Below are 144,179 nucleotides of genomic sequence, written 5' to 3' on the forward strand. Positions count from 1 at the left end.
CCGTCGAAATCGCGGCCCGCGCCCTTCCTCCCGGAACTTCACGACGAAGTTACGAAATCGTGGAACGCCCCCTTCTCCGCCAGGCTTCGTACCTCTGCTTCTGCTGCTTTCTCCTCTGTGGATGGCGCGAAGGAAAGAGGATACCTTTCTGTTCCTCCTGTGGAACCAGCTGTAGCGTCTCATCTCTGCCCGCCCTCCGCTGGACGGCGCGCGCACACGACGCTTCCATCTAAAGCCTGCCGGGTGACGTCATCCATGCACGGTCGCGCTTACACCGCCGCCGGGCAAGCAGTTTCAGCGCTGCACACTATGGCCATCCTGCAGATTTTCCAGGCCGACCTTCTCCTTAAACTGGACGAGGAAGGACCCGGAGCGATCTGCGTCGCGGACCTGAGAAGCGCTACAGACCTCGCTCTTCGCGCTACTAAAGCCGCTGCACAGGCCATAGGACGAAACATGGCCTCTCTCACCGTGGCTGAGAGACATTTGTGGTTGACGCTGTCCGAGATGACGGAAGCCGAGCGCTCTGTGTTCCTCGACGCGCCCATTTCTCAAGCGGGCCTTTTCGGATCTGCCGTCACAGACTTTGCGGATAGATTCATGGAGGTGCAAAAGACTTCGCAGGCCATGAAGCACTTCCTCCCGAAGCGCTCGAGCTCCGCTGCAGGTCGCTCTAAACCGCCGCCTGCTCGCAGCTCTCAGCCGCAGCCTGCACCGCCCGCCGCCGCCGCTTCACAGCGCCGCCACGCCCGAGACCAAAGACCGCACTCTCGCTCTGCTGGACGCCGCCCCCCTCAGCGCGGGCCCCGGCCGAGGATTGAGATCAAGCCCGAGGCCTCAAAATCTTCCTAGCCATTCTAGGAAAACGACGGTGTTCAGATCCCGCTGCGGCCGGTTTTTCACCAAAACTTCTCGCTCGGTCAGTTCCAAACATCGCGACTGTCCCAGTGTATTTCGCAGAGAGTCAGCCGGTGTCACAGCCCGTTTGCCTGCGCACAAAAGCCGTTTTTACGGCTACCCAGATAAATCCAATAAAGAGTGCATTTTCTGGTGTTCCGGCCACGGCCGAAGGTGTTATGAGTGTTGTAAGAATGCCCACCCAGTGCCCATTCCCACACACAAACACAGCCCGCCACGGTGCAGGGCTAGCACAAATAAAATCGACTCCGGTCGATTGTGCAAACAATGTAGTGCAAGTGCCCATGTCATCATGCCCGCTCACACTACATGCTGCGTGTCCCATGGTTTCTGTAAAAACGAAACCAACACACATTCAGTCGGCCATGAACGACAGTGTTTTCAGTGTATTAAATGTGCCCCCTAGCCCCGCGCCCACATTTTCTCACAGACACGCCGATTCCCACGGGATCTCCCCCGCTCGCTTTTTCTGCACAATCTGCCATAAAAAAGCTGAGCGCGGCCAGGTCGCCCGCTGTGATCAGCGCGCCCCCCGCCTCGAACGCTGTAAACACGGTGTTGTGTTCCCAGTATGCCCAGGCTCTCGAGCTGCCGTTTTGTCGCGGCCAGAGCCCGGATTTCATTCTGCCTCTAGCTATTCACGCAGATGCGTGGTCAAAGCTTCCCGGGGTTTCAGAATGGGTGCTGAACACTATAAAGAGAGGCTATTCGCTACAATTCGCTCGACGCCCGCGCCGTTATACGGCGCGCGTCGAAACCACGGTGAAAAACGAAGTATCTCATCTACTTCGTGCCGAAATAGCGAAACTACTGAGCAAAGGGGCTATAGAACCTTTATCTCAGGCTCAGAGCGAAGGGGGCCTATACAGCAGATATTTTCTGGTACCGAAAAAGGATGGGGGTCTCAGACCCATTTTAGATCTGCGGCAGCTGAACAGAGTGCTTGTGAAGCGCCAGTTCAGAATGCTTACGACCAGGAAAATCCTCGCGCAGGTGCGCTTCGGGGACTGGTTTATGTCGATAGATCTGAAAGACGCCTATTTCCAAATACAAATAGCGTCCCATCACAGGCGATTTTTGAGATTCGCCTTCGAGGGCCAGGCATATCAATACACAGTCCTGCCGTTCGGCCTGTCCCTAGCGCCTCGTACATTTACGAAGTGCATGGACGCGGCGCTCGCGCCCCTGAAACTTCAGGGCATGCGAGTTCTGAACTACTTGGACGATTGGCTGATTCTAGCTCGATCACGATCGGAGCTCATAGAACACAGGGCCGCATTGCTCGAGCACCTCGAGAAGCTGGGCCTCACAGTCAATTGGGCGAAGAGCTCACTGTCTCCCAGTCAGAAAATTTCCTTTCTGGGAACCGTGTTGGACTCGCTGTCCATGACAGCACGCCTGTCACCAGAGCGCGTGCTAAATATTCAGCGCGGCGTGAAATCCTTCCGCCACGGCGCGATAGTCCTGCTCAAAAGGTTTCAGAAAATGCTGGGGCTGATGGCCTCAGCAGCCTCTGTACTCCAGTTGGGCCTGCTCCGCATGCGCCCACTGCAGATGTGGCTGAAGACGCGGGTTCCACCCAGGGCATGGACAGCGGGTCTGTTTCGCCTCTGGGTCGACCTTCAGTGCGTTTCAGCTCTGAAACCTTGGAGAGAAACCGACTGGTATCAGTCAGGTGTAAGTCTGGGGACCGCTTCGAGCGTGAAGGTGGTGTCTACGGACGCCTCCACCTCGGGGTGGGGAGCGCTGCTCGAGGGCAGACCGCTAGCTGGCCTGTGGTCAGAACGGGAAAAGCTCCTTCACATAAACTGCTTGGAGATGATAGCAGTCGACAAAGCGCTACGGCGTTTTTGTCCCCAGATAACAGGCCACCACGTCTTGGTCCGGTCGGACAACATGTCGGTGGTGGCATACATAAATCGCCAGGGCGGCGTCAGGTCACGAAACCTTCACAGGTTGACGGAACGCCTCCTGGTTTGGGCTCAGCACAACCTGCTCTCACTGAGAGCGGCGCACGTGCCTGGTCACCTGAACGTGGGACCAGACAGACTGTCCAGGAACAACGTTCCAGCAGGGGAATGGTCGCTGCACCCGCAGACGGTCCAGTTGCTGTGGAAAACGTTCGGCAGAGCTCAGGTGGACCTATTCGCGTCCCAAGAAAACGCTCATTGCCCGGAGTTTTTCTCGAAAAGCAAGGACGCGCTGGCTCATGTTTGGCCCCGCTGCCCCCTGTATGCTTTTCCTCCTGTCTCGCTCCTGCCTCAGGTGTTGGAACGAATCAGGGAAAACGGATGCCCAGTGCTGCTTGTAGCCCCGCTCTGGACGAACCAGACGTGGTTCCCTGCCCTGATGCAGCTGACCAGCACTGCCCCATGGCCTGTACCATTGAGGAGAGACCTCCTCTCTCAGGCGGAGGGCTCAATCTGGCACCCTCGCCCGGAGTTATGGTCCCTGCACGCATGGGCCATCAACGGGTACCCGCTAGCCTCCCAGAGGGAGTGTTAAACACGATCGCGCAGGCTAGAGCTCCGTCTACCAGGCGGCTCTACTCCTCGAAATGGTCTGTTTTCTCTACATGGTGTCAGGCCCAGAGCCTTTCACCTGTGGAGTGCGGGGTTGCGGAAGTGCTTTCCTTCCTTCAAGAGCTACTGGATAAGGGCAGGACCCCATCCACGCTCAAAGTATATGTGGCGGCCATAGCAACGTTTGCAAAACCGGTGTCTGGCCAGTCGCTTGGGAAAAACGACTTAGTCGTGCGTTTCCTTAGGGGAGCTCGGAGGCTGAACCCTCCAAGGCCCCCTTCAGTCCCGACGTGGGACCTTTCCACGGTCTTGGAGGCCATGAAAGGCGCCCCGTTCGAGCCAATCCAGCTGGTGGACATGAAACACCTGTCGTTCAAGACAGTGTTTCTCATGGCTCTCGCTTCAGTGAAGCGCATAGGGGACCTACAGGCGCTTTCAGTAAGCGCGTCGTGTATGGAGTTTGGGCCTAATGACTCAAAGGTCATTCTCAAACCGAAACACGGGTATGTCCCGAAATCCCTCAACACGCCGTTCAGGGCCCAGGTCATTTCCCTGTCTGCCCTTCCGGTTCTCAGTGAGGAGGAGGATGCAAGTCTCCTCTGCCCCGTCAGGGCATTGAGAGCTTATGTGGCACGCTCGTCTGTTTTCAGACAGACGGAGCAGCTTTTTGTTTTGTTCGGCGGGCGTTCCAAGGGACTCGCCGCCTCAAAACAGAGCCTATCCAGATGGATAGTGGATGCCATCGCGCTCGCTTACTCTGCGAAGGGCTTACAGTGCCCCTTGGGTGTCAGGGCGCATTCCACGAGAGGCGTGGCCTCTTCGTGGGCATGGTCTAGCGGGGTTTCCCTGCAAGATATCTGTATGGCCGCGGGCTGGGCCTCGCCGTCTACATTTATAAAATACTATAACCTGGAGGTACCCGCCTTACAAGCTAAGCTTTTGGCGGTCTAAATTCAGTGCTATCTGCCCCGCTCTGCGGCCCAGATGCTGAGTTTACTGCAGCCCCATGAGTGTTGACTCACGTATGGCCGCCCAGATCAGGCTGAATGCTTTCACCCTGGCTGCGCGTTGATGGTCATATAATAGCCCCGCTGGGTGCTTTTGTATAGGGAATGACGCTTCCAGCCTCTCTTCCTTTACTCTATGTGAGTTTATGGTGATTATGCACTACATGAGCCCTGGGCTTCGGCCCCTGGGACTTTGGTGTTGGATCCCTTTACGCACGGCGTGTTGCATTGTGTTCCCCTAGCGTAAAGCTATTACGCAGTACGAGAGATACTCTCGTAAGAGAACGTACTCGGTTACTAACGTAACCTCGGTTCTCTCTAGAGAGGGAACGAGTACTGCGTATCTTGCCGTGCGTGGAATACGCTCTGGTTCGCTTCAGCGATAAAAACCAGCTTGTATCAGCCTAACGAGCATATTTATAGGGCGAGACCACGCCCCTTCTGGCGGGACGTGACGATATGGGCGCGAATTGCCCCCATTGGTCATTACGTCACGCAGAGTCTCTCTCGATAGGCTGCTGCATTTGCTGCAGAGCAACCAATAGGCGCGCGAGCTGTTTCGCCTATGTTTGCTTGCTGCTGCAAAGCGTTTTGCATTAATAAAAAATTAAAGGATAATTTTTGGCTTCAATATCTCGCGGAAAAGAGTTTTTCCCCTAGCGTAAAGCTATTACGCAGTACTCGTTCCCTCTCTAGAGAGAACCGAGGTTACGTTAGTAACCGAGTACGTTATTCTGGTTCTAAACAGTAGTCGCCAACTGGACTGGCCTTTAAAATTAACAAAGAATAATGGCTGTCTCGTTTAGACTGTGGACTGCTTACCTGTCTCCAGCAATATTCTCCTGTGAAATATCCAGCATCTGTTCTCCATTGTGTCTACCTGTTGTTCCTTTGTGTATCTCCATACTTATCAGTCAGTGAGGTGTGTGTGCTTCAACCATCTGTCTGTTCCCTTTCGAGAGGTTCCTCCTATTGCGTAAATAGCTTACGCTATGGGAAAACTCCTTTTCTCGAGAAATATTGAAGTCTTTATGTAAAACGCATTGCAGCTGCACAGCATACAGCAATGAGCGAGGCAGCTCGGTCATTGGCTGTGCTGCGGCAACTGCACGAACCTATGACGGGGCCACTCTGAACCCGCTTCCAATGAGCGTGCTTCGCGCCCGCGCGCCTCAAAGTATATGTGGCTGCCATAGCGGCATCACACGACCCTGTAGAAAGACGCACACTAGGGAAAAACGACCTAGTTGTTCGTTTCCTGAGGGGCGCCAGGAGGATAAATCCCCCACGCCCCCCCTCAGTGCCAATCAGGGACCTGGCCACGGTCCTGGACGCACTCAAAAGTGCCCCGTTCTAACCCCTCCGAACTGTGCACCTTAAACAGCTCTCGCTCAAAACTGCTCTCTTGCTGGCTCTCGCCTCGGTCAAGAGAGTGGGCGGCCTGCACGCGCTGTCATCAAGCGCTGCCTGCCTGGAGTTTGGACCTAACGACAGCAGGGTTGTCCTCAGGCCAAAACACGGGTATATTCCTAAGGTGCTCTCTACTCCTTTCAGAGCACAGGTGATATCTTTGGCTGCGCTATCTTCTCCAGCAGACGAAAGCAACGCTAATTTACTCTGCCCGGTCAGGGCGCTCAGAGTATATTTGGAACGTTCTGCCCTGTTCAGACAGACAGAGCAATTGTTCGTATGCTTTGGCGGCCGCACCAAAGGTCTCGCTGTTTCAAAGCAGAGAATATCGCGCTGGATAGTTGATGCTATAGCGCTGGCTTATGAAGCCAAGGGCCTTCAGTGCCCCTTGGGCATCAGAGCTCACTCTACGAGAGGGATGGCCTCCTCGTGGGCGTGGTCGAGTGGGATACCCATTCAAGATATTTGTGCGGCAGCAGGCTGGGCCTCGCCGTCAACATTTATCAGGTTTTATAACCTACAGGTCCCCTCATTGCACTCCAACATACTGTCGGTCTAGCTATGCATAGGCTGGAGTGTGTACATGCTGAGCATTATCTCCTCCCTTATAGGGTCCGTCTCTGACTGACTTAGAGGATTTTTCATGCATATCAGTACATAAAAATGTGCTTGTGTGTTTCTCTGGACGCCCATTGGGCCGTTCCACATTATCCCTTATAAAGCCCGCCTTCGGCCGGCTCGTTGGATAATTACTTTGCTTAAAAGGCTCAGGCATCTGCCTCCGGCTTAATAGAGCGAAGTCAGCACGCACAGCGTTTTACATGGTGTTCCCATAGCGTAAGCTACTTACGCAATAGGAGGAACCTCTCGAAAGGGAACGACTCGGTTACTAACGTAACCTCGGTTCCCTGAGAGGAGGGAACGAGTATTGCGTAATCTGCCGTGCTTGTGCTTGGTCAGTTCGCTTCAGTCGATTGAACCTAAAGAACTCAGACGACGGGGCGCCCAATATATAGCCCTTGGCCACGCCCATCTTGGCGGGCTCTGACGCACGCGGGCGCGAAGCACGCTCATTGGAAGCGGGTTCAGAGTCGCCCGGTCATAGGTTCGTGCAGTTGCCGCAGCACAGCCAATGACCGAGCTGCCTCGCTCATTGCTGTATGCTGTGCAGCTGCAATGCGTTTTACATAAAGACTTCAATATTTCTCGAGAAAAGGAGTTTTCCCATAGCGTAAGCTACTTACGCAATACTCGTTCCCTCCTCTCAGGGAACCGAGGTTACGTTAGTAACCGAGTCGTTCAGCCATCCATGATCCCCGCATCTGTAAGAAAAGACATTTCAGTGAATTTCCATCTCCAGTATCATTGCTCTGTCTACTCGCCTGATTTCTGCCATTACGCTCAGTGCTGTCAATAAGACCTCATTACTCTGTCTCCGAGTCCGAGTGCTGTAACAACACAGTTGCACACTAGGGGAGGCTTAATATAGATCTACATAAAGATCTTGGAAATATTTTCCAACTTTGAAAGTTTTAACTGCTTTTTGCTACATTGAACTTTATATTGACTCAGTCTGATTTTCTATTTCTTTCTTGGATGATATAAAACAGGGTTGTTGTTTTTTTGCAGGAAAACTTACATTTTGTAAATATGGAATTTTTCCATTAACCCTCTGATGCTCTTCAAAAAAAAGTCACACTCATGGTCTTCGGGGTCTATTGGACCCCAGACAACAACATTTAATTTTGTAACCGAACAATATTTTTTTTTTTAACAAATATAATTTTACTCTGTTTATTAATGTTTTTACTCAACATTTGTGCAGTTTTTGGAGAATTTATGATTTTTTTAAAATTATTATAAATAAATAAATAAATATTTAATTAAATAGGATTTTTACAAAAAAACAGCATTTTATGTTAAATAAATTTTATAAAAGACCCAGATTTCTAACTTTCATTCCTGGGGATACCATGGATAATTTTACAAGGTTTAATGTAAGATTTTTGCCCATTTTTTGGAAAATACAGGTTAAAATTTGTAATAAATCACTTTAACCACTAGATGGCTATAGAGCTCCATTATATGCTATTTGCTATTTGAATTACTGAAAGATTTAGTTTCTAAAGTTGGATTCAGTTGGATTCATATCTAAATATTATAAAATCACAATTATAACAAAAATAAAATATTTTTTGTCAAAATTTAGCATTTTTTGTACTGAAAAAACACTATGCATGGTAAACCGCATGACTTCTGCAGACAGGGTTGGAGCAGGTTTGGCACTTCACTGTTGTTGTTGTTGTTGTGTGTGTGTGTGTACATTTTATTTTTATTTTTATGTGTACAGTGTCACCAATTTATTTTTGTGGTGGTTCTTCATTTTGTATGATTTTATTTGACAAATTATAAGACTTTTTATAGCCTTACAAATGTATTCCTGTGTGTGTGTGTTTGTGTGTCTGTGTGTGTGTGTGTTTGTGTGTGTATGTGTGTGTGTGCACATTTTCAATGCGTCTAAGTGTTACCAATTTATTTTTCTGGTGGTTCTGCATTTTAGATTATTTTATTTTACAAATGATAAGAGAACAGTTTTTATAGTCTGTATATATTCCTGTATAAATGTATTCCTGTTTATGTGTGTGTTTGTGTGTGTGTGTGCGCCTGTGGTGAGCATGATAATTTTGGATTGTGGATGTTTTTTGCATTGTTGGAAGTGTGCCACTTTATTTCTGTCATTTCTGTCTATGTGTTCTACGTTGTTTCTGATTTTGATGATGTTATTTTGTCTATTTTGATAGCGGGGTCCAATAGACCCCGAAGACCACGAGTGTGACTATTTTTGTCACGCCAACATAAAAACAGATATCATGATTTTTTTTTTTTTTTTTTTTGTAGATCTAGAAAGTGTTGAGAGCCGTAGAAAGTTTCAAACCATTTGGACAAAGAGAACATTTTTTTTAATTTGAGCAAAAGTCATTTGGGGTCCAATAGACCCCGAAGACCATCAGAGGGTTAAAAGAAAGTGTTAAACCTGACTGCGTGTCTACAGTTCTCCAGAAGACCATTTAATAAATTTTCATAAAACAAATTGGCCATCAATATTCTTTGTGATAGAAATCACAAACATTTTGCCAAAACAGTCTAAAGGCTCGTACACACCGGGACGAATATCGGGAATATTAGGAGAATGAAAATATTCTTGTTGCAAATTGATAAATTATGGCTCCTCTGTAATTTATTTTGAAAACACCACATATGGAAACTAGAGATTGTAAGCTTTCAAATGATATATAGTTTGTCAATATTAGTTTAGGTTTAGTATAGGATATTACTGTTTTAAAAATGTAATGGATTTGGGCCCACCGGTGGGCCGCAAAATATTCAAAAAGGTATAAAGCACCAAGTCCATCATAATTAGCCTACAGGTTATAATATGTCTACTTCCACGTCACCCAATTTTTCAAACCATTTAATATCTATCTAAATGTAGGCTATATGAAACATGAGTAAAAGAGTCCCATACTTGGCTGTACAAGGCTGTTTAGCGCCATCTAGTGTTCGAGATATTACAGTGCATTGGCATTGTTTTGGTTCAGACTTCAGACTGACGTCGCTTCCTGTATTTTAAATATGGCGGAGAAACGCATGAAAATGTCGCGCTGGTTTTGGAGCTTATAAAAGTTATTTTTGGACATTTATTTGCTGCTGACAAGAACACATCCCAAAGCAAAACAAAGGTACATTTCGACTGCTGATGAAGCGGTATACTGATATTCAGTATTCTGCAGCGTTTGACTGAATGAATGGAATAACGTTATATCATTTCAGTTCATTTCAATACACTGACGTCCTACGGAATTCTGTTTAATTTACTTTGTAAAAAAAAATCATGGATTTGTTTCATTTACCAAGTAACTGGATTAGTGCAGTAACGTCAGCATGTTACCACAATAGTTGTGTGCAGAATTAAATAGAATTAAAGCTGCAGTCTGACATATTGCAGTGTAATATAGTGCAGAATACGTGATTCTGTAAAGGAGAGCATGTGTGTAGTTTTGTAACCGTAAGAGATTTTGTTTGAACATCTGTACATTTGTGTACTTATTTGCACTATGTATCTTAACAACTGATACAATACTCCCATACTGTTTCAAATTGAAGTGGTGTATAATTCTGCTCATGCTTGCTGTTACATTTAGTCTCATTTGATTTGAAGCATTTTAATTCAAAATGGTAAATAAATAGGATAATTCAACTTTGTATCATCGTTTCTCTGCAGGTTTCCACTATGAGCAGCCGGAGGAAACGTGCGCCGCCGGTGCGCATGGACGAAGAGGCCAAGAGGAGACTGGAGTGGGATATGCTTGAAGATCGGAAAAATGAAGGAGATTATGAAGACATGCAGGAGTCAATCCCAGCACCGTCGGACAGCTGTCAGCCTGGACCAGTGCTTGAGAGCAGCCAGGAAGAGGAGAGCCCGTGTTTTATATCTTCTGCAGGCACAGAAGAAAGACCATCAGAAGAGCGTCCAAGCTGCTCCTTACAGGATTCTCTTCCAGATACCATAGAACTGAATGTGATCCCCCTTTCTGCTCTCGAACAGGGGTGGAACGCTCTGATTGGAGAGTTTGACCTGTATCCAAAGATTCCTTTTGTGCTTGGAGACGATTCCTTCTGCCTGCAGAAAACAGGTGACAATCTAAGTCTGAGTCTGGATAGTCATGAATTAGAGGTTGAGACGGGCAGAAGTGATCCTCTCTGCCCTGTGCCGATTGAATGTTGCTTTGGTGGAAAATTGTTGGAGGATCTGGATTGGCTACAGAAGAGAAAGGTCATTAAATTGTGCCATGCTTCAGGAGATGAATCAGTAAAGGTGTGTATTTCAAAATCATCAGGATTGAGTGGTTTTGTGACTGTGGATTCAATACTCCCATCATTAAAACGCAACATTAACGAATCACTTAACGTGTTTTCTCTCCATTTGCTTTTTTTGAACAGCTGAAAATCGTTCTTCTCGAATCAGGATTGGGCAGACCAGAATTCCTTAGTGAAGGAAATGGGCGAATTAAAAAAGCCAATCAGCTTCTGCAGAAATTAATGGAATTCTTCTATGACTTCATCATCCCCGGTAATCTTAAATATAATTTTAATATGCCACCATTTAGATTCCCAGCAAAAAGTGAGGGGGTCACATCAAAAGTACATTATTTGTTATTTTTGTAAAAGCAAACAGGAAACATAATTACAGTAATACACTTGAGCCTGGAGGTGGAGCTGCACTCCAAGGCCCACTAAGAAAAAAATTGAATTCGAACAAACAATAAATAAAAAATTGATTAAAATAAATAAGTAAATACAACACTATAAATTAGTACAGTACTATAATGAGTTAAAAAAATTAATAATGTAGCATTTTTCAAGTACTATTTTAGACACATTTATAATATGTCTTTATGCAGGATGAAACTATATAGATGCCTTTTAAACCTGTGAGATTCATGGTGCTAAAATGTATTTTTAATTTTTATAAACTGTAGGATAAGCTGAAATTATGCATATTCTGTGCATAGACATTAGTTCCTGTAATATTCTTATACTTTATTCCAATATGATTGTTATTTTTTAGAGGTGATGGACAACGAAGAGGAGGAGTGTGACACTGATCTGGAGCGCCAGAACGTCGAGGAGCTGTACGATCACGTCAGACACCTCCACCTGACAGAAGCAGCGGAGCAGAGCTTCGACGTCCAGCACCCGGGCCTCATACCTGTGCTGAGACCCTATCAGAGTCAGGCGGTCAGCTGGATGCTGAGGAGAGAGAAGTGCAAAAGCAGCAGCTCTCAAGGTTTTTCAAAGCTTTATCATCATCTTTGCTGTATGTCAGTGCATGAGAACAGTTCAGTGCTAATATACAGTCTTTGTATTCCTTGCACAGAGCAACGGTTGCATTTTCTTTGGAGGGAAATTATCACGATTTGTGGCAAAAAACTCTTTTACAATCCTTACTCTGGATGGTATGATTCTTTTTCTACTTTGAGCAGTAAATACCGAAACTGTAGTTAAAACAGATGTGCATGAACTATCCAATAATATCAATATTTAGTTTTGGAGATCAGTCATGCTAGTCATTGTTCAAATCACCTTGACCTCAATCACAGCTTGATCCGAGAGTTTCCTCTGGCTGGAGTGGACTGGCCTGGTGGGATCCTTGCTGATGAGATGGGGCTTGGGAAAACCGTGGAAGTACTGGCCCTTATTCTGTGCAACACCAGGCAAAACCTGGAGCACGGGGTTCTCACTTTACCTGTGGTAAGTTTACAATTACATGTGCCCTTAAATGCTTGTAAATTATTTGACAGAAAAAGCTTCCATTAGTTTATGTATTACCTAAAAATGCAATACATTTGTTAACGCATTTATTCATCTTTGTTAAAGGGTTAGTTCACCCAAAAATGAAAATTATGTCATTAATGACTCGCCCTCATGTCGTTCCAAGCCCGTAAGACCTCCGTTCATCTTCGGAACACAGTTTAAAATATTTTAGATTTAGTCCGAGAGCTTTCTGTCCCTCCATTGAAAATGTATGTACGGTATACTGTCCTTGTCCAGAAAGGAAATAAAGATATCATCAAAGAAGTCCATGTGACATCAGTGGGTTAGTTAGAATGTTTTGAAGCATCGAAAATAAATTTTGGTCCAAAAATAACAAAAACTACGACTTTATTCAGCATTGTATTGTCTTCCGGTTCTGTTGTCAATCCGCGTTCAGTGATGCTGCTGACGTAGACGCTGCTGACGTATAATCTGGTGCGCCCAAACTTCGTTTACAGTCTGAGGGAGACGCACGCTCTAAACAAAACAATCTTCGCAAACATGTCTAAGGATTTCGACACAGAGGAAGACTTGCATTTTTTTGCCCAGCCAAATTTATTTGAACCCGAATACATGGGCGCACCAGATACACGTCAGCAGCGTCTTACGTCAGCAGCGTCAGTGCGGACTTGTGAACGCGGCTTGACAAAAGAACTGGAAGACAATACAATGCTGAATAAAGTCGTAGTTTTTGTTATTTTTGGACCAAAATTTATTTTCGATGCTTCAAAAATTCTAACTAACCCACTGATGTCACATGGACTACTTTTATGACGTCTTTATTTCCTTTCTGGACAAGGACAGTATACCATAGATACATTTTCAATGGAGGGACAGAAAGCTCTCGGACTAAATCTCTAAATATACTGTGTTCCGAAGATGAACGGAGGTCTTACGGGCTTGGAACGACATGAGGGTGAGTCATTAATGACATAATTTTCATTTTTGGGTGAACTAGCCCTTTAACGATAAACAAATACAACTGTTCTTTGTTAGCTCATGTCCATTAAATAATATTATCATATACAGCTTTTTATTTTAATAATGTATTACTAAATGTTGAAAATAACAATAAATAAAATTAATAAATGCTTTGGAAGTATTTTTTTATTGGTAATTCATGTAATTAATATAGGGGGCGCATAGGTCCTGCAGGGGGGCATGGAAAATCAGCAGAAAAAAAGTACATTTGTCCGTCCATTGACAGCTACGCAACTACCACTTTGACGCTTTAAAAAGTTCATAAAGAGATTGTAAAACTAATCCATTTGAATTGAGTGGTTCAGTCCAAATTGTCTGAAGAGACTCGATCGCTTTATATAAGCAGATTTAATTTAGGCTTTTTTTCACATTGTAACATTGATCAGCGAACATAAACAGAAGCTCAGAACCTGCTTGACATGGGAGAACAAACCTCATTGGTTCTTGCGTGTCCAAAAAAGTTTGAGAACCACTGACTTGTGTTCACAAATGTAACCTTATTGTAAAGTGTTACTGGAATTTGCTAATTAAATGGCAAGGGACAATGAAACATATATTTGGTTTTCCAGAAATTAGTTTAAAAAAAAAATGGTTTGTTTTACTGTCGTGTCTCTGTCCTCCCCAGGGACAATCTGTGAATTACTTTGTCCCTCCTCCACCATTAGAGAAACAACGAACCATTAAACATGAGGTGAGACCCAAGGAGAAGATCATTTATCCAGGTAAAAAGTTTTTTAACAGTTTTCATTTGATCAAATGTGATGTAACCAAACAGGACATGTTCCTGGATCAACATCCTGATTGGTCCTAGAGCAGCATTCAAATGCTATTTTTGGGGTAGGGAAAAATATCTTCATTAACATGGTCACAGGTTAGATAATGTTACAGCTAAGGTTGTTGATCCAAGAACATCTCCAATGTGAATAAATAATCTATAATAAATAAGTTATTGCATTCACTTCCTCTCTCTTTTCAGCTGTTCGTGAGATGCTGTTGACTGCGATCAAGGAAATGAAGGTTGGGAAAGGAGCGTCAATCAATGCCATTTTTGCTTATCTAAGGACCATGTACAAGTACGACACCCTGAAGAACCGTAACCATATTAAGAAGATCTTGACCAAACTCATTAGTGAGAACATTGTGGAACAGATCAAAGGACGAGGGCTAGCAGGATCCTTCAAACTGGGGAAGAACTACAAGGAAAAGAAGAGGAAGCCCGCCGATCATCGAACTGTATGTAAATTTCACTTTTTCTATAGAGATTTTTACCCTTTTTTTTGGTTGTGTATTATAAATATCGATTTTTTTTATTATGCATTAGAATTTATTATTGTTTTTTAACCAGGAAAAAATTTATTTTGAAGGATTGGCCAAGATAGGAGCCAAAAAGAACACAAAACCAATACAAATAAGATTGTAAAAAGATTGTAGAACAACATTAAAAACATTTACAATTCTTCCAGTGTTTCAGAGATACCAGATTGTGTAGCTTCATATAGCTTAAATTATTATAATTATAAGATTAAATATATATTTAATTATACATGTATAGTAGAATAAAACGAATAGTTATGTCTTTAAAATCTGTTTGAAAAAGTTGATTTCTGCTACTAATCTTATTGTGCATTTAAGGAACTATATTTTCTAGCATAAGGATGTTACATAAAGGGATAGTTTACCCAAAACGTTTTTTTTTTTTAAGAATAATAGTGACAATTTTATCAAATAAATAAGACACTATTGAAATGTGAAATGAAACGCACTTTTTTCATGTTTTGTACTATTTTTGCAGAAATCATTTGACAAGGCCACTCCCAGGAGAACATCTCGTCGAGTTTCTGCTCTGGATAAAGAGGCATCGCTGACCTCTTATACCACAGCATCAGATTCTGAAGACAGTGTGGCACCTCCTCTCCTCACAGAAGAACTGAAGGGTGAGTCAGGTTCCCTTCTGGACGCAGAGAATCAACAGCAGAAGACGTCAGTAGACATCACAGATGAAGATGATAAAGAAACAGCAGACAAACCCCAACATCAAATGACAAAAAACATCCATATTGAGAGTACTGAAGCAGATCTTACTCAAAACCTAAAGCCTGAACCTGAAACCCCAACTAGAGCGTCTGTGATCCCGTTTAACACTTCAGATTACCGCTTTGAGTGCATCTGTGGAGAGCTCGGGTTGGTGGACTATAAGCCTCGGGTTCAGTGCCTCAATTGTCTGCTGTGGCAGCACGCGGAGTGTGTCAACTATAAAGAGGAGAACCTAGAAACAACCCCGTTTTATTGCCCTCATTGCCTGGTGGCCATGACGCCTGTGTCTACTGGAGCCACTCTTATCATCTCACCCAGCTCCATCTGTCACCAGTGGGTGGATGAAATTAACCGGCACATTCACACCTCCTCCCTTAGAGTGCTGGTAAGGACCAACTAGAGAGCTACTACTACTATTTAGTTAGTTTAACCTGTAGTGGGTACCTTGATTATTTTTTGATTGCATTGTTTATTTAAAAGACTTAAAGGAATAGTTGACCCAAAAATGAAAAATCGGTCATTATTTACTCACCCTCAAGTTGTTCCAAACCTGTATGAATTCCTTCCTTCTGCTGAACACAAAAGAAGATATTTTGAAGAATGTCAGTAACAGTTGATGGGCTCCATTGACTTCTAAATTAAAAATAATAATAATGATGTACACGCATAAATCACTTATGATTAATACTGCAGTATTCCATTAAAATTATTTATTTATTTTTTTACTTGAAACTTGTTTTTAGGTGTATCAGGGCGTGAAGAGACATGGTTTCATCCAACCCCACATTCTGGCTGAGCAGGATGTGGTCATCACCACTTACGACGTGCTGCGCACTGAACTCAATTACGTCGACATCCCACACAGCAACAGCAAAGACGGCCGTCGATTCCGCAACCAGAAGCGCTACATGGCCATACCGAGCCCTCTAGTGGCCGTGGAGTGGTGGCGTGTCTGCTTGGATGAGGCTCAGATGGTGGAGTGCACCACAGCTAAGGTCATCCCATCAGTCACATTCATATTACTGATATTTATCCTGTTCATTTTTTATCTCAGAGACAGCACAATCATTTTATATGAAATAGTTTTTTATCTGTACAGGCAGCAGAGATGGCTTTGCGTCTCACATCTGTTAATCGTTGGTGTGTCAGTGGAACACCTGTGCAGAGAGGTTTGGAAGGTGAGCAGAATTAATATTTCATTCAAAAAAATATCTTGCTGTGTATATATACTGTACATAGACATAGGGCTGGTCCGAAAACCATTTTTTGAGCTTCGAAGCTTCGGTAGTAATGAACATCGAATATTTGAAGCTTCGGAATCTCTATAGCCTATGTCTGTCTGTCCGTTTGTATTTTGATTATTTCGAGAACCGTTCATTCAAACGACTTCACAAGGGAGTGCAGTGTCATATTTGGTGCAATATAGATAGACAGGCGAGACGCGACACGTTCAGAATTAATAAACTTTTAATAAACTACAGAACAGCACGAGCGGGATGCGCGCGCGCCTCACGCGAGCAGAGCTTATATGCTCCGAGAATGGACACTGCACTAGTGATATAAAACACACACACACACACACATGTCTTTTAACTTAAGCAATATTTTTAATAAGGTAGTCTAATATTTTTCTTACTAACAAATTACTGACAAAGTAGGGTAGATTTAAATAAAGAAGCGGCACGCCTCACTCAAGCAGCTGCTGGGCTTATGCTCCGAGAACGGACACTGCGCTAGTGATATAAAACACACACACACGTCTTTTAACTTAAGCAATATTTTTAATAAGGTAGTCTAATATTTTTCTCACTAACAAATTACTGACAAAGTAGGGTAGATTTAAATAAAGAAGCGGCGCGCCTCATGCAAGCAGGGCTTATATGCTCTGAGAACGGACACTGCGCTTGTGATATAAAACACACAAACGTCAAAGCAATATTTTTAATAAGGTAGTCTTATAATATTTTTCTCACTGACAAAGTAGGGTAGATTTAAATAAATAATAAATAATAAAGAAAAACGAAATTTAAATAAAGAAAAACGAAAAATAAACGTGACGTCCCAGTAAAATCTCAAAGTCTCCTATATTTAGCTGTAGATTAATTTAGATTGATAAGGGTAAAAAGGATAATACATTTTGTTTCTATTATTATATGTTCCACAATGTCAAAGCAGCAGCTTAACCCAAAATACAAGCATGCACTTCTGTCCATACAAACTCCGCTGTTCTGCGCTCTAGCCAGTAGCCAGAGAATACTCCCGTTGCAGGAACACGAAGTAGTAGTCCAAGAAGAAGCAAATATATTTATTAAGTAGATATAACGAAGTTATATGTTAAGTATTATATTTCACCAGATTTTATAGTGTAAAACATATTCAAGCGCGAATGAAAACCGTTTCGAGGGGGATGCCAGGTGTGCAAAAAAAAAAAAAAGAAGAATATTCGAATGTCACATTTTCAAATCGAATACCAACACACCGAACGAATATTCGAATATTCGAATATCCGTGTCCAGCCCTACATACACACTACTGTTCAGAAAAACATTTGTTCTGCTTAATATTTTCGTGGAATATTTTTGTATGTCCAAGTTGTACTGTTGGGTGTTTATATATACCAAGTTCTGTCATGAAACTCTAGATTTGCGCAGGCTGGGATGTCCTTAACTCAATTTGTGGCGATCACATTGTTATCTACATAGCGCAGCTGATTGGGTGCTGTTGCATCAGCGGCCAATAAGCTGCGGCTCAACATTCAAATTACTGTTAGCAGTCTGCAGTGTGCTTTTAGAAACCCTCCACCTTCCCCAGCTCCACCTGTGTGTGTGTGTGTGTTTTATGTATACATTTAAAATAAACATCTATTTTTAAATAACCAAACAATCTTTGATTCAAAATTTACGATGCAAGACCACAATGCAGTAAATTATAGAAGTAAAAAATAACCAAGGGATGTTTTGCTCATTTAACAAATGGAAGAATTATATTTTAAAACGATGTATTTATATGTGTAACAATATATTGCAATAAATAGCAATATTTACCAACGTATAATTTTGACTAACACATTTTATTGTATGTGTATAAATATTTATAGTAAAATAACTGGCTGTACTGTAGAAGTGTTTTTCAGAGAAACGAGTATGTGAACTCAGCATGTTTCCTATATATCTGCAAACATATTATGCTTATTATTTTTAGGCTTTAGTAGAGTGATAAAGTTACATACAGCACCTTTAAAAGAACTTCCCAGTCCATTTGACATTTTTGCTACTGTGGTCACAAATAAAATATTTTGGCATTAACGTCAGCAATGAATCAGCCTAATGTAATCAGAAGACCGTTTTATTATGTGATGATAATCGTTTTTGGTTTATATGTTATCTTTTAGACTTGTATGGTCTTGTCCTGTTCTTGGGAGTTGATCCCTATTGGGTGAAGTACTGGTGGGACCAGTTACTCTATCGCCCGTATCGCCACGGCAATACAGGACCACTCTACAATGTCATTGGTCAATTACTGTGGCGATCTGCCAAAAAAGATGTCATTGATCAGGTTAGCAGGTTAAATCTTTGACTTTAATTGTCTAATCTTAACCAACATTGCATCTGTGCTTTAATTTGGTGTCATATACTTAATTTCCAGATCCAAATCCCCCCTCAAACAGAAGAGACCCATTGGCTCAACTTCTCCCCAGTGGAAGGACACTTTTACCACCGTCAGCATGAGGTTTGCTCCCAGGATGCTCTTGTCAAGCTAAGGAAGATCTCTGACTGGTCACTAAAGCTGGGTAGTTTGGACCGACGTACCGTCACTACCATATTATACCCTCTTCTGCGTCTACGCCAGGCCTGCTGCCACCCGCAAGCTGTCAGAGGAGAATTTCTGCCCTTCCAGAAGAGGTTCTTAGAAAAAGATTTTAGATGTAGTTGATCAGTTTTTTGGGGGTGAAGTGTTTCGGTTCATTTCATCCACATTGATTTGTTTGTTTCCTGTTCCAGCACAATGACAATGGAGGAATTGCTGAAGTCGTTGCAGAAGAAATGTCGGGTGGAGTGTGAAGAAGCCCACAGGCAGCTGGTGTGTGCTCTGAATGGTCTGGCTGGAATCCACATCATTAGAGGTGTTGTGAGCCTTGTTTCTGAACACCTACAGTATTTCTGTACCTGTACCTGTACCTGTACCTGTACCTGCCTCGACTGCTGTAGACATTAATGAACGGTTTCCTGTCCTTGCCAGGAGAGTTTGCAGATGCAGCGGAGATGTACAGGGATGTGTTACGATCATCTGAAGAACATAAAGCAAGACTGAAAACTGATTCCCTTCAGGTAAATCATTCCAAATCATTCATTTCTGTCTGTCTGTCGTTCTGTTCTCTCTATCCATCGTTTTTTCTTCGTTCTATCTGCTCTATCTATCGTTTTGTCTGTCTGTCTGTCGTTCTATTCGCTCTATCTATGTTCTGTCTGTCTGTCATTCTGTTTTATCTATCGTTCTATTCGCTCTATGGTTCTATTCGCTCCATCTAACGTTCTGTTCGCTCTATCTATCGTTCTTTAGTCTGTTTCTCTATCTATCTACTGTATCATTCTATTCTCTCTCTATCTATTTATCTATTTATCGCTCTATTCGCTCCATCTAACGTTCTGTTCGCTCTATCGTTCTTTTCTCTCTATTTATTACGGTATTCTGTTTCTCTATCTCTACTGTATCGTTCTATTCTCTCTATCTATCTATCTATCTATCTCTCTATCTATTTATCTATTTATCGCTCTATTCGCTCCATCTAACGTTCTGTTCGCTCTATCGTTCTTTTCTCTCTATTTATTACGGTATTCTGTTTCTCTATCTCTACTGTATCGTTCTATTCTCTCTATCTATCTATCTATCTATCTCTCTATCTATTTATCTATTTATCGCTCTATTCGCTCCATCTAACGTTCTGTTCGCTCTATCGTTCTTTTCTCTCTATTTATTACGGTATTCTGTTTCTCTATCTCTACTGTATCGTTCTATTCTCTCTATCTATCTATCTATCTGTCTATCTATCTATCTATCTATCTATCTATCTATCTATCTATCTATCTATCTATCTATCTATCTATCTATCTATCTATCGCTCTATCTATCGTTCTATCTATTGTTCTATTCTCTCTATCTATCGTTCTGTCTGACGTTCTATTCGCTTTATCTAATCGTTCTGTTCGTTCTATCGTTCTATTCACTTTATCCATTCATCCAGTTCCAAATCCTTTTTTTTTTTTTTACTTATTTCAATTCATCGTTCCAAATTTATCTTTATTATTGTTTTGTCACCTCCTGTTAAAAAGATGTTGAAAATTGTTCCAGAGTTTTTATTTTGGTGTGCAATTTATTGTTGCTTCTCGATTTTTTTTTTGTCTGAAATTATAGAGGCTTCATGCAACTCATAATCTGATGGAGCTTCTAAATGCAAAGCATCCTGGGATTCCACCAACCCTGAGAGATGACAGTCTCAAAGAAGAGGTTGGCTTACATATAATACATTTTTTAATAAGAAAATGAGTTCAGTCTGCTATCATTTCTAGTTCCATGTGTTTTTATCCTAGGCTGAGCAGCTGAAGCAGCATTACATGGCGAAGGTGAATTCAGAGGTTTCAGAAGCACAGCAGAACCTGCAACCTGTTCTTCAGCACATCAAAGAGCTAAAACGCAAGGTAAAAGCTCATTTATCATAGAGCTTATTTTTCATCTTAGTGTTTTAGTTGAGGTTTTTTTGTATTCAGTTTAATAATTGATAATTGTATGCTTTGCCCTAGGTGAACGTTCGCTCTCCCTGGTGGCTGGATGTCATACAGCAGGCCATTCAGTACTCTATGGATGATGACCTTGTGGGCCGCATCCAAAATGAGCTCACTTGCAGTTATAAACAACAAGCCAACAAGCTCTCTTTGGCAGACAAGTAATCTTTCACCATTCACTTTAATCCTTTTTAACAGACAAATATTTTTAATGCATAAATTACCATTTAACAAAAACGTCTCATTCATAGGTTTCGAGATGCTCGTGGTCTTCAGTTTCTGCTCAGCACTCAAATGGATGATTTGATGAAATCACAGAAAACGGTCCAAGATGCTGTAAAGAAGCTGGAGGGGCCGCCATCTCCGCAAGTCATAGAGGAAACAACACTTTGCCACCTACGACCTGTTCGACTGCCACTGAACAAGTAAAATCTTTTCAATGTTTTATAGGTGAAGTGCATACTTTATATTACAGTAGCAGCAGGACCAAACTGAATTGGAAAAATAATGACTGTTTCCAAACAGTGTGATTCAGAAATCAAGGGCCCCTAGTGAAAATGGATGAATTTAAAATGTACTACATTTTTCATTGCACATTATAACAATAATGCATTGCCTCTTTATGTTCCATATGTTTTGTAACTCTCATTGTTTTTGCTTTTTTTTGCTTTGGAGTTTCTAGCGTTACGTCATACTTGTAAATTGTTGTAATTGTTCACCTCATTTGAATTTAAAATGTGTTCTTTTAATATTTCTTCCATAGCTGTGTGTTTTGCAAAGCTGATGAACTTTTTACGGACTATGAATCAAAACTTTTCTCTCACACGTAAGTTATAAAATAACATTAAATCAATTAGTCATTAGATACTGTGCAATTTATGATATTTCATCAAGAAATTAAAGTTCTGATAAAACTCACCCTCATGTCGTTCCAAACCCGCATGACTTTTCTTTCTTCTGTAAAACACAAATGAGATTTTTAGCAGAATGCTAAGCTGCTTTCATCCATAAAATATAGTATCATAAAGAAAAGTATCATAAAAGTTGTCAAAATAACTGAATGCATTATAGTCCAAGTAAACCAATAAAAGAAAGTCATGGGTTTCTAAAGACATTTGGGTAAACTATTCTTTATAAAACACTATATGCAGAAAGTAAAGTCAGTAAACTTTATTTTTTGGTGACACTTTACAGTAAGGTTTCATTTGTAAACATTAACTACATTAGTTAAGATGAACTAACAATGAACAATACTAATTTCTACTGTCATTGTGAACTAACTTGAACAAACAACTAACAGTTGTTTTTAACATTAACAAAGGTTAACAAATGCTGTAAAGATATATTGCTCATAGTTAGTTCATGTGAAATAATGCATTAACTAATGTTAACAAGTCAGACCTTATTATAAAGTGGGGGTTTTTTATGCGTTTTGGGCAGAGTAAAGGGGCAGACGGCCATCTTTGAGGAAATGATTGAAGATGAGGAAGGTCTGGTGGACGACAGACTCCCCACCACCAGTCGAGGATTGTGGGCGGCCAGTGAGACAGAACGAGCCCTTAAAGCCACCCTGTCCTTCGCCAAGGTCCGCCGCTTGGAGTCTGGCCTCATAGAGGAGGGAAACTCTTTCATGGAGCTCTTTGAGTCCTGGAAGAAAGAATATAAGGTTTGTGATCGATTTCTCATTGAGTGATGAAGTGCTTTAATGTATTCATCACAACGCCTGTCTCACGACCATCTGGTGCTCTTTCAGCTGCTGCACGAGTACTGGATGTCACTGCGGGATCACGTGTCGGCCATAGATGAGCTGGGCATGGCCACCGAGAGGCTGCGTGTGCGGTTACCTGATGAGCCCAAACCCAAAGTGCTGCATATCATAGAACCTCACGAGGTGATGATGACAAAAACAATCCCATCTGTCATCCTTAATGTGACTTAAGAGAAGTAAGAGCCTTTAGTTTGTCTCTTTTTACATGTGAACAGGTGGAGCAGAATAGGATAAAGCTGCTCAATGACAGGGCAGTGGCCAAATCACAACTGCAAAAAAAGCTTGGGCAGTTTCTCTATCTCAATAACCTGGAGAAGGTAAAACATGATGTCTTTCTCACTTTAAAGGAACTTTATTTAACATTTAGTAACGTTTTTGCACAAAAGTCTACCCGTTTTCATCCTCTCTCTGAACCTTGGAGCTAAGTATTTTTTGCTACTATACCTTTAAGAGTTCTATCTTAAAGGGATAGTTCCCCCAAAAATGAAAATTAGCCCATGTTTGACTCACCCTCAAATGTATATGAGATTCTTCGGTAACACTTTATTTTGATGGTCCCTTTTGAACATCCTGTTGACTATAAGTAACTTTGCAACTACATGTCAACTTATTCTACCCCTAACCCTACCAGTCTACTAATACTCTACTATCACTCTAATGAGAGTTAGTAGAGATGTAGGTTTAACGTTACTTATAGTCAACTGAATGTATTAAAGGGACCACCATCCAAATAAAGTGAAACCGATTCTTCTTTCAGACGAATACAATCAGAGTTATATTAAAAAATCTCCTGGCTTTTCAAAGTTTTATAATGGCAGTGAATGACTGTTTCTGTTTTGAAGTCCATAAAAGTGCATCTATCCATCATAAAAGAGCTCCACACGGCTCCGGGGGGTTAATAAAGGCCTTCTGAAGCGATGCATTTGAGCCGTGTGGAGCACTTTTATGATTGATAGATGCACTTTTATGGACTTCAAAACAGAACCAGCTAAAAGAAGAATATCATATACACCTAGGGTGACCTGAGGGTGAGTAAATCATGGGCTAATTTTCATTTTTGGGTGAACTAACCCTTTATGGCAAGATGCAACAGGCAAAACCATATTTTTTTCATGCACTGTTCCGTAACATGTCTTCTTTCAAACTAGTAGAATGAAAACATCAAAAATACACATTTAAGTGTTTATTTTATTACACTTTATCTAATTGCATTTGTAGATTTAAATTATAAAACATATATTTAAAGGCTGTTTTCTCAACAACAGCATAAAAGACTTTATGCACTGACCAGAAATCTCCATTTTATTAGTTCTTACTTGCACCAAACTGTCTATATTCTGAAGGTTTTTAAAAGGGGGTTTGTTCATATAACATTTACCTGAACTAAATACAACATTTTATTCCTAAAAACATGGTGAATGTTTTTGATTTATGGAGTTATAAACTGAGATATATCCAAAATCCCCCCTGTAAATTCTTTAGCTCTGTCAACAAAATGAAAAAAAAATAGCTTTATCTAATTTTCAGATTTCTGTTGTAAAAATGTATGCAAATGAGAAATTAGTGCATATTTAATAAGATGGATGATGCATATAATTGCGTATTTAAACAACATTTCAGATCATTTGTAATACAAAACAATTCTCTCTATGTACTGTGATTAATCAACTAGTGATAGTCTGGTGAAATCTATCAGTTAAATTGTTTACCTTATTCACCTGTAGTGTCTTGTCTTAAAGATACATTACGCAACTTCTGTCATGACTGGCTGAACTGTCTTCATGTGAAACGAGTAGAAAAGTCTCTAGTTTAGCTTCTACAAAAGTTCTGGGTGGATTAGGGATGGTATTTTACTTTACGATGTAAAATTGAGCCTGTATACATAGTATATTCAAACTTTTAAAACGGCAAGAAAAATCCTGTTTTGCATGATATGTCTTTAAGACACTGTGTACTTGTAGTACATGTGTAGATAAACTGTTGCATTTGATGTAGTAATTCATGTATGGATTGATTCAGTCTCAGGATAAGTCCACTGGCGGTCTGAATCCAGAACCATGCCCAATCTGTGCTCGACCACTGGGTCAGGAGGTAAAATAAAAACAAAAATGAGTTTGGCAAGTGTATTTGTATGTATATACTCTGAAGGTGTTTTGTTTTTGACTGATAGTGGGCCGTACTGACCTGTGGACACTGTTTCTGTAACGAGTGCATCGCCATCATCGTGGAGCAGTACAGCGTCGGCAATCGTCGTAGAGCCATAAAGTGCGCCATATGCCGGCAAACCACTTCACATTCAGAGATCTCGTATGTGTTCACCACTGAGAGCGCCCACCAGGGGCAGGACATCCCTGTGAAGGTCAGAGGCAATTCCTGCTTTTTTTTTTGGCTTTTGATGTTTTTTATAATGCAATTGTTCTTACTGGGATGAAATACTAATGTGATATTTTCAGGCAGGTCAGATATGATTGTGGCATCTCTGTAATCTCTTTAGGGTAGCCACTCCACGAAGGTCGAAGCTGTGGTTCGAGTCCTAAAGAAAATCCAGATGACCGACCCGGGAGCCAAGTCTCTTGTGTTCTCCACGGTAACGCTCTCATTAAATGAGTTACTACATCAAACAGCAGACTACAGCTCTTAACCTTTGACCTTACATTTACGCCTCATCTGTCAGTGGCAGGGCGTCCTGGACATCATTGCGAAAGCCCTTTTCGACAATAACATGGAGTTTGCACAGATCAACGGAATTCACAAATTTCAGGTTTGTGTTGAATATGATGACATATGATGACATATGATGGATTTTTTCCCTTTGCTTTCTGTAATTAATATAAAGTATCTCATTAGAAAACAAGTAGAGACACTAAAATGAGCCATGTTTCATAAATGTAATTATTTCTGTTACCTTTAATTACCCATACCCACAGTATTTTTAAAATATATATACTTTTTTTTTTTTTTTTTTTTGCTTATAAATGAGATGCAAAACTCTGGGAATTAAATAAAATCCATTTTAATCCAATCCTGTTTTTTGTTTTATTTTTTAATGTATAATATGAATTTATTAATTTCAAATGAGACACAAAACTGGACATTAAATTAATCAACTTTAAAACATTTTTTTGAAGATTTTTTTATTTATTTAAATGTACTATTTATTTAATTTAATTTATTTATTTTAAATGTGACAAACAAACCTCTGGAAATTAAATAGATTTTGGAACTGTTTATTTATGTATTATTATTTTGGTTTATTTATCTATTTATTTTTTGTAATTATTTAGTTAATTTTTTTAGATAAGCCAAACTATGAAAACTACGCTTTCTGTTATTCAGATAGTTGAGTTCAGTTAGCGGTTCATGACATCTTAAAATGGCCAAATTTTATCCAAATAATTGGACTGTTTGATTATCCCCCACTGCATTTCTTTAACCACAAAGCTGTCTCCCCATAATACATATAAAATGTGAAATGATGATTGGTGCATTAATTTTTTTAGGAGAACCTGAGTGCTTTTAAATACGAGGATAAGATCAACATCTTGCTGATGCCGCTGCACACGGGCTCAAACGGGCTGAACATCATCGAGGCGACGCATGTGCTGCTGGTGGAGCCCATCCTAAACCCCGCCCACGAGCTGCAAGCCATCGGAAGAGTGCACCGGATTGGCCAGACCAAGTAGGCATCAACCCATTCACAAACTGTTCAGCATGCTCTCAACACATGTTGCTCACATGAGTTTGAATCTGGCTTGCAGCATATTTCTTTTATCAATAAAATCGCACAAATTCCAAAAAGGTTTTTGCATATTTAAACACAAAAAACAATGACAGGCCTCATGTTATCAGATTATTCAATGTTTTTCATCAATTTTCCAGACCCACATTTGTACATCGGTTTCTGATCAAGTCCACCATTGAGGAGCGAATGCAAGCCATGCTAAAAACAGTAGAAAAGAGGTGAGTCCTTTACACACAAGGAGGGCATTTTAAATAAATAGTCCTTGAAATCAAAATTATACTGACTTTTAGTCTATTTATGTTAAACCCTATATAACCATCCTCATACAAGAAGTGCACTGCTAGAAGTTCCCCTTTTTTAAAATATCTCCCACCCTAATTTCCTGGTCAACACAGGAAAGAAAACCTCATTTGTCAAGTCACTTAATGGGATCAGAGTAATTGCACTCTTAAAGGGATAATTCACCCTAAAATGAAAATTAAGAATAATTTATGCCCTTTAGTTTATGGACCACAAAAGGAGAATAAAGAAAAAAAATGTCCAGCTCTCGCTCATCCATTTTATGGCAGTGAATAGCGACCAGCATCAAGCTTTTTTTTTAAAAAGAAGCAAAAGTATCACAGAATGAACCCATGTTGTATATTCCAAGTGTTCTGGGCATATACGATATGGTTTGGTGAAAAACAAATCTAAATTTAATGAATCATTAAACAAAATTCTTGACCTTGGCCTTTGGTCTGCTCTGCATGCCTGCATGACTTTATAAGCGCCGCAGTTCACCCTGTCTCACCCAGAAAAAATTGTGAGAAATCAAAATAAATTAAATAAAAACGCGAAATGAAATACAACCCATGTACCCTTTTCTCTGAGGTGTATATAACCGTGGGGTCCCTTCATCAGATAAACGGAGTTCCTGTCCGGTGATATCTGACTCGGTGAAGAAAGAACACAGATAACTTTGGGGGGTTTCATGTCATGTTTTTGTTAATCTTGATTTCTCACAACTTGTTTGCTTTTTCTGGGTGAGGAGCTAATAGAGGGACACTAATACGCACATCGTCAAACCCTATTGTATACCCCGGAACACTTGGAGGTAACACTTTATTTTAAGGTGATGTATTTACACGTTACTACATGTGCTTACTAGTAATAACAGTAAATTATGCATAATAACAAGTAACTAACCCTAAACCAAACCCTAACTTTAACTCTATAGTAAGTACATTTAGTTAATATCACTAAGTACTCATTTGAGTACGTACAATGTAACTACGTCACCTTAAAATAAAGCGTAACCCACTTGGAATATACGACACGATTCACTTGGAAATATATCTTTGATCATTTTGCGTCTTTTTTTAAAAACTTGACGCTGATCGCAATTTACTGCCATTATGTGTACGAGCATGAGCGGAACTTTTTTTTACAATTATTTGTATTAAATTAAATTAAATTAAATTAAAAAGGCTGTATGCCATTTGAACAACACCAGGGTGAGTAAATTATGACTTGATGTTCATTTTAAGGTGAACTATAATTCTTCTTATAAATATAATTTATAAGCATATTTATATTGTTTTTTTGCTTTGTTTACTTAAAAAATGACCTTGACTAATCTGTCTCAAATCAACATCTTCTTCAGTCATAGTTCCACGTCCATGAAGCATTCGGAGGCCTCCGTATTTACAGTGGCAGATCTGGCCGAGCTGTTCACAGAGGATAGCGAGGCTCTTGAGTAAATGTCTCTGTCCAGAGGCCAGTAATGTGAACACAACACCAACACCAGCCAGGAGACGAGCTGACCGCTGCTCTCCAGCACGCCAATATGTTTGCTTTGCACATTCCCCTTTCTATACGATCTGTCCCGTGGTGTAATTTATTCATTATACTCGATGTGGAAAAGAAAATAATTGAATGTATAAGTCTTGTATTTTCTAGATTGATTTTTTCTAGATCGATTGATAGTAGGTGCGATTTTTATTAATGCCTTGTGCATAAACAAATGTTTTTTTAATAATGATTTAAAGATCTGTATTTAAATTAGAATACATTTCTAATATTAAACATGCTGTACAGTGGATTCGTTTTATCATTAGCACTCGTGTATTTGTGATTAATCGAACAAACGTTTTATAAGAAGCCCACTGTAATCACAGTCTGTCAATCTGTGCTGTAAAGTTGATCATTCCAATAATATGTCACACATCGTGTTATGCGCTTGTCTTGTTTTATTTTTTAATCTAAATGCGTTTTATGATCTTTTTCATTATGTTTAGGAAGGAAATCGTTTGACTTTACTGCACTGATCTCTGGGGGAGTGTCTTCCGTTCAGACGCTCCATTCAGTGGATTGTCTGCGGAAAGTTGTAGCAGACCATGTAGGAACATTTATCTGGTGCTATTTGCAAGACAAAAGATCCGTGATTCAATGTCTGTAAAACTCTTCCAATAAAGACCACTTGTAAAAAGTAAAACCAGAAAGTAAAAGGAAAAAAGAGACTTTCTTTGTCTTGGAATTACCATGTACAAAGACATAGAAACTGTATTCTTTCTGTTAAGCTGTATTGGAAAACATTCTAATATCTTTTTATTATAATATCATTTTGTGATAACCAAAATACAGTCTTGCACATTTTCAAATGGAACAAAATTAACCAATAAATTGATGACATAAAGAGAAGCATTTTTATTGTATATTTCCATTGTGCAGTTTGCCATGTACGGTAAATTGGAATGTGATTTTCTCTCTCAGGGAAACATGCTTAGCAGACTGATCATTTTATTGAATATCCTCTGAAAATTCAATTCAGGCATTGATTTAGGGTTTCTGCGGGTCCTAAAAAGTCTTAAATTCATGAAGTTATGGCATTAAATGTTGCATACATTGCAAAAAATGCTTGTCTACCTCAGTGTTTTTGTCCTGTTTTCCCAATACAAATATCAAAACATTTTTGATACGTTTCCTTGATATCCAATTGAAGTCTTGAAAATGTATATCTCCAGTAAATGCATCTTGATTTAAGAATCTTTAGACAATTGCACTGGAAAATACTGAGGAAGAGCATCCCTTTTTTGCCGCGTGATCAGAAGATACAGTAAAAGTTATGTCCATATTCTAGTGGTTTAGAGCAGAGGTATTCAACGTATTTTTTTTTTATTTTTTTTTTGGTAAATGATTTAATAAGTAATGGATATATTTTGGAAATTGTTTTCAGACTCTGAAGTGTTGCTAATGCAACTCGTGTTTGTCCCTAGACATTTACATTTCGAGAACATATTGACGTATTGTGTTCCCTTCAATTTATTACTTCAATTTTCTTTACTTGGTCTTAAAAAGTCTTTAATTTACATTCTTAAAACCTGCAGAATCCCCGTTGACTCCAATGCCATCATTTTGCATTTTACCATCTAACATTTGAAAATCTCCCTCACAAGGTTGAACGACTGACCTCTTTCTCTGTCCAAACAGTCTTAAACACATCAACTCCACTGCAAAGGTGTCACTGAACTGCCCTTGACTCAGTCTGATGGGATTTCTTTTCAAGCGAGTCGTTGGGGTTCCCGAAACAGTAAAGCGTTTGCCATGCCCTTTAAAAACCTATACAGACAAAAGAGTGAGATAAAACAAGACACTGCCCCTGTACCTCTGTTCCCTTTGCATGACAAACAAAACTCCTTGTCGACATGTAGTGCGGTGTCTGCTAAGTGGGTTGTTAGTAGTATTTTTTCTGCTTTTGCCTGAAATCTAGTTGGTCGGTGTTACCTTGGACTCCCCCCAGCTTGTCCTATTCATGTGTGGAATCTCATTGTTGGTGTGGACATCATTCAAGCCGGTGTTCCAAAGCAACTGGAGGTTCCCACTTCATTAGAGCTGTGATTCGAACGTCTGGAGAGAGCGCAAGCACTACGTCTGGCTCTGACAGCTATCGCCGAGAAGATTTGGTGGAAAGGGCCGAAGACGGAACTAAATTTCAGGGGAGAAGAAGCCAGAAAGAATCTGCTTCAAGGATGACACCTGTTACTCTGGCGCTCACATGGTCTTTGCTCTCAATATGGACAGTAACTTCTGCTGTGCAGTTTGAAGAAAAAGGTAAGTCTAGTCAAACACCTACATAGAGAAATATTCAAATGCATAGTTTTATTATTACATGCATATTAAACCAGTTTGGATTTGGGATATACATGTTGGCAAATTTTAGTAAAAGAAACCTTAAAAGAGCTAAAAATGCACTATTTTATATATATTTATATTTTTAAATGTTATTTCAAAGTGTTTCTATATATATACACTTTGAAATAACATTTTACATTTATATATCAGAAAATAATATTTGGATAGTAATATTAGTTTTGTTTTAGTATTTTTTTCTTTTGCAGCACTTAAGCATGTACCATTGCCATTATTATGCATTATACATATTATAAAATCTACTAATATTTAAACATTCCTTTCTATTTTGTCCTAGAACTCAACGAGACCGTCATTTGCAACAATGATCAGATGCAAGTTATCATCCCTAGTGTGTTTTTTCTCAACAAAGAGCCGCCCGTTTACGTACGTTCATGCCACATGCCATTTATTTCACAAATAATTCAATCAATCGCAATAAGTCATGCTTGAACTTGAATTAAACTTTCCACTGTCATTTCGGCTCAGGTTTGGGATTTGCAACTGAATGATCCTGACTGTCGAGGTGTTGAGGTTGGGAACGACTATGTCTTCAGCATCAAGGCGAACCTCACAGACTGTGGCACTATTATGGTAATCCTCATTAGTGTTGTCAAGGCATTGTGTATAATCATAAAACAGCTTCAGACAATCCCGAGGACTGGGGAACGTCCTCAGCCAATTACAAATTTATGTCAGAACATTAAAGCCTCTTAAAAAGGTTGTAAACACTTGTTGCTTTAAGACAAACTACAAATTGGGCCTCTGTTGGGCTGTTAAATCTAAAAATACAAACAGTAAATTTCCTTATTTTACAATCCCTTCATAGGCTGAAAGGTGTGCTTTATTCATAGAATAGACCTTCTAAAAAAATTCTAATAATCAAATGTTATACGTCTCAAGCGTGTTCATAATTATGTGCATTGTAATAAGTGACAACCATGAGGGTTTGATTTCCTTTTTTAGGAATAATTTAATTTATTTCAATAAATTTTTTTTTTTCAATATGCAAATGCAAAGTGTTGTTCGTTTCCCTCCAATTTGGCTGGCTAGTCCTTTCAGAGAGCTCGGAGGGGAGGGCAAACAGCCATGCGGCTCTAAATTATCCTGATTTATATGGAAATGATTACTGTGTTTTCAGCCGTGGTGAATAAGCCGGCCATAATTCAGTGTCGTACTTTATAGTCGTCCTTTTATTCTGCCCTATACAGCCAGCCTCAAACAGCGCTACAACAACCCCAGAGGACAAGCTTCGCTCTGGCAAGGCATAAATCTGTACTTGAGACCACGAGTATCGTTGAGAACCTCTCTCAGAATTCACCAGTCTTTTTCTTGTAAAGCCAGTAAAAGGTTAACGCGGCTTTGAGAGGGGACAAATTCCCTCCTTCTCCCCCTTTAGTAGTTTTACAGGCTTTTTTCAAACTTGCTGCTCAAAGAAGGGCGTTTTTGGATTAGAAAAATAAAATCATTGGTTATTGAAATCAGCTGCTTTTGAGAATTTGATCTGGGGGCAGTTTTCTGCTCCGAGTGCATGCATGATTGATTTAAACTAAAAGATGTGAAGAAAATAACACAAGCATTTGATGATAGATGGTGTCATGACGATGATTGTTTTACTGAATCAGGAGGTGTGTTTGTAATGGTCAGGGAAATAAAAGGGCAATAAACTTTGTTTTACCGGATGTGGTAGGGGGCAGTTTGGCCCCTTCAATAGCACGTTGTTTCCTTGTGTCGCCATTTAACTTCTCACATTTTATTGGCTTGTGAATGTCACTCAGACGTTATTAAACTCAAGAGTTGTTTTGCAATTGTTTCAAAAGAATGCCAACGTAAACTACAACGTTCCCTCTATTCAAATGAAGGAACATTCATTTGAATATTAGTTAGCCTAGTCTGTCATTTTACAGCCGTATGAAGATTAGTTTGACGTCTAATGGTTATTTAGGCCATATGTAGTTTGAATACTTTGAATAAACTTGAAGTTCGAAGCTTATTTCGACTCTGAAAAGTTAATATATTACTTGTTATGGTTGGTTGGTTGGATGGATGGATGGATGGATGGATGGATGGATGGATGGATGGATGGATGGATGGTTGGTTGGTTGGTTGGTTGGTTGGTTGGATGGATGGATGGATGGATGGATGGATGGATGGATGGATGGATGGATGGATGGATGGATGGATGGATGGATGGATGGATGGATGGATGGATGGTTGGTTGGTTGGTTGGTTGGTTGGTTGGTTGGTTGGTTGGTTGGTTGGTTGGTTGGTTGGTTGGTTGGTTGGTTGGTTGGTTGGATATAGATAGATAGATAGATAGATAGATAGATAGATAGATAGATAGATAGATAGATAGATAGATAGATAGATAGATAGATAGATAGATAGATAGATAGATAGATAGATAGATAGATAGGACAGACAGGTGGACGGACGGACAGATGTTCATATTTACTCCATCATTAAAAGTATTTTTTTTCCCAGGCATCGGATGATACTCACATCATGTTCACCAACACGATCCGTAACAACGAAACGGATGTCATCACCAGAAGCTACATCAACATCACATTTGGGTGCCGATACCCCATAAACTACATGGTCCAGCAGCAAAACGGGGAAAATCTGATCAGAGTGGATGTCAGGTGAGCTTCTCCAAGTCATGACATCACCAGTTAATTAAGTCTGCAACTTTAATTTCGTAGCTCGGTCTGTCTGAGACTCCAGCACTCTATAAGTAGTAATGGCTTTAATTATCACTGTTTTTCCAAGCTTAAAAAAGGCTGAGCCCCTCACTAATTGTTTGTTTGTATGTAAACACAATAAAGGAAGCTAATGGTAACAAAAGACTGCCCTGGGGTCCAACTCAAGAGTTTCCTTCAATATTCATTAAGCGAACCTTTCAGCCTGTTCAATGAGCCTTTTAACATTCTCTGCCCCGCAGGACAATCACTCTAAACACTGAGGATGGAAATTTCTCGGTCTCTATGCTGCTCTATAAAGATGAAGAGTTTCAGGATAAATGGACCACTGTTCCTTCCCTCACACTTGAGGACAACATCTATGTCAAAGTTTACATGGTGTGTGTCGAGAAGAATAGGTGACATTACAAACTACAAGCTACCGAGGGCTTTCATGATAGACGCCGTGCGTTTTCTTTATGCTGCAGTTGAGAACTATAGTTCTTTGTTTTCAGATGAACAGAGCTTTGCTTTCATTAGTTATTTTGTTTGCAATAGTTATTTTGTTTGGGTTAAAATACCTGTCTGTCTGTCTATCTATCTGTCTGTCTGCCTGCCTGTCTGTCTTTCCATTTATCTATCTATCTATCTATCTATCTATCTATCTATCTATCTATCTATCTATCTATCTATCTATCTATCTATCTGTCTGTCTATTGTTATCCATCCATCCATCCATCCATCCATCCATCCATCCATCCATCCATCCATCCATCCATCCATCCATCCATCCATCCATCCATCCATCCATCCATCCATCCATCCATCCATCCATCCATCCATCCATCCATCCATCCATCCATCCATCCATCCATCCATCCATCCATCCATCCATCCATCCATCCATCCATCCATCCATCCATCCATCCATCCATCCATCCATCCATCCATCCATCCATCCATCCATCCATCCACACACACACACACACACACACACACACACACACACACACACACACACACACACACACACACACACACACACACACACACTTTTCAGAGTCTAAATAATCTTCAAACTTCAGGTTCTATCTATCATTCTACCTATTATCAAATGTATAAAGAAAAGATGTAATGTGGAAAAACACGCAAACTACTTTGAATCACAAATTAAACATGCCAACCAAAATTCCCTCATTAAAAAATGTACCATTAATGTACCGTCTTTGTTCTTGTAAGACGCGGGCACATATTCTGTATATCTGATTACAAGCAGACAATGGAGTTAAATGTGCTAATGAAGCTTTCTGGACTTTTTTCTTGCAGGTTCCAGCAAATCTGTTTCTGAGAGTGGAGAGATGTTGGGCCACACCAACCAAAGACCCTTACAGCAACATTCAATACACCTTTATCAGGGACAGGTCTGTGACATAATCAGTTCAATCAACATTTTCTAATGCAGCCATTCATTTTTAATATATTTTTTTTTTAACCAGGCATTTAACTTAAGTGATTTAAAAACAAATTGTGTTTATTAACTCCCTTCTATTGTCTGTTGTGTAAAATGCCCTCCTTCACAGCTTCATTACTCCTTTGCTCGTGTCGTAAGTGCTTCATTCAGTCATATAACCAGTGGTGTGAAAGGGTGTTGTTGAGACACGCGGCACGCCGTTGAAACCGTTGCTAAAGGAGTGGATGACTAAACAAAGTATGTGACTTCAGTCATGTGACGACAGTCTGTGGCCGTGTGCATTTCAGTTTAACAGCTGTGCTTATCCTTGACTACCCAGAGAGATTGTCCACCAGGGAAAAGCTATGAAGCATGTCATTTCTAGGAACAATAGAGAAAACAGGTCCAATTTAAATATCATTCCTTGAGTACAAATATCATACTGCCAACATTTCTCTCCACATCAGCTGTCCAGTGTTATGGAATGACCAGACATTAGCCGTGATGAAGAACGGTCGAGGACCGGAAGCTCTGTTCAGGATACAAATGTTCAAGTTTGTTGGCAGCTCCTACACAGATGTTTTCCTGCACTGCAATGTCCAGATCTGTCATAACACAGAAGGAGTGTGCCAGCCTGTGAGTCCTCACTGACACCTATTTACCATTCAGTGCGATTCAGTCTCCTTACCAAGGCAGCACTCATCTGATTAAAAGTACAGTAAAAACTGTAATATTTTGAAATATTATGTTACAATTTAAAATCACCATTTTCTACTGCAATATTTTTTTGATGCAAAGCTGAATTTCCAGCATCATTACTCCAGTCTTCAGTGTCACATGATCCTTCAGAAATCATTCTATTATGCTGATTTGCTGCACAAGAAACATGTCGTCGTATTATTATTATTATCATCAATTTTGTTAACAGTTGTTATGCTTAATATTTTTGTGGAAACGGACACATTTTTTTTGTAACAATGTAAAGATATTTACTGTCCCTTTTGATTAATTATTCAGTGGCATTATGATTATAGTACTTTAATGGTGGTTTTGTGCATTTTATAAAGTATAAGTAGTCCATATGATTTGTGTACATATATACCAAGTCTTCTAAAGTCTGAAATCCTGCACTTGATATCCTTTTTGGTCCTTGTCAATTTGAACCGCCAACCTAAACATCTTTTATTTTCCACTGAAATAAGAAAAAAAAAATATGCACATGGGTGAAAAAATAATAATAGTTTTCTTGTTTTGGTAAAAATGTATCTTACATTACTTAGTAACTTTAAACCCTTGGATTACAGAACTGCTCTGCTGAAGATGTATCAGTACGGACACGCAGGGATGTTGCATCGTCTCACACGGTCTCGTACGGACCAATCAGGAGGCTCAAAGCTAACATGGACAATACTAGTCTGAGTAAGTCTAATAAACCACCATACTTATTGATGTGCTAAGACCTATTTTTAATGCCTATTTGAACATATCCTCTTCCAGGTTCAGGTATGCCCTCTGTCGAAACCTTTGTTTTGGCCGGTCTGCTGTTCGTCCTGATTGTCATCACAGGAGTTTTTGGGAAACTCTGGCTGCAGAGCAGAAACTCGTATCCGACCCGAGAGGCCCAACTCACCCTCTCCAACATCCACCATATCTCAGAGGTGGCCAGCTAACCTAGGATCTCATATCCGCACAGTGCTGGATGAAATGTGTTACATTTCAAAGTGTTGTCTGCTAACATGTAGTGCATTTTATCGTAGTTGTTCTTTTTGTCTTTTATTGTGAAATAAATGAACAAATAAATATAATGCTTTTTGAATTTCTAACAGCTTACTTACTACAAATGATGTACTGTATTGAGGCACTTTATGGTTTTGAAACATCAGTGAATGAGAACAAAGAATGATTCAAAGATGCTGAGCAAAAATGATGAAGAAAATTTAGTGAAAAGAAATTCTCTAGATCTTAGGCTGCGTCCGAAATAACATACTCTCTTGAGCAGGTACTTATTTTTTAATAAAATAAGACAGCTAAAAAAGGATGTTCTATATAGTATGAGTGTGTGTAGTATGAATATAATCTGGATGTACTATATTGGCCATGTTGTCATTATCATGTGACCTGTGTCAGTTACTTCATTTCACTGTCATTCACAAATCCTCTCCCGTGGCCTCATGGGATGGTAAAGTGTCCATGGTTTGCACACTTCAGAATCTCAGCAGAAGTAATAGGTCATTCGGGTACTTTTTGCCAACTCTTTTATGAGTACTTTGAATTCGGACGTGCTTCTTTTGTCACATACTGTTTTTTTTTAATTATCTATATAGTATAGGAAAGTATGCTATTTCGGGTGCATATTTAGTTATCTAATGCAATGACATTTGTTTCATTTTAAGTGTGATTTAAGTGAAATACTTTTTTGAGGATGACTACAACATTAAGTATTTTTTTACTATAGTTCTTGTTTAGAAACCAAAAGTTTAAGCTGAAATTTGTTTAGGTTTTAAACATGCATGACTTTGCATTAATATTGGTAATGAATTAGTTCATTAGTTAGATCAATCTAATGGTTTTAACAAAGCAAACAATTGTATGTTACAAAGAAAATAATATCCTAAACACATTTAAAAACTGCCATGGCCTTATTTGCATGTATGAATGACCAGGGCAGTTTTTAAAATGTCTCCCCAACATTTAACAATGATAACACTCAGTTAAGAGCATAAGTGAAAAGATACAGTGGGAAAGGTGTTCATTTCAAAAAATTTAATCAGCCAAATCACATTTTGTCTTAAATCTACTGATGTCAACAGGTGTCTGTGGGGGCTAGGGTAAAGTACACATAAATAATTATTTCAAATAAGTATGAAAAACATGTTTATGATAACAGCTTCAGACGTGAAGGGACTGAATAAAACAATAAAAGCAATATAGGACATTGGTACAGTTAATGGTATAATATGGGACTGGGGTTGGGTGCTTTGATATAGGCCTATGATGATGCCATTTAAATGGTAGCCTACTCCAATATACTGAAAACTATGGTAGTATCTTAACAGGAGTGCGTTTCCCTAAGCCAACTATGGTTGAAGTTCCGTTGTTAGACTTCAATGGAAATTGCGATAGTTGGCCAACGACGATATGCTTGGAAAACTAACATACACCAGCATAGGGTCATCTTGATTTTGCCAAGTGCAACATGTTCCTGGGACTGGTCAACATATTTTGTTGATTCTGGAACAACATTCCTGTCCAAAAATGTATTCCTCCTAGTCCTAACCCTATCCATACCCCTAATCCTACCCATAACTTAAAATCAGATGGAAATTATAAGTGAAAAACACTGATGTAGGAGCATAACCCTGATTGTAAGCCTAAACTTGACAAACAGTAAACTTGTCCCTCGAATCTGATTGGTTGATTGGAATGTTGTTCCAGGATCAACAAAGATGTTGATACAGGAACATGTTGCACTTGGTGAAATCACGTTCACCCCAGCGTGGCATTATCATGGTTGTTAGTGTCTGTTTAGTCTCCGCCCATCTAGGGCCTCACTTCACTTTAGTATATCAGTACAGGGAGACACAGATTTCAACAGAAAAACATACAGACTGCAGTGAAAACATCGTCTCTGTCATTATACTCGATGAAATATTAATAATAATTAATTAAACACGTCACTGTCCACTGTCAAACTACTGAAGACTCGCCACAGATTGACGGTAAGACACTTTCATGTCTGTTTACTTTGACTAGTTTCCTCACCGGCTCCGGTCGTTGTTAAAATAGCTACACTTAAACATGTATATTTCCCTCGGTTTAACATGATATATCTTTGTTTGTCTACGACGTTTATTAATTACGTAACGTCATGTTTGTCGTTTATTATATTATCCTGCAGTTCGCGGCTAGCCAGCTAATGCTAAAGGCTTTGTGTTTGTCAGTTTAACAAATTAAAACATTGACCTGTCATGATACTATAAACATAAAGATGTATGAGGATGGTTCATTTGCGTGTAATCGTTGATTATTGATCTATAGTTGATCATGGTAATGTCAGGTTCATGTTGTCAGGCGTTATACTCCAGTTTAGGAACAACAACAACAACAAAAGCTGCATCAGGTTTCATCAGGAGTTTGACTGGGTTGAGTTAAAGGCATCTGTAAAACATGTTTGGTATCATGTCATATTTGGGAAACATTTCGTGTTTTCATATTTAGGATCATGTCTGTATAGGATAACTGGAGTCATGTCATATTAATTTGTGGTTACCATGGTTTAACTAGATGTTCATTTTTGTTTTATTTGTAGAAAATCCATGGTTAATTTTCCTTAGGGTAGGAGGATTAAGAGCCACAGGTTCTAGACCCTTTATGGTTTAGGAGAGGATTAACTCTGCTGTCAGCTATCACTTGTGGCAAATGAGTGGTTTTAATAAAAATAATGAGATTTAACTATTCAATGATCTGTTTTTCCATGTAATTTACAGTATAGCTCAAAACATAGCCTACACCTCAAGCAGAGGCAGGGTAGAATGAAATTAATAATATAATTCTAAATATTTTAGTAATTATTAAAATATTTAGAATTTTTAAAAACATGTCTCCTTTCTCCAATTTGGTTGTGAAAAGGTTCTCTATCATTATCTTGTTTCGTGGAATGCACCCCATCCGAATTTTTTAAGAGCATGTATTATTATTATTATTATGTAACTATATTGTTACATAATAATAGTATATATTTTATATATAGTTATATATAAATATTTCTGTCATATTTTATTTTAATGCAGTAAGGTGATTAATTTAAGCATCAGTCTTTTTTGTTGGAAGACATTAATGTTTCTGTGTGTAGCTCATCATGAATTGTCACATTACTTGAATGTCATTCGAAAATGTATTATATTTCTATGTGCACTTTACTTGACAATTACTTTTTTTGTTTATTATTAGCTACATGCTTAAAAAACCTATTACAATTACAATTGGATTGAATTTATTTAGGGCTAGTGAATTAATGGAATAGATACTATCATCTGCTTTCTGTTACAGCACAAAATAAAATGCAACCAAACAAGCCTTTTTCTAATATGCATCAATATCTGTGGACTATCAGATTGAACTGTGATAGTTTTTTTTTTTTTTTACATATGTCTACTAATAAACAAAAATGGCTAATAATTGTGAGTTGTGCAAGTTTCAACAGACCATTAAGTTATTGCATAAAAAATGTAGCCTACATCTGTACGTGTAGCTTTGAGCCCCACTAAGACTGAAATCCTCAAGTCATGTCATGTTTGGGATAATTTTGACATTCTGAAAGCTTGTTGTCTGTTGTAAGTACCACTGCTTGTGCAAGTTGCAACTATGCTATATTCCACATGAGCACTAGATACCAAACACCTAAGCGTCAAAAAACATCCTCAGAAGTGTTTTCCTGTTTCAAAAGAAGCCATCACAAGACATGTGGCAGGCTGACACGCCGGCATTGTACACAAACATTTCGCAATGCCTATGCCCAGCTGGAATTACGAGGACTATGTGGAAAGTCAGCTCGTTAATTCAAAGCTTACACCACATTATGACCAGTAACCCCCCCCCTGACTCAGACAGTTTTCATGTAGGTCATGCCGGCTAAGTCTAACTGCAAATGTCCAGTCAAGCCCTGTCATGTTGGAAAGAGAGAAGCTTCTTAAATGACATTGCAAGATCTTTATAGAAAGTGTTTCTTTTGAGTTGAGGCCATGTCTGATTCCTGTAACATACCGTTCAGAAACAAGGGGTCGTGTTCCATCTCAGTCCTCGAAGAACCGGCCTGACTATGCAACATTAGGAGAGTTGTGAAATGGCAATGCAATGGTTTAGTAATTTGGTAAACACACTGCGAGAGGTCAACTGATTCTGATTTACACTTATCCCTTTTAGGAGAAGGTGAAACTTTCCACATGAATGGCATGCATAGATGTTAAGCCATGTGATGTTGTATACAAAGACACCCCACATGGGTATCCAAAATAAGATCAGGTCTAACGGTCTGTTTTCTTTTCTTCCACAGTGTTTGCCGTAGCCTCTCTGTGTCAAGAGACTCACTAATATTTTCAATGGAGGAGCTTCATATCCATTGCCTGAAATGTGTCAACCGCCGATGTATGATAAGACCGGAGGCCAGCATTTCCTGTGACCTTATGGGTTGCCCTCTTGTGTGTGGGGCGGTATTCCACTCATGCAAACTGAATGAACACCGCTTACTGTGTCCGTACGAAAGAGTCCCGTGTTTGAACCGTGGATTCGGATGTCCGTTTACCCTTGCCAGGGCCAAAATGGCACAGCACCTTGAAACATGCCCAGCCAGTGTTGTGTGTTGCACAATGGAATGGAATCGATGGCCAGTGAGTTACACAGATCGCAAGTCCTACGAGAACTTGAGTAAGGAGGTTTTTGACGTGGAGCAGCTGGACATGGCTCTGGCCCTCCAGGATCAGCGAATGTTGCTGGAGTCACTTAAAATGGTGACCACTGTGACAAAAGCTCTAAAAGAGCAAAATCAGGACAATTCCAGTCCCCAGGAATTGGACCCGGAAAATGAGTTGATTGAAATGGAGGAGGAACCATATGGTGAACCTTACACACCTTCAGTGGAAAACAGTAGAAGCTTTGCTGCCACTTTGGACATTCTCCGTAGTGCAAAGAATATTGACTCAATTGTGAACAATCCCAATGGTGAACAGAACGGAGCTTGCAACGGTGTCAGAAATGGCGATGGAGCCATTAGGAACGACGCAACGAAAGAAAGTGACACTGATTCAGATTCAGATCTGGGAGCGGTAGGTGGAGCTGACTGTCCTTTTCCAGTAGACCCTGAAGACGAAGGAGATGATTGGTTGGAGACCAGTGGATGCGGTGAATCTTCCGAAGAAGAAGGTGAAGTGAATGGTGGAATAGAACTCAATGGACTTAGTAATGAAGGGGATGGTGATAACCAGGTCAGACTTGAAAGAGTCAATGGTTCTTCAAACATTAGGCAGGTTTTACCTGATCATTCCATACCTGTTTTAGCACAAGATCCAGAAATGGCCCACTTGCCCCAACTACCTCTTCCTATGCCCATCCCTCTACCTAACCTGATGCGCAACAATGTTCTGCACCATTTGCCTTTCAGAATTGAGGACCGATGGCTGGAGCGCAAGTTGGACAATCTCCAGGTTCTTAGGGGCATGAACTTGTTTACAATCAACGGTCGAAGGACTCTGTTATCCGACCACTATTTATTCAAAGCCAAGATGGAGGACAAGGCGGTGGATACGTCAGACCTTGAGGTGGCGGATGATCCAATGGGTCTCCACGGCGTTGACCTCATCACTGCTGCCTTGCTCTTTTGTTTGGGGGACTCGCCCGGAGGTAGGAGCATCTCGGACAGCCGCTTTGTAGACGGGTATCGCATTGACTTTGGCACACAGACCTTCTCCTTCCCTTCTGCAATACTGGCTACCAGCACCATGGTAGGTGACATCGCCTCAGCATCTGCCTGTGACCACGCCAGTCCACAACTCTCCAACCCCAGTCCATTCCACACCCTCAGATTAGACCTTGTTCTGGAATGTGTTGCTCGCTATCAGACCAAACAGCGCTCAATGTTCACCTTTGTATGCGGACAGTTGTTTCGCAGGGATGAGTTTTCTTCCCATTTTAAGAACGTCCATGGGGACATCCATGCTGGACTTAATGGTTGGATGGAGCAAAGGTGCCCGTTGGCGTACTATGGATGCACCTACTCGCAAAGAAGGTTCTGCCCTTCGGTACAAGGTTTCAGAATAATCCATGACCGACACCTGGGCTCATTTGGAGTGCTACCTGGGCTAACAGCTTGTCCCAATGAGCCTCTATCCAGAACTGACACCTGCCAGTTTAGGTCCCACTGTGACCACCTTAGTGACCTGCCCTTTGAGCTACTGCAGCACATTGCGAGCTTCCTGGACGGCTTTAGCCTGTGCCAACTCTCCAGAGTGTCTTGCACTATGAGGGACGTGTGTGCCAGTCTTCTTCAATCCCGTGGCATGGTGGTCCTGCTCTGGGATAAGACAAAACGAGCTGATGGAACCTCATCCTGGCAGATTACAGACAAGGTAATCAAAGAGTAGGGATGGGAATTGATAAGATTTTATCAATATCAATGCCACTAACGATTCTGCACATCGATCCGATTCTTTAACGATTCTCTTATCGATTCCTGATAGCACTGTGTGGAAAAAAGTAGTCATATGCTTTTTCGGGCAAAAAAAAACAAGTGGTTTTATTTGTTTTAAAGCTTACACTTGAGTAAGCAAACTGTACAAAAAAAGTTTTTTATGTAATAAATGGAACCTTATTGTAAAGTGTTACCGATTAGTTATACACCGATTAAACGTCCCGTGAGTTCAGTGTTAGAAAGATCAGTTGTTTTAACCATTCATTAAAACGAATCAGTTCAACTGAGTCATTAGTTCGCGAATTGGACGTGTCATTATCGGACGTGTGCGCGTTGTGTGATTATCCCGGCGGTTGGGACATCCCACAAGATGTGTGTGTCATAACAGAAAACATTTCATCACTGGATAGTTTTTTTCGTTTATTTAAAGTGTGGATTATGTCAGCTGAATGTGCAGAACGCTTTTCAGAGAATATAAGGCAACGTATTTTAGTACAATTCACACACAGCGGTAATTCAGGAAAAACAAATCTCCGAATGCTCCACATGAAACTTTAGTCTCCCGACCTTACCATCGTGTCGTTTATTTTGATTAATATGTACGAGGGAGAGAGAGCAAGACAGCGCTTAGTTTTGAGACGATGAAGCCTTGCTCCGAAGAGAGAGAGTGCGCGCGCGACCGGGGCTCTCTCTCTCTCTCTCTCTCTCTCTCTCTCTGCTCGTTCAGTTAAACATGCGCCCTGTCACAAGCGCAGCAGTTCATCTACATTACTTACCGATCAAATAAGACTTTGGCGGTACAAAAATTCGCTTTGGATGCCGTGCTATGGTGCTTGATAAAGGACAAAAGGGACAGTTGTGAGTTCACGGTCTGTAGCCTACATACTATGGCTGACTCAGAGCAGGAGCATCGATAAGAGGACTCGTTAACGTCGAGGGCATACAATATCGATGGATCGTAAAACTTAGAACCGGTTCTCGAGTGTAACCGGTTTTCAATTCCCATCCCTATCAAAGAGTATTCGTCTTTTCATTGTCTTAAAACACCAAGCATAAAAAGCTTTTCTCTCTGTCTTTTTTTTTTACAATCTAAGTTGTTGATGTTTTTTTGGTTTTAGGTGTGGCGGTTTAGTACAGCGTTTGACACTGTGAACGAGTGGAAGTTTGCTAACATTTCCAGCATGGCCGACCACCTCAAGACGTGCAAGTTTAACATGATAACAAGGAGGGAAGAAGCAATCCCACTCCCATGCATGAGTTTCACAAGAGAACTTACGAAAGAGGGACGCTCACTACGTTCAGTGCTTAAACCAGTGATATAGACTGTAGTCAAATGCAGAAGATTTCATTTTATAATACGACATGCCTTATGTGTTTTGGTGAACAGCAACATAATCGTTAAAACGAGCCTCAACTTAATAAACCACTTTTCAAAGTGATGAAACAATATCTACCTGTTGTATTGATAATGGTTGTGCTGTCTTGTGTTTTTGATACATTATATTCAGTCTTTTTTTTTACAAATTCATTGCTTTTGTTGAGATATGTAGCTTCAAACCAGAAACACTGAATTGTTAAATGGTGATGACCAAATGGAAAACCATTGTCTGCATTTTTGTAAATCAAGAATACAGGATGCAAGTGTTTCTATAATGTAGATCAGTGATTCTCAACTGGTTTTATTTTGGACCCAAATTTACATTGTACGTGAAATGGTGACTGCACACAATATCGGGTATATAACCCATATTTACTGTTGCCTTGTTCATGTTTTCTTTTACCTTGCATAGTTTTTATCCTTGAGGATTAATATCAAGCAAACAGTCTTTTTTGGCATTTAATTTGACCGATGAATTTGATCCAAAATACAGTTTGATTGGATATAAAGCATAAAATATGGGAACCATTCCACCTTTTATAAGTCTATTTTTCCCCCTGCTGTCGCAAAACAGATCTGCAAACCACCAGTTGAGAACCACTGATGTAGATTTTAATCTCCTGATTTCTCTCTCGTAGATTTAAAAGTCTATAAAGACAGTCTTAGACATTTTTCCTTTTTATCAGTCTATCAGAACTAACACATAACAGTCATTTCTCTAAGAAGCATTTATGGAGTTTTTAGCTGTGTAGTATATAGTACTTGACACTTGACACTTCCAGTGGTCATCCTTTGTCTTTTAAAGCGTAAACAGAAACACATGTATATGTGCTTGATCTATGTTGATGGCATGTGCTGATTGACAAATTACATTTTACAATCTTCCTGATTGTGAGTCGCTGCACAAAACCTGCAGGACAGGTACAAGACTGCAGTTGTAGCCTGTCATGATTCTTTGGTTGCACACGGTGCATGTGCAGATGTACTTTTTTGTCTCAGGGGTTTAACATGAAGCACATGCCATTATAGACAGTTTATCTGTGAGAAACTTGATTTGAGCTTGTGATTCTTCCACTTTTATTTGTTAAAGTCAAGACAGAGTTTACTGGTCAGTTTTACTGTGTCTTTTCAGGTGTGCAGTTACAATGTTTCAGTTCATTAACCTTTTTTTTTTTAGGTTAATCTGAGATTTTTTTAAGGAATTTGTTGTGTGATGTGCTTTACTCCATGTGCTTTCTACAGATATTGAGTATGAGTTTCCTTATATTTGTGTTGAGTGATGAAAATAGAGCATCATTCTGAAACATTGGAGTTTCTGAATAATCTACTTCTAGCATCTTGGAAAACTGAAGAGTCATAAAATGCTTATTTTTAAAGACTTTATCAAAGTTGACATCAGTTGATGTGCACCATGTTGTTTTTTTCTGGAATTATTTTTTTCCCAAAGGAACAAAATGCAGTGTGGAAGCCATTTTTTGGTTTTGAAGAATTGTTTGAATTAATTTACATATATTCACTCTAGGTTTTCCAGCCATATATCATTGAATGAGGGGACTCAGGTATTTAAAGAAGAGTTGTGGAAAAGGTTCTGTTGGTTTATTTGATTACTCTGTGGTTTCCATTGTATTTTTAATTTTGAAAGTTAGTGTACAGTCAATTCACTCTCATCTCCAAACCCTGACACTTTTGTAATTCAGTTTTCATATTTGTGGTTTCACATGAACTCATGCATGTCTCAACCCCCCTTTTTCTATTGTAAAAAATCAAAAACTTTGTCCATCTTGGTTATTTACAGTTGTTTCACATGTTTCATCGTTTGTATTTTTTAAATATTATTTAAATAAAGTTTGAAGAAATCCAAGTTGCCGGTGTGTTGTTTCATTAAGCTTCAGATATGCAGCCAACCAAGTGTCAAAGATTTCAAATAAAGTCGTTAAACAAAGCTGGCAGAAAACTCAATTTTCCCGTTTTACATCTATCATGTAATGGATGGATAATCCTTTGCTTCACTACTTGGCAGTTTTGTAAGTAACCATTGAAATATTAAAAGTAATCTAATAAGTAATGTATCCACATTTATCGATTAAGTGCATGATGTGGCTCTAATTTTATAATAAAATTTCTCAAATGTGTGTTTTTTTTTTTTTTGTAAAGTGTTTCACCGCTAGGTAGTGCTGCTGCAATTGAGAATAAAAAAACGCAGTTCTTTTTCACGGCATATTTCCTGAGAGAAACTCACAATTTGTAAACTTAATAGGCTAATACTACATGCTCATTAAAGTTGCTTCTGAATAGCCTATATATCACCATTCACGAGGCCATACCTCTATAAAATACTTTGCTTCTCCTTTTCAGACTCTTTTTCAGTCATTTCGTCTCTGCGCCGAAACACACATAGCCGGTGAAAAAAACATGATGAATGTCCTGAACGGATCCAGGTCTGAGGGGGCTCATCTGCTTCAGTAACCGAATGGAAATGGGATTTTACAGCAAAAATCTCAGGAGGGTTTCAGACAGACAGATAATACACAACCGTCACCAGGTTTCTTTAGCTAAATAAAGATGTTAACATTTTGGAAGCAGCAATGTGATGTAGCCTACATCTTAGAGAGTAGCCTATTCATATATTTGTTAAAACTCCGGTTTTTGAGCTTTTGAAGCTGTTTAATCCTGAAAGAAGTGCTCTTTTTTGTTGGCAACATCTGTTTTGCATTATAATTTGCCTGTTATGTAATAGGTTACTACAGTAATTACCAATTACATGATGAATGAGGGTTCCTCAAACCATTAGCCCATTAAACAGGCATTACAAATCATCTGTCTCCTAAAAGTAAAACAAAACAGAATATTAAATGTTATCTTTAGATATGGAGCAGCTTTAATAGAATCCTGGTTTGCAGAATTGCAGCAGTCTAATCAAAATCATCCCATTCAAAACATCCCCAAATAATCATGTATTATTGATATTCAGTTGAGTTTGAGAAATATTTTAATTAAATGATGCCTAAATATGATTTAAATGATCAAAATTTGATTGAAAACACAGAAGGAATGTCTGAGACAACTATATTTATTTATTACAATGCAGATTTTCCAGTCAAATCCAATTTAGTTTAATGGTGACAGAAGATTTTCACAACAGGACCAATAGCAAACCAGTCCATTTCCAATATAATCGTAAAGATTTGTTGCAACACCGAAACGCACAAGATGCATAGAAATATAGCATCATATGTAAGTAAACAAATATTGTTTCAGTCATCATATTACAGAACAAAGTTGGGAAACATCTATTACATATCCAATATCAATGGAATTGTAAGAGACACTCCACTTGGTGGTTCTTTTTCTAATTCTTGTTGCTTTTGCCCTAGATGGAAAAACAGTGCAAAGTCAAACACAGCAAGAAAGAAATATCTTTTTTTTTGTTGTAATTAATGCAAGCAAAAATCTTTTAGAATCCTTCCACGGTACACACGGTACAAAGCAGACTTTGCAATGCTCAGAACTGATTGTCATGTTTGTGTAAATTTTTATCAGTGCTGTAAAGCATGACGGCAGTCTCTGTGGGGGGGAATGGCGTGGGGTCTGATCTGTACGGTCATCCTCTAACGAACAGCTCATGGATAAACAAACGCATCTGCACTGCGGTCGACTCCAGCTCTTATCATTTTGAGAAGCAGAAGACAGCGATGATGAAAGTCCTGTCACACAGTCATCTTGGTGTGGGGTGTGAGATGAAATCGTATAAAAAGAACTCAAATTTCAGATCCCAGGCCTCCACTATTTCATCTGATTGAAGGCCAAGTCTCATGTGTAGTCAAGTAAAACATCCTCAGACCTACAGTAAAGGAAAGAGGGTAGATACTAGATTTAATCTTAAGTTTGAACACTTAAAAAAAACAGCATTGCATGCAAACATTTGACACACAGACTGCATCCTAAATCGCATTCTCTCGGAATATGTACTTCTTTTAATAAGTAATTAATTTGCAACCATTAAAAGCATGTTCTACTCTGAAAAAATATTTGGTGTTGAAACAATTTTCATTTAGAAACTGCAAGTAAAATTCACAAACAAATTACAAAGAAATGGCAAGTAACACTGAATTAATTGAAATATTTTCTTGTAAAAAAATAAATAATTTTTTTTTACAGTGTATATAGCCGACTATAAAATGAATGTGTTTAGTATGAATGCAATCCAGATGCACCACATACTTCATGTTTTAATTTGCTGCATCCGAAATCGCATACTTTATAGTTAGATGTGCAAAAATAAAAGGAATTTTAAAAAAAGTATGGGGAGAAATTTTACAGCAGTCTAAAGATGACCTTACTTTATTGTTTGTTCAGACACTTGGAAAAACCAAACACGCATGCTAGACTACTATTATGATTTTTCTTTGGCCTTTAATACAATATGGCTCCATTTGTTGGCAGAGAAACTTATTTCTCTTTTTAACTTGGATCTCAATATTGTTTGGTGGATTTGGGGTTTTCTATTAGAACGCCCTTAGTGTGTCAGAGTCAATGGTGTTCATTCAGACCTTCAGTAATGTTCCACTGGTTCACCTCAAGGCTGCTGTCTTTCACCTCTTTTGTTTATCGTGTACACCAATGATTGTCGGAGTAAGTATGGGAACGGTATAAAGTACGTGGATGATTGCGTGATTGTGAGTCTTCTCCACGAACAGGATCTGAGGCACTGTCTGTGGCACAGGATCTGTGGACTTTGTGTCGTGCTGCGATCGATTTTCTCTTCAGCTCAATGTTAATGAAACAAAGGACAAGTCCTCTGATGACAACAATTCATTTATAGGTTTTAATTTAACCTATTTAAAGGTTTGGACATTGAAATTGTTGACACTCACAAATACTTGGGGGTGGTCATTGACAATAAGTTGAGCCTCCAACCTAGCCTGAGAAAACCTAGACAACTTCCGGCAAATTTAGATTTGCTCTGAAAGTTAGTCTGGCAAAGAGCTCATTCAAGCCCATTTCCAATCCGCCGAAATCGCGGCACCAATCAGAAACGTTGGGGCGGGCTTTACACGATGACGACAGCGCTGGGATTTTTGAAGCAGATTTTGTAGCCTACATTACAAAGATGGATGCCGCCGTCGAACATCACTTGTTCGAATCACCTATCGCGTGTGTTTTAAGCGATTTGAACGTTTCCTTTTTGTTAAAAACCGAGCAAACAACACACGGAGAAGTTTCTCCGCCGCTCTGCATACGTCATCTCCTTCATCGCTCTGATTGGTTTTAGGTCTATCCGCGACGTCCGTTGGTGACGCCCCTCTGGAAATGATTTGTCTATGACGCTTTGCCAGACCATAACCCAATAAGAGAATGGTCTGGTTTTAACCAGGCTACCTCCAACCCAATGTTCTGACTGTTTGTAAAAGGTTCCAACAAAGGTTGTATTTTTTGAGGAAATTAAAATCTTTTAGAGCTTGTCCTTCTATGATGATACTGTTTTACAAACAATTGATTGAATCTGTCCTTTCCTTTTGTATTGTGGCATGGTATGGTAAGTTTGTCTAACAAAAACAGGCTAAGTGGTCTTTGTAAAGGTAGCAGGGAAGAACATTGGTATTGATCTGGGGTGCGTTTCCCAAAAGCATCGTTATCCAACTATGATTGCAATTTCCATTGAACTCAATTGGTAACGACGGAACTTGCGACCATAGTTGGCTTTGGGAAACGCACCCCAGATTGGTCCTTCTGACATTTTTCAAGAAGACTCAGGTTATTCTTTGTACTGTTGACCATCCACTTCGAACTGAGTTCCAGGCGTTGCAATCAGGCTATCGTTTTAGAGCGCCTGCAAGCCGGACACAAAGAACTAAAGATTCATTTGTGACTGTGGCCATTAAGCTACTGAACTGTTCAGGCCTGGAGGAGAGGGTACTTAGTATACATAATGTATGAATTAAGAATAGAGTATGGTATGTTAATGTGTGTTTTGGGGCAATTTATTTTTTTATGGATACAATAGTCTATTTGATATGTACATTGACATGGTTAGTGCTCAGGCACCTTGCTGCAATCATAGTTTCCCTAAATGGGACAATAAAGCTGAGTCTGAGTCTGACTCTAAATAAAAGTCCATACAGTAATCCACAACGGGCTCAGAATTAAAGCAACTTTCACAGATGCTGACGCAAACGAGACCGGACACCAAACACAGGAAAAGGAAGAGCTTAAGTAGTAACTCAAACGAGGTAAATTAACGATACACAACTGAAAACAACGAACTAATCATTTTAGTAACCATAGAGACTAAGACGAGGTGGAAATTCAAACAAAGGAACATGTGACTGATGAAAATAAACTAAAAGTCCATGAAAACGAAACTACGAACATACTAACTGTAACAGATTTTGATTGAAAATGTTTGGATTCTTTATTATTGTTCGGTAGCACTTTACAATATGGCTCCATTAGTTAACATTAGTTTATTCATTAATGAAAAACACTTCTAAAGTCAATGTTAATTTCAAAGTTTCATACTACATTATTAAAATCAAAAGTTGTAACTGTATGGACCTGAGATAGATAACATGAAATAAAAATGAACGTTGACAAACAATAATGACTTCTGTAAAAAAAAATAGATATCATTGAAGAATCCATGTGTTAACTAATGAGACCTTATTGTAAAAAGTTACCTATTGTTCTTTATAATTCTTTTGCACATAAATCTGTTTGAAACATGTTTACTTTATATATATATATTTGTATTGTTTTATTGTATTTAAATGTTTAGAGAAAAAGCTATTAAACCTGTTGTAGTTTTACAACACATTTTTGCACAACTTATTTCAATATCGTGATAATACCGTATACCGTGTTAAAAGCTTCAGCAATCATCGCAATGAATATTTGATACCGTCACTTATAGTAGGTACTAAATTTGGTTTCAAACTGTGCGACTGTTAAAAAGTATGTTCTATATAGCATGAGTGTGTGTAGTATGAATGGAATTGGAACGTACTACATCCGCCATGTTATCATTATCATGTGACCTACATCAGTTGCATCGCTTCACTTCCATTCATAAATCCTCTCCCGTGGCCTCATGGGAAAGTAAAGTTGTCCATCAAATTTGTACTTCAGAACCTCGCCGGAAGTAGTAAGTCATCCGGGTTACTTTTCGGGTACTTGTCATGTGATCTATCGGTGTCAGTTATTCACAAATCTACTGCCATGGCCTGTGATTGTAAAGTGTCAATTGGATGCACACTTCAGAATCTTCTTTCCGACGAATACAATCGGAGATATATTTAAAAAATATCCTGGCTCTTCCAAGCTTTATAATGGGAGTGAATGGAGGGCGAGATTTTGAAGCCCCAAAAAATGCTACCATCCATCATAAAAGTAATCCATACGGATCCAAGGGGTTACTAAAGCCCTTCTGGAGTAAAGCAATGCGTTTGTGTAAGAAAAAAAATGGACGCCTCTCGTAGTTTAAACAAACAGGGCTGTGCAACAAACTCAAGCTCTTCTCTTATATCGAAATCCACCGACATTTCTCTTTCAAATTTCTCGTTTTAGACTTTAATTCGTGACCGGTGTTTTGTTTTGCTCTATCCTCTGCGCTTCCGCGTTCGTCATTGCGTCATGTGTCAGGTCAAGGGTTACTCTTTCGCTGTAAAACGCTGCGTACGGCCGTCTGCCGTGAGCTATAGTTATTAGAGCTAAAAAAGTTTTAAATATGGATAATTTTCTTACAAAAACCTATTGCTTTGCTTCAGAAGGCATTTTTATTAACCCTGGAGCCATATGGGTTAAATTTTTATATGATGCATTTTTGGGGGGCTTTAAAGCTGCTGTAGGTAACTTTTGTAAAAAAAATATTTTTTTACATATTTGTCAAAACTGTCATTATGTCCTGACAGTAGAATATGAGACAGATAATCTGTGAAAAAATCAAGCTCTTCTGGCTCCTCCCAGTGGTCCAAATGCCACTTGCAGAAATACACGCTCCCGGTCAGAAACAACCAATCAGAGCCAAGAGGAATGTCTTAGCAGTGTCAATCACGCTCGTGTACGCGCTGATCACACCCCTCTCTTGCACAGCGCGAGCCGTCGTTCAAACTCAAGATTGCCGGCGTGCTGCAGCTGTGCTTATGACGGAGAAACAACCTAAACTGCCAATTCTCGAGTGACACCTGCTCATAAAACAAAGAGGTAAAAGGAAAAAGACTGATGACGATAAACAAGCGAAAAAGAAAGAACACAGAGCCCATTGACTCGGTGTCAAAACTCTAGCTGCATAACATGTAGATAAAATGTCACGCACTCTGCTAAGCAACAATTGAAACCTGCTAATTCACTGGCTTGTCATGTTGCTGAAATAATGTACTAGCACACCTTATCTAGCATTATATATCGCTAGAATAATTACTTGCATACTGTAACGTTAGTTACCGTTATATTATATATGTAACGTTAGTTAGTTACCGTTATATTATATATGTAACGTTAGTTACCGTTATATACCGTTATCTTACTAGCTATTTATAACTTATAGAAAGAGTGCAACGTTATAAAGTTACATGTATTGCAAAATACATAATGATTTGAGGACCAAGTTTGTAGTCAAAGTATGGGCAGGCCATAGTCAATGTAAAGCATATTGTTGACGTTTAGTCCCTATTAGTGACTGTGCCATATAACTTTTTATCCGCCGTTATCGGTGGCCCTGTTTACTAGCCTGCGCGTTCACGACAGGCTCCGCTGTGGAGGACGAGCTGTGGAGGGAGGGCTGTAGCGCAGCAGAGAGCAAGGGGTGGGACCTGTAAGTTGTGCTTGTTCAAATTTTCAGGCTAAGTCAACGTTTTCTCAAAACTCCCTACTGCAGCTTTAAAATCTCACCCATCCCCCCATTAACTACCATTATAAAGCTTGGAAGAGCCAGGATATTTTTAAATATTACTCCGATTGTGTCCGTCTGAACGAAGATAGTCATATACACCTTGGATGACTGAGTAAATAATGGTATAATTGTCCTTTTTGGATGAACTATCCCTTTAAACCTTGTCTGTGAAACCAGGGGATGAAGTTGTTTTGCTAGCATTCATAAGGCATCAGGCCACCAGAGGCATCAGAAACACATCAGTGGTACCTGTCCGCCTCCACACTGCAGAGAACGGCCCAGCTCGTTCATCATGATCTGAGTGTCGGCCGCGCTCTGATGAGCACATGTAGCTGGTCCATCGGGAATCTGAGTGTGGATGCGCTCTTCACTCCTGCCATTAAAGATGACCACGACGACACAGATCATTTTTCCAATAATATTGCATTTTGCATCACAGTTTATGTGTAATTAATTATCTGTGTTCTCAAAGGAAAGCTTTGATTTTTTTCCCCCTCATATTTATGGATAAGGATTCCAAGAAACCTTTATTGCCTAAAAATAGATTAGCTTTATAAATTGAGACACATTTTTAAAATGGTTTAGCCAAATGGTTTAGCCCATTCTTCTGTAATTTTAAATTTATAGAGATTAAGTTTAAGGGAACATATTTATTTATTAAACATTTATGCAGAAAAAAAAAGACTTGTATGGGGATTAATCAGTGCCATGGTGACAGACAAAAAATGTAAAAAAAAAAAAATTGTGTATAATAAAGCCAAATTAATAGAAGGTCAACGATCAAATAATTGCTTAAAATCTATCCATGTAATTAAGTCATTATGGCAAAGCAGGGATATTGTAGTTAACTAAAACCAAAACTAAATTCATAAAACAACTTTAGTTACTTGAAATAAACTTTAACTGAAATAAAATAAAATATTAAAACCTTAAACTTCTTTTATTTCAGCTAGCTGCCAAGACAGCATTTCTCATATTCATTCAGTTGAACTTGATGTACTAAAATATCTAAAACTTAAATAATAATTATCAAAAGACTATGGACATTTTTTTCTTAAAAATAATAAAAATAACTAAAATTACTAAAACTTATCAAAATGAAAACAGAAAATAGTTAATAGTTTGACTCACATACATACTGAAATACAAAATTAATAAAAACAAAATATATTTAGACCCCAAAACTAATAAAAATGACAACCATGCAACAAAAACAGAACAAAAAATATAAAGAAAAAACTATTTTATCACTGATACTAAAATAACAGTGCTGCAGAGATCTATGACAATGCGTATACACATTTTGCATAATCATTCTCAGGATCACTATGATTAAACACTGCCATTATGTGCTTGTATTGAATTAGTCCTGATGGATGAAACTGATTTATTTGTGCTGGTCACAGTGAGGTCAAATCAAATGATCACTCATCCGTCTGTTAGTTCAGGTGTCACAGTGAGCGACAGAATGACAAACTGTTGTGCACATGAGCGAAACTATCAGGTGCGACTCACATTTTTCCTGTTGACAGGTGAGCTTCTGGCACAGGGAAGATGGCACTAGATTCTCCATCTCTCTGTGTCGACCTGAAAGTGGACAGATGTGTGAAAGAAAGTTCCGTGTGATGCAGGTATCCAACTGTAAAATAATGGGGAAATATCGGAGGAATAGTTTTTTCTTTGCGGCTGTCAAACAGTCAGCAAAACAGCTTGTTAAGGAAACAGGCAAAACATGTCGGCTTAAAGCACAACGTTTTAAGCTGTCCTTGGACACTTGTAATAGGATGAGAAAAGGAGACGCTTTCTTTTAAAAGCCTGTTCATTAGAGGATGCAGACAGCAATGGAAACCTTTTCAATGTTGCCAATTAAGAAAACCTTTCCTGCTGTGTGAATACTGTTTTTCAGCATCTATAATGTGTCGACATGAATCCAGACACACACTTAAAACGTCTGAATGCCATTGCATTAGTTCAACTGTTATTTATTTTAAAGAAAAATAGTATAAACACACCTTTTTAAGCTTGAACTTTATGCATCCACTAAAAATCACTCTGACAAATTGGGGGGGAAATGAGAAAAGCTTTTGAGCGTTTCAGCAAAATCAGTGCAGCATTTGAGTGAAGCTGCAAAGTGGTTTGGTATTTTGTATGTAATAAAAAAAACATTTCTACATTTTAATTGTGGCCACTGCATACTAAGAGCAAATGCACAGCTTGAATTCCCTGAGGTCATTTATGGTTCTGAAGTGGATGAAGGGTGGATGAAGGAGTAGAAGAGATTCAAACAAGATCACAGAATGAGAGGAGAGGTTGTATACTCACTCATACTCCTCTGGACATATGCTTAGAAATGCAACTGGGCTGCAATAAAACACAGACAGCAGAGTAAGCAAATATCATAGCTGTCAACAAAGACCAGTGGTGAGCATTAATCACACACTGGCATTTGTGAACTTTTAAAAATAAACACCCTCAAAACACACTTGCACTATAAAAGAGTCCACTTAAAAGGGTCCAACAGTGTATATCCGTCACAAGAAATAAATCTAATTTTGTTTGAATAAATTAATTAATTATAAATTAATAAATTAATTAATAAACAAGTACGCTAATTTTTAAAAACTTTATTAATGGCAAAGTTAAGTGGAAATTATACCTCAACTGAGGGATAGTGATCATTTTCTAAATAAAATAAAATAAATCACACAAGAAATATTGGTTTATAATTATTTCAGTATGTTTAGATCATAGTTTATATATATATATATATATATGTATATATATATATATGTGTGTGTGTGTGTGTGTGTGATATATATACACTCACCGGCCACTTTATTAGGTACCCCATGCTAGTAACGGGTTGGACCCCCTTTTGCCTTCAGAACTGCCTCAATTCTTCGTGGCATAGATTCAACAAGGTGCTGGAAGCATTCCTCAGGGAGTTTGGTCCATATTGACATGATGGCATCACACAGTTGCCGCAGATTTGTCGGCTGCACATCCATGATGCGAATCTCCCGTTCCACCACATCCCAAAGATGCTCTATTGGGTTGAGATCTGGTGACTGTGGAGGCCATTTTAGTACAGTGAACTCATTGTCATGTTCAAGAAACCAATTTGAAATGATTAGAGCTTTGTGACATGGTGGAAGTAGCCATCAGAGGATGGGTACATGGTGGCCATAAAGGGATGGACATGGTCAGAAACAATGCTCAGGTAGGCCGTGGCATTTAAACGATGCCCAGTTGGCACTAAGGGGCCTAAAGTGTGCCAGGAAAACATCCCCCACACCATTACACCACCACCACCAGCCTGCACAGTGGTAACAAGGCATGATGGTTCCATGTTCTCATTCTGTTTACGCCAAATTCTGACTCTAACATCTGAATGTCTCAACAGAAATCGAGACTCATCAGACCAGGCAACATTTTTCCAGTCTTCAACTGTTCAATTTTGGTGAGCTCTTGCAAATTGTAGCCTCTTTTTCCTATTTGTAGTGGAGATGAGTGGTACCCGGTGGAGTCTTCTGCTGTTGTAGCCCATCCGCCTCAAGGTTGTGCGTGTTGTGGCTTCACAAATGCTTTGCTGCATACCTCGGTTGTAACGAGTGGTTATTTCAGTCACTGTTGCCCTTCTATCAGCTCGAACCAGTCTGGCCATTCTCCTCTGACCTCTGGCATCAACAAGGCATTTCCGCCCACAGAACTGCCGCTCACTGGATGTTTTTTCTTTTTCGGACCATTCTCTGTAAACCCTAGAGATGGTTGTGCGTGAAAATCCCAGTAGATTAGCAGTTTCTGAAATACTCAGACCAGCCCTTCTGGCACCAACAATAATGCCACGTTCAAAGTCACTCAAATCACCTTTCTTCCCCATACTGATGCTCGGTTTGAACTGCAGGAGATTGTCTTGACCATGTCTACATGCCTAAATGCACTGAGTTGCCGCCATGTGATTGGCTGCTTAGAAATTAAGTGTTAACGAGCAGTTGGACAGGTGTACCTAATAAAGTGGCCGGTGAGTGTATATATATATATAATATCTAAAACTGAAATAATAATTAACAAAAACCTATAAAACTAAAAAACGATTTAATTTTTTTATAAAAAATGACTAAAAACGTATCAAAATGAAAACAGAAAATATTTTTAAAAAACTATTTTATTTCACTTATTTGTCAAGGCAACATTTCTCATTTTCCTTTACTTTGACTTGATATACTAAAATATCTAAACTGAAATACAAAATTAATTTAAAAAAACTATTTAGATATTTATCTATATATATACAGTATAGTATCTCACAAAAGTGAGTGCACCCCTCACATTTCAGCAAACATTGTAGTATATCTTCTCAAGGGACAATACTATAGAAATGAAACTTTGATATATTTTAGAGTAGTCGATGTGCTGCTTGTATAACAGTATAGACTTACTGTCCTCTGAAAATAACTCAACATACAGACATTATTGTCAAAATAGCTGGCAACAAAAGTGAGTACACCCTAAGAGATAATAGCTGTTCGTCGTTTAACCATGCAAAACCACATGTCCTATTCATCATGTTAATGTGTTTGTTTACTTGACAGGACCATACAAATTTGTTTATCTTGTATTAGAGCAGTTAAAATTTGTGGGTTTTTGAAAAAACACCCAAATACAGTCACTCAGTATATCATATAATGAATAAGGACACCTAATAATAACAATGAACTTAAACCTGATAAGATCGTCTGTGGTCTGACATTACAACAGCCAATGTGAACAGCTGGTTTACCTCAATATTAAAGACTGCCGTGCACATGATAAATGTCCCGTCTCTTCATTTCCCCCACGATCACACTAAACAGACATCTGATTGCTTTTCTAATTAAATTCACATCCAGGAGAGGGAAGCAGCATTTTTGTGCTGATGTTAAAGTGGCAGCTTTGGAATTACATTCATGAACGGCCTTTAATTTGTTCCAGCACAAAAATAGCACATAAATAGACCTTTAGTAATCCAGGAACTCAGAAAAACAAGCATGTTTCCCATGAGGCTGAGTGATGACAGGAAGTCATTACTTCAATAGACAGAGATATGGCATATTCTAGTCAAATTACCAGGAAGGATGATATTGCTACACTGTTTAAACAAGAATCACAAACTGATTAAAAATCTGGAGATCTCAATAAGGTCTCATCTGGAAAGATGCATCTTGAATATTTCCAGTAGGAAAACTCACGTCTCCGAATGCTCTTCCTCGAGGATGGTCTGCACGGGCAGGTAGCCAAGCCGAGGGTGTTTGGTGAAGTACTTCTTTGAGCGGAACTTGTTTTTCAGCACTTTGGTGAAGTCACGCACATCTTCTCCAGAGGTCGTCTGTAACAGAGAGGCTGTAGGGAAATGTTCTGTTGTGCATTAAGAATTAATTACAGTGACAGGGTCTGGATGGAGTGTGTTCAGGTTTTGGAAAAATCAGAAAGAAAAAAAAATATATAAAAAATAAGAATAATTTTTTTTTTTTTTTTATTATAATAATTTATAAATATGTTTTCCCCTCCGTCTCTCTTGCTTTCTCCTGTTTCAGACATTTGCTCATTTTCTCCCCATGGTTTTGTGTACCACGTAATAAGTTGTGTGTGAGATTATTGTAGGGGAGGTTCTGGTGCACTGATTGTTAATGGATTTTTGTACTTGTATTCCCTTAGTGCAGGGCAGGTTGTATTTTACAATGTGTTTCATTATTTATTTAATGGTTATATAATATATTAATTTAAGGAAGCTGTAGGGAGGTGGGCACCATTTATTTTGTACATCTTTTTCTCCTGTTTATATTGAGTCATAGAGGAAGTTAGGTTTAGTTCTATGCCTTTGGTTTGCATCTTTATTTTATGTTTAGATTGTATAGTTTACTGTAGTTATACTTTCTGTTAAGTTAAGTTAAATTCTTTAATTTACAACTGTTCCTTCTCCTCTACCCTAGACAGGGGAGGCCGTACAGAAGGAATTTACACTCACCTAAAGGATTATTAGGAACACCTGTTCAATTTCTCATTAATGCAATTATCTAATCAACCAATCACATGGCAGTTGCTTCAATGCATTTAGGGGTGTGGTCCTGGTCAAGACAATCTCCAAAACTGAACTCCAAACTGAATGTCAGAATGGGAAAGAAAGGTGATTTAAGCATTTTTGAGCGTGGCATGGTTGTTGGTGCCAGACGGGCCGGTCTGAGTATTTCACAATCTGCTCAGTTACTGGGATTTTCACGCACAACCATTTCTAGGGTTTACAAAGAATGGTGTGAAAAGGGAAAAAAATCCAGTATGCGGCAGTCCTGTGGGCGAAAATGCCTTGTTGATGCTAGAGGTCAGAGGAGAATGGGCCGACTGATTCAAGCTGATAGAAGAGCAACTTTGACTGAAATAACCACTCGTTACAACCGAGGTATGCAGCAAAACATTTGTGAAGCCACAACACGCACAACCTTGAGGCGGATGGGCTACAACAGCAGAAGACCCCACCGGGTACCACTCATCTCCACTACAAATAGGAAAAAGAGGCTACAATTTGCAAGAGCTCACCAAAATTGGACAGTTGAAGACTGGAAAAATGTTGCCTGGTCTGATGAGTCTCGATTTCTGTTGAGACATTCAGATGGTAGAGTCAGAATTTGGCGTAAACAGAATGAGAACATGGATCCATCATGCCTTGTTACCACTGTGCAGGCTGGTGGTGGTGGTGTAATGGTGTGGGGGATGTTTTCTTGGCACACTTTAGGCCCCTTAGTGCCAATTGGGCATCATTTAAATGCCACGGCCACCTGAGCATTGTTTCTGACGATCCATGTCCATCCCTTTATGGCCACCATGTACCCATCCTCTGATGGCTACTTCCAGCAGGATAATGCACCATGTCACAAAGCTTGAATCATTTCAAATTGGTTTCTTGAACATGACAATGAGTTCACTGTACTAAAATGGCCCCCACAGTCACCAGATCTCAACCCAATAGAGCATCTTTGGGATGTGGTGGAACGGGAGCTTCGTGCCCTGGATGTGCATCCCACAAATCTCCATCAACTGCAAGATGCTATCCTATCAATATGGGCCAACATTTCTAAAGAATGCTTTCAGCACCTTGTTGAATCAATGCCACGTAGAATTAAGGCAGTTCTGAAGGCGAAAGGGGGTCAAACACACTATTAGTATGGTGTTCCTAATAATCCTTTAGATGAGTGTATTTACTGTACAACTGTTATTTATATATTTATTTTTTTATGAGAAAATAACAATAAAAACGCATTTAGAACTACATATTTTTAATTTAAAAAAAAAAAAGGGTTGTGCAACACCCACCCTTTTACCGCCCCTCATTTTTTGTCCACAGTGACCCATTTAAAAACACAACCATCGTTTTATCTTTTTTTGTTGAAATAAAAGCAGAAAGAGATGGAGGTGCTCACAGGGGTGCAGTACTCCACCATGGGATAGCTGAGATGATGGTCCTTGGTAATCCTTCCCGAGAAAAAACACATCTGACACACGTTGTAGTTGAAATGCTTTAGACTTCGATACCTAAAGGACAAACAGATGTTCCACACTGTAACAGGCCAGCTAATATGATATTGCCAGGGGCGGTTCGAGGATCTCATCCTCAGGGAGGTTTAGCCCTCAGGGACACTGTGTAGCAAGAGACCATTGTGTTGCCTCTTTAAATTAGGCACCACTATATAGTAAGTCAAAATAGCTTAAGTTGGTACCATGGTATCATTGATATAATGATACCAGTCTTTCTGCAGTACACTTCAAATTGGTAAACAGTTTGCAGCATTTTTACGTTTGAATGGCTTAAAATATCTTGAATGTTTAAACTGACAAGACTTAAAAAAACCTTGAAAATGATCAAATTTCTTGAGGACGCAGCACTGGCCCAATCATTCAGATGGGAGATTAGTTTTAGGGGGGTTGAGACAACAGATATGGGGGATGAATCCCCCCTAAAAAAGGTCTAGAACCGCCCCTGGTTATTGCAATGTTTTGTTAAGAATATTCAGATATGCCATCAGTGCTTCTTGACTGACACTATAAGACGAGAACAAAACTTGAACTGAAGTGACTTGGATTATAACAGTCTTACTGAAATGAATCAACAGCTGAATAATGACCGTATTGTCTTCTGTAGAGCTGCTTTAGAGAGAGAATTGAGTTTGTTTCATAACTGATTAACTTTGCAACATTGCCACTGTTATTAAAATAAACCGAATCAACAATGAACTAAATTTAGCCGAATAAATGACATTGTCTTTTGTAGAGCTGCTCATACAGCTGAAATTGAATTTGTTTCATAATTGAAGAATTATGCAACATTAATACTTTTATTTTCCCGTTTACTGTAAAGCTTCTCTGAAATAATCTGTATTGTATAATAGTATTATAAATAAATGTGACTTGACTTGTGGCACAAGTAAGACACAAACTGGTGAACCATTGCTTATTAGTTATTTTACATACATCTTATTTTATACAACAATAAAAGCACAAATCTCATGTTTTTTTGGGATGAGAACTGTTAGATATGATGTGCATGACAGCTCAATTTAGGGGGAAAAAGTGCAACCATATTGCCAATTATGCTTCATATTATTATTATTATTACATTTTTATTTCATTTATTTTAATAGTATATTTATTCATTTTAATAATGTTTATTTTATTTATTTAATTGCCACGTTTATTTAATGCTAAAAATAATAAATAAATATCAGGGTTTTAAACTGTTCCATTTGTTCCATTTCCACAAAGATTCATTTTAACCTTTAAATAATTTTAAAGAGTAAAAATAATAGTAATATAATATATAGCTAAAATAATATTTAGTTTGACCTTCTGAGGTGGACGAACAACATTATCTGAAGGTTATGCAACTCTTTTGCTGAAGAAGAAAAAGAAACTTGAATGTTAAGAGTTTCCAACCCTATTTAGTCCACAGCAGTGGCACAACTCTTTATAAAAACACCATTATTCACTTTTGTTTTACCTGAAGCCCACCATGGGACACTCTTTACAGATGTTACATCTGGCCTGGTGTTTGGCCGTTTCTGCGGCGGCGACTCTGTGAAGTACAGGCAACCACACCATGGACTGCGGCTCCAAATGCATCCAGTCCACGAACTGTTGCAGCTCGATGACATCATCACGGCCCACCTGAAACGCACCAGCACAGACAAACCCCTCATTCATTACTGCAATGCACTGCATGCCATACTATAATGGAGCTGTCTGAGTCTAAAAGCACTCCAGTGGTCTATTTATCATTTCAGAAGCGTATTCATCTACAACCCAAAACCTGTAATATCCCATCACAACCTTATTAGCCCGAGGGCAAGGGATCCATTAGTAATTTTGAAGTGAAGCAAATGGGGCCAATTGTGGTCATTTGTGTCTCCCCCCCATGGCATTAACACTGCTACTACTGTTATGAATCAATTACGGCAGGCCAGTTAAGGCAAGACTATCAAGAGTCTTTCATTACATGGAACATTAAATGAAAAGAGCTCCACTGTGACTCAAGTAAAAGAGTGAAGTATTGGAGGCCCCGTCCAGGGTGGCTTTCAGGAGAGCTGAACGGATTTATAAATGCTCCATTATACCAGCGGATGTGGTTCACATCATAAAGCACACCATCATGTGATATTATGGGAATGCATGCACACAAATCAAGTGGATTTCATTTAATATCTCTCAGTAGAGCTTGTGCATCAGCTGTCACACCGACCGCTAACCGTCTGAAAGTGGCGGCGTAAATCCACGGGCAGGCCTGCCACTCTTATAACAGAGCTCATCATTTATTTATATGTCAAAACTCACTGATGTGTAATGATGAGCCCCTATACCCACATAAACAAGTCTGAGCATCCGTTCAGCAGCTCCCTTTAGGAATCTATAATGTCCCACACACCTGAATTATGTATCTCGTTCATTTGATTTGCATACCTTTTTGTTAAAGATTGTAATTTATTAATGTATGCATACGTTTTTTCACTACTTCAGTAATGTATATTTTTTTATTTTGCTATGTTTATATAATGAGGTTCAACAGAATAAATTTGACCAAATTATGGACATCACCCGGAGGAACATCTTGATCAGATGTTTCTCACAGATTTATACTGAAAATATGTGTGTTTATGCTTTCTTAGCACTAATTCACTGGTTACAGGCATCCCATTTAAGCCTAAAACAAATGTGGTTATGTAGATCATTTGGCCTCGGAAGAAATTGATAAGAAATATTTGAGTTCATATTGAGATCTCTGTTTTTCAAGGGCACTTATTTTGAAATATTGTTGACATCTCTTCAGAAACAATTTTTTCTTTCATTAACAAAAAACAAAAACATTAAAACATTTTTTTGCTAATTGACAAAGTAAATAAAATACAAATATTAGATGGAAATAAGAAATACGTTTAAATTGAAGCACTAAAATTCTGTGCTGGATTTGAAAAAAAAACTGTAATTAAATAAAAACTAAAACGTAATTTAAACTAAAACTGAATTAAAAGTAAATTGAATCAGTTATACTAAAAAAACTAAGAAAAATTAAACTAAAATAAAAAATAAATGCTATACATATTGTGCTTTTCTGATATCGCCTTAATTTCATGTAGTGTGTAATTTACTGTAGCTGTACAAGGTCTGCAAAGTGCAAGACAAATGGAGTTACTGTTTTCCAAAAGAAAGAACAGATTCTGAATAGCCTGAAATGAGTTGTCAGTAATTCAAGTCTTACTTCCTGCATGAACCTACATAGGTTTGTAATACATTTGCATAATGCCAGCCTAGTCTTTATTGATACAGTAAAACTGTTACCGTTACTGCTCCTATCACTGTGTGTATCAAGTGCTGATGAAGCCTCTGGAGCTTGAATTCAGAAATGGTAATAGGCGTTTAATTTCCAACACGTGCCGTAAGCGACCAATCACAACAAACTGAGCCATCTGACCAATCAGATCACAGGAGGCTGAAAGGAAGGGTTCAGAGAGACTGAATCCTTTATTGAACCATTTCAGACACTGTGAGAAAAGAGGTGATGCTGCAATGTATATTTTGAGAAAATAGTGTTTTTTTTTGGATGCATGTAAACCTAATGTGGGAGACCTCCAAAACAAAATTAGGAACCTTTAAAACAGCATAATAGGGGCACTTTAATAAAACTATGATAGCTAATATAACACTGGTTCTCAGGAGAAAAATCTGGCTCACAAATCTCCATTTCACCTCGATTCAATCTCATTGCTGTCTAGGATTAAGAACTGATATAAAAAGAGAATTAAAACAACTGATATAAAAAGATCTCATTATCTCGTTCTGTAGCCGACAGGCAGTGTTAACTCACATATTGAAAGCAGCTCCGGACACTGGGCTCCATGTTACTCCCTCCGAACGCAGCCGCCTCCCCGAGCTGATGTGGGATTCGGATGCCGTTGTGTAGCAGTAATGCCAGCTGTCTCTGGTTACAGAGCCCTGCAGCGCTGGCCACCTGAGCGAACAGATCTGTGGAGGACAACACGGGCAAAACTCAAAGAACATCACATTATCAGACTAGGAGCGTGGTGAGTGGGTAAGGTTTTAGACTTAAGATCCAATTTATAAATGTCCTTGTGGTGGTCACAGCAAGGACAGTGTTGCATTCCACTCCCTGAGACCTTTAAAGACACTGAAATCAAAGTTGCCAGTGAAATTGTGCACAAATATTCAAGTGAAAGAAAGAAGCCAGTGTCTCGCGCATAACTTAATTCATCTCATTTATAAATTGAGAATTAACAAAACATATAGAATACATAATTAATATCAAAATACTTGCATTTGTACTTGTCCTTTATGGGTCCTTTTGAAAGAGAAAACAAGCCGATCTTAATAGACAGCACTTGAACTTTTCCGCTTCTTCCACTATTAACAGAAAACAGAGACATTGATGTGCCACAGAAATTACACACGTATTATCGTTTGATTGTCTGGTAAATATCTTGGCGAGTAACGACCACAGGTAGTGGTTATGTCTTTACTAAACAGTTTTGTGTCGGCTTGTCTTCTTGGCAAAAATACAATTATTGCTGTAGGACTGCAAAAGAAATGAACATAAAACATTCAAATCAAAAATGTATGAGAGCCACCATTGAGGAGGAGATTATCTGCAATAGTTTAGAGGTCACGGGATTATTGTTTTTTTATGAGAATATTTAAAGGGGCACTAAAATGTATTTGGTCAATTTAGTCAGACATAAACCTTTATAAATATCATTGCACTATTAGATACAAATATTAAACCAAGAGGAAAGCTTTTTTCAAGAACTATGGACACAGCTGCAAGGTCTTACTTTTTACCTTTATTTTAAACAGTATACATATTGTTTTATCAAACCAAATACACTTTTATGAAAAAAATACTACTAACTACTAGGTCTACTAATGCTGTCATTCTTTCAAATAAATATCACTTAGATATTTAGTTATTCAATGCAACATTCATACATTTTTAAGTGTGACTAAATACGTTTATGGCCACTGTATTGAAGATAAGACCCATACCGACCTGTCATAGACTTTTAGAAGCCAGTTGAGACACAGATCCACACACAGAGGGACATTAACCAGATCCGGATGCACCTGCTGAAGTCCATGGTAGATTGTGCAGAGACAGTTTACGATGCCTGGAATCTCCAGTAGCTGCTCATTATGAGTGAGTTTGTGTTGATCAAAGACGCTCTGGGCTCTGCTGAGCTCCAAAAGGTCCACTGAAACAGACAGACGGTATTCACATGATTTCATCTCCACTCATTTCTGTGTCCACAATGAATTCCATTCAGTGTATTTTAATGAAAGTCACCAGAGCGTAACTCATCCGTTGGCGTGTAATGAAAATTCCCAAGTGAAAAGGCAGCAAAAAATTATATTTCTTATCAGCATTCATCAGATTTGCAACCAATTATACGTTTCAACAACTACCCTTTCTCAACATTACCCACATCCAAAGATATGAAGCAAAACGCAGCTGCTGTCTTTTACCAAAAACACTATCCAACCAACCTGACTGCAGGCTATTTCTGATCAGCTTGTTATTGTAAGGCCCGCCCAATCGGCCCTTATACAGTTTCCAATAGAGCGGGGGAAGATACCTGTGCGTTCTGTCTTTTCAGTGTGGCAAAATAGTTTAATTCCAATTCAACTTTTATCTGACTCCATTTTATTTCAACCTCAAATTAGGTTGGAATGTCAATGGATTATTGACCATTTGTATAATAATTAGACACTTGATTATTCTATTCAGATACCAATGCCGCTCAGGGTCTCGCGCTGGCCATTGTTTACGAGGATCCCATGGTGACAAACTCGTCAGTCTGATCATTACACTGATCTATATAATGACATTCTATATAGATCAGTGGATCATTATCACTCTAAAAAATGCTGGGTTGTTTTAAACCAAATTTGGGTCAAATATGGAAAAACCCAACCGTTGGGTTAAATTTTACATTACATTTTTAACCCAACGGTTGGGTTTGTCCATATTTGTCCCAAATTTGCAGTAGCACCTCATTGCAGTACACGAGATCCAGGGGGCGGAGTTGGATCCAGATCTAAGGGGTGGAGATGGGTAGGATTGGGGGTGGGGTTAGGGATCAGGGGGTGGAGTTGGATCTGGATCAAACTCCTCCCCCTGGATTTCGTGTTCTGCAGTGAGGACCATCTCCAAATTTGCCCAGCATTTTTTAGAGTGAGCCAGAGGTTATGGCACCATGAAATATGCCACCCCATGCTTGCTATTATTTCAGTAGTATTTTTTCTAGCCTCATAGTGAATGCAACTGAATAACAACTTTAGGCTACTAAAGTCAAGCAGTAGTGATCTCAGCATGTGGAGAGAAGAAAGAGGGAAGAGGGGGTGAAAGGAAGGAAATGTAGATAAAGACAGTACAGATGTGTGATAGACTTAGTGTGATAATGTCTGTCAGAGAGTTTGAAGTCTGCCCAGATGAAGAATATAAGAGTGCAAACGAACTGGTAGTTCCACGAGTCTTTTATAGTTGTTTCCTTTCAGTTAAGCACACTCTTCACATATGCTACATGTCAAAGAGCGAATGTTAACAGGGAAAAGAAAACACTCTGAAACACGCTACAAATCAAAGTGGAAGTAAACACATGATAATAAAACAGCAGTCAGCGATAGAGCGATCATCTTCCTCTTTACGCGAGTATTCTCACTCTCACTTACTGTGCGTGCGCGCTAACATAAAAACAGCAATAACGTATGCCATAGAAGTCATCTTAAAGGCATATCAACATTCATGTCATGAACACTACTTAACACTAGGTGGCCGTTACACTAGGATGAGGAGGATGCCAATGTTGAAGAGAGAGTGTTAAAGGGATAGTTCACTTTGAAATAAATTTTTGGCATGTTTTAGCTTACCTCAAGAGCATCCAAGATGTAGGTGTCTTTGTTTCCGCAGTAGTTTCAATTTTGATATTTTTAGGTCAAACCGTTTTTGTCTGTCAGTCATTTAATGCAGGTCTATGGTCACCACCTCAAAGAGCACGCACAGAGAAGTCCAAATTAAACATGATTTAATGACTCGTAAATGTAAGTACACATTGATGGCCTAAGACACGAAACGAGTTTTTACCTCTTGTAAACACAGCCACGTTCAAGTGATCTGAGGGCGCCGGCGCTTCGGTCTGCGCAAGCGCCAGAAAGCGCCGGAAGTGATCTCTCGCGCGGTTGCGAAAAATTCAACGTTGTCTGTTGATATATTGAAATCGTCTTCCATTGCGATTTCCTGTATCTAAATATGTTTAGATCTTCACAGTGAAAGGTAACACTTCCGAAATCTCTGTGTAAACAATGAGTGACGTACACGCGCGAGAGATCACTTCCGGCGCTTGCGCAGACCGAAGCGCCCGCGCCCTCAGATCACTTGGACGTGGCTGTGGTTACAAGAGGTAAAAACGATATAAATACTGTTCGTTTTCTCACACAAACCGCTCGTTAGGCCATCAATGTGTACTTACATTTACGAGTCATTAAATCATGTTTAATTTGGACTTCTCTTTGCATGCTCTTTGAGGTGGTGACAATAGACCTGCATTATATGACTGACAGACAAAAACGGTTTGACCTAAAAATATCAAAATTGAAACTACTGCGGAAACAAAGACACCTACATCTTGGATGCCCTTGAGGTAAGCTAAAACATACCAAAAATTAATTTCAAAGTGAACTATCCCTTTAATGCTAGTGTCCGGAAAAGTCCTTTTTTTTCTCAGAGAGTAGCCCTTCTCTGAGTCCAGACTTGGCTTCAGCCTTGCATTATCAGCCGGTTGCTTGCTGGCTCTAATGCTTTCAAAAATCCTACTGCAATTTGAAGATCAAAGACTCATACAGTAGTTAGTGTACCGTAAACGTCCTAGTGCCTGACAAAATTAGCAGAGAGAGATCAAGATTTCATGTTTAAAATGGTCTTTGTCTTTTGCTGTAATCTGTTTTTTTCCCCTTTGTATTTCTTCCAGTCATTTCGAGTGTGCAGTGAAGAGGGAAGTTCACACTGACAGAGATTTGCAATGCAGTGATAAATGTCCCAGAAAATATGGTATTGCAATGGTTCAAAATCCCCCACAGAAGTACCGTGATTTTGTTAGTGAAGTAATAAGTATAAGACGTAAATGATAAGGTATCGTATCACTCACAGCAGAGGGCCTTCTGTAGCCTGCGGCTCTTCATAGCTGTGCGGTAAGCGGAGAAACGCACATGACTCAGATCAGCTGCACAGAGCGTAAAACATTAGGGTGAATTAGGAAAGTTCACTAGAAAAGTTTTATTTTCAAACAAACACTGAGCAATATATCATGTGAGAAATCTGCATACTGAACATTTTGTACTTGTATAAAGTAGTGAACTACACAGAGAGAATGACAGAACACTTGACATTGATTGACAGGTTAAAGGACAAACCCATTGACTGAAATAGTTGGGTCATCTTTGGATGATCCCACGAGGTGGTCTGCTGCTCATGACTGAAACATAATTAATCATCAACATCAATTCCCTGGTTTGGATTCTGTCAAATGGAAGCATGAAAATGATATAAAGATTTGGAATGTTTTTCTCACACGTATTTGAAGGAGATCACATTAATTTAATCAATCATTTGTTAATGAACACTATGTGGAATTATTAGTAACACTACCGTTCAAAGGTTTGGGGTCAGTAAGATTTTTTTAAATACTTTTATTCAGCAAGGATGCTTGAAAAGTGACAGAAATCGTTTGTCACATAATAAATGCCTTTACTATTTCAAATAAATTTGTATTCATCAAGAATCGTTAAAAAACGGTTTCCTCAAAAATATAAAGCAGCACAACTGTCTTCAACATTGATAATAATAAGAAATGTTTCTTGAGCAGCAAATCAGCATATTAGAATGATTTCTGAAGGATCATGTGACACTGAAGACTGGAGTAATGATGCTGAAAATTCAGCTTTGCATCAAATTACATTTTAAAATACATTCAAATAGAAAACCATTTTTTAAACTGCAATAAAATTTCACAAAATTAATGTTTTTACTGTAGTCTCCAGTATGCAGCCTTGGTGAGCATAGGAGACTTCTTAAAAAAAAAAAAAAAAAAAAAAAAAAATTTCATACAGAACCCAAACCTTTCAATGGTAAGTATTTGGGAGACCTATGGTTAATGTAATATATTTTAGCAAGGGTGACTGTGCAACTGGGTTTAAATGTGTGGAACTTTATTCTGATGCAAAACTGAACACATGGGAAATCACATGAAATGCATCAAGTGTCATAGCGGAGATGAGAATGTATGAAGCAAAACTCACTTGATATAATAAGGGACGCCATTATGAAAAACAGCTCTCTGCCACGGGAACTGAACGGAAACTGGTTGGGGAGACAAGGTTTCAAAGATAATATCATGACACTTGAATAACTTTCAAACAATACAGTTTTGTATAAAAAAAAAAAAAAGAAATAGTATTTGAGACAAATTGGGGTTTCCCTACTTTTTGACCAATTTTATGGCTTGTTCAGCAGTTGGTTCAAGCTGACTTGATACGGATTGATAAAGGGGGAATTATGAATTCCTTTTTTTTAGGAATGTGTTCCAAAAGACCAATTTCTAGCCAGTGAAATACTTCAGAGTTGAGTAAACTATAATGTAAACTACCATTCAAATGTTTTAGGTCAGCAAAATTTTTGTTTATGTTTTTGAAAGAAGTTTCTTATGCTCACCAAGGCTGCATTTAAAAAAATCAGAAATAGAGTAAAACAGTATATTGTGAAATAATAATACATTTTTAAATAATTTATTCCTGTGATGCAAATTTTCAGCACCATTGCTCCAGTCTTCAGTGTCACATGATCCTTAAAAAATCATTCTAATATCTTATTAATTATCAATGTTGAAAACAGCTATGCTGCTTAAAATTTTTGTGGAAACGGTGATACAAATTTTTTTTTCAGGATTCTTTGAGGAATAGAAAGTACAAAAGAACAGCCTTAATGTAAAAATCTTCTGATCAGTTTAATGTATGCTTACTGATTTGAAGTCTGACTGACCCCAAACTTTTGAATGGTAGTGTACAGTAAGTTTCCCGGGCCTGAAAATAAAAAATTTTAATACATTTTTAAATAAATCCAAATCCATGATTATGGGAATGCTGAAAAATGTTTAAAAAAAACATTCCGCACAACTTACCAGACAAGAAGTCATGGGACAAATGTCTCCTATCCGTTTGAGAGCATTGCAACTGCCGTTGCTGATTACCCGTAGTCCCCTGATAAGATTTTGAAAAAAGAAAAATTGTCTCAAACAATCAAGATTGAATGATTTTGACTACAACAGATGGCAAGATAAAAAATTATGCCTAACATCTTACTGTGCTGTCAGACCATAATGCACTGAAATAGACCTCCCCAAGACCCCAACCGAGACATAATAGTAGCTAAGATCAGAGGGAAATTACAGAGCTTTAAAGGCTTTTCATCCAAAGAGAAGACTAAGCAGGGGGCAGTCTGGAGAAAAATAAAGACATTGTTCTGGGAATATGAGAAAGAAGTGTCTGGTACTTCACTTCTGAAATGACCAGATGCTCATTATCCAACATCCTTATCTTCAAGAGCCTGTGGAGACACATCTCTGCCAAAATATAATGAGTGTCCTTTTCATCATATGTGAAGCCACAATGCCACATCCCAAAAGCACAAATGGTGCAACTCTTTCAGTTATAATATAACTATTACATCAAATCCCAAGATGCTCACTTGGGGTGACAAATATTGTTGTTTGAGCTCCAAAAATGAGTTAGCTAGCAGCTGTCTGACTGTGGTTTGATGGGGAGCATTGGTGAAGCAAGGCCCAAGAGTGTCATTGGGTGGGTAGCAGATTAATTATCTATGTTCTCCAGCTTCCCAGGTCGATATGGAAGGTCAATATTTCTGCCCACAGGATCCTCAAAACAACATGATTGTCACACACTCGTCAAGCCTCGGGATAAAGGGAGCAATCAAAAACAAACTGGGCTCTGCGTGTTCTGAGTGATCCTAAAGCGAGATTAAAAATAATCAATTCTTCAAGGTCAATGCTGGGGTTTGAATGCATCTTATGAACAGGTCAGTGAAGGATGCCAGCCAGCTTAAATTGGCATATTTATAACTATTATGTGGGCTAGTAAAAAATATTATAAACCCGAAGACTAAAATAATCCAAAAGCAATGTATTAGCAATGCAACGACTGAGACAAATCAGACACAATTATTTGTTATATTTAACAAATAATCCTTAACGGCGTTTTCACATATAGTTCGTTTTAAAAGAACCAAATTCAGTTCACTTAAAGTCAACCAAAAAGCCAACCAGCCGAAAGTGACCTCAGTCCTTTTGGTGTTCACAATATAGTGGACTCAAAAGAGAACCCGGTTTCTTTTTTGATCCTCTTCTGCATTGAAGTGATCTCAGACCCTTTCTTGTTCACACCACAACCTCAAAAGAACTCAGATCCCAGATTTCTGTGCATTTTGCATGTGCACACTTCCACCTTCGACAACATCTGTCAGACAAGCACAAGCGCTTGCACCCAAAATTTCATCCAGGTTGTCGTAGAAGGGACAGGAATCCTTAATTTCAGCCGACTCCCCGCTTCAACGTAGTCACGGGTGCTCATGTACTTCTGTCCTTTTTTTCTTTTTCTTTTTTACTTTTATGTGGCATTGTAACGCTGTTCTTCTGTTATAGGGGTCCGGGTATGGCAAATAATATCATATCACGATTTTACGATTTTCATAATCACGATTCATGATTTCATCACGATTCTTTTCATGTTGTTTTTACTATTTTGCAAGTGACTGAGCATTATACAGCCACACTTATGTCCCTATTTAAAAACTAAGCCTTGCAAGGTAACAAAATATAACAGAAAAATGAAAGACCATGTAGGCTATAGTGGGCGAAGATAAAAATCTTTATTTCATTATTTTATCTTTGTTATTGAAAATAAGAACAAAGCTGCACATTACAAATACAAAAAAACTCTACAAACGAAATAAACAGTGCTTTATTTTTTCAGCCACAGTAGGTGTGGCCTTTATAACAGCACCATTCAAATACGAAATTGAATACACCCATGTAAAAAATAAAATGCTAGACTTCACTGTAAAAATTTTACATTGATTCTTATTTAAGCTACTGAAGTTTTTCAGTGAAGATCAGTGAGTGATTTTCTCTTTTGTTGTTTTAATTAAGAACTAGTGGCAGCATGTGTATTATTTGGCTGCTGCCACTTTAAGAGCTCACGCACCACGGATAAAGACACGCATCCGTTTATATTCCAACTGTCTACTTTTACTTTAGACAGAACCGACTGTGTTTATGTTTTTTTTGTGTGTGTGTGTGTGTATTAGACAGTTTAAGCCCAACAAGATGCGAAAGATAACTTAGCTCAGTAGCCTACTCACGCGCTGCAAGCTTCTAGAGTGCGCGTACTCCGTGTGTACGAGCTCAGAACAGCACGCGAATTAAATGTTATGCAACATTATGTTATGCATTTATTTACGCATGCAAATTATACACGTTCATGACTGTGAATAACTGCAGTGTCACGTGAGCTTAACTCTACCGCTGCGTTAACATGTGAAGTCAATGTATTTCGGGTTGTACAGTATGTTGGGACGGAGGTGCCAGAACTGCATAGAATAGTCTACACAGTAGAACGATAGTACGATATTTCTTCAAAAGCAGTACTTATGTTGAAACGAAATGCAAAGTGGACCAGGACCTCATCGCTTTCACATATCACAAAGAAATCGAACCACAAACAGACCCACAAAAGAACCGTATTCAGACCACCCTCTGAGGTGGTCTGAGTATGGTTCGCTTTTTGGTCCCTTTAGGGGGGTCTGAGATCACTTGGTTTGTTCACATATACACACTGAATTGCTCCGAGAGCGTTTGGAGGGTTCAAACGAACCAGGTGTGAAAACACCCTTAACTCACTCTGGGATCTACGGACCCATCCCCTAACTGGGGCAAGAAGGGCCTTAGTTACCATGACTCCTAACTGATAAGGTTTATTGCTCTAAAAAATTTAGTCACATGGAAAAAGCAGAGGCCATAGAAAAGACCCACAGCCCTTAAAACAGACTTTCCTGCATTAATTTATAGACAAACTGATCTATAAATGAACATGCACCCCAGGACACTGTGTGAATAATTTACTGTCTTGTGTAATGTTGTTTGATACTATTATGTCTATGATACTATGTATTTTATGATAGGTCCAATGGTCAATGTAACCTCAATTATACCATGTTTGGTCTCTATAAATTGGTACTTTGAAGATCAACATGATTGTGTATATGATATATCACAGTCAGTAATTCATACTGTAACATTCATTTGTTCGTTGTGTCAAGTTGCAGTTTGTTTGAAATTACAAACCTGTTCACCCGAAGGAACACTCGACGAGGTGCTATTAGAAGACATCCTGTCATAGCTTTTTGGTATCATAACGGCTACCGTAGATACAACACGCATTTAAAAAACCTAGGTGCTGGAGAGCACAATTCGTTTGAATGCAAAATACAATTTCACCGCTAGATGGGAGAAAATCCTACACATTGTCCCTTTAACGCAGAAGAAATCGACTGAGAAAAAATCCTTCTTCAGGAACTTTCACTGCAAAGGTCATGCAAGTATACATTTAATGAGGTGCTCTGAAAATAATAAGCTGATGGTTCTTTTCATAGTTAAATTGATATTTTTTTCCATTCCATTCCATTCCAATCCTAAATGGATTCCATTTCCTGCTTCCGGATTCATTCTGCCACTTACCGTTTTACCCATGTATGTGTGATTGTGTGTATGTGAGTTTAGATTAGTTATGTTTATAATTTAGTTAATAAAACTTGTGCGCAATACATGTTTGCTTCTGATTCTCTGCTTGCAACAAGGTTTATTTTACGATTTACATTTTGACTACAGGCTCTTAGTAATACTGTACAGTAAAAAAGACATTTCCCTCCCCCCGGAAATGAACATTTCTTAGAATTAATAAACAATTAACACTGAGTGTTCACGGGACAAACCGGTTAATTGATTGTACTATTGATTTTAATACATTAAATTAATTCTATTAACTGATCCAAATATTCATAATTAATTATTACAAGTTATGATTGATTATTAATATTTATTTTGAGCTAATTTGCAACAGCAATGTGGCATGGTCTGAAGGCAAGTTCCGCATGTATAAAACTCAACCTGATCTGACCTGGCAAGATAGTTCAATCAAACAGATGCATGTACTCACATAACAGGTCTTGTAAACTTATTTATTGAAATGCCCTTCTAATGCCAAATCTGTGCCAGACTTCCGCCTTATTCCATTCAAGGCTAAACTTACATCAAATATTTCATATTTGGTCATCACATGAGACATGAGGGATAGCTACCTGTGACATAGTCAAGTATATAATAGAGTTCTGAGGATATGGAGGTCAAACTGGAATAAACCGAAGACCAGACAGTGAACGTGCTGACATCTGTAGTACAAGAGTACATTTTCCCCCTTCTCTCAATAAACACTGATAGTAATATTTAATATTTAATACTCTCAAATAGACGCATACCACATACCTAATCCTAAATAAAAGACACCTTGCATATTAAATCATGCCATAAAAAAATAATAACAGAGTTTATAATAAAGAGTTCCAAATAAAGACTGATAAGAAAGATTTACAAATTCTGACTTATATCAAAATGTGATAATTTTATGTTATGGTAAATAACCATAAAGTTGGTCAATAATATAAATCACCACTGTTTTGCCTGTTTTTAGAACAAATTTAATCTAGAATTGTATAGGCTTAAATTGAAATCATGTATAAAACATTTTGGAACGATTTTGAAATTTGGAATAGAAAAAGTATAGGCTATCGGTTTTAGAACGAACTATATTTATGTCCTTAATATTTAAAATAAAAAATAATCCTGAAGCATTTATTAATCTTAGTTAATGTTACTGTCACCGGTTGTTGCAGAAGAAGGCACGAAGATGAAGAATAAGTTCCAACACAAAGTTTAATAATACTATTCTATCAGGTAGGCGAACAGGCATTAGCTACTTAAGGGTCACTCCACCCATTTCAACATTAATCTTTATTGAAAGTGGGTTATATATGTAGTCGAAATGTAAAAGAAATTTTGAATTTGGTGCCCTCTTGACCAAGAAAAGACAGAAAATAACTTTAGGGTGCATTTGTATGTAAGACAACAACTCCCACAATGCACCACATTGCACAGCTCCGCAAGCCACTCCCACTAATCCAGAACAGCGCAAACAGAGAAATCACTCTTCCGTTCCGTCTACAAGACTTGCTGCCAAAAGAGTTTGAAATTCATTTCACACAAAATGTCTAGTTAGTTGGCTGTGGCGGACAGGACGAGGGACGTGAGAGGACGGCGCGAGTGATAATGAATGACACCTGTGAGACGCAGCGGTCTCATATCTCTCACGGAGGAGCGGAAGCACAAAAGGAACAGGCCTGATTTTATGTTTTGTTTCTGTTGTGTGTGGCCAGCTGGCTTATACTTTTGTTTTGTATTTGTTTATTTTACTATTAAAATGTTTAAATGTTCGCCGGTTCCCGCCTCCTCCTTCCCACGACAACGAACCCCGTTACATTGGCAAACTCATTAGTGAATTACTCCTCGTTTGTATTTCTTTCTATATGGTGAATTATTGCATGATACCTGGATGTTCAGTCAGAACATATGCGGTGCGACACTAGGATGGTTCACATCACAACACAAACGTCCGTGTGCTCGTCTGATTCAGAGATTTCGTCCAGGAGAAATTGCTATCGTTGAAATTCTCTGCAGCAGACGGACTCTATCTGTGTCCGTCGCGCACAGCGAGAGCACAGGCACCAGCAGTCCGCCCAGCCCGGGCTCCTCGTCCGCCTCCTGTTCCTCCATCAGGCTCAGCTGCTCTTCACTAAATTGCGGCTCGTAAAGATAGCCACGAACAGCGGATTCGAGCAGCAGAATTTCAAAATCCTCTACTTCCATATCATGTTTAGTTTCTTCCATATCATGTTTAGTTTCTTCCGTCATTGTCATAACTTCCTATCTCCACAGCGCTTGTTAGCTTAGCTTATAAACAAGATGGCTGATATTGATTTCAGTATCTACAAGTGAAGTCCCACCCACTGATCTGTGATAGCTCTGTTAGCGCATTAGGTCCAACCCCCTATGGGCGGGTTTGAACTAGTGCTTGTAATCTTTACAGAAATCCCCCCCTCTTCCACTTCCTCCTACAATGACGTAAAATGACGATTTTTGCGTCATTGTAGGAGGAAGTGAAAAAGGTAAATAGCGGATTTCTCTCCTCTCAGGGGAAAATGAGAGAGTGTTTCACGACCATTCAATAGTATGACTGGGTTTCTAACAATGGAAAGCTTAATGCAAATGGGTGGAGTGTTCCTTTAAGCTAACTTAACTGAAGTAGTGAATACAAACGAGGAAATTAATCATACGCAGCTGATACAAAGACTTTCATAATGACTGAAACCCTGACAACCAAGGAGTGGCGGGAAAATGAACCAAGGGAGACAGAAACTAATGAATGCAAACTAAAAGTCCATGATAACTAAAGAAACTGAACATAACTGTGACAGTTACTTTCAACAATTACTAATACATTGTTAAAATCAAAAGTTGTATCTGTCAATGTTATTTAATGGACATGATCTGACGATAGTATTTTAGTAGTAATGTTAACAAAGATTAATAAACACTCTAACAAATGAATTGATCATTTTCAGTTAATTTTATTTATTGCATTTACTAGCATCAGCTAATGGGGCCTTATTGTACACGAATACTGTAATTGATCTATTTGAACTCACAATATTTTCCTCGTTCTCCAGCACACAGTTGACCACGCTGTGTTCCTCAGAGTGCCAGTTTTCATTCTCCATCTCAAGATGGCAGAGCTCCAGTTGGTTCATGGCATCCTGGAGGTCCTGAAGTTTCCCCAGAGCCCAGTCAACCTGGTGCTGCCAGCTGGCGGCCTGAGCACTGAACCGCTCCCAGTGCTGCTGAACCTCAAAGGCCTGATCCTGAACCGCTTGAGCCAGCTGACGAATCTTCTCTTCCTGTGCTGTCTCTGCTGGAAGTCAAAATCAGCTTTCAGTCAAATGACCTCAAACGAGATGGTCTTTGTCATCATTTAGAGTGATTATTTCTCCCACCGTAAGAATATCAATGTTTTGCGATCTGTGGGTAAAGACTTTCTGCATACTGCTATTAAACTGAGGTATATGAATATGTGGCGTCCTTAACATTATTACAGTGACACTCGAGCCACTTAAAAGTAATTTAAGCTAGAATTAGCGCTGTAGCGCAAACACATCGCTGTCACATTTGTATTGCATGGAACTGCAATCTGATGTAAACAAACACTCTATGCTCACTCTCTTATAGCTTTGGAAAGTCTGATTCATCCTAACCGGTCCTCTCTCTTATATGTAACTTTGTGAAGTCCGATTTAGTCTACTGAGTCGGTTCGTCCTAACTGGTCCACTCATATAGCTCTGAAAACTCAGATCTAGTCTAGTGAATCAGTTTGTCCTAATCGGTCCACTCTCTGCTTTGGAAAGTTCGATTCTTTCCAGGAAATCAGTTTGTTCGAATGGTTCTTGTAAACATTTTGGTTACTAACGTAACCTTGGTCCCCTGGGATAATGGAAACGTTCCCTTTTCATATGGTTCACACGCATTGCATCAGTTGCTAACGCTTTGGGGAACCTAATCCAATAGTGCCGTGTTACGAGCAGAGAACGGAAGACCCGTCAAGGTTAAGGGCCCTTGACAGGCTTTCATCGACCAACACTAGGGTGTGGATACCTGGAGGCAAAGCAAGAATTTGCCAATATAGTTCGGCTCGGGCCTACGAGGCCAGAGCCATAGAATATAGAACAGGTATAGTGTAGTTTAATTATGGTTAAAACTTATGTTGTCATCTTGCTTTTATCCACTATTAGCACAAGCCTGTTGTATCGGACCCCGTCCAAATGATGGCCAAAACTTTATACTGATTAGTTTTTTTAAGTTTATTGTATATCACACAAAAGATGAAGCGTCTTATTGACCCTCGTTCACAAAGCAGTACAAAATGATTCATTCAGACATAAACAAATTTAGGTATATGGGGGCGCATTCCCTTCAAAAATAAAATCCACTGCGTCAGCGGCTCTGATGTTGGGAGTACATGAAGACTGTTAAGTTCACTCTTACATCCAAAACATGGCGGAGAAAATGGACAGTGTATAGCTCGCTCAGAGCAGGGTCTATGCTAATATGGCAGAGTCCGTCAGCAGTTTTGGGTGGTCTTATTCAAATAGCTAGCTATCTATGTAGAAACCAGCTGCAAATTAAAACAGCTCACTGGATGACAGTTTCAGACTCAGGCAGACCATAAAAAAACTGGCTGTGTTTTCTTTTCAGCTTTTCTGAGCTGGCAGACATACCAGAAACCTAACTAAATGCAAAAAAAGCTAAATATATACAGTATATATATTAAAGTAAAATTTTCATCTGATATCTCCTTTAAGCAGACAAGATCCAAGCTCCATCTACTTCCAAGCTATAGATCCTGGCAAAGATGCGAGGACCAGCCGGCCGTCACGCAGATGTCACCAATGGACACTCCACTTGGCCACACCCAGGAGGAGGCCATTCCCCTAGTGGAGTGGGCCCTCACTCCAAAAGGACATAGCAAGCCCAAGGAAGTGTAGGCGAGCATTATTGTGTCCACCATCCATCGGGATAGTCTTTGGTTCGTAACCGACAGCCCCTTAGCGCGATGTCTGAAGAAAAAAAGCTGCTCTGATTGCCAGAATTGGCTAGAGGGTTCAACATATACTCCGAGGGACCGGACTAGGCAAAGTAGGTGTAAGAACTGCTCATCTTTCGAAGCGGGGAGAGCAAAGAGAGTGCCCTATGACCTGTGCCCTGAACGGAGTAGAGCATACCTTAGGCACACAGCCATGCCTCTGCCTAAGGACAACCTTACAGTCGTTTGGCCCAAACTCAAGGCACGATGCGCTCACAGAGAGTTCCTGCAGGTTGCCAACTCGCTTGATCAATCAGGTCGGGAGGTGGCGCTACTCTAGCTGTAGCGACAAGCAGCAGGTGTGTTTGTTTGACTGCGTTTTGTTTGTCAGAAGTGCTTTAAGTTTCCTGTTTTGATTCGCTGTTTGATGAAAATGGACTAGATACTATTGTTCATTCAAGCAGTCGCCATGGAGATATACTACGCTGTCATCTTATGGACTTTATGGATTTACTATGTCCAAGGCGAACGCAGCCAGCAACGTGAGCCGGTAAGGACATATTCTCGAGAATGTTTGATGCGATGGGACAATCCGTGTATGGGAAATATATATTTGGACCCGCTTGTATCTGAAGACATTCTAGCTGAGATCTCTAGGCGTAGGTCTCCTGGAAATGATCGCAAATACTCTCGCAAAGAGAGGAAGCGAGGAAGGAGAGGTGGCGTCCGACTTCGGTTAAAACGACAAAAAATACGCCGTATTCCACTCCCTTCAATAATACTCGCAAATGCTCAGTCGCTCAGAAACAAGATTGATGAGCTTCAAGCAAACTCGAACTATTTACAGGAATACAGGAACGCCTGTATTATGGCCTTCAGTGAGACGTGGCTGTCGTCTAAAGACACCGACACGGATTTATCGATCAGCGGCTTTGGGGCGCCAATTAGGTTGGATAGAGACGCAGAAATCACAGGGAAATCTCAGGGTGGTGGTGTGTGTGTATACATAAACCAGCGGTGGTGCAGCAACATCACCGTCAGGGAAAAGATATGCACTCCTGACATCGAACTGCTTTCCATCTCTGTTCGCCCGTTCTATCTCCCGAGAGAATTTCCCCAGATATTTGTGACTGTAATATATATTCACCCCAAAGCAAACACACAAACTGCTGCCGATATCATTCGCAAAGTGACTCAAAGACTTCAATCTCTTTCCCCGGATGCCCCGTGTCTGCTTATGGGGGATTTTAATAACTGCAAACTGAGTAAAACCCTCAACTTGTATCAATACGTCACATGTCCAACTAGGAAAAATAAGACTTTGGACAAGTGCTATGGTTCAATTAAGGAGGCTTATAAGGCCTTCCCTCTGGCTCCCATAGGATCCTCAGACCACTGTACTATCAATCTCACCCCGGTGTACAGACCTATGCTTAAAAGGGGGGAAGTTAAAACTAGAGAGATTGAGATCTGGGAGGATGAGTCTGTTCTGAAATTACAAGGTTGTTTTGATTGCACCGATTGGTCTGTCTTCATTAACTCTGTTTCGGATATTGATGAGCTTGTTGATGCTGTATGTTGTTATATTTCTTTCTGTGTGGATTCTATTATTCCCAAAAAGCATGTCAAAGTGTATGCAAATAATAAGCCATGGGTCACTAGCTCACTGAAACAAGTGTTAATGAAAAAACATAGGGCTTTTCATAAGGGGGATGAGCGTGAAATTAGGGAGGCAACTAAGGAGGTCAGAGCAGAAACAAAGAAGGCTAAATTGCAATATAAAAATAAGATAGAGGAAAGACTGGGCAGTAACAACTTAAAGGTAGCATGGGATGGTGTGAAAACAATGATAGGCTTGCAAAAAACACATAATAAACCAGTCCAATTGCCAATGTATAAAAATGATAGCGAGTTAGCTGAAGCGCTGAACACCTTTTTTTCACGTTTTGATATTCATGACTTCTCGGACAAACTACAGAAAATAACTGAGGAACAGGCTCAGGTAGAATCTATACCTTTCTCAATTACAAAGGAGGAGGTTAGGTCTGTATTTAAGAGAATTAAGGTAAATAAGAGTCCAGGACCAGATGGAATTACTGGGAGATTATTGAAGTGTTGTTCAGAGCAACTCTGTGGGGTGTTTGCTGACATTTTTGAGATGTCCCGGGAACAGGGAAGGGTCCCAATGGCTTGGAAGGAGTCTATTATTGTTCCAGTGGCAAAGGGCAACTCTGCAGGCACATTAAATGACTTCAGACCAGTGGCATTGACTTCACTGGTCATGAAGTCATTTGAAAGGATAGTAAAGCGGCTTCTGCTGTTCAGGGTGGGTGGGGCCCTGGACCCCGGGCAATTTGCATATAGGGCTAGCAGAGGGGTAGAGGATGCCCAGATTACACTTTTAAATCTCCTTTACAGTCATTTAGAGGGTCCTGGTACACATGCCAGGCTATTGTTTTTAGATTTTTCTTCTGCTTTTAATACTATCCAGCCACATGTTTTAGTCAGTAAATTATTATCAGAATTTAATATTGAGAGTAATCTTGTGAGCTGGATTATGGATTTTTTAACAAATAGAACACAGCGAGTTAAGGTGAATGGTTGTCTTTCTGAAAGGCGTTTCTCTTCCACTGGCTCTCCGCAGGGTTGTGTACTTTCACCTCTACTATACATTCTCTACACTAACGATTGTAGGAGCCATTATAGCAATAGACACATCCTGAAATATGCTGATGATACAGTTATTGTCAGTTTACTGCAGAAACATGAATCTCAGCATGGGCCAGTGGTTGAAGAGTTTGTCAGTTGGTGCGACAGGTCTTTTCTCCAGCTTAACACCTCTAAAACCAAGGATATGCTCATAGATTTTAGGAGAAAACAACTTGGTTCTCCTCTACCCACCTATATAAAAGGAATCAGCATAGAGGTGGTAGAGCAGTATAAATATCTGGGTACTGTGATAGACAGTAAACTCAAATTTGATATAAACACAGAGATGATCTGCAAAAAGGGACAACAACGATTGTACTTCCTAAGGAAGCTTAACTCTTTTAATGTTGATAAGGTTATCATGTCTTTATTTTATAAATCTTTTATTGAATCTGTCCTTACTTTTGCTTTTATTGCCTGGTATGGGGGCATCAGCCTGAGGGAGAAAAATAACCTCAGCCATATTGTGAAGGTGGCTGGTAAGTTAATAGGCTGTCCACAGGTTTCCTTGACAAATATTTATGAGAGGCAGGTTATGAGGAAAGCAGATGCCATATTGGACTGTGTAAATCACCCCCTTCATTGTTCTTTTGAGGTCCTCCCCTCAGGTCGGAGATTTAGAGTCCCTTGTTTTAAGTCCAATAGGACAAAGAACTCCTTTATACCAAATGCAATTAGGTTGCTAAATTTGCACAATTCTTTGACCTAGATGAGTAGTAGTGTATAAGTTTTTAATTAGTAGTTTGTGTTGCTTAATTGTATGTGTATGTGGTGTTACCTGTATGTTTACCTGGCTGCAAGACAAGTTTCCCTTAGGGGACAATAAACTGAAACTGAACTGAAACTGAACTGAACTGATCTCCTGCTAAAGCCAGCAGGAGGGCAGTCTTAAGCAAAAGGGGCTGCAGCGTGGCCGTCTGTAGCAGCTCAAAGAGTTTTGGAGAGCCAAGAGGACTATGAACAGGTCCCCAGGTCGGAATCATGTGGGGGCGAGGCGGATTCAGCCTTCTAGCCTCCTTAAGGGAATTTCACTATTAAGCTGTTCCTTCCAACCGACTGGCCAGCGATAGGGGTGGGGTATGTTACAATAGTTACCACATATACTTTGAACATGGATGGGGTGCGTCCCTCATCCAGCAACTCCTGCAGGAAGGACAAGTTTTATGCAACAAGATATCACAAGATAAAGGGTCTACGCTCCGGGCTGAACACCAGGCGGATAAGACAGACCACAAGGACGATTGGAAGGTGGTCCGGCTGTAGCGGACCAGAAAGAATGAGGCAGATCTCTGGCGGGGAGATCTCTGGCGGGGAGCTCGCTGGCGGTGCCCCGGCTTTAGGAGCCACTTGTCAATGCAGCTGCGGGCGGGCTCTTCTGGGGCTGACCCCTCCAAGCCAAGCTCTTCAACATCCTTGGTAAGGACAAGGATAAGTTTGCGTCCAGACCAGGACTGATATCACATGGATCCCTAGGCAACAGAGGGCGGACGGAGTCTGACCAATACTCTGCATAAGAAACTGCCAATGATATGGTGTCATTGGCAAATACCACCTCAGAACCCTCAAAAGAGACCAAGCTGCTTGCACCAGATGAGGGCTGCTGGTCTTCGCAGGAGAAGAGCACCAGGGAATCCTCTCGCTATGGGGAGGGTGAGGCACACAGGATCTGGGCCGACGTGAGCTCACTTGGTCCCACTTGCTCAGCCCCGCAACTCCACTGGTTTCTTCCTCCGAGAGGAAGAGAACAAGGGAGCTCGAGGGGCGGGATAGCTTTTTTGGAATCGCGGATCTTGGAAGAAAGCGATCCGCAAGCGCAGCGAGGCGAGACTCATGCTCTTGCAATGAGAGCAATCCATCTTGATGAGCACGGCCTCAGCATGGGTGCGGCACAGGCAGGCAACGCACTCAGAGTGCTCATCTGAGAGGTGCAGGGGTGACCTTCATGTGCCACACTAGTGGTGAGACATTTTGGAGCAAATACAGCAGAAAGTATGCTCTTTTAGAGTGAAATTTGCTCATTCACTCTCTCCGGATAGCCGCAGAGGAGAAGCGCTGTCTCTCAGCTGCAGTGCTGTCAGCATCATCACTCTGCTGCTGGGGCTCTTCCACGGCAAGCTGAAAGGCTTCTCGTATTCTTCTTCTTCTTCAGAACCAGCAAGGATATGATCTTCGCACTTGAATGAGAAAGATTCTGATGAAATGGCAGTCAGTGCCGACTTATATAGGCAAATTGCCCCGCCCATTTGGGCACCCTGAAATGCCATTTGTCTGTGCAAGTGCAAAGATGCAATTCAATCAGGCTTCAGCATTTCAGAGAAAAGGAATAGTGGGGCGGCTAAGCGCAGATTTTCATCAGAATCGATCACTTAGCGTTAAAAGCATGAAATTTGGTATGGAGGCTCACAAAGGGGGTCTGATCAGATTTAGGACCGTAGGCGCTCAAAATTTGGCCCCTGGGGGCCATGTCGGACATTTTTTTAAATGGCCGCCAAATATGGATTTCGTACTGGCAGAGCTTTCTAAGGGTGGATCAAAATAAAACAGATCTTTTTCAATACCTTTCAGACATCTTGGTTAAGTCATTTGAACACGGAGAGAAGAAACTTGTCATTACTCAGGGAAGTACCATCCTCTGCAAGCCACAGCTGCCTGACATATGTGCTTTATCTCCATGCAACCAGGAGGAAGCAGATAGCAGGATGATTTTGCATGCATCTCATGCTGCGCAGAATGGCCATCAAAAGATCATGATTCGAACTGTTGATACAGATGTCGTAGTGCTGGCAGTTTCTGTGGTGCAAAGCCTTGGTGACACTGAACTCTGGGTTGCATTTGGAACAGGGAAGAATTGTAGGCACATTGCAGCACATGAAATTGCACACAGCCTTGGTCCTGAGAAGGCACGTGCACTTCCAATGTTTCATGCTCTGACTGGTTGTGACTCAGTGTCTAGCTTTGTTGGTTATGGGAAAAAAACAGCATGGGCAACATGGAAAGTCCTCCCCGAACTTACTCAGGCATTGTTGGAATTGAGCTGTGCTCCATCTGATATTCCCTCACATATATCAGAGACAATTGAAAGGTTCACAGTTCTGCTGTATGACAGAACCAGTACATGTGGGAGCGTGAACACGGCTAGGAAAAAGCTTTTTTCAAAAAGGCACAGTGTTCGCCGAATTCCACCAACAAGTGCAGCTCTTGAACAGCATGTGAAAAGGGCAACATATCAGGGTGGTCATATTTGGGGCCAAGTATTACTGCCTTCTCCTCATTTGCCTTGTCCATCTAAATGGGGGTGGGTCAAAACAGATGATGGCAGTTTTGAACCATACTGGACCTCACTTGCTGAAGCATCTAAAGCCTGCAATGAACTTATTGCCTGCAAATGTACAAAAGGCTGTATTAAGCAATGCAAAAGCAGAGCAGCATCACTGCAGTGTACTGCTTTATGTTTATGTGAGGGAGAATGTCAGTGTAAAGCTGTGTTAATATTTTTTTGCTTCTTGACCAAGATAAAAGTGATCATTGAATTCAGCATGGAATTTTATAATCTTATATGTTATGTTATTAATTAAATCTTGTGTTAATATTCAAAGCTCAACTGCTGACGAGTTGAACTACTGGTTCTTTGTTCTATTTCTTGTTATGCAGGCCTACATTAAAAACAACAACAACAAAAAAAACCTAATCCTAATGAGCTGGCACCTTGCCGTGGTGGATTAGCTTGCGTGTCTCTTTCCATGTCCGCTGTTTAAAAACAGTTGAACTTTTTGTATCACCATTGGTGAATTGCTTTGGTAGAGACCAGACAAAGATCAGCTTTTAATCACTTGTCACTGTGATGTCTAATTTTGATCACATAACATGAATTTACAGATAATTCAAGTAATATATTAATATATTAGTAATATTACAGGAGCACATTTTAAAACATATCTTATATTTTAAAGTTTAAAGACCTTCTTTGTGAAAGTGTGCTCATATTTACACGTATTTATGGTGAAATATGTTATTGAATTTTATGTTTGTGGCAGCTTTTAATCCATTTTTCCATTACGAAATCCATATTTGGACCCCAGGGGTCAAATTTCAAGCGCCACGGTCCTACATCTGATCAGACCCCTTTGTGAGCCTTCCTACAAAATGTGATGCTTTTATCGCAAAGTGATCAATTTTTGCGCTTAACCGCCCCACTATAAAGCGTCAGCAGCTTAAGCAACGTGTGTGACCAGTATCAAAAGGGAACGAACAGATACCAAAGCACCTATTCGAGTCTCTACGTGGCATTTCAATTTTATTTTGATAATTTAGTTTATCATGCCTTTGCTATATAAATGTTCAATATTATGTCATCCTAATTGGATTTGTTTATTGATTATGTAAGAAAGCTATAGTTCCGATTATATTACAAATTATGTAATTGATAAGTTAGTTAAATTATTTGGTAATAAAGCTATTGTCCCCTTAAGTAGCTCCAATGTACCAATAATTTAAAAAGGACAAAGTACTTTAAAAAGAGTATCTAGTGTACATATTTATTTGTTAAATATGCCAGAGGCATTTGGGGTTATCCAGGACTGAATAGTTTAGCAGACAAAGATTAGTCCTAACCATATTACTGTGGACCAAAACTTACTGTGTGTCATTATTACTGAGGACTCTGATCTTTCCTCTGTGATCATCAGATTTACATCCGTACCCTTCAGCACTCTCTCACTTTTCACTTTGTGTCCTATAAGGTTTATTGTCTCCACTGAGCCATTTCAGAGACACATAAATCAAGCAGCAACGACGCTATAGACGAAAACTATGACCTCCAGAAATGAAAAGTGTAATAAAAAATTAGTGTTTGAATCCAGGAGACGACCATTTACATCAGAAAGACAATACACATAAAATTTGACACTTGGTGGCATCTTTAATAGAAATAGACAATCGAGGACAAGACAAGACTGCTAGGTGAGATCTATCACTGTAATAAAGTGTGTTTAACAGTTGGGTGATAATAAGAAGAAATGTTCAGCATTTTCAGCATATTTTTCTTATGTTCAGCATAAGAAATCAGCATATTAAAATTATTTCTGAAGGATCACTTGACACTGATTGAAGACTAGAGTAATGATGCTCAATATTCAGCTTTGCCATCACAGGAATAAATTAAATTAAAAAAAATATTCAAGTAGAAAACAGTTATTTTTAAATTGTAAAAATATTTCATAGTATGAAATATTTGAATATATGAAAATCATCATAGTAGTTTTAGAGTATTTTTGATCAAATAAATGCAGTCTTGGTGAGCATAGGAGTCTTCTTTAAAAAAAACATTTAAAAAAAATCTTGCAGACCCCAAACATTTGAACGGTAGCGTACATGCGTGCATATATGTATAAAATATTGAGCATCTCATGTTGTATAAAACAAATATATAAAAATAAATAAATATCACAAATAACATAGGAGGAGACCTTAATTATCTCTCCTACACAGCAATTTGAGTAAATTAATTTTTGTTGAAGTCTCCTGCTTCTCAGATGTTTCTCCTAAGAAAAAGATATACATTTTACATCTGCCCCCTCCAGACTTTAAGTGGGGATCTCAACAATGTCTCAAACTTATCAAACTGCTGAGCCTGCAACACCAAAGCCTGCAATCGAAAGATTTTAGAACTCTTCAATATGGCATTTCTTATCAAATTTTCCCAAGACAAAAATGATCTGAGCTTTTCTTGATATGAAACTTGATAACTGATAACTTTTGTGCTATAAATGAAAAACCTCAAAAAAAAAAAAAAAAATGTTCCTCTGGGAGGATTCAAAAGAGTCAAAAATAGTCAAAAACAGTCTCTCACCTGCAGCCGTCTCTGTACTGATCTGGACCTCCATTGTTGTAGGTTGGACAGCCAGAGACAGACACACCTGATTCAGAGTGCCGTCTACATCCTGTCCAATCAACTCTCTGTGCAAGGCCTGTGTCGAACAGCTCATTAAAGATGCAGAGGTGTGACATTTAAACTAAATGTAGACATTCATTACATCTCATTCTGAACACATTAGAGGGGGTGAAATTGGAGATATAATTACTCGAAAAGCAATCAAAAAACAAAGCAGAAACCGAAAATTAGCTGAGCTGAAAGTGACAAATTGATTGTGGAACAAAATCGATGAAACAGAGGGAAGACGTGTTGTGGTCGATATCAGAAGGCAAACTTTTGATTAATTCTGCATGGTTTAATATCATCAGATCACATGTAATAATGAACCACCGACTATACTAATGAGATAAAAATGAAAATGTGGGGAAAATGAGGTGCAGACTGGCACACTTTTTTTTCTCTGTAAAACACTGATTAATTCAATCGTTATATATATAATAATACTTAATAATGTTGTTCACAGCTATAAATATTTGAGATCTGTTTGTGAAGACAGCTTTGCAGCAACTGATGTAAATAATGCAATGTTTTAATGCAGTAAATGCAATAAACTGCAATGATAAAACATCTAGGACATCAATAATTCAGCAGTGCAATAACAAATAAAATCAATTCACAGCTTCTCCTTGAGGGAAAAGTAATCAAGGGGTTTAATTATGTTGTATTGTATCTTATTATTATACACAATATCTGAGGACTGCCTATTTAAATAGGCAATGTAATCAGTGCATGCGGGTAGGAGGTGCTGGTACAAAGTGGTAAATTATAAAACGTTATATATAAAAAAGAATACAACATCACTCATAATGGACTGTAGGTGTTTAACTCTCCTTCTACTGAGATTTAATGGTCCTTACAATCAGAAATGCCTGTTTTGTTTGGTTTAACCTGTGAACATGCACACAGTGTGACTGACCGTACAGTAGCCTTGCTGCTGCAGTAAAGTATGTACGTCCTCTCCCACCGGCCTTTGCCGTGTCAGCTCCTCATCTTTCAGCTTTACCCAGAACCAAAGCTCTTCAAGGATGGCTATTAGTCCGGTCCATTTCTCTGCACCGGCCTCCAAACACTCTCTAATAGCACATGACAATTTGAAGGAAAGTTCAGGACGTTATGTTCTGTTTTTGAGATATCTGTTTGTTTGTTTGTATTGCTGGATATTGCACAGACCTTCTGGAGGCTATATGAATGTGGTCCACATCTCTGAACTTATCAAGCTCTTGTGCCTTGGTATTTGGGATCTGACCTCTCAAAGCCCTTTTAGAAAGATCAGTCTGGGTATCAACATCTGTCTGAATGTCCTGAGGAGACATAACAGCATGCAGACGTTAAAATTGCACCAATTCAAACGAATCTCAATGGACTCTGATTAGGTGATCTTCTCCTTGTTCTGTCCCCTATAAATAGAATTAAAGTGAGGCGGAAATAGCACTGCTTCAATAGCTGTTAAATGAGACTAATGAAGGAAGACAAAATCTGGAAAACGAGTGACAAACAATCTCTGTGGTTGACAGAACACACCTACTTTCAAAATAAAGTATTACCTCAAACAGCAGACATCTCACCTGCCTTTAGCAGTCTGCTGTAATTCCTACCTATAAAACTTTCATTTATGGTGGCAGTCGCCTTAAAGTTGGTTTATATCAGAGGAAATGTAGCTCTCTCGTTTAGGGCTGCAGTGATGATATACAACCAAAGACAGACATCAAGCAGAGACATAACAGACAGTCTTTGCTTATTAATGCTGGAACCCATTAAAATGCCAATACCGTTATATATACTGCTAATAAGGAGAACTGGGAAAGACAAAACAAAATGACATTTGCCATCATTATTACTGCCAAAGATGTTTTAAAAAATTATCATAATCGTGTGTGTTCTTTGCACACGTTATGATGAGGTTGTGATAAAAAAGAATTTACACTAGTATAAAAAAATAATTCAAAAGTTTGGGCTGCTGGATAGAAAAAAAATACACTACAATTTCCTTGTTCAACATAACTGAATCATCAACGGTTTCACATTAGAGCATTCACCAAATTATTGAGCATTCACCAAATTATTTATGAGCAGGACAACAATGACACAGCAAATGAAGAAGCAATCTGATCTGAAACTGAGCAATATCAATAACCATCAAACTTACGCCCTAAAGCCTGCTCTGATCACACCGCCTGCGCATGGAACAAAGCATATAGTCTTTTCTGGATGTTAGGACAATAAACTGAACAACTCTATAACATACTGTAAGTGGATAGATACACTGTAAACCCTAAAGTGTTGCCTCAATTTTTTTAAGTTAACAAACGCCCAAATTAAGTTAGAAGAACTTAAACTTTTTGATTTTGTACTACACAAATGTTAATTGCAATTTAATTGAAATGTTGACTAAACTAACTCATACGGTTTGGTTGCATAAATATATTAACTTTCAGATTTAGCGAATACCCAGTATAAAGGGTGAAAATGTTGTCATAATTTACTCACCCTCATGTCATTCCAAACACTTAATACTTACATTCATCTTCGAAACACAAATTAAGATATTTGAATGAAATCTGAGACATTTCTGTCCCTCCGTTGACAGTCCATGTAGCCTACTTTGACGCATAAAAAAGTTAATAAAGAGATCGTAAAACTAATCCATATTAATAGAGCAGAGTCCATATTATCTGAAGAGACACAATCACTTTATATGATAACCAGATCTTTGAGATAAGCAGTAAAGGTTTGCTTGCTTTTAGTCTGAGAAATCACAGATTGGCACCATTATGATGAGGAAGACATTAACAAGAGGTTTATAAATGCCAATGCATTAATGTTCTTTCCATCTCATAGATATGGCGCCAACTGCAGTTTGTGCATAATACAACATTTCTATTAGAAAAATAAAAGAATAGAGGAATGGTGCAAATCAGACCAGAGGAACATTTCCCAGGATGGCTGACTGGTTAAGGATTTGTGGTTACAGTAATGGGTAGTGCCCACATGGGTTTGAGCTGTACACATTTTCAATGAAACCAATTGATGCTGGGTTGTTGTGGTAATCATAAACTGACTTATCCAAGTGCATCTGAGGAGCCAAACATGTGATGTCACTCATTTCTCTGTAATTGATAAGACTCTTGTTTCGCGTAATTGATAAGCGCAAGTTTCCTGCTGAAATATGTGCTTGTGAAAGTATGATAAGAATTAAATACATAAGGGAAAATGTCTTATAGAGATAAAGTATGCGAAAATATTGCAGAGTTTGCTCTTTTATTGCTTTTTATTTTTTAATGCTTAAGTGCATCGTCTGCACTTGTCTTAATCTATGTTCTTAGATTTAACACAAGCAGCAGCTTTATAAAGTACAAATCTAATAATAATCTATAATAAGAACATGCTTAAAAAGTTGCATGTCCCATACCAAATCTCTCAAAAGAGTAATGAAACTTGGCTTAGAACATCTTTCAAATAAGCAGTAACAGTGTGTTCGCTTTTAGTCTGGAAAATCAGAGATTAGCACATTGTTTTAAGACATCAAGAAGTTCATAAATATCAATACATTATTGTTTCTGGCATCTCAGATACGACGCCAACTGCGTCCTTGCATGATGCAACATCTTGCTGAGAAGCAAAGATATCAAAGCTTAACACTCGACATGGATGGCCAAATGGTAAAGGTGTGTGGGACTTAAAATCCAATGGACAAATGTCCTTGTGGTTTCAAACCCCACTCCTGGTAGAACTTCATGCCCTCTAATGCAATATATAAGTGTTTCACTTTGGTAAAAAATGTAGATGCAAACAACAAGTGACACGTTTACACGACAACAAGGTACTAAAAATTGTAAAGTTTTACTTTTCATTTTTGAAAAGTTTGAAACAATGTTGTTTAAACGATCCCCGTTCACACAGATTCGCGAAACCGACAAAAAATGAATCATGCCAGGCCAGTAGGTGGCGATGTCACTTTGTAAAGAAACACTATGCGCCCACAGTATAAACACGTAATATGCGTGCGCACGACCTCCCTGTTTTCCGAAAACCTTTTATGTTTTGGCCTTTCATTTACACAACAGCATGGGGGCCTGAAAACGCAAACTTTTGAAAACGAGTTCCAAAGTGCAGGTTTTTGAAACCGATGCCTTTATCGTTCAATGTAAACTACAAAAACGTGAATTTGTAAAAAAAAAGTTACATTTTGTTATTTAAAGGGCGCATTAGTAATATGTGCCTATAGGTGCACAACGCGCGTACACTCTGCTTATTACACACACGCGCACAGCACACAAAAATGCCAAAGATTAAAAATAAAAGTCACTTTATACCAAAAGCACCTGCATATAACTGGGTATTTTTCACAGGTATGCACATCATTACATTTAATTTATTAGTGTTGCTGTACTGTTTAGACGTTATAAATGTTCTATTAAATTCTTTTTTCCGAACTATCAAAAAGCTTCAAGATGCAAATATAAAACTTGTGACCTTAAATACAACTAAACTACAATCAAAACTGAAAGACACATGTCTTCCTACCTAGTTTAATGTGATGCATTTTAATAAATAAATAAATAACCTGCTCTGTGGGTATGTGGTCATCCAAAACAAAGAAACAACTCAATCTATCTACAATTTAAGGTTGTTTGAACCCCATTACCACCAGGATGGCTGAGTGGTTAAGGCGTTGGACTTAAGATCCAATGGACATATGTCCTCGTGGGTTCGAACCCCACTCCTGGTAGAACTTTATAACCTTTAAACACAATGCAATATACAGATCCACAAGAACACATTATGTATGCCAGGCAGTTGGCATTGTAACTTTGTAAAGAAACACACCATACTACCTAGTTTAAAAAAAGGCTGCTCTGCGGTATAGATGTGGTCATTTGAAACAAAGAAACAACTGAATCAATTTCTTCAATTTGCGGCTTTCCTCCTCACATCCACCAGGATGGCCGAGTGGTTAAGGCGTTGGACTTAAGATCCAATACCCCACTCCTGGTAATGATCTGCGATTTTAAAAAGCTTATGCAAAAGCCCACCTGTCATGAAATTGTTATGCAAATGTCTTGATATTCATGAAAAATCCAGTGCTTTGGGATTGTACCAGTAGGCTACCAGAGAGTAAACAACTGTGCCTTTCTGTGCAAGATTCCAGAAACAGCTTTTTTTCCAACCCGAGTTTAGTCCCTGATTACTCATGCCTCTTTTTACAATATCACTAAATGTTAAAACTTGGTTATTGTACTTTTCTTTTCTTGTGGTGCTACTGAACCTCCCAAAACATCACTGACTATCTGCGACCCCAAATACACATCACAAAAAGATCTGAATAAAATGCAACTCCATAGTGTAAACGAAGTAATTTTACACTTTTACCTTGCACAGTTTCTGATAACGTGGTGACGTGACAGACATTCTTTGGATGTGCTGTAGAAAAAGCATCACTTTCTGCAGTGAAGATCTCACCATAGCCATTATCTTCAGACTGGTGGGCTTCTGTAAGATTCTCATCCTATAGGATTGCCCCTCGTAATGTCTGCACAGTTAGCACATCATCTAAGCTTTGAAAGTGCATCCAAATACTCCAACAGCCCTGTCCAACCACTTAAGAGGTCATTTGCAAGTGTGAAGAAGAGAAAACGGCTCTCCAAAGCAGCAAACAAAGCCAGCACAAAGATCCGACCCAAGAGATGTCCTGTCTTCAGGCTTGTACTTTAATCTTCAAAGGGAAACTGAACAATGAAGAGAGGAGTGATTCAGAACTATGAAAACTGAAAGTTGAGCTACGGTGAAAAGGCTTGTTTCCTTGTCAGCAAAAACTCCCTGTCTGGGTGAGACGATGCTGAGCGAGAGAACCAGACTCTGAGTGAGTGGCAGAGAGAAAGAGAGAGAGAGATTTATGGAGAGCACACAGTATACACAACACAATACTGCATGATAGAGTCTTATTCAATCAAAATTAAATATTTTTTTCATTGTAAATTGTATTAAATAAACATTGCATGGATTTCAGAAGGTCTTATTTGATTTGTCTCGTTTTACAGAATGAGAATGATTCATCTTGAGCTTCACGGGAAGCAATAACATCTGACTGTCTGCACAAAGAGTCACATGATCAAAGTCACTTTATTTGATAAAGTGACCTAGAAAACTGTCTTGGCTTCTTTAGTGATGATTATGAATTACACAGCATTGTGTAGAATACATTGGAGAATACACAAGCAACAGTTGTATTAAATGAATCTGAACTCTGAACTAAAAGATGGCTGAATCGGACTTAAGATTCTTGTGTGTTTGAATTCCACTCCTAATAGAATCTCCAAATCGTTAAATCTATTATATTAATTGTACTTTGTGGGTAAATGGTATGACGAAGAAGCTCTTAAGTACGTGGTAAATAAATCAATAACACATTTAGGTGATTAATAAATTGATATGAACTTATAGGGTTTAAGCCTACACAACTGTTCTGCAAGAGAACCGAGCCACTTTTGATATTTGCTAACAGTTGTCTATTTGAGTAGCACATTCTCAGGACCATATTTCCCATGTATATTCATCATTAGATTATTTGCAGTTCTGTGACCAGGATGGCTGAGTGGCATTGGACTTAAGATCCAATGGACAATTGTCCTTGTGGGTTCAAGCTCCATGTCTGGTAGAACAGAAGCACAAGTGGACTACTTTGATGTTTACAGGTTTGTGTTGCTGTAAGTAAACAGGTTTCTGAGGTTTTCAAAACAGGTTTTGCCTTTGCGGTTTTCACGTACAGACGACAATGTTGTCGAAACTATCCCCATTCACATGGATCCACAAAAACAATTAAAAATGCTGTATTATGCTGGCAGGCCAGTATAGGTGGCGATGTCACTTAGTAGATAAACACTACGCGCCTATAGACTGAAGTTGAACATGTAATATGCATGCGCATGACGTCACTGTTCTCACAAATTCAAGGTGTTGTAGTTTACATGGTCTCTTTTCAAAAACATGCACTTTGAAACCTGTTTTCAAAAGTTTGCATTTTTTTTAATGTGAGTTTACATTTGTGCCAAAAATGAGTCGACTGCTTTGGGCTTTATACCATACACTTGTCCTTGTCTACTGTCATTGCCTACTTGTTCAGATAAATTTGTATAAGTTGATGTGTAGGCTGTGTTCTCTGGTTATCTCATATTGTTCTGCCATCTTCTTCTGTCGTCTTTCTCTGTCTTCTGTCAATTCATCCATGTGTCTGTGTGCCAGGCCTATATACACTCACCGGCCACTTTATTAGGTACACCTGTCCAACTGCTCGTTAACACTTAATTTCTAAGCAGCCAATCACATGGCGGCAACTCAGTGCATTTAGGCATGTAGACATGGTCAAGACAATCTCCTGCAGTTCAAACCGAGCATCAGTATGGGGAAGAAAGTTGATTTGAGTGACTTTGAACGTGGCATGATTGTTGGTGCCAGAAGGGCTGGTCTGAGTATTTCAGAAACTGCTAATCTACTGGGATTTTCACGCACAACCATCTCTAGGGTTTACAGAGAATGGTCCGAAAAAGAAAAAACATCCAGTGAGCGGCAGTTCTGTGGGCGGAAATGCCTTGTTGATGCCAGAGGTCAGAGGAGAATGGCCAGACTGGTTCGAGCTGATAGAAGGGCAACAGTGACTGAAATAACCACTCGTTACAACCGAGGTATGCAGCAAAGCATTTGTGAAGCCACAACACGCACAACCTTGAGGCGGATGGGCTACAACAGCAGAAGACTCCACCGGGTACCACTCATCTCCACTACAAATAGGAAAAAGAGGCTACAATTTGCAAGAGCTCACCAAAATTGAACAGTTGAAGACTGGAAAAATGTTGCCTGGTCTGATGAGTCTCGATTTCTGTTGAGACATTCAGATGTTAGAGTCAGAATTTGGCGTAAACAGAATGAGAACATGGAACCATCATGCCTTGTTACCACTGTGCAGGCTGGTGGTGGTGGTGTAATGGTGTGGGGGATGTTTTCCTGGCACACTTTAGGCCCCTTAGTGCCAATTGGGCATCGTTTAAATGCCACGGCCTACCTGAGCATTGTTTCTGACCATGTCCATCCCTTTATGGCCACCATGTACCCATCCTCTGATGGCTACTTCCACCATGTCACAAAGCTCTAATCATTTCAAATTGGTTTCTTGAACATGACAATGAGTTCACTGTACTAAAATGGCCTCCACAGTCACCAGATCTCAACCCAATAGAGCATCTTTGGGATGTGGTGGAACGGGAGATTCGCATCATGGATGTGCAGCCGACAAATCTGCGGCAACTGTGTGATGCCATCATGTCAATATGGACCAAACTCCCTGAGGAATGCTTCCAGCACCTTGTTGAATCTATGCCACGAAGAATTGAGGCAGTTCTGAAGGCAAAAGGGGGTCCAACCCGTTACTAGCATGGGGTACCTAATAAAGTGGCCGGTGAGTGTATATATATATATATATATACAGTAAATATATTAGGACAGACATAAAATAACCTTTAATCTGATTTTCGCATTGTCGGAACAAAAACAGGATATCGTATTAATAAAAATGCAAATTCACTCCCTGACAGTAGGTGGCGCTTAGAGAACAGCAGAAATATAGCAGTTTCCCAGGTTACCACATAAACTTTTCTGAAGACAGTCCTCTTCAGAGATACATGGGGTCTTTGACGTTCTCTTCATATGAGAACAAGTAAGGACGACAGAGAAAGACGACGGAAAAGATGACAGTAAAGACTACAGGACAAGACTACATAAACAGAGGGCATACACTTCAACATATAGCCTAATTATAAAAATACTGTAGACAAGGACAAATGAAATGTATAGTATAATGCACAAAGCATTTTTGGCACAAATGGAACCTTATATTTTTCAGGCCCCTAAGATCTAGGATTTCTCTTCACTGACTTCACTTTTATTCATCATTTAAGGGGGCAACTTTATTCAGTTGCTTATAGTCAGGTTTCACAGACAAGGCTTAGATTTAGCCAGGATTAAGCCTTAGTTCAATAAGACATTTAAGTCATTTTTATAAACATGCCTTTTATAAATGTGCATCTTGAGACAAAACAATGGCACTGACATATTTTAAGATATGCCAGTTGCAAGTTGCTTTCAGTTAAAACAGCTCAATAATGCATTTTAGTCTAAGACTCAAGCCTTGTCTGTGAAACCATAGAGTATTTTAGAGTATTCGGTTACTTGAACATCATTTAACAGACAAGAGACTTTCTGTTAGGATCCTAAAAAGTTCAATTCTGACATCTATTGGTGTAACATAGCAGCACATCTCCAGTGTTGTTAAGAATCACTTGAACCTGATGGGGAAAATGTGACTTCAAATAGACTTTAAATATTTATAAATAAATATATATTTTTTAATTTACTTTATTATTGGGAAACTATTTAGAGTATCAATACCTGTTGCCTGCCTGCACAAAACTAACTTTTAAACTTACAAGAGTCCTAAAACACTTTGATTACGCCAGATAATTCATGTGTGCTTGCTGAGAAAGACATTACAAAGGCATTCATGCCAATGCATTAAAATTATAGGCCTGTCATACACAGATGCCAACTGCAGTTACAACACACAAAATATCAGATTGTCTGTAGGCCTCATCACATGCAAAATACACAGAAGAAAAGACCAAAGTTGGAACTAATGCAATATAACAGACTTTTGACAGTCACATTACAGTCTGAACTGAGAAAAAAGAAAAAGAAAATTAATTGTTATCTCATAAATGAAACTGTATTGATACAAGCAAATTGAACTGAACAAGTTTACAGCATATACTGTATAGTTTCTTTCTTTGCTGCCAATATGTGCCTTATTTTATGGAACTATTACAAAAGCTGCGAAATTGAAATTCGGTGAGCCCAAATACACATCAGCAGCTCTGAATGATCCTACAGTTACCTATTTCATTCACAAGGTCATTAGAATATCACATGGGAACCAGGGTGGCCGAGTGGTTAAGGCGTTGGACTTAAGATCCAATGGACAAATGTCCTTGTGGGTCTGAACTTCATAACATTTAAGTGCAATCCGATATATAATATAAATGTTCCACTTTAGTAGAAAGTGGAGACATGCAAGCAACCAACAGATAAACAAGTGACAAGGAACTTTGTTAATAGATTAATAGGATATTTAAATGATTTAACCCCACAATTCTTCCAGATATTTGTCACTTTATACCAAAAGCACCTGCATATAACTGTAATTTTTCATAGGCATATGCATCATTGCTTTACATTTTGTAGCGTTGTTGTCCTTTTTAAACTTTATGAATTAAATTAAATTCAAATTTATTTGTATAGCGCTTTTCACAATACATATTGTTTCAAAGCAGCTTTACAGAAAGTGCATTTCAGAAATGTACATAGAAAAAATACAGTTAGTTAATCATGTATTAATTTAGGGCCTAACATATCGCCGGCGTCGAGTCGTCTCTTCACTCATGAATGTGCTTCTAAATTCTTTTTTGAAACTAATACAAAATACTATCAAATGTAAAACTTGTGACCTCAAATACAACTACAATCAAAACTGAAAGACACGTCTCACTACCTAGTTTAATGTGATGCATTTTCCACAAAAAAAAAGAAAAAAAGAAAATCTGTTCTGCGGGTAGATGTGGTCATTCAAAACAAAGAAACAACAGAATACATTTCCTCTAAAAAAAATAGATTTTTGAGGTCATTTGAACTGTGCAGCCACCAGGATGGCCGAGTGGTTAAGGCGTTGGACTTAAGATCCAATGGACAAATGTCCTCGTGGGTTCAAACCCCACTCCTGGTAGTTTTAAATAGAATATCATGTTGACTTACACCCTGTAATGCTACTTTGAAAGTAAGCATAGTTCTCAAAAAGAAGCTGACAGATTTCTTAAACTGATTCACATGCGAATGTAACCATCAATAAAGAAAGAATATACTGATTCTTCTCAGTGTTTGTTCAAATGAATAGAATTGTTGGACTTTATTTCCAAACCACTAAACCCTTTTGCACAACTCCTTTTGCAAGTCATATTGCAGAAGTAACTCTCCTAGTTGGGAAACCAAGACTGATGCAATACAATGTATTGCATAAATGTTACAATAATAAACTGTAGAACAATATGGTGATCAAACAAACATAAAGGCATTCAAAGATAAAATATTATTTATTAAATTAACACACAACAATCATACACACACAAATGTATCTTAAAATAAAGCAGTAATAAAACATGTTTCTGTAATGTTTGCACTGTACATGGGTGTAAAACACTTGCGGTTTCCTTTTTAATATCTTTTACACATCAAGTGAATGTCCTGTGACACTTACAGAAGGGTAGCAGTGACATTGCAGTATCACTTCAGCTCAATTGCATTGCAGCTCCTGTGGTTTACAAGAAGTCACAAAGCTTTTTTGCAATGGCAACCATCAAACGCAAGCACTGGGCATTGGTTGTTCTCTACAAAGTAAATCACATGACATGGTTAACTCTAGAATGAAAGACTGTTGTTTGTTTAATATGCTATGGCGTATGTGAAATCGGAAGGCTTTAACACTGAGATCATTTATTGCAACATGGAAAACAGCAGCAGAAGATCTGTCGACAAGGGTTTTTCTTCTTGTATTTGACCGCCTTCTTTATCTGAGCTGTAGCTTTAACCAAATAGTCTTGGGTGGCATATACATTTGCCTCAATGTTGTCCACCATGGGCCCTTGTTCCTCCACCAGCAAAGCCAGCTGGAAAAACAGATCATGGATGTCTCGGATGCGACTTTCCAACTCCAAAAGCTCCTTGTGGCGATTCTCGATCTCAGTGAGCGCTGAGCGAGCGGTTCGCCCTTCTGTGAGCAAGTCGTCGGAAAAAACGTTCCACTTGCCGGTCTCAATCATTTCTTCGATTTGATCTCCACTCACTTCTTTACCCACGATCCCCGCTTGCCTTTGGATACGAGTCTTGCAGTTGTCCCTCTGTGCCATTTCGGCGTTGTTGTATTCATTCATAGCCTCATGAAAAGAACCCGTTATAGAGACGAACTGGCCGTGTATCATGCGCACCAAAGCTGAATGGGCTCCGTGTTTCTCCTCCAACTCTTTACAAAGCGCATCCAGCTTCTTTATCCGAGCATACAAGTTCTCCCCTTTCGTCTTGATGCTGCGTGCAATCGTGTTCGAGTCGCGTTTGATGCTGCTAATGCGTCTGACAGAGGTGAGAAAGCGTGTGTTCTGTTTACCCAGTCTCTTGACCTCCATCCTGAGTTGGGCGATCTCTTTCTGGATGGATTGGGCTTCTCTGAAGGTGTCCTCCATGATGTCCTCGCCCTCAAACACAACTGCATGCTGTTCAAATTCACCATTGTCCACATCTTCTCCGCTATCCACTTGCTCTTCCTCCTCGCTGTGGACTTTGGTGGCAACACCTCCCAGTTCAGCCAGCCTGTCTCTCATCTTTCCTGGAAGGGAAATTCAGATTGTTAGACTTTATGGCCTGACAAGCTTTAACTCTACAAACATGTATGAGACCTTCATTGCACAGTATGGTATTCAGGAATATAAAGCCAGACACAGTTCAAAATGCAAGCTTGATAGCGTGTTTCTGGCCTCTCATAAATGGTTTTAGTTCACTGGCAACAATTTACTATAAAGCTAAACTATTTATAACACCAGAAGTGTTTGTCATATATAGTCATCACCGCTGCTGATGATGCTGCTGCACATTTCCCACAAGATATGGTCACCACCATACATAGAATAAAAAGGGTGGGGACTTCCCTTTAATCCTCTGTTGAACACCATGAGGCAATAAGAGCAAAAAGTGACTTAAGTGCTTATATCTAAAATCCTGGAGTAAACTCGTTATAGTCTCATTATATAGCCACAAACCTCAAGCAATACACATGTGAACAAAACAATAATCTAATCGAAGACCATCCAGTCTATTCCCGGATGTAAAGTCAACATTGTGCACTAATGAAATATATCAATGTACATAAAACTTTATAGGGAAGTGCAGCCACAAAAAAATAAATTGACTGTACACCATTTTACAGTGAACACTGATTCAGTCTCTTAATTCAGTTGATAACTGACTTCCTCAAAACATCAAATAAGTCAGATCTCTTAACAGTAACCACATTTTTTTTTAAATAGTTAAAACGATAAAAGGACATAGACTGTGCAGTCGTGTTGTAATTTCAAATTCCTTGTTTAATTCAGATTATTCGCTTGATTTGACTAAACAGCTAAACAGCTTCGCGACAAACTTTTTTTTACGTGTAAATCAAATTGAAAAGGTATAAATGATTCATAAACTGTTACGTTACCTTATTGCATGTCCCTTTGTTCAATTCAAACGCTATAAACTCGAGCTTTTATCGTTTCCTAAAGCGCATCACCTCATGTCGTATCGCTGCAGGAAATAACGTTGCAGTCGAATGACTGACTGAGTGTGACTGGTGGTGGGAGTTTCCGACAAGTCAAAACACGAAAGTTAACTCGTGTTTACTCAAGTTTAAAATACAGAATTTCCTCACGTTACATTCACTGACACCTTTTAAACCCTAAAATGCCACACTCTCCTCTCAATATCACATTAGCTAATGTTTAAAATAAAATCCCTTCACACCGTTTTTTTTACTCACACGTTTTCAACATTCACGTTGCACATCCAGTGGAAGATTCTCTAGTGCAAAATCGATCACCTCTGTTTTTACCAGGGCACATGTCAAAAACAATCCATTTATAATTGTACAGTGCTGGAGCCTAACTGTCAATACAAATCGTATTATTTTTTTATTATTAGAAAAAACTGTAGCCTGACTTTAAACAATTCTGTCATTTAATGTTGCTTTGTTCTTCCAGTTTACCCTTGACTGACAACCTAGCCAACTGTATAAGACAAACAATTGATTGAATTCCTTATTATAGCCTACCCATTCATTCTTAATAATTAGTTATCTCGTAACAAGATAGTACCCAAACCAGTTGTCCTCTGAGGTATGAGGATATGCAATTTACAGGTAGGCCTATAACAGTTGTCATTTTAGAGAGGATCTAGGGCCTGGTTAAATTATAACGTAATCAAACCTCTGCCATTATGTTTGTTTGAGAGGGGATTTTAGAGATACTGGTCAAAATACAAACCACTTCCCATTCTTTTTCAGTAAATTGCTCATTTGAAAAATCAGAAATTATACACAATTATGTCTAGCGGAATAAAAAGATGTTGCTCAGAAAAGCGAGGTGAGGTTTTCTAACTCTATTGATTGGCTTAAATTTGTTCTAAAACTATTTCTAGAACAAATAGTAGCCTAAGCCAGATGAGTCACAAATAATCATGTGAGTGCAAAAGCAGAAGTGAAACAGCAAAAAGATTTTCTACACAACATGATAGCCCAACTAAACCTAATGGCGTTTGCATATGCAGGAGAAAACACTTTACATAAGATGTATCAGATCAGATATGTATCTCTTTAATCTTAGTCAATGTGAAGGGAATTGGCTCTTTTTGGTCCATGCACTCACCACATGATGGCAGTAGAGCCCGAATAATGATACTCAGAACCTTGTGACCTTTTCCTCCCTGAAGCAGTCACTGAAGTTTGAAATCTGTATTAGATAATGGGGGTTTTGGGGCTGTATATTTCTGTTAACACTTGTTTGAGCATAACTGCTTCTTTTTGTTTCCCGTGCCTTCTATGTAAATCTAGGTAGAGCAGGGCTGTGTCCTAAATTGCAAACTCTATTGAGTAGGTAGGCCTACTTATTTTGAATAAGTAATTACTTCATGACTACTAAAAAAGTATGTTCTACATAGTATGAGTGTGTGTAGGATGAATGTAATCTGGAGGTACTACATTGGCCATGTTGTCATTATCATGTGACCTACCAGCGTCAGTTATGTCGCTTCACTGCCATTCCTAAATCCTCTCCCGTGGCCCCATGGGATAGTAAAGTGTCCATCATATGCACAATTCAGAATCTCGGCAGAAGAATTAGGTAATCCGGGTACTTTGCACCTACTCTTTTGAGTAGGCCTACTGTGTATTGAGACAGTCTTTTGTCACATGCTATTTTTCACCTACTGTGCTATAGGTGACAAGTAAGTGATTTCGGATGCAGCCCAGAAGTGGGTTTCCCAAAAGCATTGTTAGCCAACTACTTCTGTTGAATTGTGTTGATAAAGACAACGAAAGTTGTGACCAGAGTTGGCCTCGAGAAATGCACCCCAGATCAGTGTGGGTTTCCTCTTTGTACCATGGTTCCTTCCTTACTCTCAGGGTCTCAGGAATGTTTTGCTTTCTGCTGAAACTTTGTGCATGCATTATGGCTGTGTAGGCCAACAACTGATGCAAAAATGTCAGCTACAGCAGTCATGTAATGCTACTATACAGGCTAATTACCAAAACATACTTTCTGCCTGATCAATGTGTTATTTATTTGTTTTTGTGTTTGTTTGTTTATTTATTTAGTTACCATTTTATGAAAATGACATTTAAATTTTGTCAGATTTTATCCTGTCAAATTTAATTTTAGTCGATTTTACACTGCATAAATGGCATATATCCTAAGTTTCTTAGAAGGAAATGGCCAAAGTGAAACCAAACAATAAAAAAAGTAAAAAATAAACCAAACAATAACAAAAACAAATGGCCAAAGTGAAACCAAACAATAAAACAAATAAAAATAAACCAAACAATAACAAAAACAAATGGCCAAAGTGAAACCAAACAATAAAACAAATGAAAAATAAACCAAACAATAACAAAAACAAATGGCCAAAGTGAAACCAAACAATAAAACAAATAAAAATAAACCAAACAATAACAAAAACTAATAAACTTTTATTATTAATTTAAACATTTACAAATATCTACACATTTATCAACTTACATATGTTTCTTTGTAATTTTAAAAAACGTTATTTATTTTTTTTAGAAACGAATCGGAAAATCCAAGTGAAGGATTCCCGTTTCAATGGTAACAAACTAGCGATTGGCTAAATTTCCTGCAGGATTGTGGGTAGTTTTCGCTACCGTGTAATCGTATTTTGTTTACGAGAAATCTACACAGAAGCAAACACCATCGATTGACCTCAAAACTGGTCTGTCTTAAAGGGATAGTTCACCCCAAAATTAAAATTGGGCTTCTGGTTGTACGTCACACGTAGGCTCACTATTGGCCGACGGTGGTCATGTGTGTGATGCGTGTGACGTACAACCTAGAAGCGCTGTGCAGTTACACTACGTGAACTATCTCGAGGCCCACAGAGAAGGAAATGAATAGTTGAATAAAGTCATTATTTTTGTTTGCGCACAAAAAGTATTCTCGTCGCTTGATAAACTTAAGATTGAGCCACTGTAGTCGCTCGGACTATTTTAACGATGTCTTTAACTTTTCTGGCACGGCAAGTTTTAATCCCTTAGAAGCCTATGGAGGAGTGATCCAGCTCTCAGATTTAATCAAAAATATCTTAATTTGTGTTCCGAAGATGAACGAAAGTCTTACGGGGTTGGAACAACATGAGGGTGAGTAATTACTGACAGAATTTTCATTTTTGGGTGAACTATCCCTTTACAGTATATATTGTCCTATGGAGAAAATGAATGAGGGTTTACTTCCGGAACGGTAGGCCTACTGTTGCATTCTAGCTTGCACACTGTTATTTTGTTTCGGCATATTTGTGTTAGTACTGTCTGTGTTAGTGTTTTTATTGTTTTATTACAATCATTTGTATATTTCTTTGTGGTTGATGCACATTTTCCCGAGTAATTACGTCCAAATTGACCTCTGTCCATCAGGAAAAGCAACTATTACAGAAGCATCTATTCTATCTGTTTAGTAACCTTGGTATTTTTACCTTTAGGAAATAGAACTTTTTCAAATCTTATATCAAGAATTAAGATAAGAAGATTCTGTAATACAGCCCGTTATTTACTTTGCACTTGTGCTTACTGTTGTACTGTATAGGCCTACAGTATTCATATCTTGATCATTTGTTCGATTTTAATTTGGCTGTTTATGTTCGAAATCGAAACCATGCATATCAAACAGATTCTGAAACAGTGAGAACATCACATGAGGCAACTTCTGTCATTAGTTACAAACATGCAAAGAAACGTTGTAATGCAAATATGATTACCTCTAGTGCAGTCAGATGACAGTGATCAGAGTATTTATTAAGCTCTCTATACACCGGTATTAAAGTTCAGGGATATTGTTGGTTCTCTTTTCTGATATATGATACAAGTAAACACACCCATATTTAAATTGTGACTTTTATGGATTTTTTGTCACTTTTTAAAGTATGCAACTCCAGCTTCAACCCTCTGTCAAGATACACAAATAGAAATAAATTGCAAAAATATTTCCTCTCATATTTAGCCATGATCCGCAAAAATCTATAACTTTTGTCTTACAGCTACTGAATGTCCTACCACTATAACCTTAAAGACACTACAGGAATGCCAGTTCATGCCAAAAATATCCACAGGATGGACTGCATGAGTTTCAATCTCAATCTTTTTTGCTCAAAAATAAGTTTAAAAATAAATAAGTGCACTTGGTTGTATTTATGCATTTGTATTATTTCATCACAAAGCCATTTATTATTTCATGTCAAAGCTTGATGCACAAAGTCTCTTGAAGCTTGATGTTGTTGGTGTGTTTTCAGATCCCCCTGCATTTAAAATGATGGAATTTTTGTTTCTGAGGTTACGGTTTTGTGCCCTATGTATGATATTAAACTGCTTAGGTAAAGATATAACTCAGTTAGTGCACTTTCACTGTATGCTTAATTTGTTTATGCATCTAATTGAATTACACCCTTCCGCCTGAAGTTCTACCTGTCTCTATGTGAGAATAGTGCTTCTGCACAGTAAACAATTATATGTTGTGCAAACACAGAGTATTTCCCAAATGAATTATACGGTCAGAATGTCATTTTTTTCCCCATTAGATTAGGATATTTAATCACTTTAGGAAAAAAAGGACAAGCAATAGAGTTCATGACCCATCTGAACGGGTCCAAGATTTTAGCATTAGAAAAAGTTAATTAGGCATATCACATTTGCATGTTCCAATCCTAATCATCATACTTGCACAGCTGCTTCTGTATGACTTGCAAGTTTTGTGAATGTGGGTTATGGACTTTGTTAACTTTGTGTGTGGACATGACAGGGAAACCAAATGGTTTTACACTCAAAACTGATCAACTTTTGAACAAACCACAATTGTAATTCTGCATTTACTTTCATTTCACTTGAACCAAAATTGAAATGAAAGTTGTCACTTTGTGATATAAAAGGTATTGGTGAACGTGATTTCACCAAGTACAACTTGTTCCTGGATCAACACCAATCAACCAATCAGATTTGAAGGACATATTTACAGTGTATGTCAAGTTTAGGCTTAAAACCACGGTAAGGTGCTTCTACATCACCAGTGTTAGATCACCTATCATTTCCCTCTGAATTAAGGGATAAGTTATGAGTAGGGTTATGTTTATCGGAAGGGATAAGGATAAGATAAACAAACATTATACACTCTGTATAATAATATGCAATATTTTGCTACTCATCTTAGGAAATACTGATTTGACCATTTTAGACGATTTTTTTTGTAGATACTTATTTATCAACTGAATTCCTGTTCATCTGAAATATTCTTGCATCAAGGTTTATTAGAAAAAGGATCATGTAGTATCTCAAACAATCCTTTAGGTTGCAGCACCGGTCACATAAAAAAAAAAAAAATGGATCCTTTTTTTAAAGGTCCTCTGGCTCCCAGCCCTTCTGTAATTAATTTTGCATTCAATTACATCAAATAAGATACCTGTAATTCACTTACCATTACAGAGCAAGGAGCCACAACACGCAATTATGCAATCAAACATCCTGCAAGCTGGGAAATTTCCATTCCATTTCTTCAGCTTGCATGTACTTATGCAAATATAATGTGTGTCTTTTAAACATGACATGTTAAATCTGTGATTGGCGACACTGAACAAACAAATAGGTTGCAAAACATGGTTGCATGAACAGACAGACAAAATCTAACTATGAGAGAGATATGCATGCCTGTAGTTTATTCACATCCTTTCCAGGGACTTTTAAACTGTAATGACTGAAGAAAACATCAGCTGGTTTTGGTTAGCCAGGCTGTGACTTAAATTAACTGATCCTGTTAGTACTTAGTATGAGAATCTCCACAGCACTTCCAGTGTTTCAGGGCCTTTGATTGAATTAGCGTTCATGTTTGTCATGTGTTTGGACATCTTTCTTGGCTCAATAATTGCTGTCCATTTCAGTTAAAAAGGAACAAAAACATAGATAATTTGTTATTTCTCAGCTATAATTACAGCTCTCTGATTAGTCTATTCAAATGAACAATGACACATCAAACTACATCTAGAAGTTCCCCAGAAACACTAGAAAACTAGATTTTTATTCTTTTTTAAGAAAATGTTAATGGCGTTTGCGTGGGCAAAACTCGCCATCCCAATGCTCAGTGTTTTGAGTGATTGCCAGGGCGTTGCTGAATGGGTTCTAAGGTGTATCGGGTTGTTGCTATGTGTTCAATTGCTTATTCTCCAAAGTCAATGACATATGCTATTCTCCAAGTTGTCTGTTTTTGTCTGCTGGCTGATCAGCTTTTTTTTTAAAGATACTCTTCCATGTTGCTCCCACAATTTAAGAACATAAAGTAGACTCTTAGTTTTAAAATACATGAATTTGGAATGTGATTAAGTCAAAAGGTTATTGAACAGCTTAAACAGGACTGTCGCTTCCTGCTCTGTAGAAAGACACAAGTTTCCTGTGAGATTTGGGTTCAATACCTTTGGGTTCGGTGGGATCAGACCACCGACATGTTGTAATTCTCTCTCCAAAAGATGAGCAAAGACTGACCTATAGCATTTATGAACCAAAAAATGAGCTTGTAGACGAACATTTATTCTGCCCCTGATTTTTCTGATTTATGCATTTATTTATGTGTTTTCTGATTTATGCATTATCTTGATCTTAAGTAATTCATGTTGATGTTCATTATGTTGCTAATGAAGTGTGTGTCCCTGTGTTACGGGTGTGGTGCAGGCAGATGAAGAGGCAGTAGTCAGCAGATCAAATTCAATAATCTTTACTAAATATAACTTAAAACAGGAATCCAAGAAACATTACCACACCAAATACAAACGTACCATACACAAACGAGAACCGACAAGGAGTGAGGGAGAACACAGTGTTTACATACACAGAGAACAGATAGGGGAACAAGACACAGCTGGGGCAAATGAACTAGACACAGGTGAAGGAACTGAGAACTAACGAGGAGAGGGAAAACTGAGACACAGGAATAAACCAAATACACAATGACGGGGGGGAACTCGGGAAACTCAGGACACACATGTAACACCCTGTTTTGAGTCCCTCCTCAAACTCACACTGTTGGTTAAAACAATCATGTTGTGTGCATCATGTTGGGCATCTCAAGCATTTTTGTTTGGGATTGATCACAATTTCACAAAGTCAAAAAAGAAGGCATCACAGCAAATTTAGTTTTATTATGATGCTGTTTAAGGGATAGTTCACCCAAAAATTAAAATTCTTTCATTACTCACCCTCATGTCATTGCCGTAAGACTTTCGTTCATCACAATGAAGATCTTTTAAATGAAACCTGAGAGCTTTATGTCCCTCCATTTACATATGCAAATACCACAGATGCTTCAAAATGTTCATAAAGAGATCGTAAAACTAATCCATATGAATTGAGTGGTTTAGTCCAAATTTTCTGAAGACACACGATCGCTTTATATGATAAACAGAAAGAATTAAGGCTTTTATTCACATAAACATTAATCAACTCACACATCAGTTGTGGTAAACAGAAGCTCAAACATGTTCGCTTGTGAGAGAAACAATGAGGTTCCACAAGAACCAATGAGGTTCATTCTCGTTTTACACAGCACGTTTGAGCTTCTGTATGAACCAATGAGGTTCATTCTCGTGTTACGCTGCACGTTTGAGCTTCTGTATGAACCAATGAGGTTCATTCTCGTGTTACGCTGCACGTTTGTGCTTCTGTTTGAACCAATGAGGTTCATTCTCATGTTACGCTGCACGTTTGAGCTTCTGTATGAACCAATGAGGTTCATTCTCGTGTTAAGCAGCACGTTTGAGCTTCTGTATGAACCAATGAGGTTCATTCTCGTGCATGTTACGCAGCACGTTTGAGCTTCAGCAAGAACCAATGAGGTTCATTCTCGTGTTAAGCAGCACGTTTGAGCTTCTGTATGAACCAATGAGGTTCATTCTCGTGTTACGCAGCACGTTTGAGCTTCAGCAAAAACCAATGAGGTTAATTCTCGTGTTACGCAGCACGTTTGAGCTTCTATATGAACCAATGAGGTTAATTCTCTAGTTACGCAGCACGTTTGAGCTTCAGCAAGAACCAATGAGGTTCATTCTCGTGTTACGCAGCACGTTTGAGCTTCTATATGAACCAATGAGGTTAATTCTCGTGCATGTTACGCAGCACGTTTGAGCTTCAGCAAGAACCAATGAGGTTCATTCTCGTGTTACGCAGCACGTTTGAGCTTCAGCAAGAACCAATGAGGTTCATTCTCGTGTTACGCAGCATGTTTGAGCTTCAGCAAGAACCAATGAGGTTCATTCTCGTGTTACGCAGCATGTTTGAGCTTCAGCAAGAACCAATGAGGTTCATTCTCGTGTTACGCTGCACGTTTGAGCTTCAGCAAGAACCAATGAGGTTCATTCTCGTGTGTTTGAGTTTTTCACTCAAACATGAAAATATTGTCATAATTTCCTTACCCGTTTTGAAGGAATGCATGAACTGATCAAATGCATACCATGAGGTGCAATGTCTCTTTGCATAAATGTATACAGTAAAATAAATATGAACCTGATCCATAATGACATGACGCCACACACCATTGTTTCTCATGCGCTTTGTGACTGTCAGGTTTTGGATGTGTGCAACATGAACTTTGTTATGAAAATGTTCCTGTCCTTTTTGGAGCTTGACAGCCTATGTTGTATAAAAAAAGAGCATCATAAATGTTATCCTTTTGCCTTTTGTGATGCTCATATGCGTTTCGTAATTACACAAGAGTGGGTAAATGGTTTTTGGGTGAACTACTCTTTTAAAAGTTGTAAACATTCATGTTAAGGTACTAAACAACAGAGGTCTTTTTGGTCTTTCCTTTTGGAAATTTAAATTATCCTACTTTCGTAAAAGGTCAAACTTTCCTTTGAAATGAATGAACATGCCTTCAGAGGGAAATCTTTGAGAGATCCAGAACATAAGAGAAGCATTGCAGAGTGTTTTATGTGGGGTTGTTTGTCACACTCGTGATGTTTGAGTTCACATGGCCTCGTTTAATCTTAAATTGCATTATGATAAAGACTGTTTCTCCTCAGAATAACATTTGACCAGTCAGTTGATTTTAATTCACCCTCTGCCCAGACTTTCCGCTTTATCTCTTTTGGGTATGTGCTGCCCAAAATGGCTGGAAAATCTATATTTTTATCTTTACTTCCATTGCTCCCAAATTAGGCTTTTCTCTTACAATTACATAATCCATTTACAATGGCTGTAAATTATTCCAACCCTGCTTGACCACAACAGAACACAGAATCTTGTTTTACTGTGCCTACATTTCAACATATTCACACTGGTTGAGGTAATAATAATTATAATTCTTGATCATTTCTATCATCCTTGTGCATAGTACATAAAAATACATACTATCTTCTCTATGAGAACAGACATTTTATGGTAAAGGTTAGGACATAACTCTTAGTAACTTGCATTCACAAAAAGCATTGCTTTCTGATGGATTGCTGGATGCTTTCACTAAAAACAAATATTTCAACTTAAAATTATAGTTATATTTTGAGTTATATAATAGTTGTATAATCATAGTTGTATAATAAAATTGGCTGTACAGGTCATTTCATCTTAAATTATATTAAATTCAATTGACTTGGAAAATCCAGTTGAATCTCATATAACTATATAGAAATATCTCATATAAAAAAAAGTTGAAATTGTTGAAATTATTTTTAAGTAAAAGTAATGTAAAAACATGTGTTGCCATGAATTATTGATCATATATATATATATATATATATATATATATATATATATATATATATATAAGTAAAAGTAATGTAAAAACATATGTTGCCATGAATTATTGATCATATATATAAATATATATATATTTTAATGTGTTTTTTTTACAGTGTACAAAAATTGATTAAAATTTAAATTCAGACAAAATACAATGTCTTGCAGATGTTTGGAGACCTTTATTTCATTTTCTCATTTCACTGAGTTATAAATCCTACATCCGTAAATAGTGGTGCATGGATTTACAATTAGATTAAGATCAGGGGGCTCTGTGAGAGCGAGTCCTTCACCCATGTCCTTCACCCATGTCCCTCCCCTACCCCCCTTCCCCTCCCCTTTCCTTTATTATTTTTTTCCTTGCTCAATTTTTCACTGCCCCTGGCAACCGGAGTCACTTTGATCACTATTCCTCCTCAGTCCTTACGTCAGATCCCTTCATGCCTCCCAGTACCCTCCTTACATTTCACATCCCCATCCTTCCAATCTCTCCACGCCACAAAGTGATCAACCGTCGTCGCTCCATTCCCTCCAACTTAATTCACCTTTCCCCTTCAGCAAAACCTCCCCTTCCTTATCACCTGACCTCCCAAATCCCTGAACCTCCCCCCATCCCGCCTTAATCAAACTGGGACTCTGGAACGCACGCTCAGTCTGCAATAAATCCGCAGCTACCTTAGATGCCTTCCTATCCTTCCACTTTGATGTCCTTGAGCTCACTGAAACTTCGGGACATAGCCATGACTCGGTTTGAGGATGACTTTAGAGTCATTCGGGCCAAACTCAAGGCACGCTGCGCTAACAGATAGCGCGTGTAAGTCCCCCACACGTTTAACTGATGACAGAGACAAAAGAAAAACGGTTTTGAGCGAGAGGTATTTTAGATTCGTTGAATCTAATGGTTGGAAGGGATGCATCTTTAGGGCCTCTAGGACCACAGAGAGATCCCAAATAGGAACCGAAGGTGGGCGTGGAGGGTTCATCCTTCTGGCTCCTCTCAAGAAGCGGATGACCAGCTCGTTCCTTCCCAGCGACCGGCCTTGCTTCGACTCAGCGAAGGCTGCGACGGCCGCCACGTATACTTTGAGCGTGGATGGGGACCTGCCCTTATCCAGCAGCTCTTGAAGGAAACCGAGCACCTGCGAAACCTCACCCGTTCTGGGGTCCAGATTTTTGTCGGTGCACCATTTGGAGAACAAAGACCATTTAGACGCATATAGCCGTCTCGTAGAGGAGGCTCTAGATTGCGTGATCGTGTTCATAACTCCTTCTGGCAGGATAACGGGTATCCGTTGATCAACCACACGTGCAGAGACCATCGCTCTGGGTGGGGATCCCAGATCGAGCCGCAGGCCCCTCCTCACCGGAATCGGCCACAGGGCTGTGTGTGACAGCCGTGTTAGTTCCGGGAACCAGGTTTGGTTCTCCCATCGCGGGGCTATGAGGAGCACCGGGCTGTGCGATTCCCTGATTCTCTTGATTACCTGTGGTAACATAGAGATTGGAGGGAAGGCATATAGCGGGCGGCTGGGCCAGAGTTGGGCCAGCGCATCCTCGTTCTTTGAAAAGAACACTGGGCAATGAGCGTTGTCCTTTGACGTTAATAGGTCGACTTCCGCTCCCCGGGGGGAATATTGTCCCTGGACAATCTGTCTGGTCCTTCGTTCAGTATCCCTGGCACGTGCGTCGCAGAGGCTCCTGGATCTGACACCGCCCTGGCGGTTCACGTAGGACACAACCGACATGTTGTACGAGCGGACTAGAACGTGTTGGTCCTGTATGAATGGGAGGAAGCGCTTCAGCACGTTCTCGACCGCCAGGATCTCCAGACAGTGTATGTGAAGGCATTTCTCTCGGTCTGACCACAGGCCAAAGACCGGTCTGCCCTCGAAAAGGCCGCCCCAACCTGAGTTGGAAGATGATTTGTCGAGATGATTTTTCGGTGGGAAATCGCTCCCATTGTCACCCCCTGCTGGTACCAATTGGCTGTTAACCAGGCAAAATCTCAGATCTAATATAGGCCTCAGGCCTCCGTCCTTCATCGGTACGAGAAAATAACGGCTGTAAAAGCCTGACTCGCTCAGAGAAGGCGGCACCGTTTCTATAGCTCCTTTGCACAGCAGTTTGGCTATTTCTGCGCGGAGTAGATGTGCTACTTTCGCGCTCACTGTCGACTCGGTCCGAGCGTGAAAACGCGGGGGACGGCGAGCGAACTGTAGTGCATAGCCCTGTCTTATTGTGCTTAGCACCCACTCTGAAACCCCTGGAATGGCTTCCCATGCTTGTGCATGTGTGGCCAGGGTATGGAGGCAATGGCCTCCGGGTTCCGGTCGCCGCACATTATGGGCTTCGGGAACTGAAACGGAGATGTGGGCGCGGCGCGTGCGCCCTCGGTGCTTGAATGAAGCGGCTCGCTGACAGCCGCTTTGGGCTGGTTCGCACGTAACGACCCGATTACATTGAATGGGGAGCGTTTTACAATGGCTTTCTGAAGCGCGAGCGGCGCTTGAGGCGGAGCGACTGATAGTACGCGCTCGTGAGCGAGCTCCTAGCATACATTCGCAGTCTGACCGGTATGAGTGCTTAAACACGGCGGCTCGCTGACAGCGATGGCACGCTGTTTCATATGTGACGTCCCGGTTACTTTGAGCGGGGAACGTTTTATGAGAGCTTTGTAGCGAGTGAGCGGTGCCGGAGACGAGGCATTTATTAGCAAGCGTGAGCGCGGAGAAAGGTGCATTCCACGATTTAGAGAGTTTGGCGTGGAGCTCCGGCAGAAAAGGAGCAGGCCTTGAAGCCAGACGAGCCCGCAGGGTCGCTATAGCAGCTCTTCGCAGTGGATGCAGCCGCCTGACGAAAGTGCGAGGGCTGCGTGGTCCTGGCCCAGGCAGAGAGCGCAGATCACGTGGTGGTCTCCGGCGCTGAGCGGGGCTCGGCACGAGCCACAGGACGTGCGAGGCATTGTTAAAAGAGAGTAAGAGTTTTACTCTTTTTAGTAAAAGCGTGTGTCGCAGCGGCGAGCACACACAGACAAAGTAAAACAGTGACAAAGAGCAGTAAAGGATATTTGTCGCCGGATAGCGTTGCTGGCACGGAAGGCTGAAGGCGGCGAGAAGTCGACCGGCTTCCTCAGGCGCTTTCCTCTGCTGGCAGTCGCTGGTTTCTACGGCGGTGGCTTCTCTCGGATCCAGCGGAATGAAGAGCTTCGCTGAAGAGATGAAAATCAGGGAAGCAGCCTCTGAGCCCCGCTTTTATACGCTAAGCCACACCCCCTTGCGCGGGCTGTGACGCGTAGTGGGCGCGAAGCGCCACCATTGGGCGTGACGTCACGCCAGGCTCACTGGTAGGCTGCTGCAGTTGCCGCAAGGCAGCCAATGAGCACGCTAGACAGCCTGCTCTAAGTCTGCAGCTGCTGCACTGCGTTGACAATATATACAAAATTAACGATAATTTTGGCTTCAATATCTCGAGCAAAGATGAACTTTACCCGTGGCGTAAGCTAAACTTACGCAATACGAGAGAACCTCTCGTAAGAGAACCTGAACAGCACACGTTGCTATATCTGTGTTTAAACTTCCAATCTGCCAATTTAAACATTCAAGCGCAAGACACGAAAGAGACACGCGTGCACGCTATGAGAAGATTTGTTTGTGCACTAATCCAAAAAATCATAGTTTTCAGGCACATTCAGGCATATGTGCTTGAAAACTATGATAGGCCTACCTGAAAAACCTGAAAACGATTGTATTTATTTGTGCTGTTGTTGCTTATAGTTGTATTATTGTTCTTATTTTTTAAAAAAAAATTTACAGTAGTCCTTTATTCCCTGAACACAGCACATTCCAAACCATACCGAAACCGTGATAAAACTGAACCATTAGTAATTTGAACCGTTACAGCCCTAATTTCTACATGGATCTAACTTTGTCATTCACATTCACGACAGAAAATTACAACAAAATCAGAAGCACATAATTATATTGTAGCAATGTAGCATTAATTGGAATAGACAAACCTGATAATTAGGGAGTGTCCACATACTTTTCGCCATTTCATTTATTAATGAGTGGGCCATGTGCATTGAATTTCTGGCTTGACCTTCGATTGTTTTAGTTATCTTCTTAATTAGCCTACTTAATTGGATTTAATATTAAGAGATTGACATTAAAATATTTCTTGGCAGTTTAAAAACAAATTATATCACAAAAAATGTCTTTGTATGTAGGAAGTATTTTTTCTTTCCTCAAAGGGTCACATGAGAACTACTTTTTTCAACTTTGAAATTAACTTAACGTTTGTCTTATTATAAAAAAAAAAAAAAAGCATTTGTCTATAGTTATTCCACAAACGTCATGAGTTGTTTTTACAAGCTTTTAGTTCACCTTAATGCAATCATTGGACTATACATAAAAACACACGAGAAGCAAGAGAAGCATAATTACGAGATAAATACATTCATTGTAGTTGGTTGTCCCTCGGTCATCCCAGGACTCTCGTTCTCTCTCCATTGATCCGTCGAGGCGTGCCAGTGTGTTCATGTGATGCAGGAAGGATGCGTCCTAAAAGAGCTTGTATCGAGCCAAACTGCATCACTTCTGAGTCCAACCACCGCTCAGCACTCATCTTTGGATATCCTCCCTTTCGCTTTGCAGTTACATTGGGTGAAAGGGAAGAAAGCGAAGAGAAGGATTGTGAAATGGGAGCTACGGCATCATCCAGCAGCAGATGCGAGGAGGACGAGGCGGAGGAACTCACTGTCACTGCAGCAGCGAGCGAGGCTCAGGGTGACGGCAGAGCCGATGACAAGGTAGAATATATGAAATCTCCTGCTTGCAGAGAAATGCTTCACAAACTTTCAAAGGCACGATTTCTGAATCTAAGGACACGCACGGGCTGCATCTCAAAACATAGCGAGCTGCCTATATAGCATTTTTGTGGAAATGCAGACCATGCATATGATGTTAAGAATGTTTGATAGGTAGACAGAGGATCAAATTATTGCTCAGTGTTTGCTCTTTTTTTTTAGCTCGGGAGAAGAGATTTCTCAGTTATGTTTTATCCTTGTTTCTCCTTGAGGGATACATAAAATACACTCAAATCTGAGACATTTGTTGACAGTATAGAGACATCAAATTAATGGGGATAGCAGTTAATTTAGTCTTGATCATTCAATGAGAAATGTGTCTTCATATATGAGTTTTGATTGCAGTCTTTGGTGTTTTGGCAAATTTGAGCACAGTTTGAGACATTGTTGACATCTTTTCTGAAACCAGTGGACACATGTGACATTGCTTTTCTCATAAGAAAATTTTGAGACTGAAGCTATAATCTCCATTTGATCTCAATCTCATTGCTGTTTTGAAGAAACATCTGATATCACACACACACATATATATATATATGCTGTATATAGGCTATATATAAACACACATACTGTATAACATGATCTTTCTTACGGGGAAGCAGCTCACTAGATTTTCAGATAGCCCTCTGAAATAAGTTATATTATAATGAGTGTTTTGCTTTATGTTATAAATGTATTATTTATGGGGGGGGGGGGGTGGTCAAAATAAATGTCAAAAAAATAAATGACAAAATAAATTACACAAATCCAATATCCTCATTTGCAGCTATTTAACTGCAGTAAGTCAAAAGTTGAAAGGAAGAAGATTAGGTGACTTTGTCCTATTTATAGGTGTTTGGCCTAAATACACTTTAGTGAACAAAATTTGCATTAGGTCATGGTAGTTCAGATTAGATAGTTTATCTTAGTTTTTAAGAGAGAAAATTCTATTGTGGCTGGTTTTTTACTTTCAAGAAAGACATTGAGGAAGAATCTGTCATCTTGTGGCATGAGAACTGCAGGAGTAGACATATTTGGGTAAAATCACACACATGTACAAATCATCTGCCAAGTGCCAACAATAATACAGTAACCCTAATAATTGATGCTTCCCCAATGGCTTTCGAAGGATATGGTAAATTATTTTACACCCAGACTCTAAACTTTAAATTAGATTTAAAAGTATTTAATCACTACTACACTGCTTCTTATCATGTGGATTGAATTACTGGTTTGGCCTTTGATGTTTTTTTTCTTGTTCATCTGAATTATTGTATTGTATTAAATGTGTAGGTTAAGAATTTAAAATGCAATTTCCTTTTGTTTTTTGAAAGACGGTTTATTTCAACATGTCAGTTGTTTTGGACTAATGTGTGCACATTAATGGATAGGGATATTTGTAGTGCTCTTATTCCCAAAGGATTGATGGAATTTTCCCTTACTGTACTGGGTGCATTGATTTTCCATGTAAAACATGATGAGGTCAGCCATGGTTTAACAGGAAGTCTGTGAAATGGCTTTTAGTCAAAGGAGAGCTATCTGATACTCGGATTCCATGAATGTGTTCATTTATTTTGTTTTGTTAGTTATCCCAAGGGACCTCTCCTTCAAACTACATTGTGATTAGGTGGTTAACATTAAGCAAATGTATTCAAATGATATTGTGATAACCTTTGAAAAATGTTTGGGGAATTTCTTAACTTCAATCTGTCACCATATACAGTACTAATTTATTTATTTATTTTTTGGCCTGACTGAGCCAACTGATTTTAACCATAACCTTTTGAGTATGTTATTGTTCATTATTCATTATCTTACTATATACTTTGAGACAATATACATTTATAGCAAAATTTTGTATTATTTTAGTTTGTGTAATGTTTGTACAATGCAAATTAACATTATTTATTGTTCCTTTATGAGTCATAAGGACAGATAGCTAAATCCATTGTTTACCTTGTTGGTCACTCCTTAATTTGTACTGTCTTTTGCTTAGTTGTTACAGAAAAATGGACAGATCTCCAATTTGAATGTAAAGACAAGGAGCCATGCAGATGAATTAAATGGGCACTTTGAGGAAAGAGTACTTGCAGATGGTAGGTGGTACTATGTTATTGCTATTCTCCCTCATTGTTTCCAATTTGAAATGAAAACAGCGCTTATATAGTAGTAAATATCCAAGCACAAATACTTCATACACACACACACACACATATATAGCATACATACTCAACTTTCTTGAACTTTCTTTCTTTATATTTTGTTAGTTGGCTCAGGGTTTGTCACTCTGAAAGAAGATGGCACAGAAACAACTGAAGACCTTCAGGAAATGGATGCTCTTCAACCAAACATTAAGAATGAGAGCACAGAGATGGTCAATGGGGATGGTGAAGAACCTAAGGAGGACAACCAAGTGAATGATATCAATGAAGTTGGCTTCAAAAAAATCTTCAGATTTGTTGGATTTAAGTTTACCCTAAAAAAAGACACATGTGAAAAGACTGAAGCAAATGAGCAAGAAGAAAGAGTTGCAAGTCCCTCAGATGACTCCAATGACACTCAAGAGAACAGTGCAGTGGCAGCAAATGAAAACACGACTGACGAGACTCACAAAAGTGAGGCGTTTTCCCAGCCTGATGCAGCAGAACCCTTTCAACAAACAGACAATGAAACGGAGCTGGATCCGGACATAAAGTTAGTGGAACATCATGTGGAGGACACACCTGATAAAGAAATGGCAAAAGAAAGTCCTGAGCCGGAGGAACAAATGTCACCAATCAAGCAATTCTTTACACAGGGTATCTTTGCCAGTTTAAGAAAAAGAAAGAAAGAAGAGGAAATACAGAAAGAGAGTAAGGAAGAGGAACTCAAAAGAATCGAGAAAATTGATGCAGAGGAGGCTGAACGTGAGGACAGTAAATGCATGTGTCTTGATATCCCTTATATTTTATCAGAGGAAGAAAAAGATGCAGTGGAGAAAGCCGATGACACGTTGTTACCTGAAGGAGAGCTTCTGAATTTTCTAGAGAAAGATAAGGTACAAGGAAGTCCACTTAAAAGACTTTTTAGGAAATTTTCCACAAGAAAGCAGAGAGAAAGTAAAGCTGCAGAAAAGATGATCGAGGCAGAGGAACAAGTCTCTGAACAGCCAAAGCCATTCTTGGAATTGACAGAGCAAGGGAAAGTCGAGGAATCAGTGATTGGGGAACCAAAACCTGCTGAAGAGGAGCTGGTTGCTGATGTAAGCCCTCAAGAGTCCAAAAAGAAATCTGACACCACCGTTTCCTGGGAGGCACTGATTTGTGGTGGCTCCTCTAAAAAAAGGGCTAGAAAAACAAATGAGAATGAAACGGCAGACAAAGGAGAAGAAAATGAGAAAACAACTGACTCTCCACTTGGAAGTTCATTTGAGGGTGATTATGATAATCTCACATCATCTAATGAACAAACAGGAAGTCCTGCAGAGGGAGAAATGGGATCCACATGGAAAATGTTTAAAAAAATGGTCACCCCAAAGAGAAAGGTCAGAACTGGAGAAAGTAGTACCCCTGAGCAGATACCTTCAGACAGTGAGATGAACAAAGACGATTCATTTTCTACGAAGAAACTTATTCCAGGGCATAAAAAAAGAAAATCTGAAGCAAGGCAAGAACAAACGTCCTCCGATGAGGCTGCTAAGGATAACGAAACAGATGATGAAGATGATGAAACCCCAGCTATCATTCCCCTGTCTGAGTATGAAATAATTGAGCCTGAGAGTGTGAAGGAGGTTAATGAACAACGAGTTGAAATAACAATAGAACATGAGAAGCCAGAGATGACATTACAAGTGTTAGAAAAGGACACATCCAATGACTTAGTTCCCAAAATTGCAGCTAAAATGTCAAGTAACACTGGACCAACCGTCATACATGGTCTATCAGAGGACTTTGAAGAACTCACAGACTTTGTGAGCAAACATCAACAACTGAGTGATATACCAGAGGAAGGCATCATTGAGGAAAGCATTGTAACACCAGTGTCATCTGCTGAGTGGACAACACAGGATGACACCTTATCTGAGGACATTGTGGAGTTGACAGCTGATGCGGTCACTGCCCCAGAACCAGCAAGTGAACAATTCACTGGGGATGACACTACTGAAATGGTCTCGGCAGTCTCGCAACTAACTGAATCACCCTGGACATCTGGACATGTTACACCAGTGTCGGCTGAATATGGTGTACAAACATCCGATGTGATCCTACAGGAAGCTCTTCAATCTATCTGCATGACTCCAAGTGTTCAATCAGTAACTACAAAAGATGAAAGACAGGAATCTCTGGCTGTGTCATGTTCACCTTATATTGTACAGTCATACACACAAGAAGAAACAAAGGTTTTGGTTGCACATAAGAAAACTGAAGCAACAGCAATATGTACAGGTCTAGTATCTCAAGAAATAGAGTCTGTTGAAGAGCATCTCCCTGCACACTTAGTGGAGGCAATACCTGAAGTGAGCGATGCTGTCCCAACTGAATTAGTTTCTGATAACTTAACAGATGAACCTGAAGCTGCAGGACATGAGACAGATGAGGTCTATGAAGCTGAAATCAACTATGTGAAGACTGAGTATCAGGAAATAATTGTGAATGAAGAAGAATCTTCCACTGAAACTCAGCTGGACATAGAGCAAGTCATTAAATTAGTGGCAGAGCCTTTAATGGAAGAATCAGAGGAGACTCATATGGAGGGCAAAACAGAGGAATGTACAACTGGTATTGAACTCGGACAAATGATTGATACAATGCAAAGTGAAGCTGGGCTGGACCAGGTTATGTCAGACTACACCCATGGTCCTGAAACAGAGTCTCCATTATATCCAGAGTTAGAGGAACCGGTGTATGAACAACCATTAGCTGCTAAACCTGAAAAAGAGCTGAAGGTACCAGATGTTGAATTGTCACATGCTGAGTTTGAGCAAGCTGCACTCACTGAAGTAGTTGAAACTTTGACACATGGCGTTGTAGACAACATTTCTGACACTACTACAAGTAAAGCCTCAGATGTCCCTGAGGAAGAAATTGAAATGATTGCCTCAGTGGAGGAGTGTCTGGAAAGCAAAGAGAGTATTATAAATTCAGATCACATAGTGGCAGAGACACTGGAGTTAGAAGACAATTTAGAAGTAGAAGGTGTATCAATACAAGTTGATGTCTGTGAAATACAAGTTGGGGCAAAAGATACAGTCTTTTTAGCAGGTGATTCAGCAGTGACTGTAGAGGACATCAGTGAGAAAATGGCTGAAAACATTCCAGAAGCTGTGGATGAATCATTAGCCAGAGAACAGATGCCAGCTAAGGAGGTGTCACTTCCAGAATCGGTATTAGTTGAGCAGGCTGAAGAGATCTATAAAGAAGACATTGATACAGATATGGATAATAACAAAGTGGATGACAGTGCAAGTGACAGAATGGACAGGATTTTTGTGAAAGAGGTAGAGGAACTTGCTGTAAAAGAAGGGCAACTTTTAGCAAATACTGAAAGCAATGAAACAGACAATCAAGATGTTTCTGCTGATACAAATACTACTGATGAATCTGCTGAAATAACTGTTGATGCGGATACTGAAAATGGAGAGACGGTACATGAAATTAGAGAACACACAGTTGTTCCTAGGTTTTCAAAAGATGTATCTGAGCGCACAGAAACACCAGCAGAGCTCGAAACTAGTTGTGAAGTCATACTGACACCTCTAGAGACAGCATTGCCAGAAGTTGAAGCAAGACCTGTACCAATAGAAATAGTGGGTTCTCAAACAGAGGAGTGCAGTGAAGACACCAAACATAGTCCAGAACCACCCAAAGAGAATGAACAACCAATGACAAACGAGAATATTAAGACTGGTAAAGTTTTAGAGATGGTTTCCATTATTGAGAACACAACAAAACAGTCAGGGAAAGAGAAACTTACAGTGATTGAACCAGTAGCACAGGCACTCACAATATCAGAGCTACCGAAGGCAACAGAACAAGAGGGTGATGCATCTGAAATGACTGTAGTTCATGCTGAAGCAATAGATGGTGACCAAGCCTCAGCAATATCATCAACATTAATGAAAGAAACAGCAGTTCCAGAAGAAAAGGTTACGATGGCTATTGCTCCCCAATCAGATCCAGAAAGGTATGACTCAGGGCTGACTGTGATTGAAGTGGCTGCAACCACAGTGCTGGCACAAAACGATACTGCTACACAAATGGAAGTTAGTAATGTGAGTGAACACATGAATGAAGCAGATGAAGATGGTAGGCTAAAATGTGAACCTATTGAACAGTTGATAGAAACGACACGGTCAAATGAGTTACAGTTAGACAAGGCAGAAATTAAAGATGAAATTCCAGCAGTAACGGAAGCAACGCCCATAGCACAGGTACCACCATTGAGCTTTGAAGTTACAGCAGAAATGCCAGACATTTCTGTTTCTGAGATACAAACACAAGTAGTGAGTGAACTCAGAGCAGCGACACTTGAAGTGACAGAACCGAAGGTTGAAATGCCAGTGGTAACAGAAGTTAAAGTAGAGACAGCTGTTGTAACTGAGCTGGAAGTGGAGAAACCTATTGTCACATCAGTGGTTACAGAACTTGAAGTAGAAACGCCAGTGGTTACATCTATGGCAAAGACGACTGATACTCTCAATTCTGTTGTAACTCCACAGAATCAAAACATAGACACTGACACGTCAGTTTTGACAACAGTGATCAAGGAACAAGTGGAGGAGATGCCTACTGTTATTTCTGTGGTAGTGACACCAGCTACACCTCTAGATGAAGTAACACAATTTGTAACTCTAGGCAAAGAGTCAATGGTTGTAGCACCAGTGGAAGACACACCAGTTGTGACTGTAGCAGCAGAAACACCAAATGTTGAATCAGTGATTGTGAGGACTGCTGTGGCCCCAGTAGTAGACATACAGAATGTGATTCCAGTGGTAGCAACACCAGATCTTGGTTCAGTGCTAGTAACAGTGGCTGCATCTTCAGTATTCAGCGCAGCAGTTGTGACTACAGTAGCAGAAGCAGCAGTTGTGAGCACAGATGTAGAAACACCAGTTATATCTTTCACAGCTGTAAAATCAACTCCAGTTCTAGTGGCAGATGTAATAGAGAAAACAAATGTGTCCCCTGTAGTAGAGATCCCAGGAGTACAGTCACCAACTGTAGGTCCAGTGATAATGTCATTAGGTGTAACATCTGTGGCGGAGACATCAGCTGTTACTTCAATGACAGAAACTGTACCTCCAGAAGTTACACTAGATGTGACCCCATTTGCAGAAACAACAGTGAGCCAAGTAATCAAAACTCCTGTGGCTTCCATCACATCAGTAAAACCAACTGTAGCTGCAGTGACACATACACCAGTCGTTGAGATACCAGCTATAATTCCAGAGACAGTACCAGAGACTGTATCTTCTGTAGTAGCTACATCAGCTGTAACTCTAGTAGCATCAGAACAAAATGTGACCCTAGTAGTAGAAACTCCAGCAGTATCTTCAATTGTAGTGGCAGAGACATCACTAGTGGTAGAAATACCAGATCCGATTTCAGTAATTGTAACAGAAGCAGCAACTCCAGTTACACCAGCAGGAACTTCAGCAGCAGAAACGTCAGCTGTGATCCCAGTAGTTGAAACTGCTGTAGTAAAACCAACTTCAGTTGCACTGGCAGAGACACCAGTTGTGACCCCGGTGATGATAACATCAACTGTGACTCCAATAGCAGAAAGGGCAGTTGTGAGGCTAGTACAAGAAACTATAGTAGGAGCACCAACTGCAATTACAGTAGTAGAGAGACCTGTTACGATCCCGGTGGTACAGACACCAGCTCTGGTTTCAGTGACTGTAAAAGAAGCTGCACCTCCAGTAGTTCTACCAGCAGTGACTGCAGCAGCAGAAACATCAGTTGTGAGCACAATAGTAGAAACTCTAGCAGTAAAGCCAACAGTGTCCGTGGCAGAGACACCAGTGCCTGTAGCTTCAGAAGCAGAAGCACCTGCTGTGACCCCAGCCGTGCAGACACCGGTTGTTGAGCAGATAGTACAGACACCAACAACTCCAGTCGTGCCTTTGGTAAAAGCGACACCAGTTGTGGCAGTGATAGAGACACCTCCTGTGACTATTGTTGAAGAAACACCAGCAACACAGACATCTGCTTTAGCCCCTGTGATGGTGACAACAGCTATTGGCCCAGTTGTTGGGGTAGCAGCTGCAGCGCTTTTTGTTGTGACACCAGAGGTAAAGGAAGCAATGTTGCAGGTGGTTGAACAGGAAAAAAAGGAAGCAAAGACAGAGCCTTCAGTTGTGTCTGAAGATGTTGAACCACCACTTGTGGCAGCAAAAGAGGTAAAGACACCAATTTTACCTGAAGAAAATGCAAAGGGCTCCTTGCAACACGAGCCTGTTACTTCAACAGAACCTCAATCAGAGGCAGAGGATGATGTGTGGGAGGATGCTGTAGATAATATTGGAGATTCCCAGGGTCTAGTGACACACACAGATGTAACACCCCAAGATACGGCTGCTAAACAAACATCTGATGCTGCAATTTGAGAGTGGCATGCTAAACCAAATGAAATATATTATGAGCTAGTAAGTGATTGCATTATATTGCATTTAGTTGCCAGTAATTTATTTTATTTTTCTTTGAAATTAATAACAATGATTTTATGATTTCAGGTGCAAATTTAACAAGGACAGATGATAACTTTTTTACACTTGGAAAAGGATGTGTGCTCACCTGGGACTCACATTTCTCACAACAAAGAAATGACCAAACTACTGAGAAATAAAATTGCATCATTAAAATCCCATTAAGTTTAGCTGTTCAGTAGATAGGCTGTTCTTTGCTCAATCACTACTTTTTTTTTTCTTTTCTTTTCTATTTTCTTTGACAGAAAATATGTCAACATATGAAACCCTTGAAAAGCAGCTATTTCGTCATATTCACACTAAGGATATTTGTCAATGTATTATAATTTATTTATATGCTGATTCTTACATTAGAGTAAGCTTATCACACGGCATTGCATATCTAAAATGAAAAGTTTTGATATAAAATATAAAACTTTTGTACACATGCATTACATCCTATAGATTTGAAAGTTTGGCATGTTTTAGTTTAGGAAAATTAGAATCAATTTTGAAGGCAATTGCCTGGTGTGTTAAGATATGTACTAATTAAATCGAGAGGTCAAAGGTTAATTTATTTTGAACCATTATATGCCTCGTTATACTTCGGGGAGGAATTTCTATGATATTCTAAATATGATGTACACTTTACCAAAAGCTATAATAAGCACTGAAATTTGAAACTTCACAATCACGTTCCATCAAAGAGAGGTTTAGACAGTATTCAGAATCAGTCACTTAATTTGTAACAGAAAATTACAGATTGTTTAATTTGATTTACAAAGATATTTTACAAAGTCAAAATCTGATCAAACTAATTTTTTATTTTTGTTATCCATATTGCGACATATCGCAATATGACATATATTAAAATATGTTTAATTTACAGAAACGACCAATTGAAGAAAGTGTGATTATTGTTGGCATTAAAAGCATGCAAACTAATGTTGCAATTACTGGCTTGTCCCCCCCAGGGAACCACTTAACATATATAAATGTTACATAATGAAGATCAATACACTCTGTACTCTATATAATCATTAAACTATTTTGCATTTTTGTTAATATGATACAAGCCGCCTTACTGTATCATGGGGGTTTGAAAGCATCTGGCCTGACAGAATAAGCCATTAGTGTATTGATATCAACATTTTTACTGATTCTAATATATTCCTAGGAAGGAAGTGTTTGAAACCATCTGTACAGACTGTCTATGCATCTTCGAAGAAGTTGTAATATTAACAATCAACTAAATACAGGAGTATGGTATTGTTCTTGTATTTTGAGACATTTCAAAATGTATGGTTTAATACAAATTATATTTCAAGTTTTTATTTAAAAAAAATTAATAAAAAATATACTTCACCAATGTTTGGCTTATGATTTATAAGACAACTCGATAAAACGCTGGATTATTTTTCAACTTTGTGCAACAGGATGGAGCAACTCGTTTTTGATGGGAAACAGTAAATATAGTTTTGGCATTTTATTAGTTTCAAATAAATCCACAAACAACATTTTAGTAACAAAAAACAACCAAACAAAAATAAACATGAAAGAAAAATGCAGTGGATCTTTAAACACACACACAAAAAAAAAGTTAAATATTGGCACTGAAACAGACTAATACTGCTTTAGCATGACATTTTAAGAAGGACTGGTCACTTCAGGACTCAGGAGTAGTTGTTTCTAAGTCCTTATTTTGATTTTCCCCCATTGAATTTTCTGCCAATGGTACAGCTTCACTCTCAGGCAAACACTGATGTTTGGGAACCTCGGAAGGACTTGCAAAAGGAGCTGCACACATGCTACATTTATAGGGTCTTTCTGAAGACTGGAAGAGAGCTTCCACCTGACTGTTGTCTTCTCCACCACACAGAACCAAACTCTGTTTGTTGACCATAATGTATGAATCTGCGTCCTGACTCAAACAAATATGTCGAGACGCTTGGTTCGCTCTACAGAAGTTCTTTCCACAAGCACTGCACTTATAAGGCTTCCCTGTGTGAATGTACATGTGCTCACGCCAGTGGCTCTTCTGAATAAACTTGCGAGCACAGGTCGGACACTCAAATTTTCGCCGTTTCATTTCACGACCCATCTCGGTGCCCTCCAGGTTGTCTATATCAGCAATTTCAGAGGGCGGTGGGGTGTCTTCCATCCACACCTGTTGATCGGTATCACTAATAACATCACTGTCAGCATGCAAAAGCTCCTCCTCCATTTCCTGACCTTCAAGCTCATTAGTGTGACCATTTTGCATGAACGACATCTGTGGCTCAGTTGCTTGGCTGGTGTGGACAAGTAGATGCTCCTTCAACTTGGACCTCTGGTTAAAACGGATTCCACAATAATTGCAGCCGTAATTCTTTCTGGAGGAAGCACTTCTACTCATTATGCCATATGTGAGGTGTTGGACGACTGAGGCTGCAGGGTTCTGGGTGGGTGACTCTATGCCGACAGGTTGTGGAGATCTATAATCCATATCAGAAATTTCTGAAAATTCTTGGCCGGTGATTTCACCGTTTGTAGCATAAACATCCCCCTTGGATGTTATTTTGGGTCGGCTGCATGTCTGATCAGGTATCTGTATACCATAAAGTGAGTTTGTCAAAGGTACATACTGGGACTCTGGATTCATAAGAAGACTTGCCTCTTGTAATAAGGGGTAAGCATGCAGGAATTTTACACCCTGCTCAAGGCGAAGGGGGTCAATGGGCTGTGTGGTAAATTTTCCAGTGTACATTAGGTTAAGCAGGTAGCTGAAGATATCTGCTTGTATGTCTGAAGGCTTCAGTCGAACACAGTCACTACAAAAGAGAAGCAGAAAGAGCCATCTAAATCCAGGTCTCCTCTGAAATAATGTAATTAATGTACTAGAACTTTTTTGCAATCAAGTTCACGTTACCTGTCTTGATGGATGAACAGCATACGGAAGTAGTTTGAGAAGGCAGCAAGAACGGCTTTATGGGCTTTGAAAAGTATATCCCCGATGGCCACAGTACAGTCACAGAGGAAACCAAACTCTCTCTGAGCATTGAGACGCTTCAGAAGCACAAGACCATGATGTGCCAAATCCATTTTTTTTCCCACCCTAAAAAAAAAAATCATCAGGATTTCAAAAGATTTTTCCTGATCAATCCATTTATCTTGCTCCTCATTAAATATTTTATTACATTTTGGTCACCAAAACTACATTTAGTATACTATGCACTTGTCTCTCTAACCTACCTGTCAGGACATTCCTCACCTGCAAAATATTTTAAATGTAAAAACATCCTATGAGGAGTGTATAATGTCCTATTTTACATGACAAAGTGGCAGAAGTGTGGCTTCTAAATAGGTTTTGGGGCTAGTGTGTGTGTGTTTTGACTGTTGAGGCTCCGCCCATGTTGGTGAATTCCGAGTACAAAAGTTTCCTCGGACAAATAGGAAACACGCGCTCGAGCAATGAACCCAATAAAATAACGTTACACATATTAATGAGCGAAAATAAACAGAGGGATTAAAAATGGTTCGTTTTCCGATAACGAAAGCCACGTGAAGAAGAAAACGGTCAAAGTATTAATCATTTTCAGACAAGATCCGTGAGTAATCATCGTTACTAAGGGTAAAAACGCCGACAACCGGTTTATTAAACACTTGTTTCAAATAAGACTATTGAGGCGTCACTTACCGTTCTTTCAAAAAATCTAATGCCTTATTCAGTTTGGTTTGTTGGCTGAAAAACGGAGGAAGCTTCTTAGCCGAAACAGCAGAACGAGTCAAGTCAGTTGTGATCCGCTGCTGTTTTCCGGAGAGTTTGAAATCACATGACACGAGCGCGCGCCGGATCGAACGGCTGTCAATCACAAGAGGCCGATCAATCAGCTGCATTAGAACATCACATGACGTCACGGTGTATTTGTTAGATCTGAGCAGCATTAACTAGTGAAATAAATGGTGAATAAATGTCTGAAATATAAAACACCCAGCTGGAAAATCCAGTTTATGATGGCAGGCCTATCTGTGTTGCAATGTTCCAAAAAACCAGCTTGACCACATTAGAAAGCTTTTTGTGAAGTAAAAATCAGTGGAGACATTTCTGCAGTAGGCTATTGGAGATGACGAAAGTACCCCATTATGATACCAAGTTTCACGCCATTGGCAACAAGGCAGCATCTGAAGAGTTGTGCACATTTCAGAGCCATATCAATATTACTTTAGCTTATATAATATATAAAGGGATTTCCTGAGGAGGGCTATCAGTGTCACTTTCCTGATGATTTTCCATCTAGACATGGTCATAAACGCATAAAACCTCTAGAGAATGAGAATCAGATGAAATTAGAATCTGAATAAATTTAGTGAACAATATTTGTATTTTGTGTGTACAGTACGCCATTTACTTTTCTTTTCTTGGACCCTGAGTCTGTAATAAAGTTGATGATAATAGACGCACATATTTAAGAATAAAGAGAAGTAACAGATTTCAGCTGATCTTTGCAACAGATTAATTCCCCCTCCAAGCTTACAATAATGTGCACGACAGGGGCTGCACCTGGGTTGCACAGACTAGTCGACTTTAATGCTGTCATGACGCTTTAAGTCGACTAGTCGCTGATCATTCATGGCCTATTAGAGGACGCAACAGGATAAGATATTTTAGAAGTCCACTTTTACGCTCCGTTTCCAACAGTTAAAATGACAAATAAATGCATACTCTGAGAGCACGCCTCAAGACATGTTTGATTATTTGGATGCTCAAAATTGATTGGGTGAATGCACTTTTTAAACAGCTTGTACACGTAAGTTAATCGCCATTCTAAACTAATGCACTGCTGCATTGTAACACACACACACACATACAGACAGTAGCTCACACCTCACGCGCAGATCACACGCACACCGAATCATTCAGTAGCACAGAAATGTATTGTCAACACTGTGTTTTGTGACTTATCAATAAAATAGTTTAGAATTAGGGAGAGTGAAATGTAATCTTTACTGTTCTACTTTATTTGTATCTGATTTAGAACGAGCAGAAATCTGTGAGAAATATAATGACCCAAAGACAAAAGAACTGATTAAGCTGTTATCTAGGAGCACTGTGTCAATATGCCATAGCTGTGCACAAGGCAGTCTCAGCTCGAGGTTTATTTGTTCATCACTGACGTCATCAGCGACTAGTCGACGTCGACTTTCATCACATAAATGTCGACTTTAAAAGATCTGAAGTCGTTCAACCCTTAGTGCACAAGTGTCAGGCGTGATCTTGCACAAACATTTACCCCTGGTTTCACAGACAAGGCTTAAGCCTAGTCCCAGACTAAAACGCATATTTGAGCTGTTTTAACTGAAAGCAACTTGGATGTTTATAAAAGCTACTTAAATGTCCTTATTGAACTAAGGCCTAATCCTGGCTTAATCTAAGCTCTGTCAGTTAAACCAGGCTTTATTAAACTGCTGTTTCAAGATGGTTGACTAGCTAATGACCACCTCAAAACCAGCATGTTCCAAAACACAGCAGTCAGCTAAATCTGGATTTTCCAGCAGAAATCATTTAGGACATAGATTCAACAGTGAATTAAATCCAATAACTCTCTAAAAATCAGATATTGTAGCATGTGAATAAACTGATCTGAGTAAATTTGTTTATAAAGTTTATAAAGGAGACAGAACAGAAACCAAATGAGCCACTATTTATCCACTATACGTGGGTCCTTAAAAAAAAACTTTATTTCAGGTCTCAAATTCACATTAAGAATAACAAGAGATCATTGAGTACTTCAACTTAATTTACAGAAAACAAAATGATTTGTTGGTTTAAAATAAATATTTAAGTCCTCTTGTAAGACTATATCTGTGGGTCCTCAGAAGATTACACGAGCAAGTTCAAACATCACCTTCAGAGAGAAGAAAATAAGTGTTTTTACGTAGCATTTGCAAAACATATGTACATGATATGATGCAGACATAAAAAAAAGGTAGTTTTTGGACAGTGCAGCTGTCTATTATTTAAACTGATATTCAAAATGAAAGTGAGCTGGCTGGATGATATTAAATAAGTGAGAATTCAGTGTTTTCTAACCTCAATGGTGATCAGCACGACGATCATCCACTCCAGTCTGAGACTGTGTTTCTCACTGAGGTGATTCCTCATCAGGTCTGTTAGTTCAGTGCAGTGCTGTAACTTCTCGTTCACAACCTAGAAAACAAAGTGTGCACAAGGATCAATGCAGCATTATTCCATCCTTTGATCGGGATATTTATGTCAAACCTATTCATATTTTTGCAAGTACTTTCACTAACCTTGACTCTCCTGTTAATATTGAGGAACTGACAGGTCTTGTCATAGAGCTGCTCGAGATCTTCTCTGTCCCAGTAGAAATCAGGTGTGATCAGTAAGTCAGAGCTGAGGTTTATGCAGTGCCTGTAAAAGTGTAATGATATTGTGAGAATTAAACAAAGCAGTAGATTATCTCATACAATATAAACCAGATGAAGTCCTGCATATGGATCCTGACCTCAGGGAAAAGAGCTCCCCTATCTTCTGCATAACTTCAGCCCTGGACAGTTTCACTCGTTGTCCAGACTTCAACATCTGTTTAGAAAGGTTCATGGCTATAATGACCTCATTTCAAATAGGAGTATATTTTGCATTTTCAGAAAAACATATTCACATTCAATATACAAAACTATTTCAACTTTCAAAAAACAGCAAATGCTGGTATTACCTATGAAAGAGTACATAAGTGGATCTACCTCAGGAATAGACTGGATGGACTCAACAAAGTTGTCGAGAGAAACCTCCCATATCGCCAGTTTAACTGAAGTTAAAAGCAATGAATTATTGCAAGCATCAAAATATAATTAGTTTCACAAAGTTTGATAAAAATGTGTGAAAATGCAAACATAATCCCACCTGACAGAGATAAAGCATTGGAAAATGCAAACTTCTCCAGAACAACCTGCTCATAATCCAGCTCTCCGTTAAACAAGAAGATTCCATGATGGAGCTTCGAATGACCCCTGAACCAACATGAACAAACAAACAAACAAAAATAAAAGCATGGCTACATCTTAAAGTAGTACCATCATCAACTTCCAAGGAGTATTACATGATTTCAACAGTTTTTGCACATTTTGCATTAAGAAATTAAAGATTTTTGACTGACTCTCCAACTGTATAATTGATTTCTTCATTTTCCCAGTGGATCAGAGCGACTTCATAGGGTTGAATTTCATGCTGCTCCAGTATCCTCATCACTGCCTTTACCTGAATATAGAATACACCAGCAGGGCATGATTTGGAGCATGATTTTTAATTTTGTGAAAGAGCCTTTTAATATTTGCCAAACACCTGATTCAGATTCACGTGACATATATATATATATATATATATATATATATATATATATATATATATATATATATATATATATATATATATGTTTGTTCGCTGATCAATCTTTTTATGTGAATAAAAGCCTAAATTCCATCTGTTCATCATATAAAGCGATCGAGTCTCTTCAGAAAATATAGACTAAACCACTCAATTCATATGGATTAGTTTTACAATCTCTTTATGAACTTTTTAAAGTTAAAGTGTCAGTTGCGTAGCTGCCAATGGAGGGACCGAAAGCTCTCAGATTTCATCACAAAGATCTTAATGTAATTAATGACAGAATTTTCCTTTTTGGGTGAACTATCACTTTAAGGGCTGTATTAAATAAATTAATACAGCTTTTATCTATCTGCCATTGCTTCAGAGTGTGTGTTAAATTAATACTTACTGTTTTCTCCTCAACATTCCAGAATACCACTGAGCCTTCTCTAAAATGGAAAACAACACAAAGAATAACTAGAAATCAGAAATCAAAACCCAGAAATTCAAGTGACAAATAAGCATTCAACATTATACCTGAAGAAGAATATTGTGCCACTGTCGTTTGTTTTTGCAGCATTCTCTGTTCCCATCACCAAAACGTTAGAAGCGTCTGAAACCCACAACATTTATTTAGGCTACTACAAATAAGAGACTGTGCTCAAACAAGCACGCAATGCATTCGTTTTTTATGCCAGCTCAGAAACATAAAAAAGTGATGAAGGTGAACTGACCTCTGGGAAATTCCTTGATTTCACTGAAGCCGTTAGCTATGAGATCGTGACAGAGTGTTGGTAAATGGTACTGGTCTGCAGTTGCGTATGCAATGCACTGCATCATGTCCTGAAAAATGTCATTAAATACATAAACGGTTATTTATACATGCCATTAATGGTTTGATCATAACACACAATAGTCACACACCTCCTCCAGACTGGGCTGAGTGGTCCGTGATGGCTGTTTGGTTCTTGGTCCCTTAAAGGTCCTTTTTCCAGGCACACCTCCTTGTTTCAGCACTGATTTGGTGGTGGTTGTTGTGGACTGCAATCTAATTTGTATACTCCATGTTTTGGATATTAAATTTAGTGGAGTCAGCACTTTAAAGTGTGGTCTTTGAAACATTCCTCTTTGCAATAAGTATCTATGGTGATGTACGGTGATGTGACAGCTGCTCTGGTCGTTAAGAATGTTTTGTGTATGTGCACTGGATGCCAGTGTTGAGCAGTTTAACACCATGGTCCTGCTGACACTGTTTAATCCATTTACTGTCCTGAGAGCAGATCCAGGGGCTTGTGTCCATTTCAAGGGTTGATGTAACCTCCATAGAATCTTGAGAGACATGCCTGTAAGAATCAAACAGTTTCAGCATTAAAACACTGTTAAATTAGGTCTATTTCTGACCAGAAAGTACCACTACTTTTAGTGGCCAAGAGGCCTATTTCAACTGACCTTGAATGAAAAGCATGTCAACCGCATTGGTCATATCTAACCCTATTTATGGTTCAATATTTGTACATAGAAGAAAATGCAAAGGAAGACAGAACACGCGTCTGCTTCTTTCTGATCAGCTGACATAAAGCAGATACGCTGTTAATATCTTTCTGACACTACTGTCAACACAAGCTGCACACTCACTTACAATTGATTCTAATAATTCACGGTAATTCAGTCGTCTTAAACCTCAGCGTACCTGCCACGTACCGTCCCGGTTCCCGCCAGATATTAGAACGTTCGGTGACAGAAACTGTTCCACTGTTGATACATATGTCACAACATTGTCAAAGACTCACATAAAGTTTATTTGACAGTTCGAACAGCACGAGTGATGCGGCCACTTCCTGTATTTTGGTGACGTCAACTTCAGACGTAATGTTGCCCCGCCCTGTAGAGACGTAATACACATTTTGAGCTTGTGAATTTTATTTTAATATTTGGTAATTTCCATGTAAATAACAGCAAATCTAAAGCATGTTGCAATATGTTTGTTCTCTTAAATATAGGAAAAATAAGAAATCGAGATTGGGCCATATTTCACACCATAAAGAGAATATAATCGAAGATTAGGATTCGAAAGTGCGGACATTTAATTTTTTGCTTGTTAATTTGTGTCCTTTCATTCAGCTTTTGTGCTAATTATTACTTAACTGTAACACATATATTTTAATTGTCTAGTCAAAGTTATACACGCTTAATGAGGAGAATTGAGGTATAGGCAGAGCCCGTCTAATGTCAACATTCTCTGGTATAGAAGACTTTATGTTATTTGTCATAAGATGCTTCAAATCCATATGCCAGTAAATTAAAATCGATAAAAATGAGATAAGATCAAACTAAACTGACGCATTGTAAATCGCTCGGATTAAAGCATCTGACAAAAGCATAAATGTGTGAATGTAAAATACGCTTGTATTAACCCTAAAGTATTAACCATAGACTGGTATGAACCTAACATTTGATTTTGCGCCCCCTATCGGTTAATGCGTTAAATGTTGTTGTGTTGCTTGGATACTTGATAAACTACAGCCACATAATCTAGAAAACACTGTGCATTAGTCAGAGATGGTTTGATATATCGACGTGGAGCAACAAAGACAAGTGAGTTTTTGTACATTGTGCCAATCTATAGAATGATACATACTCATAATTATTTTCTTCATAAAAAAGTCGTTGACTTCACTGCTACTGCTATAACCATATCATTTGATTTTTGTCAGGATCAATAAAATGCTGTAACAGCTTCAGGACTTGTCATAAAGCAGACTAAAAACATGCAAACAAGGACTAACTTAGTCACAACTGATTAAAATGTGATATGTTTCAATGTATATTTTGTGATCATCTAGTATACTTTTGTTGTTAATTCATAATCAAATTGTATAAAGTAAGTTAATAAAGTAACACAGCATTGTTTGTAATTCAGAGTTACATAATATCCCCATATCCCCTCTCTGATGTATTACTATTATAAAAACTAAAGTTATGAATATTCATTGTGAATGCTACTATTGCTATGGATACATCAGGTTCTGTCTGTCAACATTCAGGTTTGATTGACAGTGTTTTCGCAATGGAGGAGTCTGTGATCCAGCAGCACCTCACACACTATAAACAGGCCACTGAGACGGCCCGTGAGGAGCTGGCCGTCCTGCAGGCCAAATACAGCAACCTCCAGTCACAGGTTTATATATTCACTGGCAATTCAGGGTGTTTTGGATGGACATGCTCTTTATGAAATAATAACACATTTCATTTTAACAGTTCTTGGAAAGCCAATCCAAAGTTGCATCTCAGGAAGAGACTTTGAAGAGCTTAAAGGATGCTATAGATAGACATAAAGAGAAAGAGGCGAGACAGGAGTCTCTCGTCAGCTCGCTCAGAGAACGCAACTGCAACACAGAGCAAGAGATGATCTCCATCACCTCCTCCAAAAGCATCATGGACATGAGAATACAGACACTTACGAAGGAGAACGAGAAAATCAAGGAGAAAGTAATGGAACTCGATATCAAGTCAAAGTGAGCATTTACAGTACACTATGTCAAAAGTTTGCACACACCTAGCCTTTTTTTCTATTTTTTTTTTTACATTTTAGAATAACAGTTTAGTAGTTTGTAAGTCATAAGGTGGATTCTGGGATGCTTTTTTATACATGTTAGTGCTGTCAATCGATTAAAAAATGAACTTGTGATTAATAAAAGATAATATTAAAGTTTTCAGTATAAATGTATTATTATTATATTGTAATAATTTCACATTTAATCTCCAAATTAATGTAGACACTACATAAAGACAGCCTATATTTTAAATATTTGTTTAATGGCATCTTTCAATGAATAAAGGCCAGTATCACCATACCAACTACTGATGTCTATAGGAAATTGATTTTCCCCCTCAATTTTAGCCATTAATTATAGGCATTCAGCATTACAGTATAATTGAAAGCTATCATTTTCTTAACATTTATTAGGATTTAAATAATATAACAACTTTTAATTCAAGTGAACTTAAAACAATCCTCACATAAACTCATTATAAAAAATTCCACATTTACCTGCACCCTTCAATATATCAGGGCTACATTTTCTCTATTGGCCCAGTCAGACCTGTTCAGATTTTTACTTGCCCTGTCAAACTGCTCAAAAATGTATTGTTTTCTCTGTCTTTTGTTCTTTGTAATTAACATTAATGACAGACATCACATCAGCAGGTTTATTAGGCTGCTGTCACTTTAAGAACTGCCGCACATGACGCGAATCTGACGCACAACTCTTTACATGATCCAAGAAGACTTGCGAGGATACTTGACAAAACTGCCATTTTGGCATAATTCTGTGTGTTTTTGTCCTATTCATATATACAACATGGCTTTGTATATATGAATAGTTCAGTTATGAAACTATGTTTATTCAATGTAATTTTTTCCAGACAATCAAATTCACGTATCCATCACCATTTCCCTTTATAACCAAAACGCATTCAAACGAATGTACTATCTCTGCACGCAATGGAAATTCTTATTCTAACCCTCCGCTTCCCCAGCACCGCCTACCAAGATCGATTAAAGCATCATCGGTATTTGATTTTATTCCATGGATCATTTTCTTTTAATAATCACTGTACAAATTTTCAGACAGTATTTTTCAGAATGCAACAAGGCAAAACAGGAAGCCACTGAGACCCAGAGAAGATGTGATGAGTTTATATCAACATTAGCAAACAAAGCCTCTGTAAATGTGGCAGGAAAGGTGGATCCTATGGATTATATTGCATCCGTGGTGAGTGTTTCAGGCATGCTTTCTGCCACTACTTTAATATTCTCCTGATCTCTATCATATCTCTCGATGATAAGGTGGATGCGTGCTTCAAGGACAGAGATCGGCTGAAGAGCTGCAATTGTTCTTTAGAGGAGAGTGTGAAGTTGTATGAGGTGGAGTGTAAAGCCAGCAGAGAAACGGTAAAGAGACTGGTGACTGATGTAGACCGTGAACAGACACTCTCAGCCTCCAGAGCAAATGAGCTGAACTCTAACAGACAGGTATCCTTCAGATCAATAATGTAATTAAACACACAACTGTAGCAACACAAGCATCTTTTAGGGTGAATCTGACAAAACCTGTGCAGAATATGTCTGGGTTATTATTATACACTATCGGTCAAAAGTTTTTCCAAGACTGCATTTATTTGATTGGAAATATTGGGAACATTAGTACAATTTAAAATAATAATAATTATTCCTGTGATAAGTTATTGTGATGGAGTTATTACTCCAGTCTTTAAGTGTCATAAGATCATTTTTCTAACATTCTCCCGTTCAAAATGTGCAGTTTTTTTTTTAAATGGTTTAAAAAAAGATTTTTTAAGGGAACGTTCCATTCTATATCCTTTTGTACACATTATGTGAATGTTACTTTTGAATGTTCTCTGAATATTCCGAAACAAGCAGTAACATTTAAAAAAAGAAACGTTTCAGAAAAAAAGAACGTTAAAAAAACGTTTTTGTGCTAACCTTTTAAAAACATTATTAAAGACCAGATAACTTTGAACGAACATTCTATTAATGTTACTGGAAGAACGTTTTTTCATAACTTGTTCTTATTAACAGTTCTGAGAACGTTAGCTGGGATCCTTCAGAAATCATTAAAATGAAAATGATTTATTTAAAAACTTAATTGCTCCAAACTTTTGACCAATAGCTTATTTCACTTCATAAGAAGTAAATATATTTTGCATAAAGATTTTTTTTAAGTATATTTCCTGTAAAGCAAAATCAGTGAGAATAAATCAGCAAAATATACTGTATGTTTTGTCAGGAATTGGATCTAATCTCCCTGAAGAAACTAAGTTTAGAGCGGGAGAACCAGACCCTTAGGAACTCCCTGCAGGAGACTGAACTATCTCTGGCGTCTGCACAGCAGCGCTGCCGCCACTATGACAATCTGTCTCAAGATCTGGAAAATAAACTCCACGGCTGCCAGAACGAAGCTCAGGCGTCTCGCAGTCACCACGAGGTCTTCGTGAAGAATGTGGAAGCCCTGCTGGACCATCAGTCTCTTCCTGTTCCACACACAGAGAACGACATATTGAAGGCACTTACAGCTCTTTGTACCAGAGAGAAAAGTGCACGAAAGGTCATTTGCATTCCACACTATTATAAAACAGATTGCGTTCTTATTTTTCAACCAGTGCTTTCTGCGTGCTCTAGTCTCAGATGGAAATGGAAGGCAGGCTGGCGGAGGTGACAGAGCAGTTGTCCAGCCACAAAGAGCATCATATCGGCTCTGAACGGAGAAAACAGGAGCTGTTGGACAGAATACAGAGTCTGGAGGATGAGCTGCTGACTTCTGGAGTCAGCAAAGATGGAATGAATCAGGACAAACAGCATGTGAGGAAGTAGATTCATACCGCCAAAGCTCGAGCTCACATTGTAAAACTTTTCTGGCCACTGTACCAACCTTATTTTGTAACGAGAATGTTGTTTTGAATGTGGGAGACTTCGGGCTCTATCATACACCCGGGGCAATGCAGCGTCAGGTGCGGCGCAAGTGTTTTTTGCTAGTTTCAGCCCGACGCAGTTATCATTTTCACTTCCTGCGCCACGTTGTTTAAATGGCAAATGCATTTGTGCCCATCTGTTCGCCCATGAAAACGAGGTGTGTTCAGGCACATTGTTGGCACGTTGCTATTTTGAGGCAACTGAAATAGACTGCTTTAAATAACAAAAAAAAAAAGTGTTATTTAAAGGGCACATTAGTAATATGCGCCTATGGGCGGGTCCACAACGCGCGTACACTCTTCTTATTACACACACACACACACACACACACACACACACACACACACACACACACAGGGACGCGCAGCATCACACAAACATGCCAAATATTAAAAATTAAAGGATTACAAAGTAAAAGATTATTATCGTGCACATAAAGATATGGTGGAATCCGGCTTGTCCTGTAGATGGTCTGCCTGCGTGCTTTAACCTCGCGCACGAGCAGATGTCTGGAGACGCGTTCATTTTTTCCGCTTGTAAATTCCACCATGTAAATAAATAGCGAATCCTCCATGGCGCGATCGCAACTGGCTTTTAAAGGGAATGGGAGATGAGACTATGATTGATTTATTGCAAGTTACGGCCAAAACACACCCATTACTCATTAAGAGAATATGAACAACTCTTTTAGACCATGCGCCGACCATTTTCCCGTCGGTAAACTAGCAAAAGTGCACTTGCGCCGTGCACTATAGGGCCCTTCCAGTTAATTAGCCGCTATAGGTAAATAACTAGAAGAATAGTGCAGTAAACAGTAAAACTAACTGCACTACAAACCAGTGTTTATAACAATATATTAAATTAATAGGTGACACTTTTTTTCGATAGTCCACTTTAGACCCGGCCCACATCTGGTACCCGTCGAATCCACATGTACCAGATGTGACCCGGATCTGGGCCGACACTATGTTGCTGTCTGGGTTGGGGAGCATCAAAATAAAGTGTTAGCAGATATTAAGCAGACAGTCTACTAATACTCTAAGGACTGCTAGTTGACATGAAGTATACTATTATAAGAAATACCAGTTTGTAATATCAGCCAGCACAACATGCTGTTGTGTACAGCTAAAAAAATAACTTTAAGCAAATGACACCGGAAGCCTTGCACAATTAAGTTACAAATGGCAATGTCACGTTAAAACTAATCATAATCAGAATGCATCATAAATGTCCTAAAATGACCTCTCAGTAATGTCATTGGTCTTCTTCCTCTGTAGTACTTGCGGTTCGTGGAGCAGCTCTCAGAGAAGTTAAAAGTGGATCATGTTGCGGCAGATCTGGGATTTGATATGAGACTTGAGGCCATTCTTACACGAGCACAACAGCTGACCAGGCAGGAAGGGACGGCGTTACTGGAGAGCAGGACACAAATCTACAGCCTTCAGAGAAAGGTGCACACATGTCAAAGAGGGCAGTAATGAGCCTAACAAACAATCATTTAGTTCAATGTTTTGGTGCATAAATGGTACAAATTACCATAGATATCCATAATAAAGGCTAGATGTCTCGTCCGCACTGCTGGCCAATGGAGGTCGACGTCTGCACCTGGCGGCCATCTTGTCACAGGCAGCTCGCTCACTCGTAACATTGTGTTTTTGCATGTACTTTTTAAATAACCATAACTTGCTCAATTTTCTACCGATTTTCAAACAGTTTGGTTTGTTATAAACATCAGAGATGTAGTTATGACACTGCATACTTGTGAATAATAAGTGTATAAATAAATAATCATCCAGAATTATAGCCACGTTAATAACCTTTGTAAGAAACCAAACCGTTTGTAAATCCGTTAAGATTTCAATTAGATAAGAGTATTTGTGTTCGTGCTGATCACTCATCTTACATCAGGCACCACAGAGCCCGCCAGAAAGCTTGCCTGTGACAAGATGGCCGCCGGGGATGACGATAGAGACTCCGCCGTAAGACATCTAGCCTTTATTATGGATATCTATGCAAATTACTGTCCAATTGTGTCAGATTTTACTGACTTAAAATTTACCAAACATTAACAAACATTTAAAAAGTAAAATAAAAATAATAATAAAAATTTGTGAAATTTCCAAATGTCTAGTTTTGTAATATTTATGGTTTAATCAAAACAAAAAATAGCAATTGATTTTTTTTAAAACCTTTTAATTTTATTAAAACCTTATATTTATATTTAACCTTATATTTAATTTTAAATATAATTAAACATTCAGTCAAAAGGAAAATTCTTCAAATTTATATTATAATGAATTCTTTTTATTTTCTTATATCTTATAAATATAAAATCTTATTTCTTTTTTATTAAGAAAAAAGTTGTATATATATATATATATATATATAAAACTTTTAAGTTTAAATGTAAAATCAAAATACATAGTTCTGTCATGAAACTATATGGCACAGGCTGATCAGTCTTTAACTCAATCTGCTTGCAATCACATCATTCTCTATAGAGCACAGCTGATTGGTTCCTGCTGTATCAGTAGCCAATGAGCTCGTTGCTCAACCTTTAAATTCTTGGTTAGCATTTGCAGTACGCTTTTAGAAACCCTCCACCTTCCCCAGCTCCACCTGTTTAGATCTGCAACGGCCAATTCATGTATGCTACATTGTACAGCAGCAGCAGCAGCATAGCAGATCTAATCCAAGACCAAATATATCAACAATGTCATATCCATTTTCATGCCAAACACTCTAAAAGTTGTCATGACAGAAATGTACAACTTAAATATAAACCTTGATCTAATTTTTAAATATTAACCATGCAGCATTCCTAATATTATTAGATTTTTTAATTATAATTGGCTATCATTTCCATCCATGGCTACAGTTTAAAGAACAGAAGGAGCGTTCAGGAAGTAAAGAGCTTCACCTGGAGCTGCTGAGGAGGAAGGTGGTCCAGCTGGAGGAGGAGAAGAGGAGCCGCTCAGCTCTGGCGGTGGAGAAAGATGACACTGCTCTGGCCTGCAAGAAGCTCCAGAAGCGAGTGGATCGACTGCAGGCGGAGCTGAGCACCTTACGCTTCTCCAACACTGAGCTGAAAGCCCAGCTGTCCCACACCAATGAGCTCAAGGTACAGGGAAGAGCCCTGGCCCACAGACCCTCACCAAACAGAGGCATTTCAGCATAAAATACAAAAAAATAAGACAATTTTTAATTATACAAAAGTGAATCTGTAAATATACAAAACTGTTTATCTTAAGAATGCTTTGAAGGCATCAAATGACCAACTCTGTAGAGGGTCCTTAATTCGACTATACGTTTGTTTAGAGATTAGAAATGCTCATGTTTCACTATAGCAATATATGTTCTTCAGATCAGTGTTTTAGTTTCTGAATTTGTTGCTTTGAATTAAAGCATCTGCCAAATCCATAAATGTATATGTTCTAAATCAATCCTTTATGTATAAAAATCACAAAAGAATAGAAGTAGCAACAGATCTTCTCTTCCATATTGTGACATACAATTGAGAGAATTGGATTATTGAAAAAGAAACACAGTATACCGTTCACTTGAAGATTGAGTTATGACATTTCGATTAAAAGATGAAACAATGCATGGATGAATTGTTCACAATAAGATCAATAACATGCATTTAGAAAATAGATTGGGTGAATTGTGTAGAGTAGCGATGCTTATAAATGCTCAGTTTCTGCTGTCTTTGGTGCAACAAGATCAAAGTGATGGAACAAAACCAAACCATAGAGGAGCAGGGTAAGAATCTGGGAAAGCATGAGAAGAACAAGGTAAAGACTGAGAAGAAGCTGACCACCATCAAGTCAGAGCTGCAAAACCAGGAACTCAGAGCCAGAGATGAGATCCAACAAGCCCAACGACTCCTGGACACGCAGTCTAGTGCCATAGCAGATCTTTCTCACAGTGAGAAACAGGTACTGAGGGTGACCACATATCTGCACATATCCTAACCCAAAGTTTTGAATGGTAATATACTGTAACTCTATAGAAAAAAGAAACATCCTCTCACTTTCATCTGCTTTCCCCCCCAGAAACTGTGTTAATGTGTAGGGCATCTTTCTCCTGATGTTTTCCAGTCACTAGAAACTGTGTGTCACGGGTGCGTTACGGAGAATGGAGCGAGGACTCAAATGCAGAGGTGAAAGCCTTTAATTAAGTAAAACATATATCAAACAAAGGAAATCCAGGTTGATAAACTAATTGCTAAATCCAGAAACACGACATGGCAGGAACAGAACAACACACAACTCAAAATCCCAAGTAACATAAACAACGAACGAGCACAGGACAACAAACACAGGAAGACTAAATAGGGAGGCAAACAAAGGAGGGTAACGAGGCTGACAGGTGGAACAAATAAACCAATAACCAGATAACAAGGGGGAGGGATCAAACAATGACAAGAGCACATGGCTCAAAATAACAAAACACCCATGTGCATCACAAGACAGGACAGACATGTGACATTACCCCCTCCCTACGGAGCGGCTACCAGACGCTCCATCAGACCAGGGCGGGACAGGAAGGAAACACCAGGGCGGGACGGGAGGGACAGACCAAGGTGGGACAGGAGGGACAGACCAGGGGGGAATGGGAGGCCAGGGTGAAGCGGACAGTCCATTGGGCGGCCAGGGCGGCGCTGAAGACCCCTCGGGCGGCCAGGGCGGCGCTGAAGACCCCTCGGGCGGCCAGGGCGGCGCTGAAGACCCCTCGGGCGGCCAGGGCGGCGCTGAAGACCCCTCGGGCGGCCAGGGCGGCGGCGAAGACCCCTCGGGCGGCCAGGGCGGCGGCGAAGACCCCTCGGGCGGCCAGGGCGGCGAAGACCCCTCGGGCGGCGAAGACCCCTCGGGCGGCCAGGGCGGCGAAGACCCCTCGGGCGGCCAGGGCGGCGCTGAAGACCCCTCGGGCGGCCAGGGCGGCGCTGAAGACCCCTCGGGCGGCCAGGGCGGCGCTGAAGACCCCTCGGGCGGCCAGGGCGGCGCTGAAGACCCCTCGGGCGGCCAGGGCGGCGCTGAAGACCCCTCGGGCGGCCAGGGCGGCGGCGAAGACCCCTCGGGCGGCCAGGGCGGCGAAGACCCCTCGGGCGGCCAGGGCGGCGAAGACCCCTCGGGCGGCCAGGGCGGCGAAGACCCCTCGGGCGGCCAGGGCGGCGAAGACCCCTCGGGCGGCCAGGGCGGCGAAGACCCCTCGGGCGGCCAGGGTGGTGACCTATAGCCCCCCCGCAACCAAATCTTGGGGAGAGAGACAGGTTCAGGGACAGGCTCTGGCTGGGCAGATATGACGTGGGCAATCTCTGGC

General features: G+C 39.3%; 9 protein-coding genes and 2 non-coding genes across 14 annotated transcripts in view; 7 read left to right on the forward strand and 4 right to left on the reverse strand.

The window, feature by feature from the left end:
* The first annotated feature begins 9,488 nt into the window (after positions 1–9,488).
* Positions 9,489–28,487, forward strand: shprh (SNF2 histone linker PHD RING helicase). The gene is made up of 30 exons (XM_056256032.1): positions 9,489–9,597; positions 10,140–10,733; positions 10,859–10,988; positions 11,487–11,705; positions 11,796–11,874; positions 12,019–12,169; positions 13,839–13,935; positions 14,190–14,446; positions 15,006–15,632; positions 15,991–16,242; positions 16,347–16,425; positions 18,639–18,802; positions 18,893–19,149; positions 19,249–19,370; positions 19,487–19,575; positions 20,660–20,752; positions 20,836–20,943; positions 21,046–21,188; positions 21,279–21,452; positions 21,791–21,853; positions 22,468–22,693; positions 22,781–22,918; positions 23,011–23,112; positions 24,815–24,886; positions 24,966–25,154; positions 25,290–25,382; positions 25,470–25,556; positions 26,296–26,474; positions 26,675–26,755; positions 28,180–28,487. Exons 2-30 carry the CDS (start codon positions 10,149–10,151, stop codon positions 28,274–28,276), a joined length of 4,953 nt encoding a protein of 1,650 aa, XP_056112007.1. The 5' UTR covers positions 9,489–9,597; positions 10,140–10,148; the 3' UTR covers positions 28,277–28,487.
* A 1,736-nt stretch (positions 28,488–30,223) lies between these two features.
* On the forward strand, positions 30,224–36,540 carry si:dkeyp-110a12.4 (pancreatic secretory granule membrane major glycoprotein GP2). Its single transcript, XM_056256033.1, has 9 exons — positions 30,224–30,626; positions 31,003–31,091; positions 31,194–31,298; positions 33,189–33,349; positions 33,649–33,784; positions 34,712–34,806; positions 35,303–35,471; positions 36,140–36,254; positions 36,333–36,540. The coding sequence occupies exons 1-9, from the start codon at positions 30,545–30,547 to the stop codon at positions 36,503–36,505; spliced, it is 1,125 nt and encodes a 374-aa protein (XP_056112008.1). The 5' UTR covers positions 30,224–30,544; the 3' UTR covers positions 36,506–36,540.
* Positions 36,541–38,358: 1,818 nt separating this feature from the next.
* On the forward strand, positions 38,359–46,256 carry fbxo30a (F-box protein 30a). The gene is made up of 3 exons (XM_056256034.1): positions 38,359–38,554; positions 40,888–42,955; positions 44,136–46,256. The coding sequence occupies exons 2-3, from the start codon at positions 40,934–40,936 to the stop codon at positions 44,337–44,339; spliced, it is 2,226 nt and encodes a 741-aa protein (XP_056112009.1). The 5' UTR covers positions 38,359–38,554; positions 40,888–40,933; the 3' UTR covers positions 44,340–46,256.
* A 1,577-nt stretch (positions 46,257–47,833) lies between these two features.
* Positions 47,834–94,156, reverse strand: LOC130088982 (utrophin-like). Of its 4 annotated transcripts, none has more exons than XM_056256036.1 (19): positions 93,691–94,156; positions 89,491–89,621; positions 89,237–89,393; positions 88,237–88,354; positions 77,752–78,011; positions 71,042–71,120; positions 70,164–70,224; positions 69,279–69,340; positions 69,014–69,088; positions 65,863–66,064; positions 65,134–65,219; positions 64,666–64,823; positions 62,308–62,474; positions 60,734–60,845; positions 58,511–58,647; positions 55,605–55,643; positions 54,798–54,869; positions 53,532–53,655; positions 47,834–48,236 (listed from the first exon to the last, which is right to left on the reverse strand). In XM_056256036.1, the coding sequence occupies exons 1-19, from the start codon at positions 93,823–93,825 to the stop codon at positions 48,231–48,233; spliced, it is 2,181 nt and encodes a 726-aa protein (XP_056112011.1). In that variant the 5' UTR covers positions 93,826–94,156; the 3' UTR covers positions 47,834–48,230. The 4 variants fall into 4 exon arrangements, with proteins under 4 accessions (XP_056112011.1, XP_056112010.1, XP_056112014.1 ...); XM_056256035.1 differs by having other exon boundaries at positions 77,752–78,014; XM_056256039.1 differs by lacking the exons at positions 89,237–89,393; positions 89,491–89,621; positions 93,691–94,156 and having other exon boundaries at positions 77,752–78,014; positions 88,237–88,628.
* trnal-uaa (transfer RNA leucine (anticodon UAA)) lies at positions 92,967–93,049 on the forward strand. Its single transcript has one exon. It is a non-coding gene; the product is annotated as a tRNA-Leu (tRNA).
* Positions 94,157–99,062: 4,906 nt separating the features above from the next.
* On the forward strand, positions 99,063–99,145 carry trnal-uaa (transfer RNA leucine (anticodon UAA)). The gene has a single exon. It is a non-coding gene; the product is annotated as a tRNA-Leu (tRNA).
* Positions 99,146–99,490: 345 nt separating this feature from the next.
* stx11a (syntaxin 11a) lies at positions 99,491–101,801 on the reverse strand. The gene is made up of 2 exons (XM_056256040.1): positions 101,666–101,801; positions 99,491–100,795 (listed from the first exon to the last, which is right to left on the reverse strand). Exon 2 carries the CDS (start codon positions 100,788–100,790, stop codon positions 99,906–99,908), a length of 885 nt encoding a protein of 294 aa, XP_056112015.1. The 5' UTR covers positions 100,791–100,795; positions 101,666–101,801; the 3' UTR covers positions 99,491–99,905.
* Positions 101,802–115,975: 14,174 nt separating this feature from the next.
* akap12a (A kinase (PRKA) anchor protein 12a) lies at positions 115,976–125,175 on the forward strand. The gene is made up of 4 exons (XM_056256041.1): positions 115,976–116,297; positions 118,330–118,429; positions 118,601–124,959; positions 125,047–125,175. Exons 1-3 carry the CDS (start codon positions 116,043–116,045, stop codon positions 124,918–124,920), a joined length of 6,675 nt encoding a protein of 2,224 aa, XP_056112016.1. The 5' UTR covers positions 115,976–116,042; the 3' UTR covers positions 124,921–124,959; positions 125,047–125,175.
* A 1,489-nt stretch (positions 125,176–126,664) lies between these two features.
* Positions 126,665–128,198, reverse strand: zbtb2a (zinc finger and BTB domain containing 2a). Its single transcript, XM_056255832.1, has 2 exons — positions 127,907–128,198; positions 126,665–127,808 (listed from the first exon to the last, which is right to left on the reverse strand). Exons 1-2 carry the CDS (start codon positions 128,107–128,109, stop codon positions 126,665–126,667), a joined length of 1,347 nt encoding a protein of 448 aa, XP_056111807.1. The 5' UTR covers positions 128,110–128,198.
* A 2,495-nt stretch (positions 128,199–130,693) lies between these two features.
* On the reverse strand, positions 130,694–134,217 carry rmnd1 (required for meiotic nuclear division 1 homolog). Its single transcript, XM_056255809.1, has 12 exons — positions 134,055–134,217; positions 133,289–133,707; positions 133,099–133,207; positions 132,902–132,977; positions 132,774–132,813; positions 132,156–132,256; positions 131,903–132,009; positions 131,743–131,807; positions 131,505–131,581; positions 131,290–131,410; positions 131,069–131,185; positions 130,694–130,883 (listed from the first exon to the last, which is right to left on the reverse strand). Exons 2-12 carry the CDS (start codon positions 133,703–133,705, stop codon positions 130,851–130,853), a joined length of 1,263 nt encoding a protein of 420 aa, XP_056111784.1. The 5' UTR covers positions 133,706–133,707; positions 134,055–134,217; the 3' UTR covers positions 130,694–130,850.
* A 1,194-nt stretch (positions 134,218–135,411) lies between these two features.
* The window catches only part of ccdc170 (coiled-coil domain containing 170), a 10,847-nt gene continuing 2,079 nt past the window's right edge, over positions 135,412–144,179 (forward strand). Inside the window, exons 1-9 of the mRNA XM_056256042.1 lie at positions 135,412–135,542; positions 135,623–135,879; positions 136,995–137,139; positions 137,214–137,399; positions 138,175–138,492; positions 138,567–138,746; positions 140,135–140,308; positions 141,736–141,978; positions 142,580–142,795. Coding sequence (XP_056112017.1) covers positions 135,432–135,542; positions 135,623–135,879; positions 136,995–137,139; positions 137,214–137,399; positions 138,175–138,492; positions 138,567–138,746; positions 140,135–140,308; positions 141,736–141,978; positions 142,580–142,795 — 1,830 coding nt within the window. The 5' untranslated portion in view covers positions 135,412–135,431. The remainder of the gene's footprint in view (positions 135,543–135,622; positions 135,880–136,994; positions 137,140–137,213; positions 137,400–138,174; positions 138,493–138,566; positions 138,747–140,134; positions 140,309–141,735; positions 141,979–142,579; positions 142,796–144,179) is intronic.

Source organism: Rhinichthys klamathensis, unplaced genomic scaffold, assembly GCF_029890125.1.
Source record: "Rhinichthys klamathensis goyatoka isolate OS25496 unplaced genomic scaffold, OSU_Roscu_1.1 h1tg000123l_1, whole genome shotgun sequence".
Lineage (NCBI taxonomy): Eukaryota > Metazoa > Chordata > Actinopteri > Cypriniformes > Leuciscidae > Rhinichthys > Rhinichthys klamathensis.

Excerpts from the sequence above, each read along its gene's own strand:
- akap12a (XM_056256041.1), top strand. The coding sequence starts at position 116,043 with ATGCGTCCTAAAAGAGCTTGTATCGAGCCAAACTGCATCACTTCTGAG. Across the intron at positions 116,298-118,329 it reads ACGGCAGAGCCGATGACAAG|TTGTTACAGAAAAATGGACA; the intron begins GTAGAATATATG and ends TCTTTTGCTTAG. Across the intron at positions 118,430-118,600 it reads GGAAAGAGTACTTGCAGATG|TTGGCTCAGGGTTTGTCACT; the intron begins GTAGGTGGTACT and ends ATATTTTGTTAG.
- stx11a (XM_056256040.1), bottom strand. The coding sequence starts at position 100,790 with ATGAGAGACAGGCTGGCTGAACTGGGAGGTGTTGCCACCAAAGTCCAC.
- rmnd1 (XM_056255809.1), bottom strand. The coding sequence starts at position 133,705 with ATGTCTCTCAAGATTCTATGGAGGTTACATCAACCCTTGAAATGGACA. Across the intron at positions 133,208-133,288 it reads CTCAGCCCAGTCTGGAGGAG|GACATGATGCAGTGCATTGC; the intron begins GTGTGTGACTAT and ends GACATTTTTCAG. Across the intron at positions 131,186-131,289 it reads ATATTAACAGGAGAGTCAAG|GTTGTGAACGAGAAGTTACA; the intron begins GTTAGTGAAAGT and ends TTTGTTTTCTAG.
- shprh (XM_056256032.1), top strand. The coding sequence starts at position 10,149 with ATGAGCAGCCGGAGGAAACGTGCGCCGCCGGTGCGCATGGACGAAGAG. Across the intron at positions 10,734-10,858 it reads CAGGAGATGAATCAGTAAAG|CTGAAAATCGTTCTTCTCGA; the intron begins GTGTGTATTTCA and ends TTTTTTGAACAG. Across the intron at positions 16,426-18,638 it reads TGTGCAGAGAGGTTTGGAAG|ACTTGTATGGTCTTGTCCTG; the intron begins GTGAGCAGAATT and ends GTTATCTTTTAG.
- LOC130088982 (XM_056256035.1), bottom strand. The coding sequence starts at position 93,825 with ATGAGAATCTTACAGAAGCCCACCAGTCTGAAGATAATGGCTATGGTG. Across the intron at positions 65,220-65,862 it reads CTTCTAAAAGTCTATGACAG|TGGAAGAAGCGGAAAAGTTC; the intron begins GTCGGTATGGGT and ends TTCTGTTAATAG. Across the intron at positions 60,846-62,307 it reads TGTCCCATGGTGGGCTTCAG|GTATCGAAGTCTAAAGCATT; the intron begins GTAAAACAAAAG and ends TTTGTCCTTTAG.
- si:dkeyp-110a12.4 (XM_056256033.1), top strand. The coding sequence starts at position 30,545 with ATGACACCTGTTACTCTGGCGCTCACATGGTCTTTGCTCTCAATATGG. Across the intron at positions 30,627-31,002 it reads TGTGCAGTTTGAAGAAAAAG|AACTCAACGAGACCGTCATT; the intron begins GTAAGTCTAGTC and ends ATTTTGTCCTAG. Across the intron at positions 36,255-36,332 it reads CATGGACAATACTAGTCTGA|GTTCAGGTATGCCCTCTGTC; the intron begins GTAAGTCTAATA and ends ATCCTCTTCCAG.
- zbtb2a (XM_056255832.1), bottom strand. The coding sequence starts at position 128,109 with ATGATTTTTTTTTTTAGGGTGGGAAAAAAAATGGATTTGGCACATCAT. Across the intron at positions 127,809-127,906 it reads CTGTTCATCCATCAAGACAG|TGACTGTGTTCGACTGAAGC; the intron begins GTAACGTGAACT and ends TCTCTTTTGTAG.
- fbxo30a (XM_056256034.1), top strand. The coding sequence starts at position 40,934 with ATGGAGGAGCTTCATATCCATTGCCTGAAATGTGTCAACCGCCGATGT. Across the intron at positions 42,956-44,135 it reads CCTGGCAGATTACAGACAAG|GTGTGGCGGTTTAGTACAGC; the intron begins GTAATCAAAGAG and ends TTTTGGTTTTAG.